The 138,386-nt window shown below is 55.0% G+C and overlaps 3 protein-coding genes across 8 annotated transcripts; 2 read left to right on the forward strand and 1 right to left on the reverse strand.

The window, feature by feature from the left end:
- Positions 1-8,255: 8,255 nt before the first annotated feature.
- CPT1A (carnitine palmitoyltransferase 1A) lies at positions 8,256-64,534 on the forward strand. Of its 2 annotated transcripts, none has more exons than XM_086676669.1 (19): positions 8,256-8,410; positions 25,456-25,609; positions 28,512-28,651; positions 31,729-31,900; positions 33,669-33,770; positions 36,607-36,744; positions 37,202-37,279; positions 37,970-38,077; positions 40,368-40,455; positions 42,753-42,948; positions 45,025-45,213; positions 46,112-46,217; positions 49,401-49,517; positions 50,982-51,146; positions 58,562-58,696; positions 59,665-59,817; positions 60,842-60,955; positions 61,205-61,297; positions 62,230-64,534. In XM_086676669.1, exons 2-19 carry the CDS (start codon positions 25,469-25,471, stop codon positions 62,314-62,316), a joined length of 2,322 nt encoding a protein of 773 aa, XP_086532795.1. In that variant the 5' UTR covers positions 8,256-8,410; positions 25,456-25,468; the 3' UTR covers positions 62,317-64,534. The 2 variants fall into 2 exon arrangements, with proteins under 2 accessions (XP_086532795.1, XP_086532796.1); XM_086676670.1 differs by lacking the exon at positions 8,256-8,410 and adding an exon at positions 13,721-13,799.
- A 1,232-nt stretch (positions 64,535-65,766) lies between these two features.
- On the forward strand, positions 65,767-104,058 carry TESMIN (testis expressed metallothionein like protein). Of its 5 annotated transcripts, none has more exons than XM_086676674.1 (11): positions 65,767-65,883; positions 67,604-68,149; positions 70,110-70,268; positions 72,599-72,719; positions 74,770-74,843; positions 78,826-78,917; positions 83,660-83,731; positions 97,828-97,930; positions 100,562-100,699; positions 102,501-102,676; positions 103,070-104,058. In XM_086676674.1, the coding sequence occupies exons 2-11, from the start codon at positions 67,679-67,681 to the stop codon at positions 103,257-103,259; spliced, it is 1,596 nt and encodes a 531-aa protein (XP_086532800.1). In that variant the 5' UTR covers positions 65,767-65,883; positions 67,604-67,678; the 3' UTR covers positions 103,260-104,058. The 5 variants fall into 5 exon arrangements, with proteins under 5 accessions (XP_086532800.1, XP_086532801.1, XP_086532799.1 ...); XM_086676675.1 differs by lacking the exon at positions 65,767-65,883 and adding an exon at positions 65,899-66,070; XM_086676673.1 differs by lacking the exon at positions 65,767-65,883 and adding an exon at positions 65,899-66,049.
- Positions 104,059-116,572: 12,514 nt separating this feature from the next.
- Positions 116,573-123,196, reverse strand: GAL (galanin and GMAP prepropeptide). The gene is made up of 6 exons (XM_086679338.1): positions 123,060-123,196; positions 122,785-122,865; positions 122,080-122,134; positions 118,683-118,769; positions 118,356-118,433; positions 116,573-116,842 (listed from the first exon to the last, which is right to left on the reverse strand). The coding sequence occupies exons 2-6, from the start codon at positions 122,863-122,865 to the stop codon at positions 116,772-116,774; spliced, it is 372 nt and encodes a 123-aa protein (XP_086535464.1). The 5' UTR covers positions 123,060-123,196; the 3' UTR covers positions 116,573-116,771.
- Between the last annotated feature and the right edge of the window lie 15,190 nt (positions 123,197-138,386).

The raw sequence follows: 138,386 nt of genomic DNA on the forward strand, positions 1-138,386 counted from the left end.
GCTGACAGCTGGGAGCCTGGAGCCTGCTTTGGATTCTGTGTCTCCCTCTCTCTCTGCCCCCTCCCCTGCTGGTGTTCTGTCTCTCAAAAAAAAAAAAAAAAAAAAAAAAAAAGAACATTCTAGAGGTTGAGTCCAGAAGCTCTGATAGAGGAGAGACCTGGATCATGAAGGCTAGGGAGCGGGTTAAATTCCATGAAATGATAGAAAGTGTACGTACTGGTGTCTGTGCCTGGTCCCTGAAACCCTTGTAAACTCCTAAGAGATAAAAACACTAGGACCATCTGTTGAAGCAACCCTGGGCAGCCTCCTGGATGGGGCTGGTCAGTAGAAAGACCGGGCCACTGTTATCAGCTTGGAATTTTGGGGTGTCTGGGTGTCTCAGTCAGCTAAGCATCCGACTCTTGGTTCCAGCTCAGGTCATGATCTCACGGTTTGTGAGTTCGAGCCCCACATAGGGCTCTGGGCTGACAGCTCAGAGCCTGGAGCCTACTTTGCATTCTCTCTCTCTCTCTCTCTCTCTCTCTCTCTGCCCTTCCCCTGCTCATGCTCTCTCACTCTCTCTCTCTCAAAAATTAGTAAACATTAAAAAAATTGTTTTTAAGAAGTAAAGTTTTCTGGTGAGGAATAAAGAGGACACACAGGGAAGGGACACACAGCAGGAATAACCGGGCTTTCCCTACACGGGAAGGTAGGACAAAAATCTGAGTTTTTCCTAAATAGGAGCAAGTCTCGATAACATCCTACAGGGCAATGAAACCTTAACTTGGGGGAATACTTTTTTTTTTTCCTACCACCAGAAACCCTCTGCATTTCTGTTGTACAACAATCTACCAGTCAACACGTGACTTTGCATAGTCTGGGGCCGGGTCAAAATCTATTTCCCCCGAGAGGACGAGAAATCCTTGGATGGGCCTGTTAGACAGTGAGCCCGTGAAAGAACGTTCAAACATTCTTTTTCCTTGTTTCCAAATTTCAGATGATTTTTTTTTTCTTAATCCGTCGGAGTCAGGAGTTTGTAAATGGACTCTGGAAGGTCCGAGACTGAAATTATTTATGACTGTTTGTGTGGGTGCATTTTTCTGGGGAAAAGGTTGTGGTTGCCATCAGGTTTACATTAGTGGCCCTCCCCACAAAGCATAAAAACTGAGCTCAGCGTGCTGGCTTCCCACCTCCTTCTCCCAACAAAGGGGAGGAATTTGCTTCTTGACACGGAAGTCCTCTGTCAATGCTCTCAACTGGATGTTCAGGCACCTGCTAACAGGTGTTACAAGAGGGTCACCTCTTCCCCATCTTTGCGGTCCCAGTGCCCAGGCTGGCCTGGCGTCAGCTGGGAGCCAGTCAAGCTACCGACTTCAAGGAAACCCACTGAGCTGTCGCCTGCTTTGTGCCCAGCACGCGGCTCTGGCCTTTCCAAGAAGCTCAGGGCCTGGCCCCGGCATGCATTCTCCCAGCAGGCTGGGCTAGCGGGGACCTTGGAGATAACTGGCATGTGACGTCGTAATGGTGGCCCTTGAAGTCTTCTGACCTTATTTTTTTTTTTTTTTAATTTTTTTTTTTTCAACGTTCATTTATTTTTGGGACAGAGAGAGACAGAGCATGAACGGGCGAGGGGCAGAGAGAGAGGGAGACACAGAATCGGAAACAGGCTCCAGGCTCCGAGCCATCAGCCCAGAGCCCGACGCGGGGCTCGAACTCACGGACCGCGAGATCGCGAGATCCCGCGAGATCGCGAGATCCCGCGAGATCGTGACCTGGCTGAAGCCGGACGCTTAACCGACTGCGCCACCCAGGCGCCCCTCTTCTGACCTTTTTAAAGTTTATTTACTTATTTTGAGAGAGAGACAGGTGCAAGCTTGTGCTCGTGAGCCCGGGAGGGGCAGAGAGAGACGGAGACAGAGAGAACCCCACGCAGTCACTCCCTGTGCTGTCATCAGGTCTTGGACTTTGGGACAAGCATGTGTTCAAAGAGGTCTGGCTGGCAATCGTGTCTGCGTTTCTGATTCATAAACAAGGAAGTAAGTTATTCATTCATTATGTTTTACTGTTTATAAACAAAAGCTTTTGAGATACGGGCTCCAAAGAGGGAACGCAACAATCCTGGCTGACGCTTAAATGGCACCTGCCGTGTCCTGGGAATGTTGAAGCACATCCTGTCAGTTACTCGTGTCATTTTCATGACGCGTCCCCAAGGCAGCTTCTATTACTTGCCCCATTTTACAGATGAGGAAACTGAGAGGTTAAGATCATTCAGCTGGCAAGTGGCGGAGTCAGGATTTGAACCCAGGCTCTCTGGTTCTGGACGTCACACCCCTAAGCAACTAGAATTCCTGCTTCTCCAAATAAAGAACGGCGGCAGTGGGAGGGGCACCTGTGTGGCTCAGTGGGTGGAGCATCCGACTTCGGCCTGCGTCATGATCTCCCGGGTTGTGAGTTCGAACCCTGCCTCGGGCTCTCTGCTGTCAGCGCAGAGCTCGCTTTGGATACTCCGTCCACCCCCCTACTCGTGCGCGCGCGTGCGCTCTCTCTCTCGAAAATAAGTAAATGTTGGGGCGCCTGGGTGGCGCAGTCGGTTAAGCGTCCGACTTCAGCCAGGTCACGATCTCACGGTCCGTGAGTTCGAGCCCCGCGTCGGGCTCTGGGCTGATGGCTCAGAGCCTGGAGCCTGCTTCCGATTCTGTGTCTCCCTCTCTCTCTGCCCCTCCCCCGTTCATGCTCTGTCTCTCTCTGTCCCAAAAATAAATAAAAACGTTGAAAAAAAATTTAAAAAAGAAAATAAATAAATGTTAAAACAAAACAAAAAAAATAAACAAAAAAACAGTGGTGCCCTGGGCCCAGGTCCTCATTTGGGTAGGTGGGGAAACGGAGGCCCAGATACGGGAGGGGTGTCTGCAGAGCCAGCCAGCGGCAGACCCAGGCTGGTGGCCAGCTGTGCCCACTCCCGGGCCACTGTTCCTTGGCTTTACCGTGAGGCCTTCCCAGGAAGGCAGACCCCTGCCCGCCTGCCTTGTGCCCTCACCTGACCCATCAGGGGGCTGGGCACTTGGAGACGCAGAGGGGACAGAGTGGAGTCCCTGCCGTGGAGGGGAGGGGACAGCAGCGGCCCAGGGAGGAGTGGGGAGGAAGGAGGAACGATGGGGTGCCACTTTGCCACTCCTGCCCACACCTCCCAGGCTCTGGACACCGTCCCCACTGCTCTCCCTGCTGCTCCCCTGCACCAGCAAGGGGTTGACGTCCCGCCTCTCCTCCTCCCCCCTCTAAGGCTGCCGTCTCCCCAGGTGATCCCAGGGGCTCAAATTTGTCAATTCCTTTATTTCGTGACCGCCCGGATGGCTTTGCTCTCGCCACCGAGGATCAATGCCCCACTTACCTCTAAATCTGTGTAAATTTGTAATTAGAAAAATCTTTTTATGTTTTATTTTCTATTTGAGAGAGAGAGAGAGAGAGAGATTGAGAGCGTGAGCAGGGGAGGGGCAGAGAGACAGAGACAGAATCCGAAGCAGTCTCCGAGCTGTCGGCACAGAGCCCGACGCGGGGCTCGAACTCACAAACCCGAGATCACGACCTGAGCTGAAGTCGGACACTCAACCAACTGAGCCACCCCGGCGCCCCAGTAACTTTTAATTTTTAACATCGAGGCCTCACGTGCAGGTAAGGAAGGAGCGTGAAGTGCATAATCTTAGGCGTATAGAGTCACGGAAGTCACATTACCCTGCCACCCCCCCATCACCCCCCGGGGTCTCCTTTACAGCTGATACCCATCACTGCAGTTAATATGCACCACTGGTTATAGAAATCATACAGTCAACAAATACTCTGTGTGTTCATTTGGCTTTCTTTCCCTTAACAGGAGATCTGTAAGGTTCACCCCTTGTGTGTGCCATCAGCAGTTCATTGTTTTTTTCTGGCTGTTTATTATTCCCCTATCCAGAGAAACCACAATGTATTTATCCATTCTGTGCTGATGGGCACGTGGGTCGTTTCCAGAATTTTGTCAACCTGAGGGGATCTCCCGTAAACATGCCCGTACCGGGGGTCTGTGCACGGATGTGTGTTCTCATTTCTTCTTCTCGGTAGATGCTCAGAAGGCAGGATTCCTGGGTCACAGGGCAAGCCTATTCATTTAAGGAACCGCTTCTGTGACGGGGCGCCTGGGGGGCTCAGTCGGTTAAGCCTCCGACTTCCGCTCAGGTCATGATCTCACGGCCCGGGAGTTCGAGCCCCGCGTGGGGCTCTGTGCTGACACCTCAGAGCCTGGAGCCTGTTTCAGATTCTGTGTCTCCCTCTCTCTCTGACCCTCCCCCGTTCATGCTCTGTCTCTCCCTGTCTCAAAAATAAATAAACGTTAAAAAAAGATAATAATAATAAAAAAAGAAACCACTTCTGTGGTCGGATGAGTTGCTTTCACTGGCACGTGGTCGAGCTGCCTTTGTTCATTTCCTTGCATGTGTATTACCTCATTTTGCCCTCCCGGAAACCCCCCCCCCCCAGAGGTGATGCTGGCCGGAGCAAATATTATTGCCACCTGACGTGGAACTGTCGCTATTTGCTCACCACCTACAACAACAGCTCAAGGTTCAAGTTCAGAGGGGGCTCAACGCTCCGGAGAGAAGAGAGGAGCACAGAACTCTGAGATTACAAAATTTTTTCCTGTGGGAAGTGAGAGCTGAGTTCCGGAAAATCTCACACACTTTTGGATCAGAACCAGCCTCGTTTCTTGTTGGCAGGAGAGTGGGGCTCAGCTGTGCTCTTAGCGGCCTAAGAGAGCCTTACAAGTTTTGTATTTTGATTGTTCTGTTCTTCTAGGTTGGACAACAGTACTGTGGGTATTTCGTGGGGGGGGGGGGGGTGTCTGTTTCTTAAAAAGAACCTTTATCTTTTAGAGATCTGTACTCAAGAACTTGTGGGCAAAACACTATTTCTGGATTTGCTTTAAAGAAATCCAGGGGCGCCTGGATGGCGCAGTCAGTTAAGCGTCCGACTTCAGCCAGGTCACGATCTCGCGGTCCGTGAGTTCGAGCCCCGCGTCAGGCTCTGGGCTGATGGCCTGGAGCCTGTTTCCAATTCTGTGTCTCCCTCTCTCTCTGCCCCTCCCCCGTTCATGCTCTGTCTCTCTCTGTCCCAAAAATAAATAAACGTTGAAAAAAAAAAAAATTAAGAAATCCAGAGGCAGGGGCAGGGGCATAGACAAGTCAGGCCCTTGCTTGACAATTGTTGAACCTGAGTTTTGGTTACCCAGGACTTTATTATACTGTTCTCATTAAGTTTTGTATGCTTGAATTTTTCCATAAAAAGATATTTTTATTTTTTATTTTTTTTATTTATTATTTTTTTTTAATTTTTTTTTCAACTTTTATTTATTTTTGGGACAGAGAGAGACAGAGCATGAACGGGGGAGGGGCAGAGAGAGAGGGAGACACAGAATCGGAAACAGGCTCCAGGCTCTGAGCCATCAGCCCAGAGCCTGACGCGGGGCTCGAACCCACGGACCGCAAGATCGTGACCTGGCTGAAGTCGGACGCTTAACCGACTGCGCCACCCAGGCGCCCCTAAAAAGATATTTTTAGAGTAAAACAAAGGGGGGGGGTTCTCAGTGATAATAAAAACATTACATACATTTTTTTGTTTTTTTTACTTTTTTTTTTTTAACGTGTATTTATTTTTTTGAGACAGAGCATGAACGGGGGAGGGTCAGAGAGAGGGAGACACAGAATCTGAAACAGGCTCCAGGCTCCGAGCTGTCAGCACAGAGCCCGACGCGGGGCTCGAACTCACGGACCGCGAGATCATGACCTGAGCTGAAGTCGGCCGCTTAACCGACTGAGCCACCCAGGTGCCCCTACATACATTTTTTAAAAAAAGGTTTCCTTATAGCCACGATAGGCAGCTGCTATAGAAGGTTTCATTCGACCTGGGAAAGAATTGAGAAAACAAAAAACAAACAAACCAGAGCTTGAGAAAGATTACTTTAGTTTCTGAGGCCAACTCTGGGATATTTTTGGCCCAAAGGGAATACAGGATCCGACAGGCCTAGAGCTCCCCAGGGGCCTAGTTCTTGGGCTCTTTATTAACAGTGGTTGCCTCACCAGCCCGGGGAGCGCACCGGAGGGGAATGAGGCCTCCACACTCTGGCCGGAACTGGTAGTGGTGTGAGTTTCATTATTGGGGCCAAGAGCCCCGGCGGCCCAAGGACCTCGGTCCTGTCCTGCCTTGCCCTGACCCGCTTCCCCCCGCCCAGGTGGCACCGAGGAGGCTTGCAGGGAGGGGCGCCCTGTCAAGGCCGCAGAGCCCTGGGAACACACATGGCTCGGGGCTAATCCCAGGGGGGGTCCACGACAGCACTGGGGTGAGGAAGAAATCGAACTTGGGCGGGGACCTGCAGAGGGCTGGCTAGGATTCCAGGGAAAGGAGGGAAGGGCATTTGAGGTGAGGGTGACAGTCCGAGGCACAAACCAGGAAGGTCTAGGTGCCAGATAGGAGAGCAGAGAACGATGGAGCGGCCCAGGCAGGCGCAGTGCAACTGGGCATGGAGCAGGTGTGCCCCGGGCCCAGCTCACCTGCCCTCTTGCGCCGGGAAATCTGGAGCTGGGGGCCCGAGTGGTGGTGGGGGTGTGTGTGGAGGGAGGTGAGGGCCTGGGATCGCTCTCGGTCCAGACGGGAACCTGCAGTGGCCGGAAATCTCCAACTTCCCACTTCAAAGACATGCAAATTAAAATAAGGAGAGTTGTCTACACCCTCTCCTTTAGGATTGGCAAAGATGAAAAGAACGGGTAATGACAGCACTGGCGATCTCCTGGAGCCGCGGCTCCTCTCCCACGCGTGGGTGGACGTAGACGTTAGTCAGCTTTTTGGAGGGCAGCTCAGCAAGTGGCACCCAAGTGGCACCCAAATGTCGCAGGTGCCTGTCCTTTGACCCGGTTGCCTCACTTCTAGGCATCTGCAGAGAGAAAGCGGAGCTCAAAGAGGCACGCTGACGGTCGGCTCAGCCTAATTTGTACCTGCGACGTGAAAAGGGGGCATACGTGCCCGTGGGGCGGGTTAAATACCGCAGAAGAGAAGGGCATTTCTGTGTCTCCACGGGGAGCTCCGTCCAAATGAAAACCAGAGTGTTGCAAACAGCGGATCCCTCGACTTTCTTGAAAGCAGTCTGGAGAGTGCGCACCAACGGTTAACTGTGGTGGTGGCAGAGGGATGGGGGGCGGGAACAAGAGAGAACTTTCGTTTTCTCTTCTAAGCCGTTCAGGGGTAACCACCAAATAATACAGACCTAGATGGAGGCAAGCATGGGGTTTTCATAAAAGGAGTGATTGACCTTAAGCAGAGCCGGGTCTCTGTCCTAAAACGGGTGCATGTATGGAGCACCTGCTGTATCCGGGACCCCCGGCTAGGGCCTGGGAAAATTTCAGGCGAAGATAGGGAAGGGGCAGGGGTGGGGGTGGCGGGGCGGGGAGGGAGGGAAGCTCTGCCCGCACTTCCCTGAGTGCCCTGCGGCAGTTGCCAGCGGCCTCGACTCCTGGGATCTGCCGGTGACTGCACTCTCGACGCCTCTCCTGAGCTCAGTGACCCACACAGGGGTCTCTCGGTCACTCCGTCCCCACCTCCAGCCATGTCTTTCCTGGGACCAACAGTGCTTTAGGCGCCTGAATAATTAGTTTACCAAACCTTGCCAAAGCCCCCGTGGGAGGTATTTTTCTCCCACTTGGATAAGGAGGAGGCTCAGAAAGGTCACCGGAATTGGCATTGGCGTTTTGGCTCGGCGAGCCGCTCTGCCTCGGGATCGCATCAGCTGGGGATAAGGTCCGACTGGGGACGTGGGCTCTGGAGTCAGACCCGGGCCCAACGCCGCATCCACGTTCTTAGCTGTGTGATCGCGTGCAAGTAGTGATCCCTTCTGCAGCCCAGGCGGGGATCAGCTATTTATAGGGGTGCTTTGAGGATTATACGGGCAATGGCTGTAAAGGGCTAGCATGAGCCAGGCACCGCGCTAAACGCTCTCATGGGCCTGGGCCAAATGAGTTGGCCCGTTTTTCGGATGAGAAAACAGAGTCTCCAGGGTGAGGAATGTCGCCCTGGCCCCCCCCCCCCCCCCCCCCCCCCCCCCCCCGGCTGGCAGAGGCTCAGGTGGCGGGCCTCGGTGCAGCCTCGGTTTCCTCACCTGACGCGTCCCCCTAGGCGCCCCGCCGATGCCCCGCCCCGTCCAGGTCCCGCCCCCGACCCGCCGAGCTCCGGGAGTCTCAGCCCCGCCCGCACCGAAGCCCCGCGAGCGGCAGCCAATCGGCGGCTGCCGGCGTCGGGTGCACTCGGCCTCGCCCGCGGCCCTCCCGCCCCCGGCTCTCGCTCGCCGCTCGCTCAGTCCGCCGCCGCCTTCGCCGCTGCCGCCTTCGCCGCCGCCGCGCCTCCGCTTGCCGACTCGGTAAGGCTGGGCCGAGGCTGGGCGCGCGGGGACGCTGGGCGAGCGGGCGCGGGCTCGCGGGCTGCGGCCGGCGCCAGGGTGGGGCGCGCGGGGACTGCCAGGGTCCGGACTCCGGAGGGCGGGGGGTGCGGGGGCCGCCTGCCGAGCCGCAGCGCCGAGGGGAACCTCCGGCATCGCCCCGCCAGGACGGCGGGGTTCGTGGGGAGCCTGAAACGGGAGCGGGTCGGGGACTCCCCACCTCCCGCGGTGGATTGGGTCTGGGGTCCGCCTAGGGGTGTGTCTGCGCGCGGGCCTCCTGTGCCGGTCCGGTGCGGCAGCGGGAAGGATGCTCAGCCCTTCGGACTTGGGCAGGATGCGCCAAGCTCGGGACCAGTAGGGGTACTGGCCTCTTTCTTCGCCCTTCTCGCTCTCACTTCCCAGGAGTGGATTGGGTCTGGGGGTACGCCCGAGGGTCGATCGGCCCGCCTGGAGGTACAGTGTGGGAGCTGGAGGGATGCTTGGTTCTCCGGACTTGGCAGGATGCCTCCGGCCTGGGGCCGCTAGAGCCCCTTTCCTCTCATCCCACCCAACTCTTCGGAATGGATTGGGTCTGGGGGTCCGTCGGAGGGTCGGTGAGGCTGCAGGAGGGGTGCTCGGCCTTCTGGACTTGGCTGGGCGCCGCCAACCCCCTCTCGATCCCGCCGCATCCCTTCGCCCTCCGGGGGTGGATTGGGCCTAGGGGGCCGTCCAGGGGTCGCAGTGGGAGCTAGAGGGACGCTCGGCCTTCGGGACTCCGTGGGGCGCAGTCCACCCAGCCTCCTGCGGCCGCCCCCGCATTGCAGCCGTCGGGACACGCCCTTGACGCGGGACTCCCCGCACGGTCGGAGCACCCGTCGTGAGCGAGATCGGGGCGCCCGGCCGGGGTCCCCGCATGCGAGCGCCCCCCCCATCCCCCGGTGCGGGGCAGGTGGGCGCTGTGAATCTGCCCAAGGTCGCGGCGGGTTCGCAGCCCCGCAGCCGCCCGGCGGGGGGTGGAGGAGGGGCGTCACGTGACCAGGCCTGGGAGCTCCAGCCCTTCCTGCCGGGAAGGCGCGATCGGGGTGGCGGAGCTACTCGGGGTCCCGGGCCGGGATGGAGGCAGCTCCAAACCTCAGCCCCCTCGGCGAGTCAACGGCCAGTTCCTTTCATTTTGTTCGGGAAGGCCTTGGGTCAGCGTCTTTATAATGTAAATTGATGGTTGGCTTTCGTTCAAGCCGACCTGACTTTTTTAACACCAAGAGTTAAAACTCCGGAGTAATCAACCGGATTCAGTAGGGAACAGACGTCGTTTTCCCAACTCAGGACAGGCTTTCGGTTCCTCTGTGCTCCTTGTGTAGTTCAAATACTTAAGGGCAGATTTTTGTGGGAGACCGGTAGCTTTGTAAGGTACCGGACAAAATCCGTTTACTCTTTTGAAACGTGTATTTTGTTACACCATTTTCTTGCATAGGCGTCGGGTTTCTGGTCATTCCAGATATTCAAGCATGCTTATTTCCTTCTGAACCCCAAACCAAGTGATTAAAAAATGGCCGAACTCACTGGTCTTTCATTTATGCCAGCGAGCATCTCCCCCCCCCCCCCCCCCGCCTTTCCAAAGTATGTAGGGCGACGCGCGGGGAGTGTGGCGTAAATATGAGGACATAATGCTGATGATCGTGCTGATCGCAGAGGCGAGGCAGCGTCTGGTTGTAAGTCGTCTGGGGCCATCGTGTCTGATGTGAACTGTGTGCAGCACTCAGGGGTTGGGGTGGTGCTGCCTCTGTGCGCCCGGGGGCTCCTTTTCGCATACAAACGACCGGCTTCCTTCCGGTGAAACATTTCTAGACCCGACCTTGTACACTGAAGTCCCATCTGTTGAAATCAAACAGACAAAAGGGAGCGCACATACTTTGTATCACAGTGGCAGAAATTGGCACGGTGCACAGGCCGAAATAACCTTTCGAGTTTGCACTGAAAACAAGTGGCCTAAGCCAGGGGCGAAGGGAAGAAACCCGGCGTCCCTGCCGCTGCCGCCCTTGGTCTGTCTCCAGACCAGTGTGAACCTAGTGGGCAAGCGTGGGCCCCCGGGGAGTCTTGGGGCCAGGGCCTGCGCTTATGCAACCCTGGCCCCGCGTGCCCATTCATAGAAACACTGTTACTCTTTCCCCGGGGCTTCGCAGCAAGCCCCTTCCGGACGCGCTTCGGGCGCGCCGGGACGCGATGCTGCAGTTTGGGTGTGGGGTGGCATAGGGCGCCCTGAGCCCTCAGCTGTCCCCGGGGCTGGCCACTCGGGGCTCGGCCTGCCCACGGAGAGGCGCTTCGTGTCGCCGGGGGAGGAGGGTGGCAGCGCCGGCGACGCGAGCCAGCTCGCTCCGGAAGGTCTCCCCGAGCCGGGCGGGTGGAACAGGATCTGAGCGCCCCGGGCGCGCCAGGCCGGGGGCGGGGCTCGTGGTAACCTTTCCCCTACTTTTCGCAGCCGTCACGTGACGCGCGCCGTGGGGGCGGGGCGGGGCGCGCCGGCCGCAGTTGCCTGCGGTGCCCTCCGGGACGCGTTCCAGCTGAGCAATTAGAGACGCAGCCTGGGCTCCCAGGGCGGCGGGGAAGGTGGGAGGCGGAAACGCGCGCCCGCTCTGGTCCGGAGCTGCTTCTGCACTTTGATCGGGTGCAGTTTTTCCTTTGTGGGAGAGGACGTTGAGTCACTCCGCGTGGTTATCGCTGGCGGGCCAGAGTTGGGTTGCTGGGGGGGGAGCCTGAGCTTCGATTCCCGGAGGATTTAGAATAAAAGAAAACTGGCGCGTTTCGAGTGTGTTTCAGAGATTCTCTGGGGCCCGCTTTAATGAGGCCTCTGTTCTCTTCGAATGGCTTGAGCCTCTCCCGAGCTTGGCCTGCGAGGATTTTTCTGTTTGACACGGTGCAAAATGAAGGGGGTGCACATGGGAACGTTAACGCGGGATTGGCCTCGGCACTCGGGGCCCCTCTCCAGAAGCCACCAGCCTAACAGTCTCTGATGCCTGTAGAAATAGTGTAGGCTGTACGGGGCGTGTTGTTGTTCAGTCTGTTAATTAACACAAGTAAGGAGTACTTTATGTTTGCTGATTTATGACATTCTGTTGCCTTTTGTGTAGTTCACCTTCTACCCCGTGCAAATACTGGGTGGACGTTGGGTTCCCAGCAGACCCTGGGCTTGAAGCCAGCTGACCTTTGTGGTGAGGTGATCCAGAGCCTCAGTTCTCCAGAATGTCCACCTGTAATTTTGCATGGGTTGTTTTTCTGCCCAGAATGTTGTTGGAAGTTAATAATTGAAAGAAATTTTGCCACTGCACGAGTCCTGCCTCTTTGGGGGTACGTAGGGTATTTGCCACTGTGGAGGGCCGGGGGATAGGGTGGCTACTGCTCTGCCTTCTGGAAATTATCAGCTAATTGTTGGACACCAGGTTCTTGAGGTTAAAAGGAAAGGACTCCTCCATACTCCCGATGTGGTGGTTCACCAACCCATCCCAGGAACCTGAGTGTCATCCTAAAACTTTTTTTTTTTTTTAAGTTTATTTATTTGAGAAAGAGGGTGGGGTGGGGACAGAGAAAAGGGGAGAGAGGGAGAGAATCCCAAGCAGGCTCCGCACTGCCTGAGCCGAAGTCAGATGCTTTTTTTTTTTTTTTTTATGTTTATTTTTATTTTATTTTTTATTTTTTATTTTTTTAATTTTTTTTTTTCAACGTTTATTTATTTTTGGGACAGAGAGAGACAGAGCATGAACAGGGGAGGGGCAGAGAGAGAGGGAGACACAGAATCGGAAACAGGCTCCAGGCTCTGAGCCATCAGCCCAGAGCCCGACGCGGGGCTCGAACTCACGGACCGCGAGATCGTGACCTGGCTGAAGTCGGACGCTTAACCGACTGTGCCACCCAGGCGCCCCATTTTTATGTTTATTTTTAGAGAGAGAGAGAGAGATACAGAGTCCGAGTGGGGGTGGGGCAGAGAGAGAGGGAGACACAGAATCCGAAGCAGCTCCAGGCTCCAAACTGTCAGCACAGAGCCCGACACGGGGCTCAAACTCAGGAACCATGAGATCATGACCTGAGCCAAAGTCGGACGCTTCACCGACTGAGCCACCCAGGCGCCCCAATACGTGTTTATATTAAAAGCAAACACAAAATGACTATGGCTTTCAGACATTGTCGTGTGCTATAACTCAAATTTTACGTTTTATGGAAGACTTCCTCATTTATGAGATAATGCACTGATCACTAATTTTCCTATATGTCGGCATCTGTAGTGCCCTTAAAAAAGATTTAGGGATGGGGCGCCTGGGTGGCGCAGTCGGTTAAGCGTCCGACTTCAGCCACGTCACGATCTCGCGGTCCGTGAGTTCGAGCCCCGCGTCGGGCTCTGGGCTGATGGCTCAGAGCCTGGAGCCTGTTTCCGATTCTGTGTCTCCCTCTCTCTCTGCCCCTCCCCCGTTCATGCTCTGTCTCTCTCTGTCCCAAAAATAAATAAACGTTGAAAAAAAAAAAAAAAAGATTTAGGGTGGGGCGCCTGGGTGGCGCAGTCGGTTAAGCGTCCGACTTCAGCCAGGTCACGATCTCGCGGTCCGTGAGTTCGAGCCCCACGTCGGGCTCTGGGCTGATGGCTCAGAGCCTGGAGCCTGTTTCCGATTCTGTGTCTCCCTCTCTCTCTGCCCTTCCCCCGTTCATGCTCTGTCTCTCTCTGTCCCAAAAATAAATAAAAAAACGTTGAAAAAAAAAAAAAAAGATTTAGGGTGGGGCGCCTGGGTGGCTCAGTCGGTTGAGCTCCGACTTCGGCTCAGGTCGTGAGTTCGAGCCCCATGTCGGGCCCTGTGCCGACAGCTCAGAGCCTGGAGTCTGCTTCGGATTCTGTGTCTTCCTCTCTCTCTCTGCCCCTCTCCTGCTCACACTCTGTCAATCTCTCAAAAAATAAACATTAAAAAAAAAAGATTTAGGGTGAAGAGTTTAGGTTTCTTTCTACTTTCTCAAGCCCCCCCTGTTGTACAGCGGCAGGTACAACAAGGGACACTAGAAATGAGCCCAGCAGTGCTGTGGCAAGCTAAATGTCAAAGTCAGATGATTGGGGGGGGTATCCGATGCCAGCACGGGGTGGGGGGAGCGGATAGAGTGAGGGGAGGGGGTCTACCGGCAAGAAGGAGGCGAGGCGGCAAATCCACACGGAAGCCCATGTTCCTGGAGCCTGGGGCTCCAGTTGGGAGTCCGGCACACTCCAGTGTGTTCCTGCATTGAAGGCCTGATGTGTTGGGCCCATCACTTGATGTGACGGCTGGATATTCTCATACTTTATAGGCCAGGCGAAGGGTCTTGTGATGAGGCTGTGACATCCGCTCGAGCCTTTTCTCTCTTCCACACCTGCACACACGGCCCGGTAAGTGTCAGAGCTGGAATTTGGATCCAGATCCATGTTCTCCGAAGCTTGTGCTCTCTCCCTGCAGCACGCTGCTGCTTCTCGGACCGCAGTGCAGGCAGAGGGCCCACGTCCGTGCCCACTGGGCGTGTTTCCGGGTGTCCATTTCCGCATCTGTAAAGTGGTGCCCCCGACACCTGTTGTTCTTTGTCACCAGGGAGGGTCCCCGGGTGTGACCCTAGTCTTGAGGGTGTAAAGTGGGCACGGGTTCTGGCATATAATCCCGTGGCCGCAGGCAGGGATTACAGGTATGACGGTGCTCCCCGGTCCCTGAATTGGAACTTGTGATTTCCCAAGTTCAGTTACACTTCTGGGTGAAGAGCATGCTGTGGGTGAAGGCCCCCCGCCGGTGGTTTTGGGAACACTTGTGGGAACAGCGTGGGATGAGCAGAGGTCCGGGGGTCTCTTTTGGGGGGACGCAAGCTTCTTCGGCAGCGGCATTGCTGACGGTGTGGCTGGGGGGCAGGTCCTCGTGGGCGTGCGTCCGGAGAAAATACCTGAACGGCAGCGCAGATAACTGCCAAGACATTCTGTATTTTCTTTACAAAAATGTGACCCCCAGTGACCTTTCCCCAATTCTTTTGCGCAGGTCACGTTTCTCTGCGTTCGTCTGATTGGCCATTACTTCCCGGAGTGGGGCCACACTAGGTGTAAATTTGCATTTGGTTTATTTTATTTTTTGTTTTTCGCTTTTTGCATTTGGTTTATTTTGTTATTTAAAAACATTTTTTTTAACATTTATTTATTTATTTTTTTTGAGACAGAGAGAGACAGAGCACGAACGGGGGAGGGTCAGAGAGAGAGAGGGAGACACAGAATCTGAAACAGGCTCCAGGCTCTGAGCTGTCGGCACAGAGCCCGACGCGGGGCTCGAACTCACGGACCGTGAGATCAGGACCTGAGCCGAAGTCGGATGCTCAACCGACTGAGCCACCCAGGCGCCCCACATTTGGTGTATTTTTTACAGCACCTCCCTAGGTCACTAGGCAGAAGCTATTGTTTTCCCAGAGACTTAAAGGTGTAACGATTCAGAATTCCCTCTATAACCCGCCTCGTCTTGGCGTATTTACTCCATGAACGTGAATGGCGTATTACGATATACTTGACGGCAATAAGTTAACTGTATGGCCAGTTAATTAATGAAAATATTAAATGCCCAGTGGTGGATTCAAGAGACCCCCACCTCCTTAGTGACTGTTCCTGCCCGTTTCTTGCACACGAAGCCCTCCCAGAAACACAAAGTGAGTTTTGCGTCTCACGTTCTTGCTTCTAAGGTGCCTCCATCGGGGTAGGGAAATAATCTGTATTTATCTGCATATGCATTTATCAAGAAAACACAAGAGCACAATCACGGAGAGTCATGTCTGCGAGTGAGTATGACACGGCACACGACGGGCAGAAAGCTATGCGCCCACACACGGGTGGACGGGTGCTCTCTTTTCTGTACTGTTACTGCTAATTTTTGCCTGCGCCTAACTCCTCGCCCTAATCATGAGTGTAGTAGCGGGAATACGGAATACTGACAGAGCAAGAAGGAATCTGAGCAACGTCACGAACCTTTTTGGGGCGCCTGGCGGGCTCAGTCAGCGCAACACACAACGCTTGATCTCGGGGTTGTAAGTTCGAGCCCCACGTTAGGTGTAGAGATTACTTAGAAAAGAAAAGAGAAGAAAAGAAAAGAGAAGAAAGGTATGAACCTTGCCACACATGCAGGTTTGGATTTCCCCTGGCTGATGCCCTTCCGGAACCTTCTGGTACCTTCCTTGAAGTGCCGTGGGTAGCAGCACTGAGGCCAGCCCGGGTGCCATCTCTGTAGTCCTGCTTGGCAGGAACATGGCCTCCCGTGTTGTGTCCATCCTGGAGGCAGAACCAGCTTTGTGTGGCCAAGCAGAACCGTCCCGGACACTGGTCGCTGGGCCCCAGAGGGATACGCGGCGCCGCTCTGGCCTCCGTCGAAGACGATGCTGTAGATGGTGCCTGCGGTGTCTCCCCTCGAGCGTTTTTCCAGGGGTGGTGGCCCGAGTGTCCTCCGGCCCCAGCTTCCTCCCTGATGAGGGAAACGGGCTGTGCCCCCAGAGTCACTGCCCGCTGTTGATGCTGTGCTGGGCCGTAGAAGACCGGGCCCGCTCCCGCGTGCGAGTAGATTGTGCAACTGTAGCGGGGAGACGGGTGCCTGAGAACGATTTTAGAGTTGGCCCTGGTCGTGTTTGTAGTTGCTGTGGTTTTATTGCTGACTGCAGTCACATCATTCTGGCTATAGTCACATCATTTTGGCTACAGCGGAGCGATCTAATTTCGCACCTGTGTCGTAGCTGTAGCGATCTCGCGTGGCACTTTGAATGGAGTGTCTCCTTCACCTGGCAGGTAAGCACGTGGGTTGGGGGGTCGGACGTGGGTCTGATCCCCCAGCTCCGCTCTTTGCTGGCCGTGACCTTGGGCAGGTGTGTGTGCCTCGACGCCCGAGCGATGGTCTTCTCCCTGGTAAATTCGTGCCATTCCGTGGGTTCTGGCAGGAATTATTTTTTTTTTTCCTTTTTATTTATTTATTAAAAAAAAAATTTTTTTTTTAACGTTTATTTATTTTTGAGACAGAGAGAGAGCATGAACAGGGGAGGGTCAGAGAAAGAGGGAGACACAGAATCTGAAACAGGCTCCGGGCTCTGAGCCGTCGGCACAGAGCCCGACGTGGGGCTCGAACCCACGGACCGCGAGATCGTGACCTGAGCCGAAGTCGGAGGCTTAACCGACTGAGCCACCCAGACGCCCCGGCTCTGGCGGGAATTAAATGGGCAGTTTGGGGGAAATGTGCATCACATTGTCCAGCATAAGCCAAACAGAAGGAGTATTTTGTATTTTCGTTGCTAAAAGCACAAACATGAGTCTGCATCTCCTGTCTGTCTTAGCTAGTTAGCTACCTACCTACCTAGCTTCCTGCCTTCCTTCCTACCTCCCTATCTGGGTTCAAGGCTCTGTTGGAAGAGCTCTGACGGCACAGAATTATATATTTTGGTTGGAAGTCCCATGTCACATGGCAGGTCCGATGGTTTGTTTATTACGGAGGTGATTTCCATGTCTGAATTTCCCCCCCACCCCCCACCCCTGTTTTGGAATCCAACTAAGCACTTGGCATTGGGCTGACCTTTCACCTCCTTTCCTCAGCGGCTGCCCGTCCCAGGACCTCTGGGGCTGGGGGTGGCACCGTGGCCGGCCTTCTGGAGGGGAAGGGGACCCGGCTTCGGAATGGCTAGTGTTACGATTGGCGGGCCGCTGACCTCTGCGGTTATGGAGAAAAGGAATTGATTGAGGAGAAGGAAGACAAAGGCAGGGACACGTGAGACACGGGAGTACAGACCAGTTTATTGGCCAGGGATCGGTGAGTGGCATTGGGCAAAGTTGGCGAAATTAAAGTAATCTGACCGACATTCAACGAGCTGTTGCGACATCATCCCTCCCCGCCCCGCTCCAACTTCTTCACTTGGCGTTGGGAGAACTGTCTTTGATCCTCGCTGGACTCACAGTTGAACAAGGGCTCGTGTCCCGGAGACGTTCACCGCTTCCGTTGGGAGATTAAATGGAAGACGCACGAGTGAGAGTCATCAGCCGGTCAGTGCGGGTAGAATCACCAAATGGAACCGGTGGGACGTTGTTCTCTGGGAATGTGGACTCAAAGGCAGCCTTGCGGGAGGGGAGCTTTAAGCTGGGTGTGCGGAGCCGGAAGATGGGAGCAGAGCAGAAGGCATCCCAGCTGTGAGTTGGGGTTAGCAGGGCCCGCCCCCACCCCCGTCATGGTCGGGGTGGCCGGGGTGCTGGCCCAAGCGGAGGGGCCTGGGGGAGTGAGCTTGGGACGCTGTAGGAGCAGCCATCTAATAGGCCCGTGATGGGAATTTATAAAAATTGGGATAAATAGGTCGTCGCTCTCAACCAGAGCGCCTTACTCTGGACCTTGGTGTTTTTCCGAGAGCGGATTAGCGTAAGGTGCTTAAGTCTCTGGCACCGTCCTTGGAAGCACCTCTCCCCTCTGGTGGCCTTCATGATTTCTAAAGTAGCACCGCTACGTGGTTCCCACGCTCAGCCTGGGGGCGCGGCGCCCAGGTGTGTCCCAGGCGAGGAGGTTTGTGCAAAGCTCACCATCGGTTGGGGTCCGGGCGGGCGCTCTCCGCGCCTGGTGCAGCCAGGGAGGATTTCTGCGGTGCCAGGGAAAATAAACGGGTCCGTGGCGCCCCACAGCACCCCAGACCACGGAGACACGTGTCTTCGGCACGTTGGGTAAATTTCGCTGCCTGAAGCTGTTGACTTCCAGTTTACTGCTGAGCTGGTCTGGCAGGTGCACAGCGAGAGGTGGCCTGGCATCGAGAATACTCCCCGAGGGGCCTCCCCGTTACTCGGCCGCACCATCTGGGGCAGGGGCGGCCAGTCTGTGTTCCCAGAGCGTGATTCCCCTGTCACCCTGTTCCCTCCTGTTTAGACCTTTTTTTGAAGTTTACTTATTTATTTTGAGACAGAGAGAATGGGGAGGGGGCAAAGAGAGAGGAAATCATCCCAAGCAGGCTCTGCGCTGTCCTCGAAGAGCCCGATGTGGGGCTTGAACTCCTAAATTTTGAGGTCGTGACTTGAGTCTAAATCAAGAGTTGGAGGCTTTACCCACGAAGCCACCCAGGTACCCCTTTCCTGTTCAGATTTCTTGTTCTGTTTATTTATTTATTTTTATTTACTATTTTTTTAATTAACTTTTTTTTTTTTTTTTGAGACAGAGAGAGACAGAGCATGAACAGGGGAGGGGAAGAGAGAGAGGGAGACACAGAATCCGAAGCAGACTCCAGGCTCTGAGCTGTCAGCACAGAGCCCCACGCAGGGCTTGAACCCACAAACCACGAGATCATGGCCTGAGCTGAAGTCGGACGCTTAACCGACTGGGCCACCCAGGAGCCCCCAGGTTTCTTGTCCTAAGGCCTCTGGTAGTTGCTCAGTGATGATTTGAGAGAACAGATGACTGACAGAAAGGGGAGTTAAGCTCTCTTTTCATCCGTCTGCGTTTTCTTTGCAGCCTATCTCCCTGCCCCCGCCCCCCCCTCCGCCCACCCCGGTCTTTCCTGCTTTTCCTGCCAGTACAGTACAGTTCTCTAGCTGGCTGAGAACTTGGGGAGCAGGTGGATCCTAACCTGCCGAGCAGGTGGATCCCAGGGGTCATGCCGCGTAAGCCCGTAAGCTCTGTCCCCGGGGAGGTCACCTGTCTCCACCCAGGTAGAGAGGTGCTCAGGCGGGGATGGTATGGGGTAGTGGCAGGAGGACAGCATGTCTTTGCAAATTAGCAGGGTCTGGTGCTTGTGCGCGTCACAGGGGCGAGGCACGGAGCCTGGTAGGCAGTGGTGGGCTTCTAGGGGGGGAAACGGTGGTGAGGTAGCAGTCAAAGCCCCAGGCAGGGCCCTGTGCGGCGCTAACTCCTGGGGTGCAGAGGGGCTGGAAGAGGAACCAGGGACCCCCCAGCTCAGAATCCTGCCAGGGGTGAGGGGCGGGAGCAGATAAGAGTCTACATGCCCGGTCACCTTATCCGGGAGGAAGAGGATGGTGAGTGAGGCCAGCGCTCAGACTGTTTAGTTGTGTCTCTCAGCTGGGGCGTAGCAGAGCCCCCCTCCCCAACCCCCAACAGCACCAGGAGGCGGCGGGGGGGGGGTGCTGCCTGCCCACAAGGCCCTCGGGGGCCCCCTTCGTGCTGAGGCCCTTCACCGCCGCTATCCTGGAAGGTTGAAGGGTTACAGAGGAAAGCTGTCCAGTTAAGTGGCCTGGCTCCAGACGCAGGCCCGGCCTGCCAGCTGGCCCAGGGCCCTTCCTCTTACAGGGTGTTGGGGTTCCCAGCCGTGCTGAGAGAATGACAGGAGTCACCAGGAGGGGGCTCCAGGGAGGCTGACCCAGGAGCGGAGAGTGGGAGACCGGGCAGGGTCAAGTTGATACGGCAGAAAACTAATATTCCAGGAAGGGGGCTCGTAGGTATTGTTCTGTACTTGTCCGTGTTTGCAGCATCTCCCGATTTAAAACGTTCGGGGCAGAAAACGACCTTGCTGTGTAGTACAGTCAAGTTCGCCGGGCCTCCTGCGGGGTCCTCCTAAAACCTGATTGTCCCTGAATTGATGAATGGCTCGCCTCCTTCCGTCTGGGATGGGGGGGGGGTCTCTCTTCTCCCCCAGCCTCCGGTGCGGTCAGCCTTTGGGAAGTGCTGGGAGCTGCGTCCTCCTCAGTTATTCTGGCCCTTCTCTGGGGGAGACTCGGAGGTGAGGGAGGCAGGGCAGGCAGGCAGGCTTTGCCCACACCCACCTGGGTGAGAGGTGAGGGCGTGCCCTGCGTCGTGCAGGTCGTGCCAGGGTGCGGAAGGTCAGGAGGTGCAGTGATCCGACAGGTAGACTTGCTCGTCCTTTGTTGTTGTTGTCATTCGAGGTGTCGTTGGGTGGGTCTAGCTTATTCCCCGGTTACGGACACTGGAATGCAAGGGACGGCTTGTGGGCGGGCAGAAACCCTGTGAACGGGCCCCTCCTGATTTGACTTTGACTCTGTGCATGGGTGGTGGGGCCTGGCCGTGGCTCTTTGGGTCCTGGCTTCTGGCTCACGGGGCCGGCGGGCGAGATGTGCCCAGAAGGTGGGCGCTGACTGCCACTCGAAGGGTCTAGGGAGCTTTGAAAGTTGGTCTCCGAGTGTGAGATTGCACTGAGCTGCAGCGGACAGGTGTTTTCAGCAATATCCTATGATGCCTAAAAATATTTAACGGCTGTTTCCAGATGCCGCGAGCTGACAGTTGTTCAAAGGAGTGAGTTCTCAGCGAGTGGGACGCTGGAATTCTGTATTTGAGGAGAGACTTAGGGGCATAAATGTTGAATAGATAACACTTCAGTTTCATGAGGCAGTGTTTTTTTTTTCTTTTTTTTTTTTTTAAATAACAGCTTTCTTGTGGTTTAACTTACCCCACAGTCCACACGCCCGTCCAAAGAGAACACTCCAGCGATTATGAGTCTCTTTACGGATATGTGCAGCCATTAGCACAGTTAACATTGGAACGTGTTCATCGCCCGAGAAAGAAGCCGTCCTCCCTTTAGCTATTGACCCCACTCAGTCCTCCTTCCGCCCCCAACCCTAGGTGAGAGAGAGGGAGAGGCAGAGAGAAAGGGGGACAGAGGATCCGACGTGGACTGTGCTCTGACAGCCCAGAGCCCGACGCGGGGCTCGAACTCACCAACTGTGAGATCACGACCTGAGCTGAAGTCGGACGCTTAACCCACTGAGCCACCCAGGCGCCTCTCATAAGTGTTTTTGTTTTTATTTTTATTTATTTATTTATTTTTAAATTTTTTTTTTTAATTTATTTTTGAGACAGAGAGAAACAGAGCATGAGCAGGGGAGGGGCAGAGAGAGTGGGAGACACAGAATCGGAAGCAGGCTCCAGACTGAGCTGTCAGCACAGAGCCCGACGCGGGGCTCAAACTCACGGAGTGTGAGATCGTGACCTGAGCCGCAGTCAGATGCTTAACCCACCGAGCCACCCAGGCGCCCCTCATAAGTGTTTTTATTTTATTTATTTATTTATTTATTTTTTTTACTTTTATTTTTATTTTTTTTTTATTTATATATGAAATTTATTGTCAAATTGGTTTCCATACAACACCCAGTGCTCATCCCAAAAGGTGCCCTCCTCAATACCCATCACCCACCCTCTCCTCCCTCCCACCCCCCATCAACCCTTAGTTTGTTCTCAGTTCTCAACAGTCTCTTATGCTTTGGCTCTCTCCCACTCTAACCTCTTTTTTTTTTTTTTTCCCCTCCCCCATGGGTTTCTCTTAAGTTTCTCAGGATCCACATAAGAGTGAAACCATATGGTATCTGTCTTTCTCTGTATGGCTTATTTCACTTAGCATCACACTCTCCAGTTCCATCCACGTTGCTACAAAAGGCCATATTTCATTTTTTCTCATTGCCACGTAGTACTCCATTGTGTATATAAACCACAATTTCTTTATCCATTCATCAGTTGATGGACATTTAGGCTCTTTCCATAATTTGGCTATTGTTGAGAGTGCTGCTATGAACATTGGGGTACAAGTGCCCCTATGCATCAGTTCTCCTGTGTCCCTTGGATAAATTCCTAGCAGTGCTATTGCTGGGTCATAGAGTAGGTCTATTTTTAATTTTCTGAGGAACCTCCACACTGCTTTCCAGAGCGGCTGCACCAATTTGCATTCCCACCAACAGTGCAAGAGGGTTCCCGTTTCTCCACATCCTCTCCAGCATCTATAGTCTCCTGATTTGTTCATTTTGGCCACTCTGACTGGCGTGAGGTGATATCTGAGTGTGGTTTTGATTTGTATTTCCCTGATAAGGAGCGACGCTGAACATCTTTTCATGTGCCTGTTGGCCATCCGGATGTCTTCTTTAGAGAAGTGTCTATTCATGTTTTCTGCCCATTTCTTCACTGGGTTATTTGCTTTTCGGGTGTGGAGTTTGGTGAGCTCTTTATAGATTTTGGATACTAGCCCTTTGTCCGATATATCATTTGCAAATATCTTTTCCCGTTCCGTTGGCTGCCTTTTAGTTTTGTTGGTTGTTTCCTTTGCTGTGCAGAAGCTTTTGATCTTCATAAGGTCCCAGTAATTCACTTTTGCTTTTAATTCCCTTGCCTTTGGGGATGTGTCGAGTAAGAGATTGCTACGGCTGAGGTCAGAGAGGTCTTTTCCTGCTTTCTCCTCTAAGGTTTTGATGGTTTCCTGTCTCACATTCAGGTCCTTTATCCATTTTGAGTTTATTTTTGTGAATGGTGTGAGAAAGTGGTCTAGTTTCAACCTTCTGCATGTTGCTGTCCAGTTCTCCCAGCACCATTTGTTAAAGAGACTGTCTTTTTTCCATTGGATGTTCTTTCCTGCTTTGTCAAAGATGAGTTGGCCATACGTTTGTGGGTCTAGTTCTGGGGTTTCTATTCTATTCCATTGGTCTATGTGTCTGTTTTTGTGCCACTCATAAGTGTTTTTAAACATGAGGCTGTGATGCCGGGATTGGTGGAATGTTCGCTTACTAGATGTGCACAGGGAGTTTTCAGTTTTCAAACCTTTGGCGTCCGGTTCACTTGGTCCACAAATGACCGCTATGGCTCGAAGAGGGACTTCTGCTCAGGGCGGTGTCCGGGCGACTGCAAAACTAGAGAGCCAAATTGTCCGTTCTGCGGTGCATTTAGGACTCTTACATCTGGCTTTCAGTTCAAAGCAATCAAAACAAACGAATCCTGACTTAAATTCAGTGTTCTGACCAGGCCGTTGACTCCTGGAAAGGCCCGCAGAGACTCCCTATCTCGCCTGCCTCTCCCTGGCGGAGGTTAGATTCCTGAGCAAACACCGGGACCCATACCTTTGGATAGAATGGTCTACAGACACGATGTTTATGTTTCATCTGCATTAATAATCCCTCAGGTCTGGGTGAAGCCCTTGAAAGATCTTATAAACCATCGAGAGGGTAGCCAGTCCGTTAACCTTGCTTGCCACACTTCACGTTCTGCAGAATTCTCTCCGTAACGACTGCCGCCCGCCACGTGTGTAGCCTGAAATCTTCGTGGGGAGGGGCTAAGGGTTAACCGTGAGGCCCCTGGAGAATCCTAGAGACCCTTGGATAGCTTTTGGAGGGAGAGGATTCAGAGCGGTTTGGATGCCCCCGTCAACATCCCGAATTACCTGCAGCAGGCATTTGCCTGGAGAGCTCGCGGCTCTCAGACTTGGGGTCTGGGCCTGCACAGCCGGCCACGCGAGGGAGGCTGGCTCCGTGCCAATGAAATAACACGTCGATAACCTTGAACGCTTGGCAGACCAGGTCAGAGCCTCAGGTGCTGCGTGGTGACACTTCCCAGGTGTGCCCGTCCCAGCCTGTCCCTCTGCCCCCGGCATCCCCACCTGGACGCCCCTCCCACTCCCAACCTGTCCTGCCCACGCGGACACTCTCCTGTGTCCGCGAGTGGCTCCCGTGAGCGGATGGGCCAGAATCCCCCGGGGGCCTCTGAAGGCTTTCTGGAGTGGGTCCTCCTCCGGTCCCCCACTGGCGCCCCTGTCTCCTGGAAGACTGCTTCCCCCTCTTACTGGTCATGCTTCCCGGCCCCACCCACAGTCCTTTCGTCAGCCAGAGCGGACTTCTAGAGAACAGAAACAGTGACTTAAACCCCTTGGAATGTTTTTCCTTCGTTCTTAGCATAAAACCCCTCTGCCTCCCATGGCTGCCTCTGGGCATTCCTCTCCAAAGTTAGCTGCCTGCCCTTGACCTCAGCCACCCTGCCCTTGACCTGCCCTTGACCTCTACCTAGAGGCTTGTTTTCCTTTAGGCTTGAGAGGCTTGCCCTCTGGGCTTCCTGTGTCACCCGGGAGGTCCCCTCTTTTGGCCTCTCTGTCCGAGTTGGGGCGGGGACCTTCTGCCAAGGTCTCCATCCTCCCTGTGGCTGGCACACCGGAGGCAGTCAACAAACTCTTGCCGAAGGAGCGCACGAATGAAAGCTGCGTGCCTTTTGGGGGCCTCTCCTGGGGCTCTTTGTTCCGATCAGCTGAAGACTAAGCTAGTTTGGGCTTTTGTAACTGGGCATCTTTGAAAGCGCGGTACCTGTTGATTTCCGTAGGTCCTACGCCCGCCCTCTGTAGGCTCAAACAGGTAAAAGCGGGAGGAATCGTTGGCGGTGAGAAAGCTCAGCGTCGGGTTTTTGCCCCGGTCCTCGGTGACTTTGCCCCTCTGTTAGCTGCCCTTTCCTCGCGGGGCGCTCGGGCAGAGTGTCGGAAGAGAAGGTGGCCGAGGGGCCGGCTGTGCGGGAGGGAGGCCGGGAGGGCATCAGGAGTGGCCAGGGAAGAAGACGGGCCGGGAGGAAGCGAGCCAGAGACCCGGCCCGGAGCCATCGACGGGAAAGGTGCGCTCATTTGTGGGCGCTCGTCAGTGTTCCAGCCTTCGGGTTGCTGACCCAGGTTGGTTTCAGTCACAGCCTCCGAGGAGGAGGAGGAGGAGGAGGAGGAGGAGGAGGAGGAGGGGGGCCTGGCTCCGACACACATAAGCACCCACTCCCGAGGACTCCGTGCGCCTGGATTTCGTGGCGTCTTTGTGGCGACCGGGATGGTCTCTCAAGTCAGCAGCCACAGGCACACCCGAGTCCCGGTGCCCTGGCCTGAAGATGAGGGGTTCAGGGCCATCACGGACTCCTGTGGACCCTCTGGGTTTCTTCTGTGCCAGCCTCCAGGCGGCATTTGCAGGTTGCCGAACAGCCACCAGCTTCCTGAGTCAGCTGGGTGTGGCCTGGGCCGCTGGCCTGGAGGGTTGGTGCCGTGGGATGGCCCGGGGGCGGGGGCCAGGGGATGGGGGTTTCTGGGTGGGAGGGGGCTCCCCTCCTGGACTCTGCTGATCCCCGCCCCAGGCCTCCGAGCAGAGGGTGCAGTGGGCTGTGTAGTGCCCAACAGGCAGGGGAGGGGTCAGCATGGAATCCCAGGATCGGATCTCTTAAGGGACCGTTAAGTTTGTCAAATGGCTAGGAAACCTGCAAATTCAGAACGAATCCCAGGGCTGTGGAAGGGGTTTTCTAACATCCGGTGAAAGGCTGGTGCGTTACGCTCTCTCCTCCTCCTCCTAGGGCGTTACTGAAGATGGCGGAAGCCCACCAAGCCGTGGCCTTCCAGTTCACGGTCACCCCAGATGGGATCGACCTGCGGCTGAGCCACGAAGCCCTGAAGCAGATCTACCTGTCTGGACTTCATTCCTGGAAAAAGAAGTTCATCAGATTCAAGGTTAGCAGATACCTGTTGAGATCTGTAAGGCGCTCACGTTAGCATCTGAGAAAACGCCTCCAGGTGCTGGTGAGGCGAGAAAGCATTTCAGAGCGGTGATTGCCGCGTAATTAATACTTCCTCTGTCCTTGTGAAACACACTCACTGGCTTCCTGAAGTTCTGGAAGGCAGGCAGGGGAACCGGCGCCCCTAGGCAGGTGAGTTGGGGTTCAGAGAGCCTGCTCGGAGAAGCAGAGGAAAAGACCAGCATCCGTGTCTCCTGGTTGGAGCCCAGAACTCCTTACGCCTCGTAGAAAAAGGATTGTTTCCCAGCTGTGTGGATTGCAGTGAATTTACCTAACGGTTACCTTGCTGATAAAATTAGCCAAACGTTGGGGCGCCTGGGTGGCTCAGTCGGTGAAGTGTCTGGCTTCAGCTCAGGTCATGATCTCACGGTTTTGGGTTCAAGCCCCGCGTCGGGCTCTGTGCTGACAGCTCAGAGCCTGGAGCCTGCTTTGGATTCTCTCTCTTTCTCTCTCTCTCTGCCCTCCCCCCATGCTGTTTGTCTGTCTCAAAAATAAATAAACATAAAAAGAAATTAGCCAAACATTGAAATAGGTGCACGTAAATTCAGATATAGCTAGCTTCAAATGCTCTCAATCCTGTTTACCTGAAAGAGTGGACATGTATTCACCGTTTTTAATTAACCACGAGTCTGGTTTCCCCTTTGTTTGTAAATTCAATTTATTTCCAAAATCATGGAAGGAATAAAATACACATATGGAAAAAATTCAGACGAGAGAATTGTCCAGTTCCTCCCCGCCCCCACCAGCAATGAGGGAAATGGATAACTCTGTTCATTTTCCAGTTTCCTTTTCAGAGGGTGTGGCTCAGAGAAGGGCTGTTGAGAAGGTGCCAGGAGCCAAAGTAGGTGAGAGCAGTGACCTCAGAGAAGGTGGACAGGTCCCTGGGAACCGGCCTTGCTGGACAGGTGCCTGGGGCACAGCCAGAGGGCTCCAGGTCACAAGCCAGCGCCAGAGGCACCTGTGGTGGGGGAGGGCGCCACCTACAGGGAGAAGCGCGTTTTGCCACCCGACCTTGTCCGGAGCAACCCCTTTTTACCTTCAAATCCAAGAAAAGAGAAAGTTGGGTGCAGAGCTGTGGCCATCAGTCGCTGCAACCCAGTGCAAATGTTCTCTGGTCTTAAAGACCTTGTAGGACAGCTGAACAGTGCACAGCTGTGCCTAACCGAGGGGTTTGCAGAGGAGCACAGGGCTCAGAGCAAGAGGGGAGACGGGGATGGCGGGTGAGCGGGAGACCTTCTGTCTAGACCCTTCCTGCCTCCGTTTTATTTATTTATTAAAAAAATTTTTTTTACTGTTTATTCATGTTTTGATAGAGACAGAGCATGAGCAGGGGAGGGGCAGAGAGAGAGGGAGACCCAGAATCTGAAGCAGGCTCCAGGCTGTGAGCTGTCAGCACAGAGCCTGATGGGCAGGACTTGAACTCACGGACTGTGAGCTCATGACCTGAGCGGAAGTTGGACACTCAACAACTGAGCCACCCAGGCGCCCCCTGCCTCCCATTTTAATATAACGTAATATCTGTATTTATTTGTCTTAAAAACATTTGCTTCAGAGAACACCAAAAAGGACCCCCACTTTGTTTAAAATCTCTTTCCTTTACGCCTCTCAATAGCGGGGGATTGGGTGGGAATAGCATGTAGGGATGCAGCTGTCTTCTAAAAATTCAGGTAGGCTTTGAGAGCTTTTAAACCCATTGTCTTGGTCAAAGCAATCTCTTATTAAGATGTCTTTATTAAGAATTTCTTTGAGGGGGCACCTGGGTGGCTCAGTCGGTTGGGCGTCCGACTTCAGCTCAGGTCACGATCTCGCAGTCTGTGAGTTCGAGCCCCGCGTCGGGCTCTGGGCTGACGGCTCAGAGCCTGGAGCCTGCTTCCGATTCTGTGTTTCCCTCTCTCTCTGCCCCTCCCCCGTTCATGCTCTGTCTCTCTCTGTCTCAAAAATAATAAATAAACGTTAAAAAAAAAAAGAATTTCTTTGAGTTAGAAGTTTTGAAACACGTAATGAAGAGAATAAGGAGCTACACTGCTCACCTGGTTTCCAAAATTTTGTTTCATATCTGCTGGGCCCTCACACCTGCTCCTTTTTGTGGTTTTTTGCTACTTTTAGTGGTGGGGGTGTTGGCTGAAGGATGGTTCAACAAATTCTCAACATGGAGTGAAGTGTCTTGGAAATACTTGGGGGTTGAGTGGTCTTTTGATTCAGGAGCAGCAGGAGGGGTGGTTTGGGAGCTGGGGTCTTGGGGCATCCCAGGTGTAGCAGGTTGGGGACAGGACTTCATGGTTGGCTCAGTGACATCCTTGAATTTTTTTTTTTTTTACATTTATTTATTTTTGAGAAACAGAGTGAGACAAAGCGTGAGTGGGGGAGGGGCAGAGAGAGGGAGACACAGAATCCGAAGCGGGCTCCAGGCTCCAAGCTGTCAGCGCAGAGCCCGACGCGGGGCTCGAACCCACAAGCCGCGAGATCATGACCTGAGCCGAAGTCAGACGCTCCACCGACTGAGCCACCCAGGCGCCCCAATGACGTCCTTAACTCGGTGTCATGAGTCAGTCTGGATGGAGATGGGGGGAATCAGTGTTAAGCTGGTGGCTCAGGCGATTCTCATGTCCTGGGGTCACTCTCAGGGAATCTGCTCCAGGGAGGGGATTGGCTCAGAAGCAGAGGAAGCGAAGGGGCTGGAGGCCCTGGGGAAGATTTCCAGTAGTGACAGTGTGGTCACTTAGCCACCATGTGCTGCAAACGCCTCCTTCCCACTGTCCATCATCCCACTACCCTCACTACCAGGGGCCGTGGATTTTGTGGGCGGGACATGCTCACGGTGCATGCTCTGTTTCCAGAATGGCATCATCACCGGCGTGTACCCGGCCAGCCCCTCCAGTTGGCTCATCGTGGTGGTGGGTGTGATGTCAACCATGTACGCGAAGATCGACCCCTCGCTGGGAATAATCGCGAAAATCAATCGGACCCTTGATACTAGGTAAGTACTCTTTCCAGATCGCAAACCCTCTAGGAAGTTAGCGATTCTCGTTAGTGATTTTTGTCGCTGGTATGTATTCTTTTATTATTAAAAAAATTTTTTTGGGGCGCCTGGGTGGCGCAGTTGGTTAAGTGTCCGACTTCAGCCAGGTCACGATCTCGCGGTCCGTGAGTTCGAGCCCCGCGTCGGGCTCTGGGCTGATGGCTCAGAGCCTGGAGCCTGTTTCCGATTCTGTGTCTCCCTCTCTCTCTGCCCCTCCCCCGTTCATGCTCTGTCTCTCTCTGTCCCAAAAAAATAAATAAACGTTAAAAAAAAAAAAAAAAAAATTAAAAAAAAAAAAAAAAAAAAAAAATTTTTTTTAATGTGTATTTATTTGGGGGGGGGGAGGGGCAGAGAGAGAGGGAGGCCCGGAACCCAAAGCAGGCTCCAGGCTCGGGCTGTCAGCACAGAGCCCGACGCAGGGCTTGAACCCACGAATCGCAAGATCATCCCCTGAGCTCAAGTCAGAAGCTCAACCGACTGAGCCACCCAGGCGCCCCTATTTTCTGGTTGGAAAGCATCCTAGTACCTTCCAGCTGCTGTGGCTGTTCCGTGCCAGACCTCCAATCCTATTTCTCTGTTGCTTGTTTGCACTGACAAACCTTTTAAGTCTCTTACTAGAGCGATAACGGTCCCCAGAGGCCTCGTCCCATAGCTGGGCTTTGTTTTTCGGGCCAGAGGGCACATGCGGACGGTGGGAACCCCGGTGACGGACGAGAGGGCAGCCCAGGCGTGTCCTCATGTTTCCCGGGCCGTCCCTGTCGTGTCGGGGGCTGGCCTCAGCCGAGCAGATGAACTCTGGGCCTTTTGAGAAAGCAGCCCGGAGCCTGCTTTCAATTCTGTGTCTCCCTCTCTCTCTGCTCCTCCCCCGCTCACACTCTCTCTCTCAAAAATAAATAAACATTAAAAGAAAAAAATTTAAAAGCTTGGCCTTGGGTCGCCTTGAGCAGGTGCCCTTTGCCCTTGATCTCTTCTTGTTGAAAGCCCAGAGTCCAGCTGAGTCGCTCCCGGCCTCCACGCGGCCTCAGGAATGCCGGCTGGGGCCTTTACAAGCGTCTGCAGGGCCTAGAATAAAAATGCCATCATTTCAGGGGAAGCGTGCCTGGGCTGAACGCCTGCCAGATCCCCTGCGCTGCCTTGGGGGCCCGGGAGGCCAAGGCGGGGACCCCAACATTCCTGATGCCCTGGGCAGACCTTGCTCCTCCTGACCTGGCGATCCTGGGGAGTCACAGGCCGACCTCTGCAGACAGCTGGCCTCCACCCTGGGTCATACTGTTTCTCCGTATGTTTCAGACTGCTGTGGGTTTAACACAGATTTTTAATTTACTCTCCAGTGTGGACTCTTAACACTGGATTATATTTAGAAGTCTTGGCTATTTACAGCCCTTTATAATCTGGGCCTTTATACGATTTGTTTCTTTGCTCCCTCTAAACCAGTTGCAGTGAACTGGGCCGTCCCTGGCCCAGATTTAGAAAGAACAGATTAAGAGCCAGCGTCTTCCAGGCTCGAGGGTCATTCTGGAACCATCTTCCTGGAGAGCATCTCCGATGGTCCTGGGTGACTGTTTTCATAAGCATAGACGTACTGGCTGTGTGGGGTGTGCTCTGTGTTTGTCTGGCCCCTGCAGCCTCGGAAAGAATGTGTTCTTTAAAAGAAAGCTTTTTTGGGGGGCACCTGGGTGGCTCAGTCAGTTAAGTCTCTGACTTCGGCTCAGGTCATGATCTCAAGGTTCATGAGTTTGAGCCCCACGTTGGGCTCTGTGCTGACAGTGCAGAGCCCGCTTCGGATCCTCTGTCTCCCTCTCTCTATGCCCCTTTCCCTTGTGGGCTTTCTCTCAAAAATAAATAAAAAAAATAAAAGGCTTTTTTTTTTTTTTTTTGGCTAATGCTTGTCATCCAAGTATCCATATGTATATTATATTAAAAATCCTGAATGTGTCATCTCTTTGTTAATGTTATGATACTCTCCAATTTTTGTGGACCTAACAGGTATGTGTCTTTTCCTTCAGTGATGTAGGACTTCGGAATCCAAAGCGTAGATGATCTGAGAGATAGGTTCTTAAATGCCTAGATCTAAGCTGGCTTATAGATTACACTATCCGAAAAGAAAGTGTAGAGATAAAGCAGAGGCTATAGTTAAACTTGGACACAAGATTTTTTTTTTTAAGTTTATTTATTTATTTTGAGAGAGAGACAGACAGACAGAGCACCCGAGTGGGGGAGGGGCAGAGGGGGTGAGAGAGGGAGAGGGAGACAGAGAGAATCCCAAGCAGGGACCATGCTATCAGTGCAGAACCCCACATGGGGCTCGATCTCACGAATGGTAGGATCATGACCTGAACTGAAACCAAGAGTCAGACACAACCTCCTGAGCCACCTGGGCACCCCAAGCTTAAACACAGGATTTGACGGCTTATAGAAAGACACAAATTTTGGAGCAAAAGTATTTTACCTTGAAGATAATTAGTTTCAATGTCACTTAAGCACGATAAGGTGTTAACTTGGCGGTTTTTCAATATTGGAAGTACCTTTAGCTTCTGTATATTGGTTGTGTTAATAATTTGAAGCACACTTAAATCATTTAAAAAAACGAGATACGAGATACAATTGACGTATAACGTCATGTTAGTTTCAGGTGTATAACATCATTTGGTAGGTGCATATACCTTTAAGTGATTACCACCAGCCTAATTAATATTCATCTCCCCATATAGGTACAAATTTTTTTTTCTTACGGAGAGAGCTTTTAAGATCTACTCTTCTAGCAATTCTTTTGAAAAGTGTGTACTTATTTTGAGAGAGAGCAAGTGTGCATGCAAGCAGGGGAGGGGCGGAGAGAGAGAGAGAGACCTCACTGGCAGCACAGAGCCCGACATGGGGATCAAACTCACGAACCGTGAGATCGGATGCTTAACTGACCGAGCCACCCAGGCTAGCGTCCTCCCTTTGGTTCGGGGTCCAGAGTGTCACTGGTGTCGAGGGGAGGCTGCTCTGGCTGGCAGTGCGTAATGCATTCTCGGCTTGTCTCGTCTCCCTAGCGGCTACATGTCCAGCCAGACGAAGAACGTGGTCAGCGGCCTCCTGTTCGGCACGGGGCTGTGGGTGGCCCTCATCATCACCATGCGCTACTCTCTCAAGGTGCTGCTGTCCTACCACGGCTGGATGTTTGCCCAGCACGGCAAGATGAGCCGCGCCACCAAGATCTGGATGGTAACGGAGCCTCCCTTCGCCCTCGGTGCCGGACTCGTGTGGATTTTTTAATTTTTTTTATTTCTGAGAGAGAGAGTGAGAGCGACAGAGCATGACCAGGGGAGGGGCAGAGAGAGAGAGGGAGACACAGAATCCAAAGCAGGCTCCAGGCTCCCACTGTCAGCACAGAGTCCGATGTGGGGCTCGAACCCATGAACTGTGAGACGCTTAACTGTCCGAGCCGCCCAGGCGCCCCTGGTATTGGTTTTTCCTCTTTTTTTTTTTTTTTTTTAAAGTCCTTTTATGGGGCACAGTTTGACGTACAAAAGGCCGTAGCTGTTTAGCAGTGTGTCCGTGGGGACGTGTGCACCTGCAACCCCATGATCAGTCTCCGGGCCATAGACTTAGCTCCTTGCAAAGTTTCCTCACGCCCTGCCCCGTTTTCCTCTGTGGAAAGAGCCCATGAACGAGATCCACCTTCTCAGCAAGGGTTTAGGCCCACAGTGCGGCGATGTCGGGGACAGGGCCAGTGCCCCGGCCGGGCAGCCGCCGCCCTGTTCGCCACGGTATCGGTCCTTCTGTGGCTGGCTCGCCTCACCTGGCACGGAGTCAGGTGCGGGTGCCTTGTACTTCCAAAGGAGGATCCCCATGGACCTCTCGCCTCCACGCTCGGCTGGTTGACCTGGGAGTTGGCCTCTCCTTGCTGTCAGGGGCATTGCTTCCCCGTGACTTGAACGTGTGGCCAAAGAGTAAAGCGTCCGGGAGTCCTGAACATGGTATATTAGCGTGTGCTAGGCTCGCCATCCATCAAAGTAAAGTGACATCCCTCTGCAGCTTTCAAAGGTCTTCTGACTGAGTGGTTCCCCTAGCCGACCGGTCTGACCAGGTCTCCCCGGTTCACCCTTCTCCCCGAGGGGGTTTTGCCTGCTCTCCTGGGCCCGTAGTCTGAGCGTCCCCTCGTCTGCCGTGCATGTGGACGTTTGTCCGACTTCACCCGTGACGGCTGAGCTCCACCTCCCGGGGCCCACCCGCACCCACACGCTTCGCTCTCCTCCAGACCGACTTCCTGTGCCCACGTGGCTGTGAGATTTCAGTTTTCCAGAGAAGCAGAATTTAACACCCACAAGAGAGTCAGAGACGGCACCCACGCTTCACAGAATAAAGCTAAATGGTGTTCCCACGATGGCATTCTGGTCACGTCCAGTTGAGTCCCAGCCGCCACCCCCCCTCCCCACCCTTGAGCCCTAGAAATGCCTTTGAGGTCTGGTCCACAGGAGATGACCAGTTACGACACCAAGGTTAGATCATTCCAGATGAAAGCGAGGGCCGATAGGCAGATAGATGCGTGCTGTCCATTGGGCTTGGCGGTGGCTGAGGGGGGGCCGCACCGCTGCTCCTGGGGTTGGCTCGAACCCAGGCTTCTCGGTCCAGCCCCTCGTCACCGTTGCCAGAGTTTTGAGCCAGTCCCTAACCCGAGGGCCTCGCAGAACCAGCTGACTGACACGGGGCCCGCATGCAGTGGTGCAGTCAGACAGCAGAATCTGGGCACCCGAGAAGGGGTCCTGTCCCGGGCACCTCGCGGCATGTGTCAGACTTGGGCTTTCATCAGCCTGGGTTTCGTTTGGGCTTCCCTGCTTGTTTGTGTGCCCGGGGGCGGAAAACAGACCAGAGGGGACACAGGCCACCGCAGAACATCCGCAACCAGTCGGCAAGTCGTCTACGCTTGAGAACCGGTTTCACATCTTTAACGCAGTCTCACGTTTTAAAACGTACCTTTTTTGTTTTTAAGGGCATGGTCAAGATCTTTTCGGGCCGCAAGCCCATGTTGTACAGCTTCCAGACGTCTCTGCCACGCCTGCCGGTCCCTGCGGTCCAGGATACTGTGAACAGGGTAAGCGTAGCTTCAGCTCGCTGTGACGCCCGCTCCGAGGTGCAGGTGTCCTGGGATTCCGCTTTGTGACCGGGTTAATTTACCATCATTGGGTCACGGACTTGTCTGGCTGTTGTGGGAGATCTTTTCCTTTCTGATGTATCAGCATGTGTTATGTGTTTTACTTTTTTTTTTTTTTTTTAATTTTACTTTTTTAAATGTTTATTTGTTTTTGGGAGAGAGAGACAGAGCATGAGCAGGACGGGGGTGGAGAGAGGGAGACACAATGTGAAGCAGGCTCCAGGCTCCGAGCTGTCGGCACAGAGCCCGACGCGGGGCTCGAACTCATAAACCTTGAGATCGTGACCTGAGCCGAAGTCAGATGCTCAAACGACTGAGCCACCCGGTTGCCCCCGTATTAGGTGTCTTTTAAAAGGTACCACCCTTGTTAGAGAAACGGCTTCACGACGTTTTTCTTAGATAGCTTCGTTGAGCCATAATTCACATGCGTACAGATCCGTCCCAAGTATCTGGTCCGACGGTCTGTTAAGTGACTAGCGTTTTACGTTGTGATAAAAGTGTATATGGAACGTAAACATGACCGTTGTAACCACTTGGAAGTGTGCAGTTGTGTGGCATCGAGTACATTCTCTTAGCACAGCCTCCACCACAGTCTAGTTCCAGAACTTTGCGTCAGCAAAGCCCCGTGCCTGTGAGCATCATAACCCGTTTTACGCCCCAGCCCCCCGGCTCCCACTAGGCTGTCTCTAGGTTTGCCTGTCCTGGAAAGTTTCCTGTAAGTGGAATCCTGCAACATGTCCTGTGCGCCCGGCTCTTAGACCGTTGAGATTTATGTGTCCCTCAGTCTGTCATTCCTATTGATGCCTGGATGCTATCCACCTGTATGGTCGGACCGCACTGTATTCATCCATGCATCTGTCGATGGACATTTGAGTTTTTTCCACCTTTTGGTTGTCGTGAATGGTTTTTGTTTTCGTTCAGGCACCTGCTTGCGGTTCTCTCGGGCGCGAGCCTGGCACTGGGATCACGGGATCAGGGAGGATTTCTTGTTTAACTTGTCAAGGAACAGCCGTGCTGGTTTCCACGGCGCCCGCGTTCCCACCGCAACAAGTTTTTGCCTGTCCTGTGGCCCCACTTTAAAAACGTCTTGGCTTTTGGGGCCCCTGGGTGGCTCCGTCGGTGGAGCGTCCGACTTCGGCTCAGGTCATGATCTCGCGGTTCGTGGGTTCGAGCCCCGCGTCGGGCTCTGTGCTGACGGCTCGGAGCCTGGAGCCTGCTTCCGATTCTGGGTCTCCCTCTCTCTCTGCCCCTCCCCCGTTCATGCTCTGTCTCTCTGTCTCAAAAATAAATAAAAACACTTAAAAACATGTCTTGGGTTTTGAATCCAGGCTTAGTCATTTAGTTTCTGTTGGCTTTTTCGAGTCCCCCCTCCTCTCTGCTCTCGTGTGCCCTCCCCTGAGGACGGGCCTAGCGACACCTGTGGTTCTGGTGACTGGCTCGAGCTTATTCTAAGTGTTGTTTTCAGTTCCACGAATGCACATCTCACTTTGAATAAACTGGAACAGCCGGTTGGTTTCAGCAATGGGGCCCCACCTTTAAACATTCAAGATTTCTAGAGATTTCATTGCTGCCTCAAAGCTGTTTTCACAGCAGATAATATTGGCACAGTGAAACGTTTCCTGGTAAACCGAGGGCTTTACTTTCTTGTTTGTTTGTGATGTTTATTTTTGAGAGAGAGAGCGGGAGCGGGTAAGGGGCAGGGAGAGAGGAGGAGAGAGCATCCAAAGCAGGCTCTGTGCTGTCAGCAGCGAGCCCATCACGGGGCTTGAACCCATGAACTGCCAGATCGTGACCTTGGGTGAAGTCGGATGCTCGACCAGCTGAGCCCCCCAAGCTCCCTTCTTTTTTTGTTTTTGTTTTTCATAATTGTTTTCATTCTTTTTTTGTTCTTTTAAAGTTGGTTTACTTATTTAGGAGTCGGGGAGGAGCAGAGAGAGGAGAGGCAGAGAATCCCAAGCAGGCTCCACACTGTCAGCGAAGAGCCCGACGTGGGGCTCGAACATACAGACCATGAGATTATGACCTGAGCCAAAGTCAGACGCTTAACCAACTGAGCTGCCCAGGCGCCCCAAGATTTTCTTTTCTTTTAATTTTTTTAATGTTTAGTTTTGAGAGAGAGAGAGAGAGAGAGAGAGAGAGAGCATGAGTGGGGGAGGAGCAGAGAGAGAGGGAGACACAGAATACGAAGCAAGCTCCAGGCTCGGAGCCGTCAGCACAGAGCCCCACGTGGGGTTCAAACCCAAGAACCGCGAGATCATGACCTGAGCCGAAGTCGGACGCTCAACCGACTGAGCCTCCCAGACACCCCGCAAGATTTTATTTATTTTTATTTATTTATTTATTTATTTATTTATTTATTTATTTTTTCAACGTTTATTTATTTTTTGGGACAGAGAGAGACAGAGCATGAACGGGAGAGGGGCAGAGAGAGAGGGAGACACAGAATCGGAAACAGGCTCCAGGCTCCGAGCCATCAGCCCAGAGCCGGACGCGGGGCTCGAACTCACGGACCGCGAGATCGTGACCTGGCTGAAGTCGGACGCTTAACCGACTGCGCCACCCAGGCGCCCCGTTATTTTTAATCTCTACACCCAGCGCAGGGCTCGAACTCCTGACCCCGAGATCAAGAGCCACGCGCTGTACTGACTGAGTCCGCCAGGCGCCCCGCTTGGGGAAGATTTTTGAACCTTTGAAATCTGTTCACGGTTTTTTGTGAGGCACGGATGAGGGGCCCGTGCATTTTAACTTGGCTTATGTGCTTTTTCGTCAACCCCAGTATCTGGAATCGGTGAGGCCGCTCATGAAGGAATCAGACTTTAAACGCATGACGGTTCTCGCGCAAGATTTTGCCGTCAGTCTCGGACCAAAACTGCAGTGGTATCTCAAGTTAAAGTCCTGGTGGGCTACAAACTACGTAAGTGCTCCCACACACCGTCGTTCTCGGGGCCGAGTTTTTCGTGTGCAAACACGGGTCCGTGCCACGAAGCCCGGCTCCCCCGTGTGTGGCCGTAAGAGGGGGCCGCCTGGCGGGTGACCCGAGATGGGATGTGGAGGAGACATTAACTGTGACCGGACAGACCCGATGATGAGGCTGCAAGTCGGGGCTGGGGGGCTGGGGGGCAGTGGCAGGGGTGGGGGGTCGCGCTGTGTTTTGATGAGGCCCCGTCTATGAGGGTGTAGAACTCGCACACCCACCCGGGCTCCTGTGTGCACCGATGCGTGTGCACGTACACACGCACCTCAACACGAAGCAGTGTGGCAGGAGTCCCCAGAGCAGTCCTTGCCCCCGCCCCTGCCCCCGCCCCGGGCCCTGCCAGTCTGTGTCACTCCTGCTAAGCTCACCAGCGGTCTGTCCTGTGTGCACCCGACAGGTGAGCGACTGGTGGGAGGAATACATCTACCTGCGGGGCCGGGGGCCACTGATGGTGAACAGCAACTATTATGCCATGGTGAGTGGCCGGGAAGCGCCTGTCCCCGCTCCCGCTGGCCCTGGGCTTCCGTCCGCGGCCCTGGGGACCTGCCCTCCGCGCCCAAAAGCTGCGTGCGCGTCTCTGTGTTTGCCCCGAGCCACCGCGGAGAAACGAGGACAGCAGAAATGCTCTCGGGCCCGTGCCCTCTCCCTGTCGTCACCCCTGGGCACCGGGTCGTGCCAAAGCAGCCTGAGGGCCCGTGTCCCTGCCCAGCTGCCGCGCTTAGTGACCTGGTGGGCCAGGCGCACAGCTTCCTCCCTCGCTGCCCTAAGGCGCCAGGAGACCGAGCCTCGTGTGTCATTCCCGGGTCTCTTGGGGTTTTTTTCCCTGTCTTCTGTGACATTGATGGTCTGGGAGGGCACACGCCATTCTTTTGTGAGAAGCCCCTGAAAACGGGGGGGTTTTGAGAAATGACATTTAATACCTGTAATAACTAGCCAACCTCATTCTTTGTCTCTTGCTTTGTCCTTCCCTTCCTTTCGTTTTCCCGTGAAACGTGAAATAAAACCGGCAAAGCGTAGGAAGCGGGGTTTCGGTTTGTTTTCTATCAGAGCAGGTGTGATTTCACGGGTAGGGAAGGATTTCCGCGGTGCAGAAACGCCCTCCTGTGTAGTTACGTCAACGTGTCTCCTCCTACGAGTGTTCTCTGTGCCGTGTGCACCTTTCCAGGACTTGCTGTACGTCTTACCGACGCAGATTCAGGCGGCGAGAGCCGGCAACGCCATCCACGCCATCCTGCTGTACCGACGGAGACTAGACAGGGAGGAGATCAAGCCGGTACGCAAGCAAACTGCTCTTTAAGAGTTTCGTTTTTTATGTTTATCTACTTTGAGAGAGAGCGCCTGCACGTGTGGGGGAGGGACAGAGAGAATCCGACGCAGGCTCCGGGCTCCGAGCCGTCAGCACAGAGCCCGACGCGGGGCTCGATCTCACGAAGCGTGAGATCATGACCTGAGCGGAAGTCGAGAGTCGGAGGCTTAACAGACTGAGCCACCCGGGCGCCCCTAAAAAATTCTTTTTAAGCGGCTTTGTTGACGTGGTGCACATACGTGAGGCATGCGGTTTGATAGGTTCTGATGAATTTATATAATGTACCCCTGAAACCGTCACCACAGTCAAGACCGTGAACACAGCCGTCACCCCCAGACGTTCCCCTGGGGGCCTTGTGCTCTCGCTGAGCCTCTCCTTCACCTGTCAGGTAACCGCCGCCTGCCTCCTGTTACTCTAGATTGTTTGCATTTTCCAAAGCTTTGTGCAGGTGGAATCCTACAGTGGACACTCTCTCTGTCTCTCTGTCTTTTTGTCTCTCTCTCTTCTTTCACTCTGTATAATTATTTTGAGATTTAACTCTCCGTGCGTATCCTAAACGGATGTACATTCATTGTACTTTAGTCCCATAATCAGCCCTGGAAGAAGCCCTTGCTTGCTTGTGCAGGAAAATGGTTAAGCTGGTAAATTATTCAAGAGGGACGAGATGTTCCTTCCTTCTTCATGCCCTGCAGGGAAGGGAGCCCAACGCAGGGGCTTAAACTCAAAACCCTGAGATGAAGACCTGAGCCGAGAGCGAGGGTTGGACACTTAACTGGGCCATGCAGGTGCCCCATCGTGTCATGTCCTTTCATCCTTCCCTCCCCTCCCCTTCCCTTCCCCTTCCCTTCCCCTTCCCTCCCCTTCCCTCCCCTCCTCTCCCCTTCCCTTTCCCTTCCCCTCCCTTCCCTTCCCTTTCCCTTCCCTTCCCTTCCCCTTCCTTCCCCTTTCCTTCCCCTCCCCTCCCCTCCCCTCCTCTCCCCTCCCCTCCCCTCCCCTCCCCTTTCCCTTCCCTTCCCCTCCCCTCCTCTTTCCTTTCCCTCCCTTCCCCTCCCTTCCCCTTTCCCTTTTCCTTTCCTTTCCTTCCCCTCCCCTTCCCCTCCCCCTTCCTTTCCCCTTCCCCTTCCCTTCCCCTTCCCTTCCCCTTCCTTTCCCTTCCTCCCCCTCCCCCTCCCCCCTCCCCTCTTCTCCCCTCCCCTCCCCTTTCCTTCCTCTTCCCCTTGAGAGAGACAGAGCACAAGTAGGGGAGGGGCAGAGAGAGGAGGACAGAGAATCCCAAGCAGGCTCCACACTGTCGGTGCAGAGCCCAATGCGGGGCTTGAACTCACAAAGCATGAATCCTGACCTGAGTCAAAGTAGGACACTCAACTGTCCGAGCCACCCAGGCATTTCTTTCTTAAATACGCCTTTGGTTGAAAGTGACGGGGCGCCTGGGTGGCGCAGTCGGTTAAGTGTCCGACTTCAGCCAGGTCACGATCTCGCGGTCCGGGAGTTCGAGCCCCGCGTCAGGCTCTGGACTGATGGCTCAGAGCCTGGAGCCTGTTTCCGATTCTGTGTCTCCCTCTCTCTCTGCCCCTCCCCCGTTCATGCTCTGTCTCTCTCTGTCCCAAAAAAATAAATAAACGTTGAAAAAAAAAAAATTAAAAAAAAAAAAAAGTGTCACTTTATAAATGACCAATCAGAACGTGTTACTTGGGAAGGAAGATGCCGAAGCCCTGGCACAGTTCAAGCTTTGCTTTGCGGTGAAGGTCAGCATCCCAGAGAAAGGCTGCTCTTTGCAGAGTTTGCAAGGGATTAAGTCAAACGCCCTGTGCACTTGGAAAACAAATCCAGCATTTCAATTTTTTTTTCAGTTTTTTTTAATGTTTGTTTATTTTTGGGAGAGAGAGAGTGTGTGTGAGCAGGGGAGGGGCAGAGAGAGAGGGAGACACAATCAGAAGCAGGCTCTGAGCTGTCAGCACAGAGCCCGGTGCGGGGCTTGAACCCATGAACTGCGAGATCATGACCTGAGGCAAAGTCAGACGCTTAACTGCTGAATCGACTGAGCCACCCAGGCGCCCCTAAAGATTTTCTCTTTTTATTCTTTTGTGTAATCTCTACCCCCAGCATGGGGCTGGAACTTACAACCCTGAGATCAAGAGTTGCACGGCCTTCCCACTGAGCCTGCCCGGTGCCCCACAAATTCAGCATTTAATTTGCTCCTCCGCCCCCCCCCCCCACCATGGAATTGTTATTTGTTTGAAACATACTTTTGTTGCAGATTCTGCTGCTGGGATCCACAGTCCCACTCTGTTCCGCTCAGTGGGAACGGATGTTTAATACTTCGCGCATCCCGGGAGAGGAGACGGGTGAGTGGGGCTCCTTCCGGAAGCAGCACTTTCGCTCCACACGGAGGCGGTGGAATGACAGTGCGGTGATTCGTGCCCACCCCTCCTGAGGTTGTGAGAACGCGGGCTCGGGAACATTCCTTCCGTTGACCGGACGTGTGGCTTGTCTTCAGACTTGAGTTTCTCTTGGGCTGAAGGCCGTCTTACAGGGAGTCTGCTCCAGTTCCGGGCAGGAGTGTCCTCTTCTTGCTCTGGCCCACGTGTGATGCACGCGGGCTTGTGCCCACCGGGGGCGACCTGAGCCAGGACGGCTGACCCCCACCCACCCTCCCCGAGCGTAGGGCGGCCACATCACCCGCCCAAGCCGGGGCACCCTCGAGAATGAAAGGAACACGTGGCATCACCGAGGACTGTCCCAGGCCTGCCAGGCCACAGCTCAGGCTGTGCTGCCACTGAGCCTCCGGGTGGCCGTGCCGGGAGGAAACACCTGCCACTCTCACCTGACGAACCAGACCCCGTCTAGACCTCATGGCGGCCACCCTAACGAACCCACTGCTGCCTTTGAAGCTGGTCGTATATAGAGTCCCAAGCTGATCGGCTTTGGCGTGGGGGGAGAGGGGGTGTTGTGGCAGCCGGGTGCTTCCAGACTGTGAGCCCTGAGCGGTAACTTGTCCCCTGGTGCTGGGCACGGGGGTCCTTGGACGCAGAAGCTGCCCTCTGGGTGGGCTTCCGTCTGGACTCTGCTTTCTGGGACCTGGGATTCAGAAGCTTTCTGAAAAGTCACTCGAGCAGCCTACCTGCTGTTCCCCCGGCGTGGGGTGTCCTGGTTAAAAAGTCAGCCCCTGTCTCTCTCACGCTCTGGACTCGGGTGGCCCGTGGCCAGACTGCTGCAAAAAGTGGCCAGGCCAGCAAAAAGCAGTTTTGGAACAGTTGCCCCTAATAGTGTTTGTAAAAGTGATTTTAATGAAGCGTCCTACGGTCTTGCCCCCTCCTGTCCGCGGTTTCGCGTTCCGCGGTCTCGGCTATCCGCGGCCAGCCGCCGTGCGGGAAGCACATGGTCCTCTAGAACATCAGCCTCACCCTGTGTCACACCTTTGTCCCTCGCCTCACGTCCCATTACCACGTGGGCATTTTACCACATCACATCATGACACGAAGAAGGGTGAGGACAGGGTATTTTGAGAGAGAGAAACCACGTTCACGTAACCTTCCTTGGCATGTACTACGTTTGTCCTGTTTTATTATTAGTTATTGTTAACCTCCTGCGTCTAGTTGATAAATCAGACCTTATCGTAGGATCGTAGGTATGTAAAACAGAAAAGCCAGCAGTGTGTTTCGAACTCAGTACACTCTGGCTTCGGGCACCCACTCGGCAGGGGGGGTGGTCTTGGAACATACCCCTCTTGGATCAGCGGTGGGGGGCTGCTGTACTTTTCTCTGCCAGGGTTTTGGGCCTCATCTGACAGAGTTATTCCTAAGTCTTTTATTGCTTTTGTTGTTTTAAGTGTGTATTTTGGGCTGTTGGTTACGGAGTATATTAGTTTCTAGAGCCGTGGTCACAAAACACCCCAGACAGCGTGGCTTAAAGACACATTCACTGCCTCCTGGTCCTGGAGGCCGGAAGCTGGAGGTGCAGGCACGGGCAGGGCCTGGTCCTCCCGAGTCCTCTCTCCTTGTGTGTGGTCCCTCTGTGCCTGTCTGTGTCCTGATCTTTTCCTATAAGTATCCTAGTCATACGGGGCTAAGGTTCATCTTACCATGTTTTAACATAATTACCTCTTTAATGTCTGTATTTTTGAGAGAGAGAGAGAGAGAGAGAGAGCACAAGTGGGGGAAAGGCAGAGAGAGAGGGAGACGCAGAATCCGAAGCAGACTCCAGGCTCCGAGCTGTCAGCCCAGAGCCCGACGCGGGGCTTGAACCCACAGACCGCGAGATCGTGACCTGAGCCGAAGTCGGACGCTCAGCCGACTGAGCCCCCCGGGTGTCCCTTCTTATTTCTGACTTTGAAGTAAAGGCTGCACGTTTGCTGGAGTTTTCTGGTAGAAACCCTTCAGCAGTCTTAAGTCATTGGCCCAGGATGGTACGTCCCTTGAGTGACTGAGCAGAGCTGCTGAGCCAGAGCGAAACCCGTGCGATCCCAGAGCTCTCCAGTCTGATGCCACACGGACTCTGGAGACTCTTGAGAACTGGACGCACGAGCTGAGCTGGGGGGACGCGGGACGAGGGGTTGGTGTCGCGGGAAAGCGGGGGGTGCCTCTCTCCTGTCCCGTAACCTCACGCCTCTGGATTTTGTGTCTCGCCCCGCGTCCCGCCGCAGACACCATCCAGCACATAAGGGACAGCAAGCACATCGTCGTGTTCCACAAAGGCCGTTACTTCAAGGTCTGGCTCTATCACGACGGCCGGCTGCTGAAGCCCCGGGAAATCGAGCAGCAGATGCAGAGGATTTTGGACGACCCCTCGGAGCCCCAGCCCGGGGAGGCCAAGCTGGCGGCCCTCACCGCGGGAGAAAGGTGCGCGGTGTCTGTGACCCCGGTGGTGCCTGGGGGCTGCGGGGACCCCTCGTGGTTCTCTCCCTTCCCCGGGGGCTCAGCCGGAGGACAAGTGCCTGTGGGCGACCTGCGGCTGGCGGTGGGGGCGGGGCCAGAGCCTGGCGTCCCCATCCGCGCTGGTGGGTCACCGAGGCCGCGCGTGCGCGCGGGTGGGCCTGAGTCCGCACGGGGACTGGGGCCCCCGACGGAGAGGAGTCAGCCTGTTTTGTGCCGCCGCGGGCGTATTTAATTTAGGACACAGGACAAGTTTAAACCAAGGCCTCCGCGTCAGGGATAAATTTCCTGCCACGTCTAAAGATCGTTCAGCGGCTTCTGTTTACTTAAGGAATTAGCTCGGAAACAGAGCTGAGTGTCTCCCAGCCTCGGCTGTGTACACATTGGGCTGGAGAAATCTGTGTCCTGGTGGGGACGTTGGCCCGTGCGTGGGGATGTTAAGCAGCATCCTCCCCCCGCCCTCCGCTACTCCCCCCTCCCCGGACACCGGCAGCAACCACTTAGTGGCAATGAACACAACTGCCCAGACTTTGCTCGCTGTCACCAGGGGGCAGTATTGTCCCCGGTTGGCCAGCACCGGCTTCCGGCGATGGGGCAGCTGCCAGGGCAGCAAGGTGGTGAGTGGCCCTTCTCGGAGAAGAGGAAGATGCCCGGGCACGAGCACGCGGAGGGTGGCAGCGGGTCCGACAAGTGGCAGGGGCGTCCAGGGAGCGCACTGCACAATCCGTGCAGGGAGCTGCCGAGGGGGTCGGCGACGCCGGAACACAAGGGGGAGAGGGTTCTGTGTGCCCGACTACGTTTGGGCTTGATTCTGCTGTTGAAGGGGCCACTAGGCACCCCGAGCACGTTTGCGAGATTCTTCTGGCCCAGGGGCTCCTGCAGGCAAGGGGGTCCTCCGGCAGGGACGGCTGGAACGGCAGCCTGAGCAGCAGGGGAGGCTCGGTCCCAGAAGCCCCGGGAGTGTTGGGTCATCGCTGGGCTTCGACGGGGCTGTGAGGAACGGCGGTGGACGGTCCGTCCTGGGAAACGAGCTCCCGTCCCACGTGCCCGTGAGCGTCATTGCGCGGGGTGGCAGGCGGGCGCGGTGCAGCCACGGAGCGGGCCTTCCTGGGGTCCCCCACCCCCCGCGGGGCTCAGCGGGCACCCGGCCCCGAGCTCCCCCATCTCACCTCCCGGAGCCCCCGGTGTAGACGTCGAGCGTGTCTGCCGGCCTGTCACCTTCCTGCCCCCTCGCACTGCACCAGGTGCAGAGTAGATGTCCTTGTCACCGTTGTCCCCTGGCAGACACTGACGAGAGCCGTCCGGGCCGGGGAGAGAAGAGGGCGGGAGACAGACCAGGTGACCCTGACCTGGAAGGGTGGGTGGGGCGGCAGACCTGAGGGGGCGCTGAGTGAGGGGCCCAGGAGCAGTCCGAGCAGCCACGGCTGGGGCGCCTCTCAGGAAGTGGGTGTCGCATCGGCTGCTTGTAGCTCCCGTGTGGCTGGTGGGGAAGAAGAGTCCCTTCACTTGCACTCCCAGGGGCTCCTCGTGTCCCGGGGGTGTCCCGGGGTCGTTCGCAGCACGGACTTGGGCGGGACTTGGGTTTGAAGCTCTCCCTGCCACAAAGTAGCTGTGACCACGTGTCTGTGCCTCAGTTTCCCCCTCTGAAAAATGGGGACGGTCGTGTTGACCAGGGAGCTAGGACAGGGACGAGGTGGCGGTCACACACTTGCGGTGACTTCCTCTCCAGAACTGCTCCAGGATGGGGACCCTGGTGCGGGCGCGAGGGGCGCTTTCTCGGGGTCACTGCCCCGAGGTGGCTGAGCTCACGGGCCAGCCTGTGTTCTTGTCGCACGTGCGACAGTTTGCGAACGGAGATGCGCGTCGAACTCCTGCCCGCAAACGGCACAGCCACCCGCGGGCAGTCGTACCCGCAAAATCCTAAGTGTGCGAGTCCCCTTCGATTCCTAGCAAACTGGGAAAAACGCTGTCATTTTGAACGTCACGGGTAAGGAGAGGTCCCTGCATTGCCGCGGGCTTACCTCCATTGAACTCTGATTTCAGAGTCCCCTGGGCCAAGTGTCGCCAGGCCTATTTTGGCCGCGGGAAAAATAAGCAGTCTCTCGACGCCGTGGAAAAGGCCGCGTTCTTCGTGACGCTGGATGAAACCGAGCAGGGGTACAGGCAGCAAGACCCGGATGTGTCGATGGACTCCTATGCCAAGTCCCTCCTCCACGGCAGGTGTTATGACAGGTACTGCACCTCCCCTCCCTCCTGAGGGACCGTAGCTCGCCTGCGAGCTTGGAAGGGACGTCACATGTCACCGCACCTGCCTCCGGTATCTCCGCTCTTCAGGAATAAGGCTCACGTAAAACACAACTCTTAAGGGGCGCCCGGGGGGGGGGGGGGGCTCAGTCGTTAAGCATCCGACATTAGGTTTCGGCTCAGGTCAGGATCTCGTGGTTCGTGAGTTCGAGCCCCACGTCAGGCTCTTCGCTGATGGTGCGGAGCCTGCTTGGGATTCTGTCTCTCCCTCTCTCTCTGCCCCTCCCCCTCTCATTCTCTCTCCCCTCCCCCCCAAAAATAAAGAAATAAACTTAAAGCACAACTCTTGACTTTCTTCTTTCCACACACACACACACACACACACACACACACACACACACACACAGCTTAAGCGTCAGACTTCAGATCCTAACCCCTTCTGTGCGTGACCACCCGTCATGGTAGTGGTGACAGGCGTGGCTGCTGGTGCCTGGGACCAGGCAGGGGAAGGAGGTGGACGGGGCTGACCTGTTGCTCGCTGATTGTCACCGTCCCGGAGCCTCCTGTCCCTTGTCTGTGAAGCAAGGTCCTGCCTGCCCTGCCCCCGGGGACAAGGTTTGGCCCAGGGCGGGGGTGTGCAGGCACGTGGCCTCCTGTCTCTTTGGCAATTGCCTTGTGGGCTGGTTCATGTTAGAATAACACGTTCTATTCTGCCGGTCTCCAGCGCACAAATGCTTACGTCTGTGTCTGATACAGAGAAGTGACTGGCCTCAGAGTCCAACGTGCACTCTTATCATCAGTCCACAGAGGTTCAGGAGCAACTTGTCGAGGGGCGGGGGCCCAGGAGCCCACCCAGAATAAAACATGTAATTTTTGTTTCCCGCAGGTGGTTCGATAAATCTTTCACGTTCATCGTGTTCAAAAACGGGAAGGTGGGCATGAACGCGGAACATTCCTGGGCCGACGCGCCCATCATCGGGCACCTGTGGGAGGTGAGCCTTTGCAGCTCCGGCTGGGATGTGGGAGTTGTTGCAAATCCAGACCCCAGACTACGTTCTATCGTGTGGTTTTCGTCTGATGACACGATGCTTCGTAACACGTGTGGGCACTGGAAGTCACCAGTAGCCCAACAGAAGCCCTTCGTGTCTTCGCCTCCTACAGCTCATGTTCCTTAGGTAGAAACACATTTAATGGGGCACCTGGGTGGCTCAGCCTTGGTTTCGGCTCAGGTCACGATCTCACGGTTCGTGGGTTCGAGCCCCGTGTCGGGCTCTGCACTGACAGCTCAGAGCCTGGAGCCTCCTTAAGACTTGGTGTCTCCCCCTCTCTCTCTCTGCCCCTCCCCTGCTCACACTCTCTTTCTCTCAAAAATAAAGAAAACATTAGAAAAAAAAATAATAAATAAGATGTGGTGTTGGGTTGGCCCTGCCAGTTTCTTTAATTTTTAAAAATTCATTTCTCCCTGAACCGTTTGAACTGTTTTCACTGTTGGCATGAATCACCGAAGGGAGGTTTTGCTTTCTTTTTTTTTTTTTTATGACTTTTTTTTTTTTAATTAATTTATTTATTTTGAGAGAGAGACAGAGCACAAGCAGGGGAGGGTCAGAGAGAGAGAGAGAGAGAGAGAGAAGGAGAGACAGAATGCCAACCAAGCTCTGTGCCATTAGCACAGAGCCCAATGCGGGGCTCGAACCCATGAACCATGAGATCGTGACCTGAGCCGAGATCAAGAGTCCGTCGCTTAACTGCCTGAGCGCCTCCCGGTGCCCCCAAGGAAGGTTTTGCTTACTTAACTCATCCATCACAGTTCTTGTTTAAAGAAATTGCTAAATTCCAGGGTTGTCAACAGTGGCCTTGATTCAGAAATTCTGTATTACTTGGGTCTGATGACGCTCAAGGTAATTTTTTTTTTTCCAATTTTCTTTTTTTTAATATTTATTTATTTTTGAGAGAGACAGAGACAGCGTGAGCAGGGGAGGGGCAGAGAGAAAGGGAGACAGAATCCGGAGCAGCCTCCAGGCACTGAGCTGTCAGCACAGAGCCTGACGCGGGGCTCGAACTCACAAACTGTGAGATTGCGACCTGAGCCAAAGTCGGACACTTCACCGACTGAGCCTCCCAGGCGCCCCGATGGAAGTGCTGACGTTTAACTGTTCCTGTCAGCTGACAGAATGGCCTGTGGGTCCAGGGACTGGACGGGGGCCCCAGGGGCTCCCTGCGTGGACGGGATCTGACCTACTCTCTTGTCTCGGAGGCCCAGGCCAAATTAGAATGAGAGCTAGCCTAACTGTGCCAAGCCAGTTAAGAAAAAATCAGGTCAGAGTTGAATCCATTTTGCTGTCCATTGTATTTCTGAAATTTCAGCATGTTGGACACTCTGGGGGCTCCGATGCAGAGCGGCTCAGACGCTTGGCGGGTGTTTTTTGTCTGTTTCTTTGTGTTTTGCCTCCCCCGCTGGGGAGCTCACTGAGTGCTGGGATTCCTCTTTAAAGAAATGTTTTTGTTATTGTTGATGGAGATATAATACGCGTCCTACGAAATTTACCTCCTTAAGGTACACAACTCCCTGGGTTTTGTGTTTTACAAAGTAGTTGTCCGGCCTTCACCATTACCTAATTTTAGCATATTTTCATTCCCCCCCCCCCCCCCCCCCCGCCCCATCCCTGTCAACCACAAATCTACTTTCTGTCTCTGTCATTTTGCCTGTTCTGGGCATTTCATAGAAACAGACTCCTACAACGTGTGGTCTTTTTTGTTGTTGTTGTTAAGGTTTTATTTTATGATTATTTTTTTTAATTTTTTTTTTTTTTTTTTTTTTTTTTACATTTACAACCAAGTTAGTTAGCATCTACTGCAATAATGATTTCAGGAGTAGAGCCCAGTGATTCATCCCCTACGTATGACACCCAGTGCTCATCCCAACAAGTGTCCTCCTTACTGACCCTTCCCCATTTAGCCCATCCCCCACCCAGTATGCCTCGAGCAACCCTCAGTTTGTTCTCTGTGTTTGAGAGTCTCTGATGCTTTGTCCCCCTCCCTGTTTTTATATTATTTTTGTTTCCCTTCCCTGATGTTCATCTGTTTTGTCTCTTAAAGTCCTCATATGAGCGAAGTCAGATGATATTTGTCTTTGACTGACTAATTTCACTTAGCATAATACCCTCCAGTTCCACCCACGTAGTTGCAAATGGCAAGATTTCATTCTGTTTGATTGCCGAGTAATATTCCATTTTGTGTGTGTGTGTGTGTGTGTGTGTGTGTGTGTGTGTGTGTATCCCACATCTTCTTTACCCATTCATCCATCGATGGACATTCGGGCTCTTTCCATACTTTGGCCGTTGTCGATCATGCTGCTATAAACATTGGGGTGCAAGTGTCCCTTTGAAACAGCACACCTGTATCCCGTGGATAAATGCCTAGTCGTGCGATTGCTGGGTCGTAGGGTAGTTCTGTTATTAGTTTTTTGAGGAACCTCCATACTGTTTTCCAGAGTGGCTTATGATTATTATTATTTTTTTTTTTTTTTAATTTTTTTTTTCAACGTTTTTATTTATTTTTGGGACAGAGAGAGACAGAGCATGAACGGGGGAGGGGCAGAGAGAGAGGGAGACACAGAATCGGAAACAGGCTCCAGGCTCCGAGCCATCAGCCCAGAGCCTGACGCGGGGCTCGAACTCACGGACCGTGAGATCGTGACCTGGCTGAAGTCGGACGCTTAACCGACTGCGCCACCCAGGCGCCCCTGATTATTATTTTTTTAAGTAGGCTCCAACGTAGGGCTTGAACTCATGACTCTGAGATCGAGACCTGAGCTGAGATCAAGAGTCGGACGCTCACCCAACTGAGCCACCCCGGGGCCCCATAAAGATTTTATTTTTAGGTAATCTCTACACCCAACCTGGGGCTTGAACTCCTGACTGTGATCCTGACCAGCCCACAGGGTCCGTTTTTCTCCCGCTCCTGGAGTGGAGATAGGAACGGTCCCATTAGGTGGCTGTGCCGAGGGCGTGAAGTCCGCACACCCCGGGAGTGGCTCTTGTTAACGTGTGAATCGTATCTCTGTAGAGAACAAGGATCCGTCTCCGTCGGATGTCATTTCAGATACGTCTTACGTAACACCGTCGGCCACGATAATCTTCTCTCACTTGACATGTGTATCTTTTCGTTTGCAACAGTACGTCCTGGCCACTGACTCCTTTCAGCTGGGTTATGCCGAGGACGGGCACTGCAAGGGCGACCCCAACCCGAACATTCCGTACCCCACCCGGCTGCAGTGGGACATCCCGGAGGAAGTGAGTCCGAACGATCCGTCACCCGGGGCGGGGGACGAGCTTCAGCTCTCACAGCCGCACTGTCCACGCGCACTTGGTGGGTGTGCGCCAGCCCAGCTGAAGACCACGGACACTGAACCTTGTCCGTGCGGGCGTCTCCGGGGGGCCGTGGGGCTGCCCCAGCTCCTGCTGTCTCAGGGGCCCCGCTAGGTAGTTCTTCCGCTTGAGGTTTCGGCGGAGATGGTCGGCGACGTTTCCAGCTCGGACCTCGCTAGACGTCACAGTGAAAAAGTGGGAAACTGAGTCCCTTCCTCCAGGGTTGAAGTACTCCAGATCACGCCCTTATAATTTTTGTCTCTTCAAGATTCTCAGGTGCACTCCACTCGCTGGAAGGAAGCGTTTGGGGGGAAGGGATTTTAGGGGTGGAAATAGCACATTCCAGTTCCTCTAGTCCGAGCAGGAGTTCCCGGGCCTCAAGAAATAACTGCCGAAGTAGAAAACACCACATCTGGTGCTGTACCCCAAGCATTTGTGTCCCCGGGCCTGGGGTGTGCTCCCCAGAGAAAGGTAGCCTTTGCCGAAACGTGTCAGCTGACCAAGTCGGTCGGCATTTATTTAAAACGTGTCCGTAGATTTCACTTTTAGAGCCTTTTTAGCTTCACAGCAGACGTGAGCGGAAAGTCCGTTGAGATCCCTCCTGTCCCCCTTCCCCGACCCCACACGCACACAGCCTCCCTCACTACCCACGTCCCCGCCAGGGCCGTGCGTCCGTCACAGCCCGTGAACCTGCACCCACGTGTCACCGTCACCCGGAGCCCAGCGTCGCCGTGGGGGTTGACTCTCAGTGGTGAACGCATCACTGATGAGCCGGGTGCGTGGTGACCTGTGTCCACCAGCACAGCATCCCAAGAGTCGTGTCGCTGCCCAGAGACCTGTGCTCTGCCTGTTCATCCCTCCCCGCCCCCCCTCCAGCCCCCGGCGACCGCTGATCTCGGCCCGGTCTCCACATCTTGCCTTGTTCACGATGTCCTGTTTGTGGAATCCTGTCGTACGTGGCCTTTTCAGGCTGGCTTCTTTCACTTGGTAACACGCATTTACGGTTCTTCCGTGTGATTCCGTGGCTCGGTCGCTCGTTTCTATCGCGTGGTTGTACCACAGTCCGTTTCTTGCTTTCAACTGGTTCCTCGGTTGCCGCGATGGGTTTCACAAAACAAAACTCGGGCTGTTCCAAATGGCCTTTGGGGTCCCGCTCGGACCAGGAAGCCCCCGTCTCCTACCGGCGTCCCTCCTGCCGGGGCCACCCCGCCGCTGGTCAGTGAGCGGGGTGCCATGTTGCTAACAAACCACAGCTGCTGGGTAACACTTTGGAAAGAGCCGAGAGGAAAACGGGGTGTGTTTTCGGCACCAACCCTGTGGCTTCGGGGTATGTCGGTAACCCCTCCGCCCTCCCCCATTAACTAAAACCTCTCTCTCCTTTCCCTCAAGTGTCAGGAGGTGATCGAGACTTCCCTGAGCTGCGCGAACCTTCTGGCCAACGACGTGGATTTCCATTCTTTCCCGTTCCACACCTTCGGCAAAGGACTCATCAAAAAGTGCCGGACGAGCCCGGACGCCTTTGTGCAGCTCGCACTCCAGCTGGCGCATTACAAGGTACGAGCCTGGGATTTTGTCGCGAGCCCTCAGGGGGTCCTGGACGCAAACGTGCCCAGGGCCGTCTGCCCCGTGGGTGGGGAAGGCCAGACACCTGTCCCAGGGGGGCAGCCGCTGGCGCGGAACACAGCCTGCTGGGTCTTGCCCACGCATCCTAGTCCAGGGTCTCTGCCACCAACAGGATGGGACGCCTGGTGAGCGGAGCCCCCTCTCGGGTGGTAAACTCAGGAAAAGAAACAGATGTGGGACAGCGAGGGATAATGTTGACCGCGGATAAACTAGAACACATAGGCCAAAACTGTACTTAAAATCGACTTTCCTGTAGTTCTTTTAACGTTGATTTATCTTTGAGAGAGAGAGAGAGACAGAGCGTGAGTGGGGCAGGGACAGAGAGAGAGGGAGACACAGAATCCGAAGCAGGATCCAGGCTCTGAGCCGTCAGCACAGAGCCCGACGCGGGGCTCGAACCCACGAACCACGAGATCATGACCTGAACCGAAGTCGGACGCTTAACCGACTGAGCCACCCAGGCGCCCCGACTCTACCGTAGTCCTTAACAGAGATGGTCACATCTTGAGGCTTTCTTTTCCCAAATAATGTACTCACCCAAAGCAGTGGGACAGAAGCACAGCCATAGGGGAGCTGAGCTCTCTGTCTGATGGAGTAAGTGACTGAAAGATGATAACTGGATCTTAGGATTAATGAGCTTGATTTTTTTTTTAAAATTGATGAACACACATTGTCCATAAATATGCAGTGTCAGGGCTTTCCAATACAGAGGTTTTCCTAAGGGAACACTCGGTTCCACAGTAACCCATTTGAACACAACTGGATGAAATGTTTTCGGCAGCAACAGAAATTAGTAAAGCTGACCCAAGATAAGGCAAGAAGCTGGAAGGAGGTCAGTACCCAAGGAAAGTCAGAGGTGGGTGGGACGCCTGGGTGGCTCAGTCGGTTAAGTGTCCCAACTTTGGCTCAGGTCATGATTTCACGGCTTGTGAGTTCGAGCCCTGCCTCCGGCTGTCTGCTGTCAGCACAGAGCCCTCTTTGGATCCCCTGTCCCCTCCTCTCTCTGCCCCTCCCCTGTGCTCGCTCACTCTCTCAAAAGTAAACCAACATCTAAGAAAGTCAGAAGTTGGAGAGCTGCCTGAAACGTGACTGTGCTTAGAAGCAGCTGCGGGGCCATGACAAGCATAAATTCTAGGGGCTTCGGAAAGGGAGGAGCTGCCTGGTGGGTTCCTGGGCAGGACCCTTATCATCAGTGCGTCACACATGAGCAGGTGAGCTGGCTTGCCTGACATCGCGGCTCACAGTGGCGTGGCTGAACGTGGACCCAGGCAGGCTGGTTCTGAAACCCATGCCTGAACGGGATGGATGCAAAAAAGACCAACGTTGCTCGTGAATACAAATGCAAAGAAAAAAAAAAGAACTCTAAATAAAATAGTAGCAAATACAATCTACCAGTATAGGAAAAGTACAGTCACCAGCAGCAGCTTATGGTCCCAGCAACGAGGGGACGGATCGGTCTTAGCAAATCTGGTAGTAGATTAAATCGCATTATTAGATCAGGGGAGGAACCAGACAGTCCCCTCGACAGATACTAAAAAGACACCAAACACTGTCCATTCCTGACGACAGCTCTAAATAACAGGGACTGTTTCCTTAACGTGATCAATACTGTCGCGTATCAGTAGCCAGCATATGGCTTTAAAGGTGAAGAGGTGAGTGAGTCACCCCGTTAAAATAAGGGTGAGCTGCAGCCGGCAGCTTCGCTGTCCTCGAACTCCTTTCCGTAAGCGCGGTCAGTGCAGCTGACGGGATACTTGGGCAGGGGGACCCTCACAACATCCTCTCGGGAAGAGCCAGCAGAAAAGCTTTTACGATTAAGACGAACGCTCAGAGCGGAGCTTGCTGCGGAGTCTACGAAGCCCAGTATCTTCCTTGTCGAGCCGTGACGGCCAAGCAGAAAATAGAGCAGGCGGACAGAACGGGAGCAGAGACAAGAGTCTGGGATCCGGGCGTGTGTTCATAAAGCAGGTGGGCCGTTGGGGGGAGGAAGGGCCCAGAGCCACGGAGAAGATAGAGATGGTCTCCGAAAGGGAGACAAGGCTGTGGTTTGGGATAGAGAAGCTTGACCTCATAGAGGCAAATGTTCCCAGTTCACACTCCTAGTGTGAACACAGTCTGAGGTCCGAAGATGATTTGGGGAAGCTTCGAGTTCGTCTAGAAGAGCTGACGTTTTGAGAATCACCAGGGACGATCCGAAAAGGGTACACGTAATGAGGCGGACGCTTGTTCTTTCGAAGTCTACAGTGTAGAAGTTGGAAGAGCGCAGTAATTGTCACGGTGCCATACTGCTTCCGGATAGTGCCACGCAGTTCTCTATGGCAAAGGTGGGATTTAACATCGGTGGGCGGGGATGAATTAATTAGCGAATGGAGTTGGGGAAATTGGCTGGAGGGTTCCATTTGGGAAGAAAAGACAGAGCCCGGGAGGAAAACAGAGTCAGAGCAGAAGTGGGTGGTTCACGAGAACGGAAAGCTACGAACAGTCAGTGGATGCACGTGGACAGTCTAATCTTGCCGGGAATCCAGAAAGTGCAGTGTAAGGAAGACTGAATCTTTGTGCCATTTGCAAAGGTCTTCCTTGAGTTCCGTGTTTGTGCAGGGCAATTTAGAAAGGGACGTTCGTGCACAGCAGTTGGGCTCATAAAGCTGGAAACGTGTCGTGAACGCGTAACTATTTCCCTGGCAAATTGTGCCTTGCGAATTGTATCCTTCAAGGACAGGCTCACAAAGGTCAGCTTAAACACACCCCTCGGTAAAAATTGGAATCAATCTGAAAGCTTATCAGGGTGAAACCTGTTAGATTACGGTATTCTCGTACCATGGACTGTCACGTGACTGTCGAGTGATGTCTAGCATATTCTGTGAAAATGCATGGCTGTGGGGCACCTGGGTGGCTCAGTTGGTTAAGTGTCCTACTCTTGACTTCAGCTCAGGTCATGAGCTCACGGTTCGTGAGATCGAGCCCCGCATTGGGCTCTGTGCTGACAGCTTGGAACCTATTTGGGATTCTTTCTGTCTCCCTCCCTCTCTCTCGGTTCCTCTCCTGCTCTCTCTCTCTCTTTCAGGAAGGGAGGGGGGGAGGGAGGGAGGAAGGAAGGAAGGAAGGAAGGAAGGAAGGAAGGAAGGAAAGGGAGGGAGGAAGGAAGGAGGGAAGGAGGGAAGGAAGGAAAGAAGGAAAAGGAAGGAAGGAAGGAAGGAAGGAGGGAAGGAAGGAAAGGAAAAAGGAAGGAAGGAGGGAGGGAGGAAGGAAGGAGGGAAGGAAGGAAAGAAAGAAGGAAAAGGAAGGAAGGAAAGAAGGAAGGAAGGAAAGAAAGAAAAAGAAAGAAAGAAAGAAAAGAAAGGGAAAAGAACAAATATGTGGTTGTGAAACATGTGAAAGTTTGAAAGCTGATAATTTATTACGGTGATCTTCAGACTTTGGCCCACAGGCCACATCCAGTCCGTGACTTGTTTTCACTCGGCCCTTGGGCTAAGAATGGTGTTGATTTTTAATAATTGAAAAAACAAAACAGAAGGATAATATGACATGTAAATATCAATCGGAATTTCAGGGTTCACAGGGAACATGTTATTAGCACAGTCACTCCTAATCTGGATGTCCTGTCCACGGGTGTTTTGAGCTGCAGAGGGACAGCCGGGCCACGTGGCCCACAAACACGTGATGTTTGCTCCCTGCGCGGCACAGAAAACGCTTCCCGGCTCTGGCTTTGTTGTATGCAGAGCCTAGAAGGGATGGATGGAAGACACAGGCAGGCGGTGCTGGGAAGGTTGATCTCTGTTTTCTTCTATTGTGCCGTGTTCGCGTTTTCTGGGCGTGTAAATTACTTTTTCAAAGCGAGAGATGACTTGTTTTCGGTACTTCTATCTGTTCTTTGCCCCCCGGCTGGAAGTTACCAGGATTTCATCCTCCACCCTCCCACCCATGTCTGTTTTTCACACCGCACTCAACCTATTAAGAACGGTCCGCGTATTAAGATGACCTATTAAAAATGCCAGGCAGCTCTTTCCTTTCAGAAGTTCGCACGTGCGTGCTCGCTCACGAAGCAGTTGCTGTGTTAGGGACGAGCCTCTTCCTAGAGACCCTCCTCTGCTCAGCTCTGAGCCTCAGAACTCGCCGTGGCTGCGTGTGACTCCAGATGTCCCGCGTGTCCTGGGGTTCTGCTCCAGGCTCTGAACCTTCTCTGCGCCCTGGACCCCGTAGGCAGTTCAGGAAAGCCTGGGGGAAATCCCCTCTCAGAATAACTTCTATAAAGTGTTATAAGAAATACTCAGGGGGCGCCTGGGGGGCTCAGTCGGTTAAGCGTCCGACTTCGGCTCAGGTCATGATCTCGCGGTTCGGGAGTTCGAGCCCCGCGTCGGGCTCTGCGCTGACAGCTCAGAGTCTGGAACCTGCTTTGGATTCTGTCTCCCTCTCTCTGTGTCTCCCCCGCTAGCCCTCTGTCCCTCTCTCTCAAAAATAAATAAACATTAAAAAAATTTTTTTTTTAAAAAGGCAATACTCAGGGTTACGAAGGTAATCTGTTAATTAAAACGCACGTGAATATTAAACGTAAACTTGCGGTGCAGTAAATATAATTGAGCACTCGATTTTGAGCAGCAAGTCCAAAGCTAGTGTAGTTTTGAAGTAGTGATAAGCATAGATGATATTTTGGCATATCTGCAGCAACCATAATTTGTTGCGCAAACAGCTATGATTTTCTCTTCCAAGTCACAGGGGCCGTTCATAATGAGTGTGGTTGGTTGGCTGTGCTTCTAAATGCCGTATTTCAGTTTGAGGTTGGCAGAAACTAAAATGTATCTATTTTTCCCTTCCGAGTGACCACGTTCCCAAGGTTAGTAACCATTGGTCTGGTCCCTGTCTGCCCTTCCGACCTTCTCTATTGACTCATTCAGGCTCATTCACTCAGCTTTGGCCACGCTGGTCTTTTTGCTGCCTGGCAGTATGTCAAGCTTGTCCCTACCTCAGGGCCTTTGCACTTGCTCTCCGCTGGTAATTGCTGTTTCCCAGAGGCGTGGTTGGTGAGGTCTCTGCCCAAGTGCCCCCGTCTCCTATTTAAAACAGCCGCCACCCCGTGGCCCTTCCGTCACCCTGCGTTATTTCTGTTCGGTGCACCTGTCACCGTGTTACGTTATATATATCACCCGTTTCTCCCGCTAGAACGCTTGCCCCTTGAGGGCAGGGACACAACCCGTCTCGTGCCAGGAACGCGGCAGCCGCAAGGAAGAAGCATCCGCAAACGAGTCATGACTGACTGAATGAACACACAGGGCAGCGGTCCTGTCTTTAGTCTGTGGCTGTTTGCCTCCTGCTTTGGGGGTCCTGTTTATTTTTCATTTAGACGCTAGAGGTGAAAAATCCCCCCGAGTGCCACCACCAGCCTGAACACTGAGCCCGGGGCAGCCGTCCCAGGGTGTGACAGGTTTGTGTTCCTGCCCCGTGCATGTTAGTGTCTTCACAGACTTCGGGTCCTGCTCGTTAGAAACTGGAGGCGTCCGCGGGGGGCGAGCGGCCGCTGTCCCGGGGGTGGCAGGTTGAGCGGGGCTCCCGGCGTAACCCGGCTGGAGACCCCGAGCGCACTGACGCTCGATGCGTTTGCCGAGACGTTTTAGGGGGTCGTTGGAAAAACTGTGGGTACCTTGCATGGCCGTGCTGACCACTCACGATTGAAGTTCAATGTTGGAAAGTGGGCCTCACAGAACTCGTTGCGTCGTGGAGCCCAAGCTAACTTGTGTTAAATGACTAAAATGCCACATTTACACTCTTTGCCCGGATCTCCTTTTCATCCTTCCCTCCTCCCTGCCCGCGGCTGGATCACGTGCCCCTTGGCGCCCCTTGGAACCCGCAGCTGGGCAGCGAGTTCGCTGAAAGGCGTGTTTGCTAAGATCACCGGACCCCGTTTGCTTGTTAATCTTCTCTGTACCCCACGTACACCAGCATGGGGGGCAGCGTGGAAGCCTTCCGTGTGGGCAAGTGCCAGCCACCGAAGGTGGATCGTCACAGGCCTCCTGGCCTGTGTGCCCCACCCCGTGGCCTGCTCGCCTCGTCTCTTCGCAGGCAGGACTGGGGGAGGGACAGAGCCCCAGAGGCCACTCACAGGCACGGCCCGCGCTCCGGGAGGCTCAGCCTGGACTCTGGCTCTGGGTTTGTGTGACATTGTCAGCTGGTCGCAGGGCCCCCTCCGTCTCACGTTGGGGTCACCCGGGCCCGAGCGCCGGCGCTGTTGTCCGCTCAGGAATAATTTGGGTCCACAAAGTGCCGTTGGCCGCTTTCCCGTCCATATTGGGAATCGGCGCGTCCTCGAGCTGGCCTGGCGGCCACGGGCACCTTGCAGGCAATTTCCTCCCACGGCGCATGCACTTCTTGGACCCCGTCCTTGTGCACCACCTGCCGCTTCCCCCTGGAGCCCCGGCCGTGCCATCATCTGTCCCTTCCAGGGTCTCCGCCTCTGCCACCCCAGCCCCCTTGCGGTCCCTGACGACGGCGTTCCTGGACCCCATGGGGCCTCTGCCCGTCTTGCCCTCCCCGTCCCCTCCCCTGGGCTTGGTCTCCCCGGCCTGTTGCCGTCCTCCCCGATCTCGTCCCGTGGCCCCAGGCACAGCAGAACCACCCCCGGCTCCGGCCGGCTCTCCGCCCGCTGGGCCCCGCACCCAAGAGGCTGGTGTGGCCGGAGATGAACCCCAGAGTGCTGGCTGCTTCCCTTCACAGCGCTGAGTGGCTGACTCTGGCGGACCCCCGGGCAGCCACTCTCTGTTCCGCGCCTCCTCTCTCTGGCTCTCAGCGCCTCCCTCCCCCGTCGGCAGGCCAGCCTTCTTCGTGGTTCACTAGAAAAACGAGAGCATCCCAATGAGACCTCAAGACCACGGCCGCCCCCCTCTGCTTCGTCTCCCCTCCCGCCCCGGCCACCTGCCCTCCTTCTGGAGGACATCACTCCTCACCTGTCCCTTCTTAACTGGGTCATCATCACCATCGTGCAGACATGGTGGAATGTTCCCTGCCAACACCTTGTGTCTTTTAATAACTTGCCCGAACATCTCCTTGCCCCGTGTTCCTCCCATAAATGTGTCTGCACTTGGGGTGGTGGGGCGGGGGGGTGCGTGAAGCTCAGGAAATCGTGCCATGGCATCGGTTGCACCCGGAAACGGAACCTGGGCTACCCAGAAACTGACCTCCCACGCCTCCAGCCCTTTGCAAAGCTAACGACGTCTCCGTCTGCCTGCTGCACAGCCCCGTGTGAATGAAGACTGACGTTGACTGAAAGCTAAAGCTGACCGTCACCTTGTCCCTTCTTGTGCATCAGAGTCCGTCCGCCTGCCCTGCCTCGCATGAAAGTTCTCTTCCTTTCCCAGGACATGGGCAAGTTTTGCCTCACGTACGAGGCCTCCATGACCCGGCTCTTCCGAGAGGGGAGGACGGAGACCGTGCGTTCCTGCACCACGGAGTCTTGCAACTTTGTGCTCGCCATGGTGGACCCCACCCAGACGGTAACGTGGCGCCGGGCTGAGGACGCCTTGGGGCTGACCCGCGAGCCTCTGCAGGGGGAGCCGTGTTCAGCTTCTCCCCTGCCCTCCTTTCAGGGGAACCGGGCGTGGTCAGGACGCGCACAGAGAGGTTAACGTTTGTGTCCCTTCCGTAACGTCTTACAGCTTGGACTCCCTGAGTCTAAGTTAGACGTGCACCCGGCGCGGGCAGGCCTGGGAGTGGGTGCGGCAGGACAGAACAAGGGGCTGGGTGCGGACGCGGGGACCGGGCCACGGGAGCCTTCTGCTCGGGGTTACGGGAGCCCGCTGCCCACGCCGGAGCTCCCCGCCCGGGCCTGGGGCTCCGGTTGTCCGTACGCTGCCTTTGAGAATCTGGCAGTGGCCTGGGAACCGTTAGGGCAGTTCGTTTTCGTAGCCGAGGATCGGAGACTCCGGTGAATTCCATAGGCTGCTGGGCCACACAACCGGGACGTGGCCGAGGCCAGATCTGTGCCCAGAGCTCAGGCGTGCACTGCTGGTGGCCCGGGAGACATTGGCCGGGGCCCTTGCTCCGCCCTCGCCCTGCCTGCCCTGTCCTACTCTACTCTGCTCCGCTCCGCCCTACTCTGCTCTGACCTGCTTGCCCTGTTCTGCCCTACACGGCCCTGCCCCGCCCCGCTCTGCTCTGGTGAAACTGTTCCAAAGGCTTCTGATTCTTTGGAAGGACATCAGTAGGCACGAGCAGGGTGACGCCGGGCTGGCTGCACACAGGACCACCATGCCTCTCCTGTCGTGCGCCCCCTGCGGTTTCTGAGCCGCCCTTTCGGTGGCACAAGGTGGGGCTTCTGCCCCGGCACGCCCCTCCCGAGACCCCCGTTTCTCGGGCCGTCGGACCCTTGGAGGGAAGGGCCGTTGCTTGCGTCCCAGAGCCGACTTAGGCACCCCCCCCCCCCCCCGTCACAGCTCGCATCTCCCCACCCCTCCTCGCTTAGGTTGAGCAGAGGCTCAAGTTGTTCAAGGTCGCCTCTGAGAAGCACCAGCACCTGTACCGCCTGGCGATGACTGGCTCCGGGATCGACCGTCACCTCTTCTGTCTCTACGTGGTGTCCAAGTACCTGGCCGTGGATTCCCCCTTCTTGAAGGAGGTGAGTGTGGCTGCCAGCGGCCGCTCGGCCAGGCGTGCCGGCTACCCCTAGACTAAGTCGGTGCAGCCTTGCAAGTGGGACGGGGCCTCACAAACGGGCGTTCGAGCTGAACGGTCATCACAGTGTCAGATCCGAGCTGTGCTTTCAGTGCCGTGTCCCTTCAGTCCCCAGGAATACTTGGTGTCCCATTTAACCCTCCTGACCCCCCCCCAGATGCCAGTGACCTCGAGCACAGAGCATGGAGTGATGAGCTCTTGTATGTATCACCCTCATTCGTAATGGAGTTTATTTTTTATTTATTTATTTATTTTTTTTAATATATGAAATTTATTGTCAAATTGGTTTCCATACAACACCCAGTGCTCATCCCAAAAGGTGCCCTCCTCCATACCCATCACCCACCCTCTCCTCCCTCCCACCCCCTGTAATGGAGTTTAATTTTGAGCTATAAAATTTAATTGTTAGCAATGCCGTGTTTAACAGGCAACTCGAAGACTTCCTGTGAATTTGCTTCCGGGCAGCACAGCCCCCTTTCCGAATCTTAGTTAATGTATCCGCCCCCTTTTCTGCTGGTGCTGCCCATCCCCCAACCATCTGGGTGCCCTCATCTGCCCCAGGCCTTCTCTGCACACATACTGCCCCCAGACAGCCAGGCCTTCAGGGCCGCAGACCTGTGGCGTCCGTGACCACCCAGACACCGAGCAAGCCTTTTCCTTCTCCAGTGGGGCTTCCTGTCTCAGGGACAGAAGAGGACGGTACAGGGAGAAGTGTCATGGGAGAGACGCCTGGGTGTTAAGCATCTGACTTTGGCTCAGGTCATGATCTCACGGTTCATGGGTTCGAGCCCCGCACCGGGTTCTGTGCTGACAGCGTGGAGCCTGGGGCCTCGTTCAGATTCTGTGCCTCCCCCTTTCTCTGCCCCTCCCCCGCTCGTGCTCTGTCTCTCTCTTTCTCTCAAAAATAAATAAACGTTAAAAACATTTCTTAAAAAAGCGCCATGAGAGAATCTCCTTGTCCTCAACAGGTCTTATCAGAGCCTTGGAGATTATCAACCAGCCAGACCCCTCAGCAGCAGGTAGAGCTGTTCAATTTGGAGAAGAATCCAGAGTACGTGTCCAGCGGAGGGGGCTTTGGACCGGTAAGTGACTGAGCGTGATGTACACAGAGCTGCAGGTCGGGGACAGGACGCGCCCTCCCGTCCGCCTCTGCTTCAGGTCTTCCGGAACGTACCACGCGCCCCTCCTTGCCTTGTCGGGCACCGCTGTAGAGGAATTCTGCAGATTGTTAACGCAGGCGTTAATGCCAGTCTTGTATGGAAAAAATGTTAGTCCCGTTTTCACATCATCTCCTTCCCCGAGGTTCAGCTGAAACTTGCCTTGCTCTGTAGGTTGCGGACGATGGGTATGGGGTGTCCTACATCCTCGTGGGCGAGAACCTCATCAACTTCCACATATCTTCCAAATTCTCCTGCCCTGAGACCGTAAGTACGAAACAGGGCCCCCTTTTCTAAAGACGGGGTGTTTTTACGGCCTTCTTTTTAATTTGACAGAAGTGTTTTTCCTCACTTTGATGGAAAAGACCAACTGTATACTTTTACGTGCCTTGGACTTTGTTTCAAATAAATGAATTTAAAAATTCTCTTAACCTAAGTTTTTCAGTTGATTTAATTTGAGAGAGAGAGAGAGAGAGAGAGAGAATCCCAAGCAGGCTCTGTGCTAATAGTATGGAGCCCGATGCGGAGCCTGAACCCACGAACCATGGGATCACGACCTGAACCAAAACAAGAGTGGGATGCATAACGAGCTGAGCCACCCAGGCGCTCCTCTCTCAACCTAATTAACTGAAAAAATTAAAACAAAATTTTTTAATGTTTATTTTTGAGAGAGACAGAGTGTGAGCGGGGGAGGGGCAGAGAGCGAGGGAGACACAGAATCCGCAGCAGGCTCCGGGCTCCGAGCCGTCAGCACAGAGCCAGACGTGGGGCTTGAACTCACAAACTGTGAGGTCATGACCTGAGCCGAAGTTGGACGCTTAACCGACTGAGCCACGCTGGAGCCCCCTATCCTTGTCTCTATGCTTCCTTTCCACGTGGAAAGCAACGCCTGAAAGCAATGCCAAGTGCCCTGTTAGCAGAGAGGACTGGAATTCATTTATTTATCGTGTTTTATGTAACGTGTTGCCATGAGGGGTGGCCTTCCAGCAAAAGCACACCCGCACACGCACACGGCCGGTTATCTCTGCGAACCCTCAGCACGTCTTCAGGACGCGTGACATAGTGATGAAGCCATAAAGTCAGAGCTTCGAGAACTGGCAAAGAGGAATGTTTGCAAGGGGCCGTTTGTAAGTGGCTCACGGTATGGGGATTTACGCGTCGTAACGTGTGTTTTCCCGGTTTTTGTTTTTGAACGCCAGGACTCGCATCGCTTTGGGAAGCACCTGAAACAGGCCATGACTGACATCATCGGTTTGTTTGGGTTCAGCTCCAACTCCAGAAAGTAATCCCACGAGAGCCACCGTGAAGGAAAACAAGCTCTGCTGATAAAAACCAAATGAAAAGTAGCTGTTGCTCCTGATTATAGCTCGGGGTGAAAAATCGCTCAAGAAACCCAGAAGTTTTCCTTCCCGCCCGGGGTTTGGTGGTGTTGTTTGTTTCCTAGAACAGCCTTCTTCACCCTGTGAAGTATAATCCCACTACTTCCTGGCAGGTCCTGACTTTGGGAATGTTTGATAAGGTGCCCCCCTCCCTCCCCCCCCCCCCCCCCAGAAAGTTTTTGCAGCCACACTGCGTTTCTATATGGGATAAAAATCTGGTTGAGCTAGTTAAGGGACTAGTGGGGTTGTGACTTCACCCGTGGGAAATGACAGTGGCACGTTTCCTCGGTGGGGACCAAATACCTGGTCCTTAACGGGCATTTACTTTTTATCGGAGCTTTTTTTTGTGCAGAGAGAGAAGCGTTCCAGGCAGAGATGTTAGACTGTTCGTAGTTGACGCGTGTATAATGCACTAATGGAAGCCTTGTGCTTTGGGAACCAGTTTTGTGTCCCTGTGGGTAGTAACTCTGTCCTCGTCTGGCTTGGTAGTCTGTGTGTGCCTCTCCGTGTCTGAAGCGAGTTAAGCATCCCGTATTCTGTAGTTTTTACTGACCGTGCAAGTCTTCAAACCCAGTGCCTTAAAAACGTGAGGCCCTAATGAAAGGGAGACCGTAGGAAAGATGTGCTCTGCAAACCTTCAGGTGGAATGGTGAGCATCTTACTCCTTTCTCGTTTACGGAGCGGATAACCCTGTAAATAAGTGTTTCCTGTGGCTTCCCTACCCCTAGAAAGACCCGTTTCCTTGGGAGGGTAGCTGGCCTAGAGCCCTCTCTTCGGCCCGCCTTCCTTGCATCATTAAGCGACAAAAGAAAGAGTGTGCGTGTGTCAGAAACGGGGAGCGAGGGAGATCATGACCATGTCTGCCGTAGTCACTGAAGAATAAAAAGGTACAGGACGTGCCTCGGGATTACTGCTTCCCCGGGCTGATGGCAAGGAGGGCGTGACGTTGACCACTGACGAAGGAAAAAAAGCTCAAGAAACGGGAAGAGTGACCTCAGAAGGGTCAGGACAGTGCAGCACCTGGAGGCCCCGGGTGTGCTTTCTAACCCCACCTGGGGAGGGAGGACCCCTCTCCTTGCCAGCGGAGATGCGGGGAGATGGGAACAGGAGGCCACGCCATCTCGGTGACCCGCCATGAGTCACCGGTGACAGGTGCTATCCTTCGGGTGGGGAGTGCCTTTATGGAGAGAGTCTGATTGACCAAAAAGCGATTATGCACTGAATCGTCTTCCGTATTTAATGTAACACTTAAGGATCATGGAATGAAATAACCCACTGCCTCTGGGCAGTAGTGACAGGCTCAGCTGTCCCGTTTTTAAAACTGTGTATTTATTTTTCTGACCACTTTGCTCCGGTCGGGCTTGCTTCTGTAAAGAGTTGTGCACTCCAGTGATACAATGGCCAGGCTGAACTGTTGGAGGAGACAGGGCGCTTGCTTGCAGAGCACATTTATTTATGTATATGTTTTCATGCAAAATTCCCACCTAAATGGGCCAAAGATTTTTTTTTTTTTTTTTTTTGCTCTTAAAAGCAAGAAGAAATGAAAACAGGCAAAAAAAACCACAAAAAAAACAAAAGCAAAACTAAGATGAAAACCAACAACTATGATAACCCTCGGTTCATCTGTGGTTCACAGTCAAGGAGGTGGGGGGTGGGGACTAACGCAGTCTGCCCCCGGGTGGGCACGGCTTCCAATCAAGGGGGCGTCGGCGACTGTCAGAGCCACCTAAATCCTGCACTATTGACCTGACAAGTCTGCATTCCCTTCGCGTTCGCATGTGAATTTGAATGTTGACCCGTAGCACTTAATACCTATTTGGGCTTGTCTCTCAGGTTTAAATATTTCCAATGTAATTACCTGTCGTTAACCAGCGCAGTTATCAATGCAATTTTATATTTCCTGAAAGAAAAAAGAGTGGGTTTTTAGTGTACGTGTTGCAAGGAGAAGGGAAGAGTATTAATGTATTTAATTTAACGTGGAATAAGCCATAGTCTTTTCTTAAAGGAGCTGTGGTTTGAATTTGTTACCTTGGGCTGTCCGTTGCATGTAAATACAATATGCTCTTTTGGATGTAAATCTTAGAAATGCAGGATGAATGTTATCATTAATAAAACATTAATCCCAGTCTTTGTTTCTGGCTCTTCCCTTATGTTGGTAAGGAGGCTATGAGTCAGGGACGAAGGAAGAAGTCAGGCCCTGGAGACAGAGGTGAGGGGTTTGTGCCGATGGCCTGGCTTGGGCAGAGTGCACATCACAAGATTCACAGGCCTCGCTGAGAAAGGAAGCTGCTGTGGGCCGTGGGTTTCTATTCTTCATCCCTTTATGTGTTCCCTTCCCGCCCCCACGCCTGGAACAGTGTCCTTCGTATAGTAGGTGCTCAACAAGTATCTGTTCGGTGAATGCACGAATTCGTTTTCTCAGTAGTCTTTATTGAGTGCCTATTGCGTGCCAAGCTCTGCTCGCTAGAGCGGGGGCCCCACCAGGTTCTGGTGGTGGTGGAGATTGGATCCAGTGGGGGGAGGAGAGAACCAAGACAGCCGTTCAAAGGATCCTTGGAGTCCCAAGGCAGACGAGAGGGTCATGAGTAGGGGGACGTAGCTGGCTCAAACAGGAGGTGGAGTTGGGCCCGGGCCTGAGGAACAAGATGGCTCTGGCTTTGGCTGACCCAGCCGGGCCGGCATTACATCTAGGAGTGTTCCAGAGCTCCTGGGTCTTTGAGTCTGGCTGGCTTGTGACTCACACAGGTGGCTGCGCACGCCTGATGATCAGAGCGGCTCGATGCGAATGTCACGAGAGAGTGAAGGGCAGGGCCTCACGGGCTGATGTGCTTGGTCACAGGCTCTTTGAGCTCTTCGCTGCTGTTCGCATCGGCTGCCTTCCAGATCCCTACAGTTCGGGAAGCCCCACTGCGTTCTTAGCCCTGCCCCGAACTCCGCTGAACTTCCTCGTGATGTGACTATTTCAGCCATAAAATGAGAGTAAGCTCATCGACACATGCCCGTGTAAGTGAGGCCCTGGAGAGGGCTGGAAAGATCCACAGCCGACTTCAGCATCCCCTTTGGGGACTGGCATGGTGCTTAAGGAAACTTCAGCCCCATTTGTAATGTTTAAATATTTCAGTAGGAGAGATTATGTATTATTCACTTAAGGAAAAAAAATCTACCTTAATTTTGATCTGAACAAGTCAGACTGGTCTCAGGGCCTCAGTTTCTCCCTGTGAGCCTGGCGCTGAGGACCCCGGGAGCTTCCCCGGCCCTCACCCCGCCCCCCGCCCCGCCTCCGACCTCCCACCCCCGCAGCAGCCGGCCCCGCCCCCTCCTGACGCACCCGCAGCTCGGCTCCGCCCACGCAGTGGCCCCGCCCGCCGCTGCCCCGCCCCGTTCCCAGTCCCAACCGCCAACGGCCACGGGCACGTGAGGGGCCAGCTCGCCCCGCATCCTGGATCCGCGCTCCCGCAGCCCCCGCGGCCCCAGGTGCGTTCCCCTGAAGAGGCCTGAGCCCGCGCCCCCTCCGACAACTGAAACGTCAGCCGACATCGATATCCCCGCGGTCCCCGGGCCCGGCCTAGGGGTCTGCAGGAGGGGAGAGGGACCGTGGGTCCCCTAGTCAGGGCCTCGGAGACCGCGGGGCCCCTCCCGGGTCAGCCCCACGGGGACAGGGGTACCTCTCTCGGGCCAAGCCCTCGGGGACGGGGGTGCCTCTCCCGGGTCAGCCCCTCGGGGATGGGGGGACCTCTCCCGGGTCAGCCCCTCGGGGATGGAGGGACCTCTCCCTGGTCAGGCCCTCGGGGACAGGGGGATCTCTCTCGGGTCATCCCCTCGGGGATGGTGGTACCTCTCCTGGGTCAGCGCCTTGGGAACCACGGGGCCCCTCCCCGATCAGCCCCTTGGGGACTGGGGTACCTCTCCCGGGTCAGCCCCTCGGGGACGGGGGTACCTGTCGGGTCAGACCCTCTGGGATTGGTGGGACCCCTCCCCAGTCAGCCCCTCGGGGATGGAGGGACCTCTCCTTGGTTAGGCCCTTGGGGACAGGGGGGATCTCTCTCGGGTCAGGCCCTCGGGAACGGGGGGACCTCTCTCGGGTCAGCCCCTCGGGGATGGAGGGACCTCTCCCTGGTCAGGCCCTCGGGGACAGGGGGATCTCTCTCGGGTCAGTCCCTCGGGGATGGTGGTACCTCTCCTGGGTCAGCGCCTTGGGAACCACGGGGCCCCTCCCCGATCAGCCCCTTGGGGACTGGGGTACCTCTCCCGGGTCAGCCCCTCGGGGACGGGGGTACCTGTCGGGTCAGACCCTCGGGGACGGGTGGGACCCCTCCCCAGTCAGCCCCTCGGGGATGGAGGGACCTCTCCTGGGTCAGCCTCTCGGGGACGGGGGGACCTCTCTCGGGCCAGGCCCTCGGGGACGGGGGTACCTCTCCTGGGTCAACCCCTCGGGGATGGGGGTACCTTTTTCAGGCCAAGCCCTCGGGGACGGGGGGACCTCTCTAGGGTCAGCCCCTCGGGGATGGGGGTACCTGTCGGGTCAGACCCTCGGGGAGTGGTGTGATCCCTCCCCAGTCAGCCCGTCGGGGAAGAAGGGACCTCTCCCTGGTTAGGCCCTTGGGGACAGGGGGATCTCTCTCGGGTCAGCCCCTTGGGGACGGGGCGGACCTTTCTCGGGTCAGGCCCTTAGGGATGGGGAGACCTCTCCCGGGTCAGCCCCTCGGGGATGGAGGGACCTCTCCCTGGTCAGGCCCTCGGGGACAGGGGGATCTCTCTCGGGTCATCCCCTCGGGGATGGTGGTACCTCTCCTGGGTCAGCGCCTTGGGAACCACGGGGCCCCTCCCCGATCAGCCCCTTGGGGACTGGGGTACCTCTCCCGGGTCAGCCCCTCGGGGACGGGGGTACCTGTCGGGTCAGACCCTCGGGGACGGGTGGGACCCCTCCCCAGTCAGCCCCTCGGGGATGGAGGGACCTCTTCCTGGTCAGCCCCTTGGGGACAGAGGGACCCCTCCCCGGCCAGGCCCTCAGGGACGGCGGTGGGGGAGGAGGGACTTCTCTCGGGTCAGCCCCTTGGGGATGGGGGGGACCTTTCTCGGGTCAGGCCCTTAGGGATGGGGGGACCTCTCCCGGGTCAGGCCCTGGGTGGGGGATGGAGGGACCCCCGGGGTCAGGGCGGGGCCGCACCCCCCTCACCTGGCCATGTGTGTGCAGGTGCTTGGCTCCCGGCCGGATTGCGCGCGGCGAGGGGTGCAGGGCGACGCCCGGCCCGAGGTCCCCTCAGCAGACATGGAGGAGGCCCCTCTGCTTGGCGGGATGTCCAGTCCCGAGGAGATGGTGACAGACCTTTTCAGCGCAGACAGTCCGTTTGTTTCGGAAAACCTCACCCTGAGAGCCCCGGTGGTGGTGAAGCACGAGGAGGGCGAGTTCCACATGTTTAAAGACGCGTACCTGAGCCCTGCGGACCCCACGGGGCCCCTCCTGCACGCGTTCAGCCCCCCGCTGCAGGCGGACTGTGAGACCCAGGACAAAGCGGAGCTGGGGGGGGGCGACCACGCCCAGGAGATGCTGGCGGAGTACCCCGGCCTCCCCGACCTCAGCCCCCTGGAAGACGCCGTCCTGCCCGTGGCCCCGCAGCCGCAGGCCTACAACGTCCACTTCCTGTCCTCCCTGCTGGCCCCGCACAGGAGTCCCGCCGTCCTGCCCCTGGGCGCCTGGGCCAGGGAAGGAGCCGCCCACCCCGGTGTCCGGGTGATTCCAGTAAGATCCATGTGGGAAAAAGGCTCGGGACCTCTGTCACCCTGTCCCAGACAGAGTGACACTGGCCGTCCCAAGACCCCCCCCCCCCCCACAAGCCTTTCGTAGCATCCCCGGTTGGATTCACGCCTTCCAACTGAGCGCCCCGCTCTGGAAGCCGGGTGACAGCTCCCCAGCGAGCCATTCTGCCCGGAGGAGAGTCGGGTCTTGGGGCCCTGGTTCCAAGGTGGGCTAACGCTGCAGAGAGCACAGGGCAGCAGAGGGAAGGAGCCAGGAAGCGCGTCGTCCTGGGCCCTGTTGCTGTCACTGGCTTTAGGAAAGGGGCCCCTGTTGACGTTAGTGTTAATAGTGCCTGTGAAAAGTGCAGTGTGGTTGAGTTTTCATGGAATCGTGGAATCAAAATGTGAGAGCTGCTTTCTGCTGCTAAGGGGCTGTTCCTTGGGCACATGTAACACGAATCCCAGTTTACATAAACTCCCGCTAATTGTCAGCCGACCGCCCCCTTTTAGAACCACTGGTAATTTCTGCTGTGTTCTCGCCGAAAGGAAACAAGTCCGTTTTTAAAGGCAACGAAGGGGGCGCCTGGGTGGCGCAGTCGGTTAAGCGTCCGACTTCAGCCAGGTCACGATCTCGCGGTCCGTGAGTTCGAGCCCCACGTCAGGCTCTGGGCTGATGGCTCGGAGCCTGGAGCCTGTTTCCGATTCTGTGTCTCCCTCTCTCTCTGCCCCTTCCCCATTCATGCTCTGTCTCTCTCTGTCCCAAAAATAAATAAAAAACATTGAAAAAAAATTAAAAAAAAAAAAATAAAGGCAACGAAGGATCCCGAGGAAATGTGTGCTGCCCCCTAAAGGGACCTAGTTTGGAAAGTCACTGTGTTCTCGGCAAATTTTAGGAAGAATCCTCATGGTTTTGGAATACCGAAATCTGATGGCAATTTCTTTAACCACTGAGTCTTTTTTTTTTTTTAATGTTTTTATTTTATTTATTTTTTTATTCTTGAGTGAGAGACAGAGTGTGAGTGGGGAAAGGGCAGAGAGAGAGAGAGAGGGAGACACTGAATCGGAAGCAGGCTCCAGGCTCCGAGCTGTCGGCACAGAGCCCCAAGTGGGGCTCGAACTCAACGGACCGCGAGATCATGACCTGAGCTGAAGTAGGACGTGTAACCGACTGAGCCGCCCAGGCTCCCCATGAGTCTTTTTGGTTTTTAAATTGCATTGATTTTCAGTGGTACCCCTGGCATTTCGCCCCCTCTCTGGTGGTGGTGCCCCGTGCCACTGAGTGGGCAGCTGTTACCGCGCATGGCTTGGAGACACGGTTGGCAGTTCCCCCTGACCTCAGTGTTTCTGGTTAGTGATCGTCCTGCCACGCAGTCAGGAGAGCACTACTGTGTAATTGTAAGTTCGGCTGTGAATGCGTTCTCAACATTACTGAAGCATCAGCGGGGATTGCGGGCGTCTCGAGAAAAAACAAAACAAAATAGTCAACTGAAACATTAAATACAACCTGATGAGCACGCTCTAAGAACGGGGAGAAAGGGGCAGTCTTTGAGGCCATTTTGAGGGAGGTCCCACAGGGCTGTCAGCTCCTTTACAGGGTGGGGGGCCGTCCAGCAGCTCCAGGGGCACCCCGGCCAGCCGGGAGGTCCTTACGACGTGTGTTTGAAACCGCATGAGCGCCACCTCGAAATCACAGCTCCACACCCGGGGTACCTCAATTGAGGGCAGATGGTCTCAGTCCTCCGGGTCCTTACTCCCCAGCGACGCTGGTCACATGGCTCATCGCACCCCCCCCACCCCCTCACCCCTTGCCCCCCATAGGGAGAATGACAGTGAGGGGCAGAAGGAAAGGGAAGGGCTCTCTTTACTTTAAAAAACGTAACTTCCACAGAGAATTTTCCGTATTATGCAGCCATGAACCCCTGTGGCCACGGTGTGATCTCTAGAATAAAAATTGCTTTTTTTAGGTGGGAATAAAGGAAGCCGGTGGTGCAGTTATAAGTAACAACCCAGAGGAGGCAACTTTTCAGAACGCCCTTGGCCCCGAACCCTGTCACACGTTTGAATCATCCCAGGAAGCAGAGGAGGCCGCCGGCTGCTCTCTCAAGAAAGACTCTAACCCAATGGTAACGATGCCAAAGAAATGTGTCTAACGGGATCTTAAACGTTTGACCCCGATCGTCGCCAAGTCAACAGGAGTCGTTGATTTCATCCTGTTTACTTGTCGACCCCGCCTTTTTGGCTGTCTCATCTCGCAGAAGAGGGACGTAATTAGGACCTTGCTAGGGCTCCGTTCGTCTCCAAGATCCTCCTTGCCCGGGTCGTAGCAGACCAGACAAAGGTCAGGGCGTTGCCGTGTTGCCAAGGAGGGTAACCGCAAGTCCCCTCGGCCAGTGCAGACCCGGGGGGTGACCCAGGGACCGGGGAGCCTGCAAAGCTCTGTGGTTGGGCGGGCGGTGCTGGGGTTCCGGGGTGGCTGTTTCCCTTCCTGCCTGCCCCCACATTCCTAATAATGCCAAGTAATACTCGCATGACTGTGGTTTATGTGCTGGTGTTACTTTGTATTTCCATTTAATCCTCCTGTCAACTCTGTAGGGGAGACATAATTTTTATCTACGTTTCATGGTTCAGAAAACAGAGATGCTACATGGTGTGCTTGCCAGTGGTACATCTGGGACTCCAGGTCTCCATGTGGTGAGGCCTCCGGAGGAGAGGGGAGCCCGAGGATCGGGGCCCGCCTGTTCCTCTAGCAAAGAGTCCAAGGAACCACAGACAGAGATTGCCTTCTCCGTGGCGGCTCTTTATTCTGAGAAAGGAGGCCTAAGCTCTAAGGCACAGACTTGAACTAGGAAACGCTTGAAAATGAGCTCATCACAGACCTGGGCTTAGCTGGGGCACACACTAGCCCCTGCCTCTCTGTGGTTTTACTCAGGCCCACGCGTTCTGAGAGCAGAGCTTTCCCAGGATGCCCGAACCAGGCGAGCAGGATGAGAACCTTCCAGTGCTGCCCGACGACCGAGTAGCCTGGGCACGCTCCTGGGGGGGACACGGCAGAGCCCGGGAGAGCCCACTCTGGACGTTTCCCCCAGTTTTGTGCACCTGTGTGTGTGTGTGTGTGTGTGTGTGTGTGTGTGGCTAGGGCTCTATCCTCCGAATACAAATAAAATTCCAACCAAACGTGAATACTGGCCTCTTAGCCAATGTCAGGGTGATCTAAGGGTTTGACCCAGCGATCAGCATTTGCAAGGCTCTCCGTGCGTTATTCTGGTAACCCCAGTCCTTTATGCTTATTCAGGTTTTCCTGTCTGGGAAACCCAAAGGCGACTTAAAGTCAGAAACCACAGCTTCTCTGGGTATCTGTGGTTTGACTGTCAGAATTAGAAGCTGTGCGTGGGCAGAAACCACGACTTCTCTTCCGTATTCACGCCGTAATGGCTTGGACGGGAGCGCACCCAGCGAGGACTCTGTCTGTGCTTTGCTTGACTTATGTCTTTGACTGACGGACTCACCTGGCTCGCTGAGGATTTGTCGGTGGTTCGAATCCAACTGGGTGATCTGAGAGTGCCAGTCAGGCCCAGGAAGACTGACATGGCCTCTTCGAATCTTCGGCTTCTTGGATTAGCCTTTCTTTTTTTATTTTTTATTTTTTTTAATTAAAAAAAATTTTTTTAACGTTTATTTATTTTTGAGACAGAGAGAGACAGAGCATGAGTGGGGATGGGGCAGAGAGAGAGGGAGACACAGAATCTGAAGCAGGCTCCAGGCTCTGAGCGGTCAGCACAGAGCCCGACGCGGGGCTCGAACTCACGGACCGTGAGATCCTGACCTGAGCTGAAGTCGGGACACTTAACCGACCAAGCCACCCAGGCGCCCCGGATTAGCCTTTCTAAATGGTGCTTGCAGGGAATAAGATAAATGAACATTAGAAAAAAAAACACACGTGTACAAGAATGATAAATATGTGTGTATAGCAGGGGAGAACAAGTCATAAAATTAAAGATTATATCCTAAGGGTGTGACCAGCTCCAGAGATGAAGTCAGGGGGACAAAGTCTTTCTTACGGTTACCTAGACCTGAACGGGGCTGGCACTGGGCCCATCGACACACTCTTCATTCGTGCTGACAGTGGGGCCCAAGGGTGGTGGAGGGAGCCCTGGTGCATGGTCGCCTGCTCATGACCCTGACCCTCCGCAGACAGGCACCCGTAGGGGAAGGCGTCAGCAGACTTCCATCAACACACCGGACACGTCTCACAACACGCTTCCGGGGGCGGGGGGCGGTGCCTCCAGAGAGCATGTTATCGTAGAGTCAGAACTCGAGAACAGATCTCTAGTTTGCCGTTTCCATTAAAACTGAAATTCTGGATTAAAGTCACTTTCTCAGATTTAAGGTTCTCTAAGTTCCTATTACTGGCTATCTTTTAAAAACGAAACCTGATCATTATTTCTCATTTTAGGTGATATGTCAGTTGAAAGGGGGCACACAAATGCTGTGTGTAGACAATTCTGGCACGAGAGAGCTAAAAGCAGTTCATTTGGTTCCTCAGTATCCAGACCAAAATAACTACTTACAGTCAGGTACAGAGCAAACTCCTACGAAAATTGTGTCCTACGTCGTACGTAAGTTGTGAGTGAGTGTGTTTGGCTTTGGAGGTAGAGTAAACGTGAAACAGGCAGTTAGGTTATGAAACGGGCAGTGTGGCAAGTCTCACAGCCCTTGTGGGTGAAGTAGGAATAGAAAACAAATCCGTGTAGACGAATTGATGTGCGCTGTGTTCTTGGGCGGTTACCCCCTCGTGTTGCTGGCTGCAGAGAGCTTTGGGGGTCCCAAGAGGCGACTGCTGTCACCGATGGGTGGGTGTGTCTACAGGGGACTGGGCGGAAATACCAAACTTCCCCACACTGGGTGGGGGCTGACTGTTCAGGTGGGGTATAAACCATACACATTTTAATGGGAACGTTTTCACGTGGTGGATGAGAACTATGGCTGGGCTTTAATCACCGTGAGCTTTGAAATAACTATAGCCAGTGCTGATTTTGCTGCGACCCACTCCGAAACATCTTTAAACGGGCATCACCATAATTAATGACCTATAAGTACTTGATTCTCCCCAAATTGCTTATACATGATCAGAGAAAGAATAAATGACATCGCTTTAGGATTGGGTTTACAAAAGTTAGACACTCATTCTTGAGAACTGGGCCTCTCTGTGTGGATCATATACGTGATCGTTATTCTAAACCTGGAGTTAACCAGAATGTTCTTATCCGATGTTTCACTGACCTTGCCAATGATTTATTTATTTTTGTTGTTGTTGAAGTGTAATTAACATACCATCTTATGCTAGTTTCATGTGAATGACGTAGTGATTTGACATTTGTATGCACTGGGAACTGATCAACACAAGAAGTCTGATTACATCTGTTACCGCACAAAGTTGATACAATATGTTGACTCTGTTCCCCGTGATGCACCTGCCAATAATTTAAATCAAGAATAAATACAGATGTCATTTCGGTGGAACTTTGGAGTTCATGGCCAAAAGAAATATCATGACTCCTATCCCATCCTGTCTTTATTTAGGGACAGACAAAACGCCTTCAAGACATTTGCTTTTCAACGATACAGGATCGGGCTTGGGGTTTTGTCTTCTAGAAGCCCTTTGCTACGTGCCCACGGATTTTCTGGCTCCATTCGCTGTAGGTCGGAGAGGCGTCTGATCCTCTACACGGGCAGAGAGGGGTGCTTTCCTCATTTCCGTCCTTCTGGAACATGACAAAATCCTAATGCCCTTAGATCCACAGAAGGAGAGGGTTTATATAATGTTCTCCAAATCTGCTTCCTTGTCACATAATCGTAACCCCCCCGTCCCCATGCACATATTAAATACCCGCGTAAAATCAGTGCATCCTGTTACCAGAGTCTCAAGATAATGTCACTCAAAGGCCGCATAAGCCAGGAGCAAGAAATGTGTTCCCGTTGGTTAAGTGATTCAGGACGCTAAGACACATTTCTTCCACATGGACTCATGCACACAGAGATCTTCAGGGCCCTTAACGCCTGGGGAGTGTTTTTCGTAGCACCCTTAGACCAGAGAGATACTAACAGTGCCGGTAGTTAAAGAGTGTGGTCCAAATAGCCTTATACGTATTTACATCCTAGCAAGAGAGTAGCCATTTGAAAAGAGAATGCACATAAATTGCAAGTAGTTCGCGTGGTGTCCAACAGATGTCGTTGTGCTTCCTCTGAAAGTGTGACGATGCTGAGACTCCCTGCTGAGTTGGCTGTGGTACCTGAGGGCACCTTGGCACACAGTTTGGGATCCTGGGCACTGGCAACAGAGGGGTGTGTGTGTGTGTGTGTGTGTGTGTTGAATATAGTCGACTATCCTTGGGAGCTTAAGTAGCTTTATGACCAAGAAAAAGGGTGTGATAAGCAAACAAATAAAATAAAATACATTGACTCCAAAGGTTTTACAGGGTAAAAAACCAAATGGGATGAAGATAAGTTTAAATGATTTTGCACACGATAAATCCGTGATTCGTGATCGTGTTTGTACTTTCTTCCATGTGCAAACGAAAAGAAACAATGCATGTTACCAATTAATTTTAATTGTCTTCCTTACAGATGTCCCTAAACCAATGACTACTTTAGTAGGAAGATTTTTGCCAGTCCCAGCAAAATTAAATCTCGTTACACAAGTGAGTCATTGTTTTAAATTAAAAAAAATACAGTTGGGCATTATTTTCTCCTAACATTTCAATTGTCGAGGTTGGACTTACTCAGGAAATAGAATTTATCCTCTGCCTTTACCAAGTACCCCGTACCTTCGCCGCTGGGTCAGACCCCGGGGGTCGGGAGGGAGTGGAGTGACTTTGAGACACAGTTCTGTGCCCACCGTGGGGGCTGTCGTGCCCTTGCTACGGCCTCTAGACCGTCGCTGTGCCCATTTGTTGAACTCGTCCTTTGTGGCCCAGCCACCCACCAGCACATGCTTCCCACTTGGGATAGAATATGCTTCAGTTTCCTTGGTGTAATGGAAATGCTTTTTTAAAGTTTAAAGTGCTTTTAGGGGGCACCTGGGGGGGCTCTGTCGGTTGAGCGTCCGACTTCGGCTCAGGCCACGATCTCGCAGTCCGTGGGTTCAAGCCCCGCGTCGGGCTCTGTGCTGACAGCTCAGAGCCTGGAGCCTGCTTCCGATTCTGTGTCTCCCTCTCTCTCTACCCCTGCCCTGCTCGTGCTCCGTCTCCCTCGGTCTCAAGAATAAATGAACGTTAAAAAAAAAAAAAAAAATTAAAGGGAAGAAAAGAAAGCGTGTGACTCTGCCCCCTGCAGCTTACATTTTAGTGTGGGAGACAGACACCAGGCAAATGTAACGATTTATAACGGATGCTGGGAGAGCGGAGGATGGGCATAGGGGTATGGAAGTCCGCTGGGGAGGAGGGCAGTCACATTCAGCTCCACCGAGGTGACAGTCGAGCAAAAGCCTGAAAGAGAGGAGAGGGTGAGCCCTGTGACTATCACGTGGGAGAACTTTCCAGGAAAGCAGAACATCACAGCACAGGGTCATCCTGCTGTAGAGACAGGGAGGAGGTGGCCGTGGGGGAGCTGGGCTGGAGTGGGTAGAAAGAAGGTATCGGAAGGGGACGGGGCGGGGGGGGGGGGGGGGGCGGAGATAAGGAAGGACAGGACCAGGGAGGGGCAGGGCCCGGGGGGGGGGGGGGGCCGGGGAGCCGAAGCAGCGTCCCCGTCCCCTGACGGCCGTCAGCAGGGCTCGTGATGGGCTGGGTAAGGGAAGTGAGGGAAGGAGGAGGCAAGGGTCCCTGCGAGGTTTTCGGCCTGAACAAATGGAAAGACGGCGTTTCCACCAAGGGGCGAGGTGCACGTTTTGGGAGGGGGACCAGGAGCTGCGCTTGCTGCGTCGCGCAGATGTCTGAGGCGCCCCAGGGACTGTATTATGCGGGAGTCGTCCATGCGGGTCTGCAGGCCAGCGTCTGGAGAGGGGAGGAAGGCCTGGGCTGAGTTGCCGGGGTGGAGAAGGCACTCAAGGCCCCGAGACCAGAGGAGAGCGGTGAGGCAGTGGGCGTTTGTTGAGGGAGCAAATCGCTATTTCTTGAACGATACGGGAGGCAGGAGGAGAGAGGACTGGTCCGTGCGGGAGATCCCGGGCCGTGATCCTCTGGGCGCCGGATGCAGAGTCTCTGCTGACCCTGGACAGAGGCCTCCGGCCTCCTGGCGGCCCCCACGCCATCGGCCTTCCTGTCCTGTCTCGGCCCCTGTCTGTGCCCCTTTGGGCCACGACCTCCTTTCTGACCACCTCCTCCCCATCTTTCCGTGGCTGTGTCCTTGTCCCCGCGTCGGCTGCCCTGACTTCCTTCTTATCCGGTGGGGACCTTGAGGCAATCATCTTAGCAACGCATTTGCCGCTTCTCTGCGAAACCCCAAGTCCGTGTGTGTATTTGGAAGGATTTTGTTTTGAAGGCCTCTCTACCCGCAACGCGGGGCTCGAACCCACCAACCTAAGGTCCAGAGTCACATGCTCCCCTGACTGAGCCAGCCAGACGCTCCCAGATTCTGTATATTTTTTGAAGCGCTTTGCTACTCAGTTTGCTGCGTGGACCAGAAGCCTGGGCATCATTTGGGAACTTGCCACAAATGCAGGGTCTCGGGCCCTGCCCCAGACTCACTGGCCCAGAATCTGCGGTTTAGCAAGGTCACGCCCTCACTCCCGGGTGGCCAGCCTTCGCTGACGAAGGTCACGGGTTCTGGCACAAAGTCACCCTAGATTTACCCCCCGTGGGGCACTGAAGCTACCTCTTCTGTGCTTTGCTTTGGGGCTAAATAAGCAAAGGGGGGAACAGAAATTGTGCCTGGTTTGTGCACAGAGTTGCCTCGATCCTGAGAATCGGGAAGTCCTTTCTCCGAAAGCATGTAAAACTTTGGGCCGCCACTGGGGACACAGGCCTGACAGGTGTCTGGGTGACAGGAAAGGGATAGTTTCAGGAACTTGTGAGCACGTCCCTCCTGGCAATCGAGCGAGGAGGGCAGAGCCCCAGGTGGAAGAGAGGGGCTCTGGGGGAGGTTCCCCGGAGGACGGGGGCTTTGTGCTGAAGAAGGTGGGACCCGGGGTGGCTTCTCAGTGTCTTCAAGCCCCACAGCCAGTGGTGACACACGGTTTAACAAGAGGCAAAAGAGAGAAAACCAGAATGAATAAAGCATTTGCTTCTCTAAGATTGTACTTTTTTTTTTTTTTAAGTTGTATTTATTTAAGGAGTCTACACCCAAGGTGGGGCTCGAACTCACAACCCCGAGATCAGGAGTCACATGTTCCACCGACTGAGCCAGCCGGGCACCCCACCAGACCGTACTTTTTTTTTTTTTTTTTATAAATTTTTTTTTTCAACGTTTATTTATTTTTGGGACAGAGAGAGAGACAGAGCATGAACGGGGGAGGGACAGAGAGAGAGGGAGACACAGAATCGGAAACAGGCTCCAGGCTCTGAGCCATCAGCCCAGAGCCCGACGCGGGGCTCGAACTCACGGACCGCGAGATCGTGACCTGGCTGAAGTCGGACGCTTAACTGACTGCGCCACCCAGGCGCCCCCAGACCGTACTTTTTATAGAAAGCTTAATTTTTAATTGCAAGTTGTCAGGGGAGGAAGGGACAAGGATAGGCTCTTGAGGTGTGATATATACAAATCATCTCAAAACCTAAATGTGTGCAGAACTTGACTTTTCCGTGGGCTTCGGAGAAGAGAATGAGGCCATTGCTGACTTTGCCGCCCTTTCCTTTCCCCTGGAACACCCTCTGTGAGCCACGCTGAGGAGGCACAGAGAGAAGGGTGAAAGACAGCAGAGAAGGCAAAGGGCGTGGAGGGTGCGAGGCTGTGACGTTGTGTCTGGATTTGTTGAAACTGACTCTATAGATGAAAAACTAATGGTTGATAAGACTTCGGATGCCAAGATCTCTTACGTTATACCAAGAATGTAATCATAATTAACAGCTCCAGCTTACGGAAGCTTGCAATTGAATTTATTTCACAGTTCGCAGTCCTAAAAGCGAAAAAGCTGTCCGTGTCAGTGTCCCTGGCCAGTCGGCCCATGGCTGTCCCCTGTGTGGGGGTGCAGGACCCGGGCAGCCGTGGCTGTGCCCCACCCCAGCGCCCCCTGGTCCGCACAGGCAGGGCCTTCTCCTCCCGGGCACACTGTGGCCAGGGGGTGTGGGAGACCTGGGCTGGGCTCCCCCCGACTGCGGCCGAGGAGCTTGGCCGGAGCCCCCTCTGTGTCAGTGGGGTCGTGGTGGTGATAGGTGATAGGTGACGTTGTAAAGTGACCATAATGTACCCACCAGTCGTTGTTGTCTGTACCTAGGGGTTGGCGGGATGGAACTTTTAAAACACGCACTAGGGGCGCCTGGGTGGCACAGTCGGTTAAGCGTCCGACTTCAGCCAGGTCACGATCTCGCGGTCCGTGAGTTCGAGCCCCGCGTCGGGCTCTGGGCTGATGGCTCGGAGCCTGGAGCCTGTTTCCGATTCTGTGTCTCCCTCTCTCTCTGCCCCTCCCCCGTTCATGCTCTGTCTCTCTCTGTCGCAAAAATAAATAAACGTTGAAAAAAAAAATTAAAAAAAAAATAAATAAAACACGCACTAATTTGAAATACGCTTGCCTTTGACTTTATACAGCTCGATAACGGAGCCTTACCATCCATAGTCAACGGGTCTACTGTCCCTTCGGGATCCACCCTTCCAGGACCACCCAAAATATCTTTGGCTGGGTAAGGATTAAAAGCAGTCAATTGTCGCTTTCTTTAATGTCAGAGTTTAAGAGGCTCTTGGGTACATTTGTGATTTTATCGTAAGTCGCAAAATCAGCTTTGCCTGTAAACCTTCCTGACCTCTCGAGACTGTGTTGTACGTTGAGTGGTGACAGTAACAACGTGGCCGTGTGTGTCTGGTGTGTTGTGGCCGGAGAGGCTTCCGCGGTGCCCTCTGGGCCGTGCCAGTGTTTCAGAGGCTCGCTGCCGTTCGTAGCTCTGTCTTGGGTTCACGTCAGTTTAAACTGAGAGGCTCTATTTCCTTCTTGGCTGTCATCAATGTAAGTCATGGTGTGGCACTCACCTGGCGGTGGTCTTGGTGTGCCTTTAGCCCTTTGCCAGCCCCTGCCCGCCGCCGCATCCCTGCTGGGTCAGCCCCCACTCAGTGGCAGGCGCGAGGCACGCGGTCTCCACGTGGACACGGGCTGCACTTAATCTGGGATCTTGTCTTGCCCTTTTAAAGTCATGTCTCTGATTGTAACTAATTAAACTAACCAAGCTGGCTGGAACTTTGTCAAGTTAGCGTTCATGCGCTAACCTTGGATGGGGCACCCCTTTCCGCCCCATCCATCGGGCCCTTTAATTGCTTGTGGAGATCAGTGTATTCCTGCCTCCGCGAGTTTGGGGTGCACGACCTGATGTGGTCGGACAGCCCAGGGCCCGAAAAGAAATCAGGCCAAGCAATGCAGGAAATGTTCCCTGGGGCCTCTGGGGCCCTCCAGGTCCCTGTGGGGCTTGTGGTGGGAGGAGAGGTGTCTGGGGGCAGTTGAGAGGCCAGGCGAACCGCCTGGCGGGGTTCTGGGTTTCTCGATGCCTTCCCCTCCGTGCGGTCGCTGGGCAGTGTCGGTGGCTCCCATGGTTCCCTGCTGCTGCTGTGGTTTTAGCAACCGGTCTTTCCGGGGGTGGGGGGGAGGGGGTGTAACGGGGCAGTCGATGACTTTCCGTTAACTTAATGAGGTCCGGCTGTGTGGAGTCCTTGCTTTCCTCTTGGTGGCGGATCCGTGAGGGTGTGGTCGCTGTCACCGAAACTGGTCCTACCTACCATCATGGGTCTTCACGTCCCCGGACAAGCAGCCGCCACCTGGGCGACGCCTCCCATCTGTGGTTACACGGTGTGACCCGTGACGTCACCATCCCGAAGACACTCCCTTTATCTTTCTTGTGGCCCCGGGAGCATCTGGCCCACGGTATTGCTTCACGACGCGCTTTGGTGCGTCTGGCACCATCGAGGGGATTTGGTGCTTCTAATACTTTATTTCAGGTGTGTGCTCTTGGGGTCACGGTGCCGTCCGGGGATCCTCTGTGACTCGGCCGACCCACATTTTCCCGGGGGAACAGTAAGGAGGGAGTTCTCTGTGCGGCCCGTCCCCCACCGTCTGCCCAGGCTCTCCTAGGTTTGCTCCAGCAGTCACGTATCTTTCTCTATTTCGAAGGACCTGTGCGGGTCATACAAATATTCTTCCCTTACAAATGATGTGCCGGGAACCACACGGGCTTTCTGTTTGTGTTTCGTTGGTGCCAACAATGACTTGATTCGATGTCACTCGACTGAACGGCCCTGGTGATGTGTATCCCCACCCTCCGGTACCGTTGGTGAAAGTGGCACCTGGACGGTACTCAGGACTGTGCCGTTTGTGGTAAGCGGGCGGTCCGAAAGCTGCCGCTGTGCGGCTCTGTGCGAGTTCCCAACCACGGCTGAGCTGCGCTGCCTCGTCACCCCCTTAGGCGCTCATTAGTTCCCTCTCTGACTTCCGCAAGATAACGGGGTCAAATAAGGTCTGAAGACATCGGAAGGGGAGCTGCGTCGGTTCCGTGCGGTCTCTCGCCCAGCACATGACGTGGAGGCAGGCCAGCCGTCCTCCAGGGCGAGCTCACCCCGTCCTCATTCTTTCCAGTTGGGCGGTGAACTGGCTAACTGATTAACTAGCTGGTCATATCAGTAAAAATATCCCTTTAATAATTCATGTCCTGTCACCCCCGTATGGCTTTAGTAATCTTGTTATCAGTCGGGTGTCCGGGTGAATTCGGATACGTCGTAGACGCTACTATTTTGGGCAACGTCATGAGCGTTACAATAAAGAACATTCACGAGTCTGTTTCTCTGAAAACTTCTTTCTTAAAGACGAGGTCATGTCGCGGTGGTGCAGTTTATTTATCGTGCTCTTGTGAGGCAGAGTCGTGCAGATCTCTCCCGACTCGGTTATTTGCAGGGTGGCCGAAGAGCGTAGACAGGTGTTCTTGGAGCCGTGGGATTTTCCAGTTTAGTTCCCGTCCCCAGCACGACTGCTCCTCGTGCGCTCTGTGCTCACCCCTGACGTGGTCTCTTCGCTCCCGCGGCTACTGCAGCCGAAACACCCCTGTGACCGACAGGGTCCGGCTCTGTCTCCTTCCAAAGTCGTTGGTTTTGCGTTAACTCCTTCCATCTATACTAAGCCACCGTTTCTGAATTTTATCGTGTGACAGCCGATTCTACGATACCTTCTGTCCTCGGAGTTGTCAGTTGTGTATATCTCATGCTCGAAATTATTGGCTGGATTCCTCCAGGGCTGGCTCTATGAGTTCTTATGGTAAAACCGTGGCTGGCGAGGAACCTGTTGTGCGAGCGTCCCGCAGGGCGAGCAACCACTTCCGATAAATCTTCGCTTGATAAACGAGCGGTGTCTTGCAACACGAGTAACACGTGATGCCGAACGTCCCATGATTACATCGGAGCCAATGGTTCTTGAAATTCGCTTTGATATACGAGTGCTTTGGATGCCAAGCATGTTTCCGGAAGCAATTATGCTCGCAGACCAAGGTTCTGCCGTGTAGTTTTTGGCGCTCCCTGAAGCTCTTACCACAGTTCCGACCACGTGACAGTCTCTCAGGAAACGCCCGGTGGCGTCTTCCTGATACTGGACGTTTGTCGAACTGCACTCTGTCCTCCCACAACTAAGGCAGGTCACCCCTGGGCTGTCCCCAGGCGCCCCCACCCCATCTCTTAAAGGGAACGACTTTGGTTCCTCCGGACAGGCACCGCGAGGCCACGCTGTGCCCCGTTGCCGGCGCAGGTCCGAGAGGGCCGAGGGCCAGGGCAGCGGAGGGGGTGTCCACACCCCCTCCTCGGAACAGCCCCCGTTCGATCCCGGGGGCACAGGCCAGGGCGTAGTACGGCCAGATCTGCCACCTCTGGGCACAGAAGTGGGGGACAGAAGTCGGCAAGCGTGCTGCCCGCGAAGGGGAAGAGTGAACTTGATGAGGAATGAGTTAGTATGGCGCTCGGGACACAGTTTGGGCGCGCTGTATTAAACATGGGAGGATCTCTTCAAGTACAAGTCGGCAGCTCACCCCAGAGCCGGCTACCAAGCGTGGGGCAGGGGTGTCACAAAACAGAAGCCCAGACAGGCAGGCTGCTGGGGCCAAGGGGTGCCGGGTGAAGCGTGCCAGCGCAGGAGGGACCCCGGCCAGGGCACACGCGCTGGGATCCGGGACGGGCCTCAGTCCTGTCCTGACTCCCAGAGTGGAGTGTGTGAGTGGGCAGAGTGCGGTAGCCACGGAGCGAAGGGCACAGAGTGGTCCCCGTGCCGTGTGGTGGCAGGAGACCGTCGGCCACCGTTGGCTGTGCCGAGCACCTGCTGTGCAGTTCCTGTGGGAAGCCCCAGACCGGAGCAGCCGGGGGGCCGCCGCCGAAGCGAAGCCTGCCCGCGCCATCGCGGGGAGCGCGCGGCCCCGGGGAGGGGCGCGCACGCGACCCGGGACAGCCCCGGCGCGGCCGGGGTTCTTGTGCAGGTGCTGGTGTCCACGCCGTGGCGGTGAAACGGCTCACGCCACCGGAAGAGGGGGCAGCACCGTCAGGGGCAGCGCTCGGGAACCGCTCCCGATTTGCGATTTGCGCACCCACAGCTGCCCCCCGCGGCTGGCGGCGGCCAGGACACGTTAGCCTCGCCTCTGACGCCCCTGCAGACGGCCTCCGGGCTAATCCCCGGAAGAGTCAGGAGGGAGGTCCCTAGCAGCCACACGGCACGGCAGGCACACCCACGCTTGCTGTGACACTGCGGACGGCCCCAACACCGCGGGGACGATAGGAAATGATGGCTTTCCTGTCGTCTCGCTCATATCATCCGTTGGGGTTCAGGCTTTGGGAGGCACACAGTGAAAGGAGCTGTTTGGTGCGAGGGGCCCCACACAGTCGGGGTTTAAGCAGATCGAGGGAAGGAGCTCCCGAAGTCTGCGCGGGGAGGGACCCGCTCCGCGCCCCCGGCTGCACGGGTGGCCTCGCGGGCTGGGACCGGCCAGGCCGGCTCCGTCCTGCGAATGGGCACGCCAGTCCGTTTGTGATCAGGCCCCAGTGACTGAGACCGATAGCTGTCTGCTGTTGCGATTTTCAGTTTCTGTTCAAAAACGCCAGATGCTTAGCTAAGTCTCCTTTGAAAGAGTAACAATCACGGGGCGCCTGGGTGGCGCAGTCGGTTAAGCGTCCGACTTCAGCCAGGTCACGATCTCGCGGTCTGTGAGTTCGAGCCCCGCATCAGGCTCTGGGCGGATGGCTCAGAGCCTGGAGCCTGTTTTCGATTCTGTGTCTCCCTCTCTCTCTGCCCCTCCCCCGTTCATGCTCTGTCTCTCTCTGTCCCAAAAATAAATAAACGTTGAAAAAAAAAAAATTAAAAAAAAAAAAGAAAGAAAGAGTAACGATCTGAATACATTTTCTTTTTTAATCTTTGTAGAGTAACTCTTAGTTCATGGGACACAAAGTCTAAAAAGCCATGTAACTGTACCAAATCCCAGTGTCTGAAATTGTAAGTAATCACAAATCCTTCATTATTAAATAGAAATAAGGTTGTTTAGAAGCCAGTAAGTGGAGCAGAGTCCAGATGTGCCTCACGGCTCTCAGGGCGCACGCCCAGCTGAGCCCCAACGGCCGCGTCCCCACACTCGCTGTGGGCCAGAGCCACAGGGACGTCGCGCTTCCCGCATAAGCCCGGGTCGGGTCTCGGGATTATCTGGACCAATGCGCAGGAAAGGACCCCGCCTGTAACTTCCCCGGGTCTTGGTTTCCCCGTCTGCCCCTCGGACGAGTGCCGACCGCGGCCCCCTTGCTGGGCGTTAACCGAAACATTTCCGCATCCTGGTTTTTACCGGTTCGAGGAACTGGTTAACTCAGTATTGAATTTTCTCGGAAAAATTTCCCCCCGGGGAGGCCAGCTCGCAGGAGCCTCGGTCGGGGGTGGGGGGTGGGGGGTGGGGGGCGGCAGGGCGGGTCCTGCGGCAGAGCCGTGGGCCGGGGTGGACAGCGTGGCTGACACAGGAGACGGACCTCGTCGCTGCGGCTGGCAGCTCGTGGCCCCGGCACCCTCTCCTGCCCTGCTACGCGTTCACGCTGCTCGTGGTGTCTGCCTTGCTCCCAGCTGTGCCCGGTCTCTGCCCTGATGGCCTCCTTAGGGTTGAGTGACACGTTGGAGGGACAACCACCCCCGTCCGCGTGTCTGACACCGCCTGTGCGTGATTTCCCTTTGCAGCGCTCCCGCTGAAGTCACTGACGGGACGGTGACTTGGGGGTAAAAGTCCACAAGAGCGAGAAACCTGGTTCGCTGACAAGAGCAATTCATTCTCCAGAAGGCAGTGCCGAGGTCTAGGGTCGTCCCTGGGCAAGCGTTTGAGGTGCCGCGGGTTTAGTGCACGGATGCGAGTCACACACCTGTCTGAACGCCGCGGACGCGGGGACACTACTGCCGTGCGGCCCTGGGCGAGGAGGAAGGACAAGGGAGGGACGTGTGACGCCGTCGAGCCCAGCGCCTGCCCAGACGGAGACGGCTGACGCGTGGGGGACACGGGGCGGCGTGTGGAGCGGACAGGGCCGGCAGGGTGGCAGGCCGGGCTGCAGTCTTGTTTGGGGACCGGGGAGGCCAGATGACCCGTGGGGCCTGGAGCGAGGGGGAGACGACAACCGGGGACGAAGTGACGGGACCCCTGAGGACTTGGAGGTCAGGCGAGGCTCCGAGAAGGGTTTAACTTACTGATGACCTCACGACGGAAGGCCAGAGAAGAGCTTCTCGCCTGGAAGCAGCTTTCCCGACTGATGGGCGACTGATGCGTTAAAGAAAGAACTTACCGCCCCAAGTGGGCGTGGTCAGCACTGGAACAAAGGAGAAGGAGGTTCAGAGCGTGTCCTGTGCTGTCCAGAGAAAGGAGGCACTGTCCCCGGGGGACGTGGGCACTGCCTTCCTCCGTGTGCAAGAGACTCACAGCCCCCACGCCGTGCTTCAGGTCCCCCGCCCTCTGACCGGGGGGGTTTAGCTCCCTCGGTAGCTCCGCGCTGAGAGGCCAGGGCCCTTGGATAGAGGATGTGAGCGTGATGGGCACCGGAAGGGACGTTATTTCCAGCAGAAGTGAACACCTGGCACTCTGATCCGTGTTCTGCTCCGTGTTCTGCTCCGTGATTTTTTTTTAAGTAGTTCCCTTTTACTCTTCCGTTGCTGCTACCTACGCCTTTTTAAATATTTCTTGTAACGCATTTCAGGCATGGATTTTGCCTCGTAATTAGTTTATAAGAGCATTGGTTGTGAAAGCCACTTGGATGACAGGATGTTTTGATGCAGACAGTGGCCTAAGTGTGGAACTCTGGGCCTCTGGACGACGACGTCATAGAGCAAGGAGGGGAGCTGTCAGGGACGACGGAGGGTCTCTTCCTGTCTTCCTGTGTCCTGAGCACAGTCGGGCTTTATGGGTACGGGTGCTTTCCAGGGCAGTTTCAATGAATCAGCAAATCCGAACAAGGCTGTTTAAGTATCCTTTGGTGCAGTTCAAGTTGTGCTGAGATGCCGGGTGGGATTTGTTGGGAGCACTTATAGTATCCACTAATCAAATCTAAATTAAAACAAAAACAAAACTAAATCAAGATTTTAATCCCAGATCGGCAGTCTCCATATTGGGTTTTCAAATGGCCTTTTGTCTCTGATTAAACAGGTTCATGAACTAAATCAGCTAGAATTGTGTGGCTGGAAGATCAACCCCGGGGGGTCGTTTCGTGCAGTCTCGTGTGTCTGACCGGTGCTTTGGCTTCCTTCTCTTATGTTTAAAAATATTAAATACTTCCTTCATCCCTATGTAATAACTCCTAATCCTAATATTTATAGAGTCCTTGCTTGTCTGCTGCTGGTGCTTCCTTCTCTTGATTCTTCACTCCTGGTTTGTTGCCTCGTGTGTTTGGTGGGTTTTCAAGCATCGCGGATTATACCCATTGGGACGGTATCCGTGGGGATTCTTGGAGGTTGGCCGGAGGGGCCGTTCCTTCAGAGAAAGTTCGTGTTTGCTCCTCGGCTGTGTAGCTCTCGGAGCTGACCCCCACCGCCTTGGGTGTGCCCTGGGCTGTGCGTTCGTATACGTAAAGCACTTAGAGAAACGGCTGGGGTACTGTACATGCTCCTAAAGTGTTTGCCACCGCCGTGGTCATCCCGCCTCGCCCCTCCTCGCCCCTCCTCGTAACAGTTCAAACCAAAGCCTTGGCCTGTCGGGCTCGGCAGACGCCCTACGCTGTCAGCTCCAGCTTGCCCCGCTGAATTTTTGTGTCTCTGACTTTCTGGCCTCTGAGGGGTTTCCTCGTTTCCTTAAATTTCTTACCAGCTCAGATGTGCATCTAAAAAGGTTTAAAAGCTTGTTTAGTTATTTATGTTTATTTTTTAAACATTTATTTTTGAGAGAGAGAGAGAGAGAGAGAGAGAGAGAGAGACAGAGCGTGAGCAGGGGAGGGGCAAGAGAGAGAGGGAGACTCAGAATCCGAAGCGGGATCCAGGCTCCGAGCCGTCAGCACAGAGCCCGACGCGGGGCTCGAACCCATGAACCGTGAGATCGTGACCTGAGCCGAAGTCGGACGCTTCACCGACTGAGCCCCCCGGGCGCCCCTAAAAAGGTTTCAGATATTTAATGCCAGTGTTTCAACGAATTTGTCAGGATGGCCTGTGAGTTAAGAATAAGTTTAGAACGTATGTTGTCTTAGATTTTTTCAAACACGTTAAGACTCCACAATTCTAGGATACAGGGTGCCTCCGGGAAGTGAACACACCACAGGGCAGCTCAGGTATTTTCTTGAACAGTATCATCCCCTTCCCTAAGCCACGGAGTAGGATTACCCAAAAGCGTTGACAGGCTGCCGTCTTGCCAGCCCCCAAGCACCTCGAGAATAGCGCCTTTAACAGGTGGTGCTGCTTCCGTGGGTTTCACGGACAGAAGAGGGGCCACCTCACTTCACCTGGGGGCAATGGATGTGGTTTCCTCGGCAACAACAAGAGTCGACTCCGGAAGGGGGGACGCTACAAGTCCCTAGAGCGAGAACACGTAGACCGCGTGCGACGGTGGTAACAACGCGTGACCACCTAGGAACGAGGCGCCCTCCCAACGACCGCCGTCCACATCCATCCGTCAACCAGCCGGCAGTCTGATTTTCTGCCACCGGAGACTCGGAACCCTGAAGTCTGGGTCGAGCGACTCTGCCGAGCGGGGGAGCCTCAGACCAGAGAGGACGACGCTTCCCCCGCTCTCTTGCTGCCGCCAACTTGGGCAGACCGGTCCGGGCCTTTCTGGAGAGCAAAGCAATTTTGCATAGACGGGCGGGTCCACATAAGTGGCGAGAACAGGAGTGGGAGTTCACTTGGGCACCGAGGTATTTGTCCTGACCCAACACGTGGGGTTTTCAACCCAGACGGCGCTCTGACCCTGCGGAGGGGGGCACGGACGGTTGTACTTCTCACGAAGACGGGGACTGCGCGTAAGGTCTGAGGTCTACCGAGCACTCGGTACACGTGGTTTAACGTCAGCACTGACTGCTGCTGGACAGGCGTTTTAAGTTAAATGCGGTCAAAATTGTCACTTGTCTTTATTATTACTGCCTTCTTGTCCAAGAAGTCCAGACATACCCCAAGTTTAAAACATTTTTTTTAATGTTTTTATTTATTTTTGAGAGAGAGAGACAGAGTGTGAACAGGGGAGGAGCAGAGAGAGAGGGAGACAGAATCCGAAGCAGGCTCCAGGCTCCGAGCTGTCGGCACAGAGCCGTCGTGGGGCTCGAACTCACAAACCACGAGATCGTGACCTGAGCCGAAGCTGGATGTTTACCCGACTGAGCCACCCAGAGGCCCCACCCCAAGTTTAGGTGTGCTGTCAGAGTTCATCCTAAAGTTTTAAAGGTTCGCTTTTCCCCATCGGGACCTTAATGCACCTGGAATTGATTTTTATGAATGGCATTAGATAGGGGATCTGATTTCGTTTTTTTTTTTTCCTCCATATGTGCAATTAATTGTCTAGCACCATTTATTGCAAAGCCCTAACACAGTCCCGAGCGATCTGCAGGGGTTTCCCGTCGGCTGTCAGGGTTTGGTGTCTGTGTGTGGGTCTGGATCCTGCTCCAGGCGTGGGTCCCACTTCTTAGTTGTAAGGATTTGTCTGTAGATTTCCTTCACTTTTGTATTTAAACACTCATCTTGTCCGCAAATAATGACCATGACATCTTTCCTCAGCTTTATACTCTTTTCCTTTTTCTTGCCTATCCTCTTAGCGAGGGTCTCTACCACCGCGATGAAAGCAAGTGCCCACAGTGGTTACTAGTTGGCTCCTGGTTTTACTAGTAATATTTCCAACATTGCTTGCCCTAAATAAGATATTTGCTGCAGGGTTTTGAGGCCGTATACCCGAGGCGTGCCTGAGACGTACACCTGAGTCATTTCGGGGCTCGTGCGGCAGCTGTCGGCGTTGGGGTGTTGGCCTCCCTTATCGGCTGCCCCAGCCCTCACCTTCACCTTCATTCCAGCCACTGCGGGAGATGAAGGAGGGTGCAGGCACACTTCTCACCTTTCAAGGCATAACCAGAAATGGCCCAAATCCCTTCCACTCACGCTCCGTTGGCCAGAACCTATCACGTGCTCAGACCAAGCTCGGTAGGAAGCTGGGAAATGTCGTCTTGAGTGGAGCCAACCACGTGCTCGGCTGGAATTGGTGTTGCTGTAGAATAAGGGGGGAGTGGTTACCGTGGAAACGCTGCTTCTCTGCCCCACACCCGTGTCCGGCTAAGGGGGGGGGGGGTCTCCTCTTCCTGGTTCATAACACGCTTTCTTTTTTACTCCTCTTTTTTTTTTTTTTTTAAATTTTCTTTTTTTTGAACGTTTATTTATTTTTGGGACAGAGAGAGACAGAGCATGAACGGGGGAGGGGCAGAGAGAGAGGGAGACACAGAATCGGAAACAGGCTCCAGGCTCCGAGCCGTCAGCCCAGAGCCCGACGCGGGGCTCGAACTCACGGACCGCGAGATCGTGACCTGGCTGAAGTCGGACGCCTAACCGACTGCGCCACCCAGGCGCCCCATTTACTCCTCTTATAAACGAGCGGTGACTTTTATCAAAGGCTTTTCCCCGAATTTATGGCAATGATCATTGTTGTCTTCTTTTGATCTTACAATATCATCTGTTACAATAAATTTTCTAATGTTAATCCACCCTTGTATGCTGGGGGGTGAACCCAAATTGATCACAAGGTACTGATTTTACCTTTTTTTGTAAACACTGCACGATCTGGTTTTCTAATATTCTGCCTAGGACTGACTGACTGCATGTTTTCTTGAGTCGGGTAGAGGTACGATTTTCCTTTCCCACTTTTTTCAAACTTTGGTTGTGGTGTCAGCACCAGCATTTTATACTGCCTGACAAAACGCATTATCGGGCTTCCCTATCCCCACTCCACCCTCTTCTGTGAAGCCTCTGAGAAAGCCTGGGTAAGGTAGCATTTATTTGTTCTTTGAAGTTTGATTACACTTCGCCTATAAAACCATCTGGGCCGGAGGGCGCCTGGGTGTTTCAGTCGGTTAAGCGTCTGGCTTTGGCTCAGGTCACGGTCTCACGGCTCGTGGGTTCAACCCCTGCATCGGGCTCTGTGCTCACAGCCTGCTTCAGGTTCTGTGTTTCCCTCTCTCTCTGCGTCTCCCCTGCTTGTGCCTTCTCTCTCTCTCTCTCTCTCTCTCTCTCTCTCAAAAATAAATAAACATTGGAAAGAAAAACCCATCTGGGCTGGGTGTCTTTGTGGGTTGGCGTGAGAGAAGGGGATGGGCTACTCAGTCTGCTTTCTCTCGTGGTTATTGCTTTTCTCTCGGTCTTTATTTCTTCTTGAGTCCATTTTAATATTTTATATTTTTCTTGAAAATTGTTGAATTCTCTAAAATGTTAAATCTACTCATATTCCCGTTTATATGTTCTTACATTGTTTTGAAAATTGTCTCTGCAAAGGGGAGCTTGGGTGGCTCAGTCAGTTGGGCGTCTGACTTAGGCTCACGTCATGATCTCACGGTCTGTGAGTTCGAGCCCCGCATCGGGCTCTGTGCTGACGGCTCGGAGCCTGGAGCTGCTTCGGATTCTGTGTCTCCCTCTCTCTCTCTGCCCCTCCCCTGCTCACACTCTGTCCCTCTCAAAAATAAATAAACATTAAAAAGAAATTGTCTCTGCATGTATCTTGTAAATTTTCTAATAGTTTAGTTTTAATTTCTACTATCATTTGTTTGTACCCTTTCTCCTTCTTGATCTTTCCCACGAGGAGTTTGTCTATTTTGTCAGCCCGAGGCAAGCTTCAGGCTCTGAGCTGTTAGCACAGAGCCCGAGGGGAGTGGGGGGGGGGGGGGTGGGGTTGAACCCATGAGCTGTGAGATCATGACCTGAGCTGAAGTTGGACACTTAACCAACTGAGCCACCCAGGCGCCCCCTAACTGCCTATTTATTTTCATTCTTTCTTGTTTTTTTTTTTTTAGGAAATGCCTTTAAAGGTTTAGATTAACTCTCTGCACCTGCTGTAATGCACCTACAACAATTGGTATGAGGCACTTTTGGTGTCACTCACTTGAAATATTTTTATTTATTTATTTTTTAATGTTGATTTTTAAAAGAGACAGAGCATGAGTGGGGGAGGGGCAGAGAGAGAGGGAGACACAGAATCGGAAGCAGGCTCCAGGCTCCAGGCTCCCAGCTGTCAGCACAGAGCCCGACGCGGAGCTCGAACCCCGGAACCATGAGATCGTAACCTGAGCCAGAGTCGATGGCTTCACCGACCGAGCCACCCAGGCGCCCCTAACTTCCATTCCTTTTTTAAGGCTCAGTAGTATTCCACTGGATGAATAGACCACATTCTGTTTAGCCCCTCATCTGGTAATGGACATATGGGTTGTTTCCACCTTTCGGCTAATGTGATTAATGCCGCTGTGAACCGTGGTGTACCAGCATCTGTTTGAGTCTCAGCTTTCAATTCTTTTGGGTCTACATAGCCAGAAGTTGAATTGCTGGATTGTAGACTAAGTCTGTGTTTTAGCTTTTTAAGGAACTGCCATACTGATTCTCCACGGAGGCTGTACCGTTTGACATTCCCACCAGGAACGCACAATACCACTTGATTTTGTAGTCTCGGATTACAGCTTTTTCTTCGCTGCTTTTTGCCTGATACCCGCTTCAGGAAATTAGCACTAACGGCCAAGGTGGAGGGAGTTGAAAGTGAGATTAGTTAAGAGGCTATCACAGGAGTGTGGAAGAGGTGAGGAAGACCTGAACTAAGGCAGGGAGGGTAGCAATGAAGGAAAAACCCAGAGAATGAAGAGACATTTCAGACGTGTACATTTACTCATTCAATCCCACCAATATTTTTGGACACCTGTGGTTTCAGGACTGAGGAAGACCAACATGAACAGTATAGTCATGGTCCCTGCCCTCTTGGCACTCACAGCCTGATGGGGGAGATGGACGTGCATAAGATAATCATATCCATAAAGGTCGCAGTGGAAATACGGAAAATGTGGCAAAGGAGCAGTAATGGGTGTGTGCAGGTGGGCGGAGTTAACCAAGTGTGAAAGCCAGAGAAGCTTCCCTGAGGGAGGGGTGTTTGGATGAGGAGAGTTAATGAGGTGGAGGTGGATTGAAAGCGGGTGGCTAAGAGTGCTCTAGGCAGAGGAAACAGCAGGTGAAAAGGCCCTGGGGCAAGACAGGGAAGGGATACGGGGTTCTAGGAACAGAAGGGGGCCAGTGCCACTGTTGGAGTATTGTTCATATTCCAAAATCTGTAAATTGATCTAAACGTTCAGTATAAAGAGAACTATTAAATAAATCATGCTGCTGCTACAGAGTGGGGGAACTTTGCAGTCATTAAAATGGTGTATGAATCTTTTTACATGGGAAACTCTCATAATATTGATAAGTAGTAAAAGCAAGTTGTCATAGTGATTCCTGATATTGGTAAGTAATAAAAGCACACTGAAACAGTGTATAGAATATGACCTTGCTTTTGTTTGTCTTTAACATGTGATCAAACAGCATATGTTTATTTTGGTACGTTTCGTTTTAGAGAAAAAGTCTGAAATACGTTCACTGAATGATCATCTCTAGGGAGTGGGATTCTGGGTGATTGTAATTTTTTTCTTTGTGTTTATTTATACCGACACACTTTTGTTCAACCAATGTCATTCACTTGTATAAAGATAAAATTAAAAAAAAAAAAGACATTTCTGAGCCGGAATCAGCAGACTTGGTAACTCCTTGGGAAAAGAGAGAAAGAAAGGTAACTGTCAGAAGGGACTCAGGATTATTTTAGCGGTAGACGGCACCACGGATGCAGAGAGGGAGCACGGCTTGAGCAGGAAGTGGTGGGAGAAGATTGCAAGTTAAGGCTGGACACTGAGATGGAGGTAGAAACGTCTGAAAGGAAGTTGGAAATGCGGTTCCGGAACATAAGAGTGTTACAGCCCCTGAAACAAACTTGCAGCGAAGGGGTCTTTGCATCTCCAGTGAGGAGGTCATTGATTGCCTCTGAGAGCCAGTGGGGCAGAGAAGAAGATCTGAGGGCAGTAGGGTAAAGGGTGAATGGGAGACGAGGAAGAACAAGCAGCAGACTTAGATAATCCTTTCATGCTGATGGCAGAAGAAGAAAACAAGGATTTTAGGGTAGGAGACAGAGCAGGTTTGGGGACAGAGATTTAAAAATCTTCAACTTAAAGTTAAAAAAAGCAGAGGGGCAAGAGTTAATCGATCAAACCACCCAGGAAAGTATGTAGGACAAGAGATGAAATGTGCCTGGTCTGGACCTTGGTGAGTAAACATAGTTTGGGTATAAAATTCTAGATTGTCAGTTTTCCTCTCAGAGCTTTGAAGATATCGTTCTACTGTTTTCCATGATTTCTAACAAAAGTACACTGTCAATCTAGGTAACCTGTCTTTCCTCTCTGGGGCTTTTAAGATTTCCCTTTCGTCTTTGTTTTTTCTTTGTGTATATCTTTTGGGGGGTTCGCTAACGTTCTGAAATCAATGGATTCACAACTTTTGACAGTTCTGGAACACTTACATGTGTCCTCACTGCACACAGTCTCTTCATCCTGTAATGCTAATCTGCCATTTTCTGGCCTAACTATCCACCGTCCCTCATAACCTTTTTTCTGTATTAAAAAAATTTTTTTTAATGTTTATTTATTTTTGAGAGAGACAGAGACAGAATGCGAGTGGGTTGGGGCAGAGAGAGAGGGAGGCACAGAATCCGAAGCAGGCTTCAGGCTCCGAGCTGTCAGCACAGAGCCCGACACGGGGCTCGAACTCACGAGCTGCGAGATCATGACCCGAGCCAAAGTCAGACGCTCAACCGACTGAGCCACCCGGGCGCCCTTTTTTTTCTGTATTTTTAATCTCTTTGTTTATGATGCACCTCGATCTTAATTTCTTATCTTTCAGTTTATCCTTTTTCAATTTGAATTTAGTTATTATTTTTATTCAGATTGTACATACAGTTTGTTTTTTTTATTTTTACCTTTTTTAAATTTTTGTTTATTTTGAGAGAGAGAGAGAGAGAGAGAGAGAGAGAGAGAGAGCACACACAGAAGCGGAGAAGGGGCAGAGAGAGAGAGGAAGAGAGAGAATCCCAAGCAGGCTCCATGCTGTCAGAGCAGAGCCCAGCTTGGGGCCCCATCCCACTAACTGTGAGATCATGACCTGAGCTGAAATGAGGAGTCGGACGCTCACCCAACTGAGCCACCCAGGTGCCCTTATTTTTATCTCTTTTAGATTTTATTTTTAAGTAATGTCTACACCCAACATGGGGCTCAAACTCACAACCCCAACATCAAGAGTTGCACGCTCCACTGACTAAACCAGCCAGGTGCCCCAACACACGTGGAGTCTAAAGAGCCAAATAATTCTACAAGGCTTGTGACGAAGAATGGTAGCTCCCTGATAATTGTCCCTTATTTTCTGACCTCCAGGAATTTTCGACTCTTTTAACAGAGTCTTTTAATATTCGCCTCCATAAATGGAAGTAACCTACCTGCTTTGCTAAGCTTGGCTTTTCAACTTGGGAATAATCTCATTTCTGTACCATGGAAGATGTGGATTTGGCTGTTTCCGCCCTGCCACCCTGTCAGCTCCCCGCCACCATTTCCCACACCCAGACATCAGATGCCCGTGGTTAGATCCGTAGTCTTTGTATTTCACAACTAGGAAAACACTACTCTCTGTGGGCCTTGATTAATTTCCTTTCCTGCCCTTCTTCATCTTTTCCCTTGAGTTAATACTTGGTACTCAGCTTTCTATGTACATGACACTAATTTAAACCTTAAACTGCGCTCTGGGTATTTAACTGTCTTCCCGCCATGCTTCCTATCATTTAACTGTCTTCCCGCCATGGACAGCGTGGCTTCCAGGCCTGATGCGCAGCTCTGACCTTGGACTCCCCTCTGCCGCCACTCCCAGGACTTCCTCTGTGTCCTCCTTAAGTCTGATTCCCCGGCCCCTGGATCCCCCTTGTCGTCCTCATTTGACTCAGTGCGTCGTTTGACGTAGCGCATCCTCCGGGGCGTCCTTTGAGAGGGCGTCCTTTGAGAGAGATCGTCCCATGTCTAAACCCGTCAGAGCCTGTCCTCAACGCCTAGATGGTTACTTTGGAGCTGGATTCCAACTTTAGTTCAACTTCAGTTTTTCTTCAGAATTTGGAAGGCTTTGCCACCTTTTCTTCTAGTTTCCGGTGTTGCCATTGAAGTTTTGGTAGCATTCTCGTTCTTGCTGCTTGGATGAAATCCGTTTTACTCTTTCTAGAACCTCGTAGGATCCCGTCTGTGTTCCCGGTGCTCTGAAACTAGGTGATGAAGTCTTGCTTTGGGTCTCTTTCACCTCTTGCGCTGGCCACTTGGCAGTCCTTTTACTCTGAAGAGACGTGCCCCTTAGTTCTGAGAAATGTTCCTAAATTATTTTCTGCCCTTCATTATTTTCTTAAGGTATATTTATTTATTTTGAGAGAGAGAGAGAGCACGTGTGTGTGCATGAGCGGGGGAGGGGCAGAGAGAGAGGGAGAGAGAGAATCCCAAGCAGGCTCCACACTGTCAGCGCAGAGCCTGAGGTGGGGCTCGATCCCATGAACCGTGAGATCGTGCCCTGAGCTGAAATCAAGAGTCGGTCACTTAACTGACTGAGCCACCCAGGGGCCCATGTGCCCCTTTGATCGTAAAACTCTTCTCTTCCCGGACCTCTAATTGTGAAAATTTTGGACCTAGAAAACTCATCCTGTGTTTTCGCTTCCCTTTTTTGGTGGGCGCTCTAGTTTTCATGCCGTCTGTTAAGGTAGGTAATCCTCTCATGTGATTGCTTCTTTATTTTCCAGAACATCATTTTTGTACCCTGTTTTTTTTTTTAAGTATCATTTTCTTGTTTCTTAACTTGTCCAAAGCCGTTGATGCCCTCGCTCCCCCCGTTTCCGTTTAGTCCTCTGTCTTTCGGGTCAAAATGTTCCCTGAAATGTGTGCGGATCTCCAGCTGTCACGCTGCTCACACTGAAGAACGAGGCGTAAGCTGCCTGGGGGCTCTCCGTGCATCAGTGGGGACCTGCTCACTGTGGCCGCACCGTCGGGCCGTGTGACTAAGCCACCTGTCTGTTGGGAAACTGCGGGACCCTTCCTCCCTGTATGTCTTTCTGGGCTGGCTGGGGTCCTCGGAGAAGGCTTTTCCAGGGTGGTGCTAGGATCCTAGGGGCCACGGGGCTCCACGTCCACCTGTCCTCCTTTGATCCGTTGTGATCCCCCAGCCCTCACTTGTTTTAACCCAGAGAGTAATTTCGGTCTCTGGCCACGGTGATGGAGAGGGCGGAGGGTGCTGGAAGGGGGCAGGAGCCTGGGGGCCCGCTCCCCCCGAAATAGCATTTCCACCGGTTCTCTTCCCATCCCACCCTGCTGCGCTCCCGCCCCAGAGCAGCCTCTGGGCCCCCTGCTTCCCAGTCTTCAGAGCTGGCGTGCTCTTGAGTCAGTTCTCGGTACCTCTCTCCTCTGCTTTCCAGCCTCCTCCTCCTGTTGTCTCTGTCCCAGCGGAGTCGATGATTTGTGGGGAGTTTGCCCTTTAAGGGTCTGTGCTTTGTATGGGCGTGTGTGTGTGTGTGTGTGTGTGTGTGTGTGTGTGTGTGTGTGTCTGGTGCACCTCCCACCTTTGGTAGCCCGGATTTTGTCTTCTGTCTCCTGAATGAGCAGGCTCTGGGTCACCAGGGACCAGCAGATGCCCCAGGACAACCCTTAGCAGCCACAGAGCCATGCCCCCCTGCCAAGTTTGCAGTTTCTTCTTCTTCTTCTTCTTCTTCTTCTTCTTCTTCTTCTTCTTCTTCTTCCTCTTTTTAAATTTATTTTCGAGACAGAGAGAGACAGAGGTGAGCAGGGGAGGGGCAGAGAGAGAGGGAGACACAGAACGGGAAGCAGGCTCCAGGCTCCGAGCCGTCAGCACCGAGCCCGACTCGGGGCTCGAACTCACGAACCGTGAGATCGTGACCTAAGCCGAAGTCGGACGCCGAACCGACTGAGACCCCCAGGCGTCCCTGCAGTTTCCTCTTTATTTCACCTCTGATGATCTCTTGGACTCTCCTCTTGGCTTGACATGCATTTAAAAATATTATTTAAGAAAGTTAAAACCATACACGATAAAAGAATAATGTTTATGAATTCCGTAACGGCGAGGCTGGTACGGACATCCGGCCACCGCGGTGTCCAACAGAGGCCCCTCCCAGCCTCACCCAGCACTGGATGGGAAGCAGGGCCACACGCTGTCCCAGCTCCCCCGGGCGACCCCTTGAGACCGGCAGCTTAGATGCCATGACTGGAGACGCTGGTGACAAATAACCCACAGCAGATGATGTGGGGACCTGGCGGCAGAGCTGGTGTGACAGACGGATTTGAAGCCCTTGTCGATGCCTCAGGCTCTTGGAAGAGAGCGGTGTGGGACCCGTCCGGGAGGAGAACTTGCGAAACCTCCCTGGGGGGCCCGTTGTGGGTAAGACGGGGGGGGGGGGGGGGGGGTCCGTGCCTCGACACTGAATTCCCACGCGAGGCGAGGAAGGCGTCTCAGCGCGCAAGCCACAGGCCCAGCCACGCTGACCACTCTGCGAGGTCGTCAGCACGGCCACCCGTCACCGGCCGTTGCCTTTATGACTCCCGGAATCCCGGGACACAGTGGCCGCGGTCTGGGAGGGATTCCGCCAGCAAAGCTGTTCTGCAGAGCGGGGATCCACGAACGCCCTCCCGTTACAGCAGGGGGTGACACGCGTGTGTCTCCTGCTCGCCAGCGGGGGCCGCTCCTGGGGGCGGGGGGCTTCGGCGGGCGCCCGGGCAGGGGTCGGGGCAGCAGCTGACGCGTCCGGGAAACCGTTTTGCTTTGCAAACTCCTACGTTACGAAACGAGTGGCTCTGACTCGTTTCTCTCTGTCCTCTTGGCCGCTGGAGGGCATCGCCCCGGGTTGTAGCTCTCACCAGGAAGGCGTCAGAGGCGTCTAAGCGGCAGCCGTGTGGACTGCGGCACGCCGGCTCCTTTCCCGTGCCCGCTGCTGTCGATGGCGATCGCGGCCTCTGAGCCGCCGTGTCGTTGCTTCACAGGTACTGCGATTGCTTTGCCAGCGGGGACTTTTGCCACAACTGCAACTGTGACAATTGCTGCAACAACCTGCATCACGAAGTCCAGCGGTTCAAGGCCATTAAGGTGACCGTTTTCCCACTGACTCCGCGCATTCTAACGGTCTTTAAAAGTGCTTGAGGGGGCGCCCGGGTGGCTCAGTGGGCCGAGGGTCCGACTCTTGGTTTCGGCTCAGGTCACGATCCCAGGGCCGTGGGATCGAGGCCGCGTCGGGCTCCACTCTGAGAGTGGAACCTGCTTGGGATTCTCTCTCTGCCTCTCCTTCTGCCCCTCGCCCTGCTCTTTCACGAATGAATGAATGAATGAATGAATGAATGCCTCACACACGTGCATGAGATACTCACAAAACTTACCTCCAGAGATCCCCGAGGCTGGGGTATTGGCTCTCGAGAGAGCTGTTGGGAGAGCGGCAGTCAGAGAAAGATCTTTGTTCCCCACCGTGTGGGATGGCTTCGGTGGAGGTTCCGACTTAAGAGCGTGCAGATGTCCACTTGGTCCTCATTTGGGGTTTAGAGATTTGAGTCCTAAACTCGATCATGCAGGAGACAGGCCGAGCTTGGAGGGTGGCGTCTGAGAGGGGTAGAAGCCGGCTGGACGGAGAGCTGGCTGGGGCTCTCAGCCACGACACGTGCCCAGTGTTTATTCTCTGTGGCTTCCGGGTGAAGGGGGGGGGGCATCTGGACTTTCCTCGGGCGGCCACGGCGGCTCTGTGGCCCCGTGTGCGCTACAGGCCGGATGCGGGAGCTCGCGGCTCACCCCTTCCCGTGGGCATCAAAGATCATCAGAGAAGGGAGGACAGTCAGGCGTGGGGCGTGACGTTTTGGTGCCCCCGGTTTACAAAGGGAAGTCACGGGCCGTCGCGTGTCGCCTTGAGACTGTCATGCTCCGTTTTGTCCCTACGATAATTTAATTCCCCTCTTGGATTATAGACAGGTCACTTGAAAGTATCTTACCCATTTTGATAGAGCCAGAGCCATGGGACAGAAGAGAATGATGATGCCGCTAAACTTTGGTGGTGTGGCATTTTCTTTAGGGCTGAAAGGTATTGTCTACAGCTAAAAGTGTATAAAGTTTTATTTAAAAAGTGTTGGAGTTTGGGGGGGTGCCTGGGTGGCCCAGTCGGTTGAGCATCGGACTCGTGACTTTGGCTCAGGTCTCGATCCCGGGGTCGTGGGATCGCGCCCCACATCAGGCTCTGCGCTTAGGATTCTCTCTCCCTCTGCCCCTCTCCCCTGCTTGTGCACGCTTCTCTCTCAAATTAAAAACAAAAAAATGTGGTTTTGAAAGCGTTGGCATTTTCAAGCATCGCTGGTAGGAACATACGATGGCATAAGCACGTGGGGAAATGGTGTGGCAATAGTTTCCGCAGCGGGACCTTTGCACGTGCTATGAGCCAGCAGTGTTGTTCCTGAACACAGGGGCACTGGAAGCGTGCGTGAGTGTGCGTGAGCGCGCGTGCCCCACCGGGGACAGCCCAGTGTCGGTCAGCGGTAGAGTGGGAGAGAGCGGACGGTGAGAGGAAGAAGGGGAGTCTCGTGGGCGCCGTGCTGCTGATGCTCGCGCGGGGACAGCAGAGGAGGTCGGCACGGGGGTCCCCACCGGGTGTGTTGACAGGGGGGAGTCACGGGGAGCCTCTGGGGCTGGGTCGTGCGCCATTCATGACGCCCCGCTGTCCCCCAGTCTCGCTCCAGGCCGTGCTGCCCAGGGGACCCTCTGCAGCGACGGGAGGGTCTTGTCAGACAGCACAGACCCTGCGTGTTAACCTGTGGCTGGGGGGAGGGGAGCGAGGAGGGCAGGGCTGCTACCGTGACTTGCCTGGTGCTCGGATTGGCCTGAGTGACTTTGTCTGTTTGCTGTTGTCTTTTTAATGTTTTCATTTTTTATTTGTGAGAGACAGAGAGAGACAGAGCACAAGCAGGGGAGGGGCAGAGGGAGAGGGAGACCCAGAATGGGAAGCGGGCCCCGGGCTCCGGGCTGTCCGCACAGAGCCCGACACGGGGCTCGAGCCCACGAACTGCGAGATCACGACCTGAGCCGACGTCGGACCCCCAGGCGCCGCTGTACCCAATCACTTCGTTAAAAACACTATGCCCGCATTTGTCTGTGTAGATAGATAGCGGAAAGATGGATAAAAAGTTAGAGCGGCCAGGATAAAAAGCCCAGCGAGCGCGTCGTGCGAGCAGGACGGGGCCCAGTGGCGGGGCCCCGGGCCGGGTGACCCCCTTCCGTCCCTTGCCATGTACTACTTAAGCTCTCGGGCCTCAGTTTCTTCATCTGTGAGACAGAAACAACGGTGGGGTTTACTTCCCGAGGCCGCTGTGAGGACTAAGTGAGGGAGTGCACGCAAACCCCCCCCCCCGGAAAGGTGCCCCGGAAAGCACAGCGCCACCTTCCCCGCTGTCTCGGGAAAAACATGCCGGGAAGGAGACACGGCTACGGGGACACAATCATCCTGTCCGCATCTTTACCATCCAGCGATTTCACAGTAACTACGTACAGGACCTTGAACCTCGGGGCAGCAGTGGGGCAGCGGGGGGCGGGGTGGGGGGGGAGCCGGGGGGAAGGCAGTGCCTTCGAGCGCGTGCGTGTGTTGGAACAGAACACGCGGGGCCCTTCCTGGAGCCCCCGTCAGTCTCGCGGAACGTTCTCTTGCCAGAATGGAGGGTACCTGACGGAGTTTTGTGTTTTCTGCCTTAGGCATGTCTCGATAGGAACCCAGAAGCTTTCCAACCAAAGATTGGGAAGGGGAAGCCGGGAGACGTGAAGCCTCGACACAACAGAGGCTGTAACTGCAGGAGGTCAGGCTGTCTCAAGAATTACTGTGAGTGCTACGAGGTCAGTCACTCCTCCCTGGGGCTGGTACGAAAACCAACAGGTCGGTATCTGGGCCTCAGTAACCTCTGCGGTTGAGAGAATTGCGTTTTACTGTAATTAAAAAAGAAGTCGGGTTCCGTTTGCTTCCCCCTAAGGTTTCTGTCGTGCACTCGTGTTAATCCACATGAATTTCTCGACGACCAGCCATGCTTTCCGAGTCAAGCAAATTAACCTGGGGCCCCTTCGGGAACCGGTCGCCCGCTCCGAGCCCAGCCCCCGGCGCCCAGCGGAGGCAGCCCGCCGCCCGGCCCCGCCCGCTCTGTGCGGGCCCTGCCTGGCAGAGCTGGGTGCCCAGGCCGGGCGCTCAGAGCCCAGAGCGGGCGGCGGGCCCCGGCCGCCGGCCAGATGCTGGGACACGGCGGTGCAGACCGAGTTCCTGGACGAACCCGTTTCTCAAGGGTTCGGTGGCCGTGGAGGGGCTCGCTCCAGCCCTGCCGCCTTTTCTGTCTCCTTTCTTGGTGTTGGAGGACAGGGAGGCAGAGGAAGGAGCCCGCAAGTCCCAGCAGCAAAGCAGCCAGGAAACCCTCCCTCGAAAGGCTCTCCTTTGGTTCGCTTGCCGTCTTGGGGGGGCGCCTGTGAAGTTTACTTTTAAAAGGTAGTCACAGATGGTCAGGCTTCAGAAGACTCCTTGTGGTTCCGGGGACACGTGTTGGAAGATCTGAGTGAGCAGACCTAGCGATCCCCCGGCTAGGATTTTGCAAATACGGTCAGAGGTACTGCAGAGATGCCAAATTCAGCCAGAGAGCGGCATCGCCCCAGCAGAAGGATCTCCAGGCGCGGACGGCACCTCCAGCCGCCCTCCGCGGTGCCCTCCCTGCCGCCCGAGACAGTGAGCCGCCCGTTTCCCGGAGGCCCAGGCAGATGTCCCGTATTCTCCAGAGTAGGCTAGAAATCCTGAAAGGCCTCTTGCTCAAGACACCCAGAGGTGTAGGTAAAACACAATGGATTCCTCTTGATGTGCGTCTCTGAGCTGAAGAGAACAGAGGGAAATCCCAGCAGCGGAAACAAAGAGGGGGCGGGGAACCGTAGCGCTGGGCAGGCCGGAGTCCAGACCGCCCAGCCGGCGTGAGAAGGGGTCGCCCGGCTGGCCGGGCCAGCTGCCTTGCGACAAGAAACACAAGGAAGTCCGCCCACGAGTAAGCAGGAAGGGCCTCTCCCAGAACACCCACCTCAGGCCTGCCCTCGGGGGGTCTCAGACCCCACCCACCTGCGCGAGCTGGGCCACAGCAGGGCCTGCGCCACTGGGGCCCCCCTGGGGGGGGGGTCCCACGGGGCCCGTTCCAGATCACCGCAGTCAGGCAGCCAAACGAAGGTTTTGGCTTCCCAAGCGCATAGAAAAGTCGTGTCTATATTACACGTGGTCTGGTAAGTGTGCCGTAGCCTGGGGGCGAAAACACAACGTCCACGCCTCCGTTAAGAAATGCTTTGTTGGGAAAAAGTGCCCGCCACCATCTGAGTGCTGGGACGCCCTCACTGCTCACAGAGCACCGTCACAAAAATGTCAAGGCAACGACGAGAGAATGACCAAACTGCGACGCCGAGACACGAAGTGAGCCAATGCCGTGGGAAAAATTGTGTCGACGAACAATTGGGTCAAAAAACTGACCCTGGACGCAGGGTCACCGCAAAGCCTCCGTTTGTGAAAAATGCCATATCTGCCGCTCACACGCCCACACGCTCTTATTTGAGGTCCAGACAGAATGTGTTGCTTTTTGCCGAATTACGAGCAGTCTAATTTCATTGAAGCGTTTTGTCTTACCAGGCCAAAATTATGTGTTCTTCTATTTGCAAATGCATTGGTTGCAAAAATTATGACGAAGGCCCAGAACGGAAAACCCTAATGAGCATGCCCTACCATCCGGACGCTGGAGGGTTTGAAGGCAGCCCTCATTTGTCACCAACTGAATGCGCGGGACTGCCGCAGTTCAGAAAAGACAGGTAGGTGCCGTGAACCCGCCGTCAGAAGAGGGGAAGCAGGTGAATTCGAGGAGAGTCGGTCTATACACTTGGAAAGAAAGTGCGTGTGTCCAGGGGGTGGGTGCGAGGGACGGGGAGGATCGGCAGCCCCCCGGGCTTGACCGGCCCTGGATGTCACCCCGTGTTTCCTCGGGGCCGGGGGGGGGTGCCCTGCCGAGACCGCTGTGTCCGACCTGTCCTCTATGTAAGTGGGCCGTCTGTTTTCATCCTCGCTGAGTTACCTGCTCTGTGGGGGAGCCGGTGACGTTCTTTAACATACCAGGACGGGGGTCCCCTTGAACGTCTCAGGTGTCACAGACACCCGCTGGGTCTGGAGTTCAGGACCGCGGCCCGTAACCGCCGTGTCTCTGCCAGGCGGCCCTCGTGCATCTCCTGGGAGGTGGTGGAAGGCACGTGCTCCTGCCTGCTGGCCCAGGGCGAGGAGGCCGAGAAGGAGCGCTGCTCGGAACGCCTGGCGGAGCAGATGATCCTGGAGGAGTTCGGGAGGTGCCTGTCCCAGATCCTCCGGATGGAGTTTCAATCCAAAGGGTTGGAAATCGAGTAGAGTTCGGTGGAGAAAACTCTGAAGGCACAGAGACGTCGTCTGGATGTGCCCGGGGGGGGGGGGGAGGCGAGCCGGAGTTTGGAAGGGTTGTTTAAGGGGCTGCGGGGAAGGGGGGCAGCTTTCCGTCCGCATCAGGGCGCCGAGGGGGCTGGCGCAGGGGCCGAGGGTCTCGGCGATCAAAAGCCCCCTTTTTGAGGAAGTGCGGACGTGACACGCTGCTCTGTGGCCCTGGGGAGAGAGCGAGGACTCCTGTGATGTCGGGAGAAACCTCTGCCCCGACGCCGAGGGAGGGAGGGTTGAAGGCTCTGCGGAGAAGTCTGTCCGTTCCTCCTGACTTCACCCCGTCTGGGCGGTTTTCCTCTGGAGGCTTCTCTGCCTAAAGAGCCACGGTGAGTTTTCACTAGCAGTATTTTGAAATTAACTCTCCAGATGGGCTGCTAAGATACAACTCAGACTAGAGAGGTACTGAATACCTTGAGGCGTCCCTGAGCGTGGACACTTTCCCAGGGTCGCCCGCAAACTCTCCGTCTCTCTCAGGGCCCCCGTGAAACGCAGGCGGTGGGGTTGCGGGTTATGGGACCAAAAACTATCTAGTTTCTTAGGTGTTTTCGTTGGGTTGTGGAAAAGCTGTATCATCCAATTAACTTTCTCCCTAATTATTGTTCTAATATTATTATTGTTCGTTAAAATACTGTTAAGATAACTGGTTTGCAGAAACCAGCAGGTGAGATTGGTTATTAAGTGGACTCTCTTTTGGTTCTGTTGTAAAAAGCAAAGAGGATTAAAATTTTCAAACGCCTCCCCTTGTTGTAATTAACTCGGCCAGTGAACATATATACCCGGCAGGTGTCCGTGTTTATTGCCAGTATCGGGCCCTCAGAGCTCGTTTAGAAAGCTCGTTTACAAGCCGAGCGGTGCCGGAAGCGCGGAGCCCTTGAAGTTCTGACGGGGAACCACAGAGCGGGAGGGAAACACCGAGTTCTTGGCCACTTCTTTCCCCCTCTGGCCCCTTGGGATGGAGACTCCGTGGGCACAATCCAGGGGCAGAGACGAGCACTGCCCGGGGGTGGTGGGGGGCTGTCCCCAGGCTGGTGCCTGGTTGTCCGGGTGCATCGGGGGCGGAGCTGGAGCGGTGCGGGGGGGGGGGGGGGGGGGGAGCCCCGCCCACTTCACCCTTGGGGCTGGGAGGGGCCTGAAAGGGGCTTCCCGACCCCTTCCTGGAGGGTGGCCTGCCTTCTGCGTCGCTCCCCAAGTGCTGCCCGGGGCATTCTGTGCAGGCCAAGGCCACACCGCTTTTAGAAAATTCAGCACGAGGAAGGAAAACCCGAGCAGAGCTGCGTGCGAAGCCAGCCCAGAGGCATAAGTAGCACGACCAAAAGGATACATTACGTCTATTGTTGTGGGTAGAGAGCCAGTGCCTTGTAAAACTACATAAAAATAAAAATAGCGTGTCCTCGTCTGTGGGTGTGGCTTTGCACAGTGTCTGTCCTGTACTACGTTGACTTGGCTGCCTCTGTGATTAGGGTTAGATTATCCGGAGGTTTTGGGGGGTGGTTTTTTTGTTATTTAATTCAATTCGGACACTAACTGCCTGGACTTAGTGGCAGATCGCACGAGGCCCTCGAGGCCGGCCCCCATTCGGACACCGGTCACGGCGCGGGGTCCCCGGGTAACCCACACCTCTGTCTGCCTTGGCCGCAGGCGGCAAGGCAGTTCCCAGGGCCGCTCCTCGGGTCTGAGAATTTGCTGTAACAGCCCAAGAGCTCAGGGAGACACTTTTCTTACTATCCCAATTTATTATAAAGGACACAGATGGACAGCCAGAGGAAGTACATTGCGGAGGGAGGGGGGGTTCAGCAGGGCCCTTTATAGATCCCTGCACCACTAGCTGAAACTCTTCCACGGTTGGCCGAAAGCCAGCGGGGATGCAGCTTGAAACCACAATAGACAGGGGCGCCTGGGGGGCTCAGTGGATTAAGCATCCGACTTCAATTCAGGTCACGATCTCACGGTTCATGGGTTCGAGCCCCGCGTCGGGTTCTGTGCTGACAGCTCGGAGCCCGGAGCCTGCTTCGGATTCTGCATCTCCCTCTCTCTCTCTCTGCCCCTCCCCTGCTCGCACTCTGTCTCCCAAAAATGTATAAAAACATTACATTATAAAAAAAAAACAACAAAACCCGCCACAGACAAATTATCGTATGAGCCACGTTGGAATACTGGTCTAAGGAATTGAAGGTGGAACTTTCATCTAAGAGAAAAATGGCGCCCAGGGAATCGGTTTGGGGAACATACAACACGGAGCATTGTCTGTGTATCTTTTTCAGTGAGGCGTCTGTCCAGGTCTTTTGCCCATCTTTTAATTGGGCTGTTCATTTTCTTACTGCTGAGTTTTTAGAGTTCTTCGTGTATTTTGGATGACAGTCCTTTATCAGATGTGTCCTTTGCAAAGATTTTCTCCCGGTCAGTGGCTTGTCTTCTCATTCGCTCAATAGTGGCCTTTGCCGAGCAGGAGTCTTACATTTTAACGAAGTCCCAGCTCATCACTTATTATTATTTCTTTATGGATCATGACTTTGGTGTTGTATCTAAAAAGTCATCGCCATACTCAAAGTCATCTAGATTTTCGACGTTATCTAATAGCTTTCCAGTTTTGCGTTTCACATTCATGTGTAGGGTCTGCTTCAGGCTAATTTTTGTGACGAGTGGAAGATCTGTGTCTAGATTCTTTCTTTGCATGTGGACGTCCAGCTGTTCCACCAGCATTTCTTGAAAAGACTGTCTTTTCTCCATCATGTTGCCTTTGCTTCTTTGTCAAAGAGCAGTTAACAGTATATAGGTGGGTCTATTTCTGGGCTCTCTATTCTATCCCATCGGTCTACTTTCTTTTGCCGACACCACACTGTCCCGAGCACCGTAGCTTTGTGGTAAATCTTGAAGTCAGGGAGTGTCAGTCCTTCAGCTTTGTTCTTTTCCTTGAATATTGTGTTGGATATTTCCTTTTTCCATGTTATTGGGTTTGATTTGCTAATGTTTTGTTGAGGATTTTACGTCTATGTTTATGAGGGATCCTGGTCTGTAGTTTTCTTGTAATGCCTCTGGTTTTGGTGTTAGGGTAATACCAGCCTCATAGAATGAGTTAGGATGTATTTCCTCTGCTCCTATCTCTGGGAAGAGATTGTAAAGAGTTGGAATAATTTTTTCTTTAAATGTTTGGTAGAATTCACTTGTGAACATATTAGGGCCCTAAATACGTGTATTTCAGTAGCTTAAAAAAACCGAACTTTTCATTTCGAGGTAATTGTAGATTCACAGGTATTTGTAAGAAATGATGCAGACAGATGCCGGGCATCCTTTGTCAAGTTTTCCCTAACGGTAACATCTTGCAGGATATCACGACCAGGGTACTGACATGGGCACAGTCAAGATACAGAGCGTTTCCACCTCCTCGAGGGTCCCCAGGTCACCCTTTAGAGCCACGCCCGTTGTCCCCCTCTCCCCCACCCCCTTTCTACCCCATTTCAGGAACGCTATATAAATGGGGTCATATAGTATGTAACTTTCTAGGATTCGGTTTCACTCGGAAGAGTTCTCTGGAGATTCATCTGGGTCGGTGCACGTCTCAGCAGCCTGTTACTTTTTCTTGCCGAGGGTTGGGTGTGTGGTGTGGATGGATGGGGGTTTAACCGTTCGCCCACTGAGGGGCATCTGGGCTGCTTCCGGCTTTTTGCTGTGATGAGTAAAGCTACCGCGAACGCCTGTGCGGGCTGTGTGCAAGTCTCGTGTGAAGGTGAGTTTTCCCTCGTCTGGATGAAATGCACAGGAGTGTCCTTGCCGGGCTGACTGGTAGCCACGTGTTTCCTTTGTAGAGAAACTGCCGAGGCGTCTTCCACAGTGGCTGTACCATTTCACGGTCCCGCCGGCAGGGGGCGGGCGGTCCACTTTGCCTGCGCCTTTGCCACCGTTTGGCGGTAACCGCCACTTTTTAATTTTGGCCGTCCTGATACATGTTTCGTGGAATCTCATCGTGGTTTTCACTTTCATCTCCCCCGCTGACTAATGTTGAACATCTTTTCCATCTGTGTTTGTTTTCCATCTGTGTATCATCTTCAGTGACGTGTCTGTTCATGTACGTTGCCCATTTTTAAAATCGGATTTTTTGTTTTCTTTACTGTTGGGTTTGGAGAGTCCTTTATATGCTTCAGGGAAACATGCCGTCGGTGGGATGGATCCCTTGATGGGACGGGTGGTTCGCAAAGATTTTCTCCCAGCCTTTAGCTTGCTTTTTCCTCCTCTTCCTTGATAGGAATTGTGTTAACCTACACATCAACTTGGACAGAGTCAGCGCCTTTCTTCTGTTGAGAAGACAGAAAACCCAGAACTCACCACTGTCTTATCCTGGGGTCCCGAGGTCTGCCTTCTTCTTGACCTTTTCAGAGTCTTAGTTTGGTTTATACAGAATGCCCAGGGCTTTTTGTTGTACTTAGCAAGAGGATGAGACAGAAGTACGTCCGCTCTGTCTTCCTGAAAGCGGAAATCAGCAAACTTTTCCTTACAAGTTGGAGCAGAGGCCTTCTTAGTTTGTTTCGTGAATAAAATGGGGTACGGGGCGCCTGGCTGGCGCAGTCGGTTAAGCGTCCGACTTCAGCCAGGTCACGATCTCGCGGTCCGTGAGTTCGAGCCCCACGTCAGGCTCTGGGCTGATGGCTCAGAGCCTGGAGCCTGTTTCCGATTCTGTGTCTTCCTCTTTCTCTGCTCCTCCCCCGTTCATGCTCTGTCTCTCTCTGTCCCAAACATAAATAAACGTTGAAAAAAAAAATTAAAAAAAAAAATGGGGTAAAATCCAGACTGCAAAGTGGAGCACGGAACCTCTTGTTTAGCAGCGTATTAAAAATAAGTTCATGGGCTGCACGTTAGAGTGATGGCTTCCATTCTTTTGGTCTTTCTGAGGCTCTGCCCCTGCACTAGGACTCCCTTAGCACCCCCCACCCCCGCCACCTCTCCCCTTCTTCCTTTTCCAGGGTCCTCAAGAGCAAGACTTTGGGCAGACCAGCGACACCACAACCTCTCTCAGTCCCTCCCTGGGGGAAGTTGACAGGTGTGGTCCCTGGCCGGCCGCAGCCGAATCACCAGGTTCTGGCCCTGGAGAAGGACTCTGGCACACAGAGTCGTGACACGGAGTCGAGGCCTTTCTTCCCTGGAAGAAACTTCGTTTGTGCCTTATCTTGAGGTCTTTTCTCATCACGCTCCTTAGGAAGGGGCTCTGTCACATCCGCCCCTTTGATGCTCCGACCCCCCTAGTTTGGGTCCAAGAGCATCATCTTGGTTTAGAGGTTTCTATTTCCAGAACATCACATGCGTGGCTGTTTTCCTTTAGACCATTGTCTCAATGAGACTGGAGATGGACCGTATACAGGGGCACTGGGCAAGCTAGGATTAAGCAAGCTCCCCACATCAGGAGGGTAATTCCCATGAGGGTTTTGAATCTCCCGAGAGTTGAAAACCATCCTCCGAATAACTCTCCGGGGCCCCGGCCGTCCCAGGTCCAGAGTGGGACATGAGCAACCTTTCTCATTCCATCGGTGATCTCCTCTGTGACTTTTCCTTCCTCTGTAGGCAGCAGTGGCTCAGGTTAAACTTTCTGCAGACTCCTCCCTCCAAAGCAAGCAGGTGATCTAAGGCCGAGCGATTTTGATAGATGGCGTTGCTGCTTGGCTAGTAAGGGAAGAGCTCTGGCGGTTTCACCGCTTATCATTTCCACAACTGCCTGCAGCCTGATTATGCGGGTTAGCACGTAAAGGAGTATGTGGTGGCCCCAGGACCGTCCTCTGCCCAGGCGGCAGGGCCATAATATTGGGTTCTAGGCTGGGGAGGCCACTCGTTACCTGTCCAGTTGCCAGTTTGTGGGGCACTTCGTTTCCTCCGAGTCTCCCTGTCCCCCTACACGTGGACCCCCCAAACATTCCCCTCTGGCAAGTGGGAGCAGGAAGAAAGATGACGGATGGTCCCCGGCACACCCATGACCCTGACCAGCCTGCGGGAAGTACCATACAGGCTGTCCTCCCACATACCCAGAACAGTCCACCTGGGGCCCGCCATTCGACGGCGTGTCGACATTGTCCCAGGCCTCTCGGAGATGAGAAAAGTTAGACGAGGGGTGGGGCTCTGGCTCAAGGTGATCTGGGGGTCCCCCCACCTTTGGGTTTCCCGGGTGGTTGAGTTATCAAATCTTTGGCCTAGCTGTGTTAAGTTTCCAACAGAGACGTGAACTTCCTTCCCCACCGGGCAAGGCATTTTTTTTTTCCAATTCGATTGAGGTTTTGAGGAACCAAACCCCGGTCGTGGGACTGGGGTATTCTGTTCTGCTATAAGGTTCGCAGGGATCGAATTCTCTAGCCTCCCATGGCCATTGATCCCCCGTGTTGGTACCAACGAAGCATCCTATCCACCAAGGGAAGGTGAGTGCTAACAGAAACCTCTCTCTTGGGGCGCCTGGGTGGCTCCGGCGGTTGAGCGTCCGACTTCAGCTCAGGTCACGATCTCACGGTTCGTGGGTTCGAGCCCCGCGTCGGGCTCTGTGCTGACAGCTCGGAGCCCAGAGCCTGCTTCGGATTCTGTGTCTCCCTCTCTCTGACCCTCCCCCATTCATGCTCTGTCTCTCTCTGTCTCAAAAATAAAATTAAAAAAAGTTAAAAAAAATTAAAAAAAGAAAAGAAGGACAGTCTTTTGTTTCATTGGCCCGTGATTCCTCAAGCTTCTGCCGTACGTAGATCAGTCAGCTTCCAGAATGACTGAAGCAGGGCTGCGGTCTCCCAGAGCCTCTGGAGCGGCGGACTGCTTCTTCCGTGTGGTCAGCTTTCGCGGCGTCGATGGATCAGGAAGGGACTCCCAGTTTCGAGATGCCGGCCTCACTCTGCTGCGGCGAAGCCAGGGATCCACCTCGTCTACCTTTACTGCAGGAGGGGTGACAAAAGGACGGTGAACGGGCCCCTCCAGAGGGGTTCAGGGGTTGGACATCCCACCCCGCCACCCACACAGCATCTCCTGGTTTAAAGGGGTGAGCATCTGTGGTCGGACTCACAGGTAATCGCTCCCTGACCCAATGGTGTAAGGTGGTCAGGGCAGAGCCGAGGCCTGCATCTGTTGCCTTAGGGTTAGATCGCCTATCTCATTTAGATCCCCCCTTATGCCCTTGATAATGGGGGGAGGCACCCATAAAGGATTTTACCAGGGGAGAACCCCGTCTGCTTCTTCGGCCTCCCACCTGCAGCCGCGGTCTGCCTCCCTGAAGGTCCCTCATCTCCGTCTGCCTAATGTTAACCCCCTTCCCTATGCATCCCTCCCCTGGGTCAGGGCCCCTAACCGCCATCAGGGAACAAGGACAATGACCGTCTGGCTTCTTCAAGCTGATAAGGGACGGTGTGGGGGTACAGCAGTTAGAGTTGGTCTAGTGGCCCACGGTGTGGTTCTACAGGAGGGTTCTACAGGAAGGCGGGCAGGCATGAGGCGGCACAAACATTGGCAGACACGAAGAGAAAAACACAAAGATTACACTGATCGACAAGATGGCATCTCAGGATAATGTCCCCGGCTCCCAAACGTGTCAAACAATCCAGGAGAGACCCTGACTTTGTCCGCGTATGCCCGAATGTCATCCATCAGTCCTAAGACTCTGCGACAATTACCGGTTATATTGAAACAACGTATGTCAGGGACCCTCTCATAACCCGGGTAACGGAGGCGCAGTAAGCCCGGAGTCCTACTGGAGAAAAGGGTCGTAACGGCAGCCGTTTACCATTGTTAACTGGTAAATTTTTGGGTAAGCCAAACCCGGGTGTTATTTTCTACAGCAGACCTTGTGTTATTTCTTGCGCCTTTTCTGCCTTGCAGGGGAAGGCCTCCACCCAGTCAGTAAGAATATCAGCCCATCCCAACAAATGTTGAAACCCCTTTGACCTGGGCATAGGGGTGAAATCTAATTGCCGATCTTTCCCAATAGCCTCCGATTCTTTGCTGGCCTGTGGTTGAGAGGTCGTTTCTAAGACATACTTCACAGGCTGATATTACGTGCTGAGCGGTCCTTGACAAGTTTTTCCCAGGAAACATCCTTTGGGCCACTTGGCAAGTTTTCTCTCTCCCTAAATGAAAGGCCCGATGCAGGACTTGAATGCTCTTCCGGTTCTGTGAGCCCGGTGATGGTCGTTGCCCTGCTCTGTCGGTAACCATCCCGAGGGCAGGAGGCAGTGTCCACGAGGCAGACCCCGGCTGATTTCCTTGGGAGGGTGGGTGGGATGGAGTCTCCTTTAATACTTGATACGCGGGCAAGCTATTCTCTGAACCCTGATGTCTCCAGCCTACAATATCCGGTAATTCCCCCAAACTCACATAATTGTTTATCTGTCCTGGAGTTAGTAGCTCCATTGTCTCCAATTTAGTTATAATGTCCCTTTCTAGCGAGGGAGTAAGGCTCTCTGGTCTTATCGAGAAAGAATGAGAAAAAAATTAGTTTTCCCCATATGCATCCCAGGGGCCGAGAGAAAAATGTAGTCATGAGTTTCCCGGAGACGCCCCTCATCGTCATGCTGCATTTGGAGGGTTGGCCTGGAGCGGAAAGGAGGACAGAGAAGGTGGCCCTGGGACCAAGAAGGAAATGAACCGGACTCTTAGTTACCTGAGTTTTCCAGAGTTACCCGAGGCTCCGGGCTTCCGATAGGCAGTCGAGCCACCCCGAAGAGCCCCGGGCCCCCATCAGTCCCCTCCAGGGACACTGGTTATCTGAGCCCTCGCAGATAGAGGTCCCCGAGGGCATTCAGACCTCCAGTGACTGTCTCCACACAAGGGGCATGGCTGGTGGGGCTTTGACTGCTGTTGTCCCTTCTGAGGGCAGTCTCGTTTCCAGTGAGACTGGCCACGTAAGTGGGTGGCATTTGGGGCCAGGACCTCGGGAAGTCTGGTCTGACATAGCGCGTAAGGCCACGACTAAGGCCTCAGTCTTTTCTTACGCCCGCTTACTGGTTTTGTTTGTTTGTTTTTAATCTCGGTTGTAATGTGCCCGATTGGCAGCTCGTAAGAGCCCCTCCTGGGTCCCTTCCAGACCAACTGCCCATGTTTGCAGCTTCCTCTGAATATCTGGGGCCAATTGAGTGACAAATGTGTCCTTTAAAATCATCTCAGCCTCAGGGGTGTCAGGGGAGATATATTTAATGACAGCCTCCCTCAACCTCTTCAGGAAGGCCATCCGGCTCTCCTTCTGTGTTTGTGAAACAGTGGCTAATTTAGCATAATTTAAGGGCTTACCCTTAGACCTCCTTAATTTCCCTAAAGCACCAGCCCGGAAACGGGGGGCGATACCATTTCTCAGTGAGATGGTCGTAGTCCCAGTTAGGATCTTGGGGTCGAACTGCCGGGTCCCAGTAGGAAACAGGAAGCTCCCTGCAGGACCTCCAGCCCCGTGACGATTAATGAGTTGCTTTTTCTTCGGAGTTTATAGATCAAGATCAACCCGATTTTTCAGAACGCGTCCCAAAGGAGTGTTGGCCTTGGCTGGGGAATATGCCCATCTATAAGGGAAAAAGAGAAGAGGCGTCCCTTATCTTAATTTGCCGCAGCGGGCCAGGAGAAGCCACAGCTCCTGGCCCTGAGTTTTGGCTGGCTGTTCGACGGGCAGCCAGAAACTTTGTCGGTCTCGGGAGGTGCTGGGAGCAAGTCGCTCTTACCCAGGCTCGACCCTGCCTCCGAGAGCTGACCTTGTCTCCCTGATTTCTCCTGTTCCGCCGTTTTCCGCCTGTGGGACTTTGGGGGTATTGACCGTGACCCCGTAAGCCTTCCCTGGTTGTAGAAGGACACCGTCCTTTTATTTCGGCCTCTTTACAAATATGTTTTAAAAGGCTGGTGAAAACCACGTTTTTTTGTAAGGATAAAATGGGTCGTCAAGGGGCTAAAAGGGCCAAAGTCGAGGTCTACTCCCTTGCCTTTTTTTCAGCAGCGCCCACATAAACACGTTCGAGTAGGTGGTTCCAAATTGGCAGACACTGGGCTAAGTGTAGCAAGGTGGCTGCTGTGTATCCCAGGAAAAGCCCTTTATATATGTCGTTATCTAGCCCTCATCCGGCCCAGGCATCCACTCCCGTGCTAGAAAGAACACAGGTACGGAGCATTTGGAGGCTGGCAGCGAGGACGTCACCGTCTCCCCAACCTTTAGATCAGAGGAGGGGCAATTTCAACCAAGGCTTGAGTAAAACAACTCAAAAGGGCATGCTGTCCTGCCGTCCTGCCCTTCAGTTAAAAATCGTATATTTCTCCCCCATCTTTTTGGGCAGACAAAAGGGGGGAACATCCTTTGTTCACCTTTTTTTTTTTTTAAATCAAAAGCATACCAACAATCCAAGAAAACTTTGCCTTTTTAATAGAGAGTAAAGCAGAATTTTAATCTGATAGCAGCGTACTTTTAAAATCCATTTTAACCTTCGTCCGTCCTGGCCACATATAAAATTTCTTTCTGAAGGTTTCCCTTCACAAACCTTCTACAACTTTGCTTTGCTTTCAGATGTCGACCTAAGCCCTTTTACTCCAAACAACCATCTCAGTTAGGACAAAATGACTTTCTTTTACCTTCAACAAAAAATACATTTTTAGGGACGCCTGGAGGGCTCAGGCGGTTAAGTGTCCGACTTCAGCTCAGGTCATGATCTCGAAGTTCATGAGTTGGGGCCTTTCATCAGGCGCTGTGCCGACAGCTCGGAGCCCGGAGTCTGTTTCGGATTCTGTGTCTCCCTCTCTCTCTGCCCCTCCCCTGCTCACACTCTCTCTCAAAAATAAATGTATTTTCATTTTTTTATATCTTTCTTACCTATCTCCTACTTTTTTACATACAGACTTACTTTCCTTATTTTTATCAGTCTTAATTACATTTAGCAGAATTTTAACTCTTAGGAACCTTAGTCTCCAGTGAAAGGTCAGCAGTAACCAATTGTGAACTGTTACATCAGAATTTTTTTTTTTTAGACGCTAAAGTCTCAAGCACAAAGCAGATTTTCCATAGTAAAATCTTCATAAAGCACGAAGCACGTTTGTAAGACCCAAATAGTCCTTTTTTTGCAATAAATCAGAAGCACAAACCTACCTCTGGTAATAGGTGCTTTAGCCTCATTAGGTATCCAATGAATTCAATCCCAATTTATCACGCAGGCAAAAGTTTACCATTTCAGGTTACCAAAGACTTTGAAAGCTATCTTAACCATCACCCATCAAAACTACGGGACAAAGTTAGCCATCACTTTTCACCCACGAAAACTACGGGACAAAGTTTGAGGTAGACCAACCAGGGACAGTTGGCTCTAATTATCATAGTCATTGACCCAGGAAATGAATGAGAGGGAAGTCCCCACGCACAGTCACACGGCGACTCCAACCCACCGCCCAGCGGCTCAGAGTCGCAGCTTTGTTCCTTATTCCTTATGAACTGCTCAGGCAACTCTGGGAGGTGATCAGGCTCCCCTCCTGCCTCTCGGGGCAGGCCTACCAGAACGGACGAACCGGGTGCTTACCAGTCTGACAGCCTGTGCTCCCGGAGCCGGTTCCTGGGCCTCACGGGTTCCATCGCGCACACACGGGTTCCTTACCCCGGCGCCCCGCGAGGGCTAGTCTGCGGATCAAGTGGTCTGGTCCGCTGGCCCCAGGCAAGGTTGCCTGTCCCGGTGCTCCGAGCTTTGTACCCCGGCGGCAAAGCGGTTGGAAACACACCGTCTCCAGATCCCGGACACGAGCCCCCCGGGAAGCGTAGCAGGATTCTCGCACGGAGAGTCGTGACACCGAGGCTTTCCTTCCCAGGAAGCAACTTTATTCCTGCCGGCACAGGCTCAGAGGGTTTGTACCTCAGAGAAACTACCCCGAACACCGCCGTGGGTAGCCTTTTATGCATTTTCTACTTTCTCGTCTCCCATATATGGGTACCGTGGAGACGTATGGTCGGATCGGGTGCTCTTATGTTACTGGGTCGTGAGGGACGTCACCTACGCACAGAGCCAGGTTGCCTTCCCTTATCTTTCGATCTCTTTTTACCACATTCCTTAGGGAGGGGACCTTATCACAGCCCGCCTGGCTCTCCTGGATCGGATGTCCTGAAGACCGGCCTAGTGGCCCGGGTTCTGACGAGCCCGGCGCAAGTCTGAGAGAATGAAAGGGAAATGAATGGGAGAGAGGGAGGAGGAGGAGGATAGTGAGGGGCGGGGATATGGCCCGGCCCAGCGTGGAGACGGCCTGGTGGCCGTGTTCCCGCCCTGAGCTGGGAGAAGACAACCTGGGTCCAAGTCCGGCATGTGCAGGGGCGGGAAGGGCTGACGGGGTCGTGGAACCACCTGGAAGTGGCAGGGGCCGTGGGGCCCAGCTTCGGGGTCTGGGGGATGGCGGCCTCACGGAGTCCGGGAGGGACCCGAGGGCTCTGTGCCCACCAGCGCGGCTTGGATGACTGGCCTACAGGCACGTCTTTAGGTGGCAATTCTCACGCGTGGCTGCGTGTGGCAGTCACCTGGGGGAGCCGGAAGGACGCGGTGGGTTTCCAGACTCTGCGGGCCGCCTGGGTACCCCGGTGGCGCCCACACAGCTGCTCTGGCAAACGCTAAAGAGCCCCAAGTTGCCATTTAATGTAACAGAAAGGCTGGGGATCTCCATCCAGTTTCTTCTCAGATCTTCCGAGACCTTTTGGTCACCTTCTGTGTGACCTTTTTGTTTCTGCCCCAGAGACCCTCCCCGCCCTGCCTCTCTGGCAGTGCTGCCCCCACAAGCTGTCCCTCCCGCAGCACTGAACCCCACACGTCTCCTGACCGGTCAGGCAGTTAAGACTTTTAGGACCCCCGACCTCTGTACCCCGGCCGCGTGATTTCAACACTGTTGTCAAACCCCACGTCGCCCTGCTGGGTCTCTTTCCTCCTCCTCCTCCTCACCCGGGACCTTCGCCAGCACCGGAGAATTCCCTCATCTATCATGTTCAGGGGTGCCCTAGGCTTTCTGTTTCCATCTCTCAAAGCACCAGCTCCCTGCGGGCAGGGGTTCGGTTCTGTTTTGTGTTTGTGTCGGTAACAGACCCACCTGCGTAATTATGTTGTACTCGGCCGAAAATGGAGATAACTCTGTGCTCCCTGGACACGTTCCCTCGCCGTGACAAGAGACGGTGTGTCACAGATGCTCTGGACGGTAAAATTTGGGCTTAAAACTCGTCTGACGCACGGGATTCTAATCAGGCTTTATCTTTTAAATGCCCCCTCCCCCCCCCCCGGTGGCATGGGTGACAAGACAGACACACGGAAATGACCATCGAAAGCGGTTGCTATCTTTTATTTTGCCACTCAAAATAATTATCAAACGGGGAAAAAAAAATCTTAACAGCAATAACACGGCACAGCATCAGGGCAGAGAAGACAGGACTGGCCACCCCACGTAAGTTGGCACAACACCATCCGTCGTGTCCGAGTTTGGCCGTAAGCGACATCGTGCGGAGGAACATTCTCGAGGGCTTCCTCAGGGCTGTTTCCAGTCTTCTGCGGAGGCTGCGGGCGGGAGGTCCGGCAGGAACCCCAGGGCCCCGGCCTCTGCAAAGAAGGAACGCGCTTGGGTAGAGCCCCAGAGAGAGCGGGCGCTCCAAGCCCACACGCCCGAGCCGCTGCAGCCGCTCCCCGGGGGTCTCCCAGGATCACACCCGAGATCGGGCACACCCCATCCCACTCCGCACCCTTTCCCGACGTTAAGTCTCACACCTCTTATGCATCTGAAACGGTCAGACTTTTTAAACCATGATTTAAAGGCGTGTAATCCGCGCTGGGGTAATAAAAAGCGGTGTCCCCTAATGCAGTCGCGTGTGACAAAATTCGAAACGTAACAGAGAACAGGAAGCCCCTGGAAGAGTCCGTCTGCCCCTTGCTGGAAAAGTCACCACCAGATGTTCCCCAGCAGGAGCTATCTGCACGCTCGGCGGGGCTCCGACGGCGCGAACTCGGTTCTGGGTTCTGGGACGGCCGCGTCCTCCACGGTCCCCCTGGCCACGGGCGGTTCTCAGGAAGGAGCCGCAGGCCTCTGACCTCCTCCCTCCCACACCCACCTGAACCCCTTCCACCCCGGCCACCCGCGCAGCCAGAAAGCACACAGACCAAAACACGACCCAGAATTGGTCCCGGCCAAGTCTTGGCCAAACTCACAACAAACCGTAAAGTGCAAAACGTGACAACCGTGTCCCCCGCTGTCCCCGGTCCCTGTCCCCTGTGCTCCGCTCCCAGGGCACTGCCACCTCTGTCCTCTGTCCTGGTGCCTTCCGGCGAGCAGTGTGACCCCCGGGGTTGTGTGATGAAGGCAGTCACTGCTCACTGTTGCCCGCACGACCACACAAGGCAGAGGCGCGAGGCTGAAACGGGCCCCCAGGGAGGCCTCGTGGCATGTGGTACCCCCGGAAGACACCAGACCTAGGATGGAGGTCGTTAGACGGAAGGGCAGCCTGTCCTATGGGAAGGCTGCGGAAAGAAAGACTGGAATCGGAAATGAGGGCGAACTAATTCACCGGGCTGACAAGACGGTTTATGATGGCCTACAAGGGGCCGTGGCCCCTAAAATGTACAGGAGTTGCTGCCGTGACACCAAGTGTGGCCCCAGCCGAGTGAGTGGGACCTGGGGCCTCCCTCTCCCCTGTCGAGGGTCCCTCTCGGGGACAGTGCTGGGACCACCAGCAATTCTGACCAACACTGGCGATGGGAATGTGGGGGGCGGGGGGGGGGGGGCTACTTACTCCCCAAGGGAATTCTACGGGAGCCCTTTCTGGCAGGTGTTTCACGTGTGTGGGGTTCCAAGAGGTGGCCTTTAAAATTGGTAATATTTTGGGGCACCTGGATGGCTCAGTCGGTTAAGCGTCGGACTTCAGGTCACGTCATGATCTCACAGTCCGTGAGTTCGGGCCCCGAGTCAGGCTCTGTGCTTACAGCTCGGAGCCTGGAGCCTGCTTGGGATCCTGTGTCTCCCTCTCTCTCTGCCCCTCCCCTGCTCACACGCTCTCTCTCTCTCTCTCTCTCAAAAATAAACGTTAAAAAAAATTTTTTTATTGAGTAATATTTCACATACCTTTGAGACGCAAGAAAGTCAGAAACTCAATTATCGTGTGCACAACAGCATTCTCGGACAGCGGCCTGGCAAAGCCTCCTAGGAAACAGAAAGAATCCGCGTCTGCAAAACCTGCCCCACGGTGGTCTGCACCTCACCTCTCCGTCTGCGGAGACCTGGGCATCTGGAAGTCAACAGACTGGCCGTGACCCCTCCCGCCCCGCAGGGCCTCGCTCAGCACAGCAGGGAGGTAGGGCGGTGGGGGGGCGGGGGGAGAGCCAGGTCAAGGCCAAGGGGCCTGTGTGCCCTGGGAGCGGCGGACGGAGATGTGACCCACAGCTCGCTCACCTGGCCTTGCTTCGTCTTCGGGCGGGAGCTCCCGTTTGCCAGTGAGGCCAGGCTTCTCCTGAAACGATCTGTGGTTGTCAATGGCATCTGTTCGCAAACAGAGAGGAAAGCACCTGACCGTCGTCCCTACAGTCACACATGCCCCAGCCCCAGAGAAGGACGCGCTGGCTGCGTATAATCTAACACACACGGTAAAAATAAAGCCACGGCAGGGAAACCATAGAAGCAGGAAGATCATTCTCTTCCTGGAGCTAGGGACTTGTGCCAGGGCCAGAGGCACGATCTCCCCCAGGTGCTGGCACTCTGCCGGAGGGGGGAGCCCACCCAGACAGGAGGGGAGTGAGGGGGCGCACAGCCCACAGGTGCAGCGAGGGGAGCGTCCGGGGGGTCCCAGAGGCGCCGGCGCCCGAGCTGGGTGTCTCTCGGGGACACCGCAGGGGCTGGGGTCCTATGTCCCTGAAAACAGACTTATCTTTCAAAGACCTCTGTGGCAGCTGGACTGGAGCCAGGCGGCCAGAGACAGCCAGGGACAGCGGCAGAGGGGGAGAGGGAGGGGGAAGCAGGGGGGCTGAGGGTGCGTGCACACGCGTGCGCTCGTGTGCGCTGGGCGGTGTGAGACGAGGGACTGCAAGCAGAGCGACCCCTTGAGAAACTCGGGAAGAGGGCAGGAGGTCCTGCTCCCCCCAGCGTCCAGCGGGGGGCCAGGTGCCTGATTCGGGGTGACGAGGCAGCGGAGGTGAAGGGGCGACGGGGGCAGGCTGCGGGGGCTCCACCTACAGGCCGAGCAAGACGAAATGAACCCCTTCCTCCAGAGCCGGAGTCCGTCCGGAGTTTGTGGCACGACACGCAGGAAGAAGCAGGGCGACCCTCGCGTGGCTCCTGGAGCCGGGTCAGGGCCCCGCCGTTTGCAACCGCGGCCGGGACGCGGCCCGCGCTGGCGGAACGGGGCGCACCCACGAGCCGGTCTGGATGTCCAGCTCCTGGTGACCCAGCCGGACAGAGACACCACCTTGATGGTAAATCCTGCCTCAGGACTCCCATCTTCCTGACGGACGCAGTTTCAACATTCTGAGGCACCACGAGCAAAGATCTCCGGTGAACGGCCTTCCTTTCCTCCGGGCCAGAAGCACAGAGACGAGGTGCTTCCCGAGGGACGGAGCTCAGGGTCCCAAAGGACTCGGGGAAACGAGCCCTTTGAGCCCGTCTGTCCGTCCCGCAGGCGAGGCCAACCCACTTGCAGTGACAGGACTGCACGGGGACCTGCCCTTGCCTTTGACCGGAGACCAGAGCACCCAGAGACGCTGCCTGTGGCCCCGGCTGGCTTGTCTCTGTCCTCTCCGTGCCTGTGTTTCTGGAAGCATCCCCCAGGCGATCAGACAACCCTCTGCGGCAGGAGGTCTGTATTCTCACGGTGGGGTTAGGAGCTAAGCACGCCCTGCGGGCTCTTCCCTAGTTGCTCTGGTGGGAACCGAGTTATTCGCCTCCTTTCCTGCTACGGAAGGCAGTTCATAAACAGGGGAGGGTTTGTTTCTGTTTCTTTTTAAGATCTAAGGCTGTCCCCAAACCAGCCCTGCCTGCAAATTTGAAACTGCAAGCGCATAAGCGATTGGAGGGAGGGTGAAAGGTCTTCCCTCGTCCCCTCCTTTAGGATAATTAAAATCTGCAGGTGCCACTCGGACAGAGGGGACACGCGCAGCCCGCAGGTCGCAGAGCTGTCCTCTTCGGGGCTGGGGCCAGCTGGAGGCCTAGCCTGCTGCCCCCTGTTCCTGCCAGGAGTCCCACAGCCCGGAGCGAGCACTGGCCTCTCCACAAGCAGCTGCCACACGAGGGGCGTGTGAAGGCCCAGCACCTCCAGACCCACCGGGTTCTCTGCATCGTGAAGGCACTGAAGCTACACCGCGTCCCCACGGTGGCACGTCAAGGACAGGACACTCAGTAGTAGTCCACCCACAGCCTGGCAAGTTCTGGGAACTGATGGCTGCGGGTGAAGCCACACGCCCGGGTTCTAGTGTGTTCCCCACACGCGCAAGCCCCCCACCCCGGCCTCACGGTTCAGCTGGAGTATTCGTGGCGCAGAGCTAAGGCCCGGGGCGGCCTGGCACCCTGGTGGGCGACCGCAAGTTGGTGCAAGTGCCCTGCCATCGGCCACCCGCCCAGATGTGAGCTTTCAAAGCAGACAAAGTGCTACCGAGGCCGACTGCGGCCGGCAGGCCCCTTGGGGGAACATCGGGACTCGGACCAGCTGACCCATTTCCACTTACGGCCCGGGGTGAGGGCTGTGGGCATCTCATGCCTCTCCGTGCAGCCGGGTACAAACCCCTGCCCACCAGCCCCGGCCCCAGTCACGCCCCGGGAGACCTATACGTGTGGGTCACCGGGCCCCCGGCTGACACTCGGCTTTCTTCCTGTTCGCCACTCGCCTCCCAACGGGGCATTTTGGTCATGCTGTAACACTCTGAGTCCTGCCCTGTGCCACACGGGACGGCTGACCGTCCGTCCCCAGAGAGCAGGGCGCCACGAGGGGTCCTGGTGGTGGCAGTGGGCTGGGGAGGGCCCGCAGGCGAGGGGACAGGTTTGGAGCAGGGCACGGGGTGAGCGTGTTTCAACTGTCCTGGGGCCATCTGGGAGTTCCCATCCGGGGCTTCCAAAAAAAACGACAGAGAGAGGGCTTGAGTGCCGAAGACGGCCTGTGCTTTGTGACGCTGAGGGAGGATGGGGGTGTTGAGGGAGGCGCAGGGACTCGGGAGAGGACCCAGAACAGAGCCCCGAGGGAAGGTCCGCCTTCAAGGGCTGTGACCCGGGGAAGCCCGGGGAACATCGGGGTGCAGGGCAGGAGGGCGAGGAGGGAGAGGCTTCCAGAAGGAACGGTGCTTGGGCACATGTCCAGAGCGGAGGCTGGCAAGGCTGTGCGCAGCGATGCACAGGTCCCTGGTCACCCCGTGAGGTTTGGGGGTGGGGCGGGGGCAGCCCTGAGGGAAAAGGGCGGTGGACGAGGCAAGGGGAGGGTGCCCAGGGTCTGCCTGGCCGCAAGCCACAGGACAGGTCAAGGTTCAAGACAGAGCAAGGCAAAGAGATGGGGCAGATGGGGTCAGAGGTCCCCAGGCATCTGCCCATTTGCTGAGGGACAGAAATAAAGGGGGAGCAGGAGGCTGGCGGCCGGGCCTGCCTTTCGGGGTGCGGGAAGGGGCGCCACTGTGGACGCGGCGACTACTGGAATCAGCTGCCCCCCCCCCTCCTGCTCACAGCCTCACGGAGCCCCCACTTCCCCTTGACTGAGACCGGAGAGTCAGCATCACAGTGTGGCTGGCTTCGCGGATCTCAGGGGCAGGGTCAGCACAAGTGGCTCCGGGCGTTGGAGGAGCAGAGCCTTCTGAGCGCGTCGCGCACTGTCACTTACGTGGCCCGAGGAGGTAGCCGGCGCTGTTCAGGGTCCAGCCTCTCTTTTCCTTCACCTTTGGCGGGGAGAAAAGGGGGTCAGATGGCCAGGCTGGGGCCGGTACAGGCTGCAGGGGCTCACGGGAGCCCCCAGGGCAGCTGCTGGCAGGGTAACCCCCGGTGGCAAGCTGTTGGGGGTGCTTCAGACCATCACGGAATTTACAAGCACACACACACCAGTGCGTTAAGGCGAGACGCACATTCAAGGCCGGTCACCAGGCTTTCCACGCATGACGTGGGAATCTGGAAAAGGCATACGCTTCCCGGGGCTGCAGGAAATCCCTGCTTTGCCCCCACATCTGCTACATTCGACCTGAAAACAGGACTGCCGGCTTCACCAAATAATTCACTCTAGAGCCACCGGCCCGGAACCCACGGTGCACCCAACTTGCTTCTAAGCCACACTGAGGACACGCCAGGTGGAGGGCACGTGTGGGTGGCCCGCTCCTGGACGGAATGAAATGAGATTTGCTGGCAGACTCCAGCTTTCACCGGTTTCTAGCCCAGAGCCGGTCGTGCGCGGGCAGAGGCGCCCCCCCCAACCCCCCAGGAGGAGCGGGGAGCGCTCCCGCGGCCGCGGGACCCCGGCCCTGGGCTGCAGGACCCCCGCCGCCCCGGAGCGGGGGGGGGGGGGGGGGGGGGGGGGGGGGACGCGTCCCGCACTCACCGGTGACCCGAGCCCCGGGGTGGCCGAAAGGGCCGCAGCGAAGAGCAACCAGGCGAGCAGGAGCGCGCAGCCGCCGGGCATCTGCAAGGAAGGCGCGGGGCGGGCGTGGGGCGAGCAGCGGGGCCCCGGGGCGCACGTCGGGCGGCCGGGGGTGGGGGGTGGGGGGCTGGGGAGGGGCGAAGGGCCCCGGGAGGGCCCAGTGCGGGAGGGGCGCGGACCGCAGACCGCAGGAAGGGGTCGCCTCCCGCTGCCCCACCCCCCGGGGCGCGCAGTACCTTGAGCGGGGGCGGGGTCCCGGGGCGGCGGCGGGTGCGGGCGTCCGGTCGGTCGGTCGGGTCTGGCAGAGCCCGGGGCGCTCAGCGCATCGCGCGGCCTCGGGAACGCGGGGAGGAAGCGCGGCGGCTGGGCTCCCTCGACGTGTCCGCGGCCCCGGCTGCCGCCGCCGCCGCTATTTATGCCGCGCGCAGCGTCACGGGGCTCAGTTCCCGCCTTCCGCCCCTCCCCCCTGCAGTGCCCCCCCCCCCCCGCGGGGGGGCGGGAGGGGAGGTAGCTCCGCTCCTGCAGAGGAGGCTGCGAGTGGTTCGGTGGCGTGGCTGGAGGGGCAGGGAAGGCACAGTGCCCCCAAACCCCACGACAGCCTCTGTCACCCCACAGAGAGCCCCCATCACCTCTGCAGAGCCCCATCAGCCCTGCAGAGAATCCCCATCACCCCTGCAGAGAACCCCCATCACCCCTGCAGAGCCCCATCACCTCTGTAGGGAATCCCCATCACCCCTGCAGAGAGCCCCTCATCACTCCTGTAGAGAGCCCCATCACCCCTGCAGAGATGCCCCATGACCCCTGCAGAGAACCCCCATGACCCCTGCAGAGAAACCCATCACCCTGCAGAGAGCTCCCATGACCCCTGCAGAGAACCCCCATCACCCCTGCAAAGCCCCCATCACCCCTGCAGAGCCCCCATCACCCCTTCAGAGAACCCCCATCACCCCTGCAGAGAGCCCCTCATCACCCCCGCAGAGAACCCCCATCCTCCTGCAGAGAGCCCCCATCACCCCTGCAGAGCCGCCATGACCCCTGCAGAGAACACCCATCACCCTGCAGAGCCCCTGTCACCCCTGCAGAGAGCCCCCATCATCCCTGCAGAGAGCCCCTCATCCCCCCTGCAGAGAACCCCCATCAGCCCTGCAGAGAGCCCCCATCACCCCTGCAGAGCCCCATCACCCTGCAGAGAACCCCCATCACCCCACAAGTTTTCATCACCCCACTGGGGCGGTTGCACCATGGGAGAGCCTCTGTCACCCCTCTGAGAGCCCCCGTATACTGAACGGGGAGCCCGGAAATCCGTAGGGGAGAGCTCGCAACATCCCATGGCCCGGGTCATTGCTGCGGTGGTGGGCCCCACCCCCCACTCCTCCCACCCCAGGTCCAAGCAGGGGAGTGAAGCCCCCACCCACAAGCAGCACTCCCCCGCTGCAGAAGGAGGGGGCGGGGGCCCCCCGTGTCACACACCCCTGGGCAAGCCCTCAGTCCGAGCTAGGCCCGGTTGGGTGGTCCTGGGGCAGGGGTGAGGTAGAGCAAGGAGCAGGATCCCCCTCCCCTGCAGACGTGCATCCTGGCTGGAGTGTGGCTTCAGCCTCAGAAGCCATTCATGGAGGGAGGGCGGGCCTGCTTTTGGGCCTGGCTTCGTGGCCTCTGGTCCCCAGTGACCCCTGTCCTGTCTTGGTAAAAAGGGGCAAACCGGCCAGGGAAATTGGGCTGTCTCCTGGGGGGGGGGGGTGGCGTGTTGGCCTCCAGCCTGATTGCCGTGGGTACCCGCACATCCCACAGACACCGCTGTCTCAGAAAGGGTCCCTGCTGTTGTCCCTCGTGGCTCCTGGGCCCAGGACACAGAACTCTTTTGAGCAGGGTCAGGTAGTGGTTGAGCCTTTGGGGGTCTGGGGAACCCAGAGCGAGACCAGCCGACCGGTGGGCAGGCGGACAGAGCAGGAGGAAGAGGCTGTCCTGTGGCAGGTGCGAGGACATCACGCCGGAGCAAGGCTCTCCTTGGCGCACGCCAGGAATGCTTCCTTAGTTTGGGCCAGGCCCGGACTGTCCTTTCCCCCACCCACAGACATCAAGGGACGGACGAGAGTGACTCCTCCAGGCTTCCAAGGAAGGATGAGGCCATCAGGTGAAGGTTGGCCTGAGCTCCTCCCCCCTCCTGGCTGGCCACCGGCTGGCCACCGAAGTCCTCAGCAGTGGCCGACCCAGCAGCGCGGGCCTGTCGGTGCCTGGTGGCCCCAGTTACTTACCGGGGAGCTGCAAACCTCTCCCGACCCACCAAGCCGTGTATTAGGTTGGTTGACGTCACTGGGGACCCTGGAGCAAACAAGACACAGGACAGATAATCACGATGATGCCACCCGGCAGGCATCCTACATTTTAGAGTGCTGACCCTTCGTGCACACGGCGGGAGAGCCATTTGCCTCTGCCTGGACCCCTGCACGGGGAAAGACCCAGGGGCCCTGGGGGACTCGGGTCAAGGCCAGTCGGCTAGGCAGGAAGGAGAAGGGCCCTCGCCTGGGGGCGACCCGACTTGGTGAGGGGGTCTCCGGGACAGACTCCTGACTGAGAAATGCCATCATCTCTTGACAACCGCTGGGGGCACGCACGGTCACTCTGGAATGCTCACTTTGCTTCTGAGAACAAGGACATCCCAGCGCCCGGTGCATCTTGGCCATTTTCTCTCTGCCTCCTTCCGGTCTCCTTCGTGAGGCGCCCCCTGCCACTGGCGCGGGTCGAGTGACCTTCTGAACTCAGCTCACTTCGTCAAGGAGCTTTTTTGTCTGGGGAAGCAGAAATTATAAACCAGGGTCCTTGGGACTAGTTAAGAAAGACTCCAAGCCCATCCTGTACGTGGGCTGGAAGATGAGGACTGTTCGGTTCAGCTTCTCCTCACTGCTCTCATTTGGGTTGATGCACTCTTTGCCGTTAAGTCAGCCTCATTCCTGCAAGTGTATAAGGTGAACAGGTACAGAGATGCCCTCTCCGCGGCATGTGAGTCTCGTATGTCCACCCAGATCCTAAAGAAAACTTGGCCACAGGCAGGTTGGGGCCAAGCGCCCTGACCAGGGAGCCAGCACCCAACCCAGGTGGCAAGTGGGGAGAAGGTGGCCCTGAGGGGGACAGTGTTCTCGGCCCTGGGAGCTGGCTTAGGTGGGGCTCAGGTGGGACCATCAGGCTGTCTGTACGATAGCACCCAGACCTTCCTGGAGGCGGAGCCCTGGGGCTGAGGGGCGCAGGTGCAGCCAGGTGGTGGGGGACGCTGGGCACTAACCCCGGGGGAGGGTGTTGACCCCATAACTCATTGGGAACAAGAACGTCCACGTATCTGTCCTGTGGCCACTTTTTCCACGCGTCTCACAGAAAAATCGTAAGCAAACATAAGCAATCTTCACATGTACTGTGACTCCGTGTAACGGACGGATAATTTAGACACAGGAACTCAAAACAAATGTGCCTCCTCGAATTCATGAGGACTTTCGCCAGGACACCACTTGGGGGTCGCCCCGCGTCCTCCCAGATCCTGGGCGAGGGGATTCTGCCTACGTCCTGGAAAGTGGCCGGTGACCCTAGCCGGGGAGACTCTGGGAGGCCCGGGGAAGGCTGCCGACAGAGCCGGGCGGTGGCAGGGCGCGGTGACATCCCTGGGCCCGCGGATGCGTTCAGACAAAGAGACGGCGCCCCTGGGATGACAGACACCTGCTTCCCCGCACAAGCTGTTCTGGGTCCCACAGCCAGCGTTATAATGGGCTCTGTGTGCTCAGCAATGACCCAATGGGAGTCATTGTCAACTTGTCATCTTGAAGACGGCCCAGTGTGTGGCAGACAAAATGGGTCACCATTAGAGTAATGGAAATCAAGCAGAAAGCATAATTTTACCGTGTGCTGGGAGCCGGCCCATCTTCCCTTAGAAGCCCCGTTCACCGCCACCCACAAAAACCAGCCCAGTCTGACAAGCAGAAAGAGCCAGGGTCCGGGGCAAACCTCGGCCGTGCGCCCCAAGGAGGAATGCCGCTGGTCCCGGCTCCCGGCCTGCCCTCATGGAGACCACGGTCCAGGGAGACCCGCACACAACACAATCCTACAGGTTATTGTGAGAAGGAGGGCCGTGGGTTCGGGGCGCCTGACCTGGCAGGTGAACAGGATGGGCCAGCTGGCTCCCAGCACACTCCAGGTGGAGGGCTGGAGCCGGAGCAGCCGTTCTGGGCCGCGAGGTGATGACCCTTCACGACGGCGACACTGGAGGAGCGTGGGTCCCCGGGGCCACCACCCTTCAGGCCTGTTTCACAACAGGGAGAAATGAGCTTCTCTCTCATTTAAGCCAGTGTCATTGGGGGAGGGGTTCTGTTGTATGTGGCTGCAATGACTCCCATCTAATTCAGCGTCTTACCCAAAGCAGTCAACAGATGTTTGATGAATGAATTAGTGAATACTGACAAGTCAAGGGCTGGGCCCCCTGGGAGGGGGCGAACGGTGGCCAGAAGGGCCCCGGAAAGGCCAGGCTTGGGAGAGAAGGTGACGCGACCCCACCACCATCTCTCTTCCCTTGAAAACACGAGGAAGTGACTTGACGATGGAACAGGGGCTTTTCTTTGACCCTGCCAACGTCTGTGTCCTTGACCCTCCTTCCCGGTCTCTAGATGCCCCTACTCAAGCCCACCGGGGTCGGCGCGGCCGGCACGAAAAGTCCTGGGATGCTCCTTCACGATAGCAGCCTGGTAAGGATCTGGTGAGAGTGAATGGGTTTTTGACTGTATGTATTTGGTTCTTCAACAGACTTTGTTAAAAGGTCACGACGCGCGGAAAGATCGGCTTGCTTCGTCCGTAGACTCGATCAGGCGTTTTTGCGAAGGGTGCAGACGGGGCGGAGGGGAGAGGAGCCCCCCTCTCTGAACCTCCCGCTGGACGCTCGCGCCGGGCTGTGACCGAGGGGGTGGCATGGGGTCTCCCCCCCTGCCCTCCCTGACCCCTCCGCTGGCCGTGAGAGCTGTCACCTCCCCGGGGGGACAGTGTGGAACCAAGCCTGGGGTCACTGGAAGAATGCAGACAGCACCTTTTAAAGCATCAGCTGACACCCTAAGCCCACCCCCAGCCCACTCCTCCGCTGCCCTGGGCTCCGGGCTCCTGCCTCTCAAGCGGGGGCGCCCGCTTGGTCTCTTCCACGTCCCTGGCTCCCCACGCACCACGGCGAGCCCACCCTGAGGAGCTCCTGGTATCTGGTTCCGGGGACCCATCTGTGCCCTGGGGTGACTCACCCCATTCGGTGTTTTTCTGGCCGCTGATCGCGGAGGAAGGGGAGAGCTGTCTGCGCTTGGGGGGCTGGAAGCTGGTGACGCAGCTGCAGGCCCTGGACAGCTGCACCTGTTTCCTGGCCCGTAGGCCCATGGGCAGCACCCCCAGGGCCATGTGGGAGCCCATCTGGCTAATGGGATGTGGGTGCTGAGGGACAGGGCAGGCAGCCGGGGGCCAAGCGGGAGGGGCCGTGTCAGACGCGAGGGGACACCTCCTCCTGGGAGCCTGAGCTACGCAGAAAAGCAGCCTCAGGGCGCTCCCACCTACCCCTCAGGGACCCAGAATACTTTAAGGGGCCTCAGAACGATAAGCATTTTTAAAAACCTTTAGTTGAAGAATAATCCACATACAACAAGGTGTACAAATGAGTGTTGGCCTGGCTGTTTGCCCAGACACACAGCATTACCAGCCCTGGGTTGGGACGAGCCCAGTTTCCCAGGCCCCGCGCCCCTCCTGTCACTACCTGTCACCCCCCAACCCCCACCCCAGGGGAGCCTCTGCTAGACTTCCAGCAGCAGTGACTCATTTTGTTTACAATTTTTTTTAATGTTTATTTATTTTTGAGAGAGAGAGAGAGAGAACGAGAGAGCACGAATGGAGGAGGGGCAGAGAGAGAGGGAGACACAGAATCCGAAGCAGGCTCCAGGCTCTGAGCCGTCAGCACAGAGCCTGAGGTGGGGCTCGAACCCGCAGACCGCGAGATCATGACCCGAGCCGAAGTCGGACGCCGAACCGACTGAGCCCCCCAGGTGCCCCTCGCTTTGCCTGTTTTAAACTAGCCCGCTGGTCTCTTTCCTCCCCGCCCCACCCCCACTCTGTCAGAACCTGCCCCGTGTTGCTTTGCGTCTCTGTAAACCCAGAACCGGTGATTTGCTGACCCCGTGGGCACTAGTGTAAGCCTGATGCGGCCCTGAGCTTGTCAGGGGGTGACAGTGTCCAGCTGGTGGGCAGCTCATGGGTGGACAGGAATTGAATCAGTCCCTTAAAAGGCACTGGGCACTGAGAGTCACTTTCAATTTACATCCCTGGGAGAGCAGGGAAGAGGACCCCCCCACCCCCGCAGCTTCATCCACTCATTCAGGGGTTGGTGATCCCCTCCCCGAGGGACAGTCCCTGTGGGGGCGGGGGTCAGCTGCCCCTGCCTCGGGAAGGTTCACTGGCCAAAGTGGTTTGGGGGTGGGGTGCTAGAGAGATTTCCGGTCACCCGTCAGAATAGGGAAAGGAGCCAGTGGAGGCTTAAATCCCGTCTCAAGAGCATTCAGGAGCTGTGTGGCCTCAATCTGTCATCCACCCTCCCTGTGCCTCCGTTCCCTCCCCTGTAAACTTCCAGCTCCACAGGTGACTGTGAACTGTGAACAAGACGGTGGGGACGTGGGGGCGAGAGGTCAGCCAGCACAGGACTCTGACTGGTACTGACCAATGATCTAGAAGGGTCCGGATCCGAGGCTGGGCAGTTCTGCAGCTCCCAGGAATGCGGGATGGGGACCAGGCTCTTTTGAACGAGAGTGCGTCTTCCATCGTAGGCTCAGTGTGGAGTTACTTTATTTTAAGTGCTTATTGTCAGAGATGTTGTATTTGCAACGGGCAGAAAAGCATAAAACGGAAAAGTCACCCATAATCATAGCAGTTTTTAAAGAAGTTTTTTAAAATAGGAGATGTCAGTCCTGCCATCCACCCTTCTAGAAGGAGCCTCTGCAGTTAGGCGTGTGTGTTCTTCCGGGTGGTTCTGTTTTCACTCTGGTTGTACATGCGATTAGAAAAAAGACAGCAGGGCGCCTGGGTGGCTCAGTCGGTTAAGCGTCCGACTTCGGCTCAGGTCACAATCTCGCGGTCCGTGAGTTCCAGCCCCGCGTCGGGCTCTGGGCTGATGGCTCAGAGCCTGGAGCCTGTTTCCGATTCTGTGTCTCCCTCTCTCTCTGCCCCTCGCCCGTTCATGCTCTGTCTCTCTCTGTCTCAAAAAATAAATAAGCGTTAAAAAAAAAAATTGAAAAACAAAAAAAAGCATCCAACTTCGGCTCAGGTCATGATCTCACAGTTCGTGGGATCGAACCCCACGTCAGGCTCTGTGCCATCAGCATGGAGGCTGCTTGAGATTCTCTCTCTCCCTCCCTCTCTCTGCCCCTCCCCCACTTGCTCTCTCACTCTCTCTCTCTCAAAATAAATGAACTTTAAAAAATAGATAAAAATTAAAAAAGGAAGTGAACTGGAACTTTGCAATGTTTATTTTTCCGCAGCTTGCCGCTCTGGGTTTACACCATCTTGCATGCCTTTCTGATTGAGGACCACCCCCTTCTTTCTGCGGTCAGGAGCTGCACCGCTGTGTGGGCGCACCCCCCACCCCAATGACCTTCCTGGGTCCTGGACGTTCACTGGGGTCCCAGCGTCCTGGGATGAAATGGACTTCCTCGTGCAGGCTCCTTCCAGAAGCAGGTGACGGAGACTGAGCCAGAGAGGCAGGGTACACAGGGCATGTACCTTCCCACTTTTGTTGGGAACACCCCCTTCCCGTCTGGAGAGGCTGTGTCCTTGTATGGCCCCCCCCTCCAGAGTCGAAGGACCCTTCACCCCAAACCCCGGCCGGGCGCTGTCGCACTCGAATGTTTGCTCATCCCACAAGGGGGACGTTTGCTGGGGCTGCCGGAACCGAGTGCCGTGAGCTTGTGGCTCACACAACGGCACGGAACTCATCCTCAGTCCTGGAGGCTGGCAGTCCGAGGTCAAGGTGTCGGGGGGGCGCCTTCCCTCTGAGAGCCGTGAGGGGGAAATCTGTCGCGTCTGCCTGGTCCGGACATTTCACGCGAATGAATCATGATGCGTGGCCTCCTGTGTTGGTCTCCTCTCACTGAGAAGAATGTTTTTAACGTTGCGGCGTGGGTCAGTGCCTTATGCCTTTTGTGGCTGAGTGTTGTTTCATTTGAGGGATAGACCACGTTTTCATCCACTCATCAGTCGACGGACACTGGCTTGTTTCCACCTTTTGTGGAAATAACGCCACTGTGAACATTTGTGTATCTGTGTATGAGTTGAAAAAAACCCTTTTTTTTTTTACGTTTATTTATTTTTGAGACAGAGAGAGACAGAGCATGAACAGGGGAGGGGCAGAGAGAGAGGGAGACACAGAATCTGAAGCGGCTCCAGGCTCCGAGCTGTCGGCCCAGAGGCCGACGCGGGGCTCGAACTCACGGACCGCGAGATCGTGACCTGGCTGAAGTCGGACGCTTAACCGACCGAGCCACCCAGGCGCCCCTGTGTACAAGTTTTTGTCTGAATACCTGTTTTCAATTTGGGTACAGACCTAGGAACTGATTGCCAGTCACATAGTAATTCGATATGGAAGTTTTTTGAGCAACTTTATTTAAATTTTTGATATTTTGGGGGCGTCTGGGTGGCTTAGTCAGTGAAGCGTCCGCCTTCGGCTCAGGTCACGATCTCGCGGTTCATGGGTTCATGGGTTTGACCCCTGCGTCGGGCTCTGTGCTGACAGCTCGGAGCCTGGAGGCTGCTTCCGATTCTGTGTCTCCCTCTCTCTCTGCCCCTCCCCTGCCCACCCTCTGTCTGTCTCTCAGAAATAAATAAAACATCAAAAAAAAAAATAAATTTTTGGTTATTTTGTTCATCATGGAAATTTTTACATTTCCTGTAAGTATTGCGTTGAAATATTTGTCTTGACCGTTGAGTTTTTGGTGCCCGTGCCATTTTGTACCCGAGGCTGGCACCTCACCTTGCCTTGCCCTCTCGCTGGTCCTGCAGGATGGGGGGCGGACGGCGGGGGGAAGAGTGGACAGAGTCAAGCCGTTTGTGGGAAGCAAACCCACCTCCATGATTTTGCAATTCCTGCTTCCTCGAATCTAGAACGTCCTACCTGCTGAGAGCGAGCAAGCATCCCAGGTTGCCTGAGACTGAAGGGCTTCTGGGAGGTCCCCGGCAAGCGAGGACAACGGTCACCCGAGCGCCACTGTCTCTGGCTAGCTGCTTCCTCTCCATCTTGGAAAATCTGGCTGGAAACTCCAGCTGGCCGGGAGTCTGTCCAAGGTCACGCTCCCCATAGGGTCCTCCTTGCGCCTCACGCCTCCCCCTGGGTGGTTCTGGCTACACCAGGCCCACCTCTCTCTGTGTCCCTCCTGCTTTTGTGGTTGACCCGTTAGCTGCCTCGGGCGTGACTAGGAAGTGCATTTGAATTTTAGATGAACAGCGAATACATTTGGAGCGTAAACACGTCCCGTGCGATATTTGGGACATCTTCCACCAAAACGTTCCGTTCCGTTACCTGAAATCCACATTTAACCGGGCGTCCTGTGTTCCCAGCAGCCCTAGCGGCTGGGGTGAGTCCTCCAGAGACCAGACTCTTGGTCACGGAGACGGCTGCTCAAGACTCCCGTCTCCCCCGTTTCCACTGAGAAATTCTTTGGGGTCAAGTTCTACTCTGAGGAGGATGGAAAGGCCCGTGTGGGTTCTCTATTTTTTAAAAAGAAGACAGCCATTGGGTAGGAAGGTGGCCATGAGCAGTAATTAAGAGGACATCAGGCTGACAGGTCCTTTGTGGTAAGAGCTCTCTTCCCCTGTGGTGCATTGAGAACGGAACAGAGCGTGACCACGGGGGAACAAAAATTAAATTCTCAAGCCCTGTTATTATATTTGAAGAGTCAGGCCGACTTCCCAAAGGAAAGACATTGCCAATTACCATCACGAGGGCCATCTTTTTCCGGGGAGCACAGCTGTCCTGCGAGCCGCCTGGAGGGCAGTCCCCTGCCCGACAGCTGGCCCCCCCCCCCCCGCCCGCCTGCATCGCCAGGGCAACCGCAGACCGTCTGCTGTGGGGGGTGACGGAAGGAGGGGGCTGCTGGGATTTCAGCAGGAAACGACTCTCGGGAACGACTTTTCCTGGCCACCGCACGGGTCCCAGCCAACTCCCACCAAGTGCCTCTCTGCGGAGTCCAGCCAAGGCCTCCGTCCCCGTGTCCAGCACTTCAGGTATTCATTGCCACGTGACAAACTGTCCCCAGACCCCTCCCTGTCTAAGGAATCGGGTTCAAGCGTTTGGGCGTGGCACCCGAGGCTCTCCCGGGTCCGACCTGTACTCCCCTTCCCACCCCTCCCCAGATATTTGGTCCACGCACCGGAGCCAAGTTGTTTCCAGGGATACATTTTCCTTTGTTCTGGAAACATAGTCTGTTACACACACAGAGCACTTTCTTGCTGGGCTCAGCTCCTCGGGGAGCAGGGCCGGGTCATAAGCACTGACATCCTGTTTTCAGGTTGATCAAAAATATCTTCCTAGCCTCTCCCCTATTCCTCCCAGCCACCTGTTATTCTGTGGACATTTAGAAAATATAATTATAGGGGCACCTGGGGGGCTCGGTCGGTTGAGCGTCCGACTTCGGCTCAGGTCACGATCTCGCGGTCCGTGAGTTCGAGCCCCGCGTCGGGCTCTGCGCTGACAGCTCGGAGCCTGGAGCTGCTTCGGAGTCTGTGTCTCCCTCTCTCCCTCTGCCCCTCCCTTGCTCAAGCTCTCTCCCTCTCTCTCTCTCAAAATAAACAATAAACATTAAAACCATTCTGTATATTGTCCAAATTTCTCCTTGTTGTTCCTCTCCTACAGATTTCACAGCTGTTCTCATTGCTTATTTATTCGGATAACTTTCGTCATTATTTCGTTAATACGTTATTACGTATTATTTCGTATAACTTTCGTATATTCGTCTAAATTTCAACATAGCTTATCTGCTTCAGGGAGAACCCTTTTGACATTTTTTGGGATTTTCCACACGTGCAGGTTCTCCCGGCCACAACCGACAACCTTGCGACGTGGATCCTCCCACGCTGGGTCTCGGTGGGAGCATCCATGTGGACTTTCACGTTTTCCCCACACGGCTTTTATTCCATTCCTTGCTGCAGTGAATGCCTGATTCCTTCACCCTATTTGTTGCCATTATAAATGGGGTCTTTTGGTTGTTGCTTGAAGGCGTGAGGGTTTATGGTTTTACACGCTGACAAGTGCCCGTCCCCTTGCTGAAGATTCTCACCGGTTGGCATTTGGTTTTCTGTGTTATGTTGTTGCTTGCTTTTGTTTTCATCTGCTCGTTCAGGGAAGGAATCGTTCTTCGCCGTGTGGCCTGGGAGACGAGATGCCCTACATGTGACTCTGCAGAAACACCCGTGGGTTTTCCCCTGGTTCTCTCCCTGTGGTCGTCTTGTGCCCCATCCGCTTAGGAATCACCACCCAAGCTCCCGAGGTGGCGAATGTCACATGGTGAACATTCAGTGAACCCCCGTGTCATCCCCGGGCCCCCAATACACAGACACAGGGCTGATGCCGTGGGGCCACATGGGACGGGGCAGGAATGACACGTCCCCTCGGCCCTGAGCAGGTCAGAGGGCTGGTGTGGGTCAAGGCATGGCAGGGGGGGCCCTGCTCCTAACCCCGTCTGACCTGCCCACTGCCCAGCTGGTGCTGCTGGATTCCTCTGAACGCCCGGCAGGGTGACATCACAGCCGGCACAGAATGTGACCCCTTCGGGCTCGGCACCTGCTGTGGGGTGAAAGCCGACAGGAACAGCCGTCGCACCAATAAATGCCACCAAGGGACTCCACTGGGCCTCGTCAGGAGGCGTCTGGAGCTGCCCCACACCCCTGCCCCACCCTTGGTGGCTCTACAGGTAACACTCACACCCGACACGTAAGTCAGAGACCTGTCCTCGCTTCTGAAGCTGCAGCCACCGGGTGAACGGGCCCAGGTCAGCGTCACGGTAACCGCGGGGACATCGGCACTCGTGAGGGGCGGTCTGCCCTCTGGGTGCTTGCGGTCCAGCTGGGAGGGGACACCACGTCATGTGACCAGGTATTTAATGTCATCACTGTGTCCCAGGGCGACTGGTGGCGAACTCCCGAGGCTCGGAAGTACAATAAATCGTCCGGGCCCAGGGTTCCAGCCAGACCACGAGGGGGACGCTGTTTCCAGGAGGGACAGAAATGTCAGATGGCCACACAGAGCGGGTCCCAGTGTCAGGCCCCTGCGGAGGGTGCGGAGACGGGCAGAGAGACGAGGCGGGGGGACCATGGGGCTCAGCACACGGGGCCCCCGAACACAGCGCAGTCACACGGGACATGGGTCCCCAGTGTGGAGCCCGTGCGTCCAGAGGTGCTTGGAGGGGCTTTGGTTCCAAAGGTTCCCAAAGGTGTCCGATGCCCTGACCGTCTCGGTGAGTTTGGGCTCCAGGGCAGGTGCTCCCCCGGGCTCCTGAGCCCGTTCTGTGAAGATGAAAGGGAAACTGAGGCCCGGCCAGACTCAGAGGAGCGGCTGGCGTGCCGGGGGCCTGTCGTCAAGTGGCCGCTTGGCCCAGGTGGGCTCTGGGGCCCGCCCGAGCCTCTCCTTCCCCCCCGGGGAGCAGAATCCCACTGGGGACGCCGAGGTGCCCTCCGCCCTTCCTGAGCCCTTTCCTGGGGAGGGGGCTTGGTGGGGATCCTTCCTCCTGGCTGACCTGGCCGGTGTCCCGGCACACGGGCCTTTCCCTGAGGCTCAGAGGCGAGGTGAAGGGGACATGGTGTTCGTCTCAAAGAGCTCTTGGAAGGGGTCGACAGGAGCCTTCTTGGCCGGGGGGCCTGGGTCCCAGATGTGCACCAAGTCGGGGCCGCCTACCTTGTGCACAGGCAGCGGGGGGCGGGGAGGGGAGCCTGTCACCCCCTGTCCTCTGGGAGAGCGCTTCCCCAGCCCCAGACGTGAGGTCCCCAAACACAGTGGCAACTGCGGACTTTCTCTCCTCGGCCCCAGGAGCTCGGTGGCTTGGTGTCACAGAGTGTCACAGGGCGCCTCTGGGGGGTGGCCCAGGCTCGCGGCCCCTGGGGGCGGTGGGGACCTGGGAAGCTCAGCGACCCAGGCCCCCGCCAGAGCCCCTCAGATGGTCACGCGGCGGGGCCCTTCTCTGTGCCTTCGGGCCCTTCCGGTCCAAACATGGCAAGACTCATCCACTCATTCTGCTAATTCAGTCCTGGTCAAGAACAGGGATTCGCTTTTGTGAGCAAGACAGAGGCGCGACGTCGCCTCGAGATGATTTAGTGTTACATGGAGTCTCGTAGCTCTGACAGGGAGAAAAGAAAATAGCATTTACTTCCTCTTCTGAAAATCGAGAAGATACTTGGAAACGATCTTAAAATTTTCCCTTCCCCAGAAACAGTATAAAGAAATAAAGACGTATTATCACCAAGAATAAAATGTCCTGAAAGGAAAGTTCCTAAAAACAGAACGGTTGATGAGCACACGGTGAGACTTGTCACCTGGGGGTGGGGGACAGAGGTAGGGACAGGACAGGATGGAGGCAGGGAGAGTAGGGGGACAGGAGGGGACAGAAGGGGACAGAGGCAGGGGCCGTAGGGGATGGGAGGGAGGGCAGGAGGGGACAGAGGAAGGGACAGGAGAGAGGCAGGAGGGGGTGGGAGGGGACAAAGGTAGGGACAGGAGGGGGGCAGGAGGGGACAGGAGAAGACAGGGCACCCATTAGGAAAGCAGCGACTCCCAAGGCAAACAGTTGAGCTTGGAGACAGATGAAAGGCACCGTCCCCTTAGAAGTGCCAAGGGCTGGCCCCCGAGAGAGTTTTGCTGGAGCCCCATTAGAGGCTGCTTCTTTGCTCTGTGTCTGAAATACAATAATTTGGCTCCTTTGGTCACTTTTTGGTTTGATTTCCCTTTTCCCGCCCCCGTGGAGCATGAGATGGTCCATTACGGGAACTTTCATCTGAGGCTTTCTTTCTGAATCCCAGCCCTGGACGGCCCTGCTGAGCGGGGGCGTGGGGTGGGGGTGGGGAAGGGGGACAGGGTGTCCCCTCCCCAAGGGAGGACACAGAGGAAGGGCTGCTAGGGAGAGGAGCTCGCTGTGCAGGGGTGGGTGGGGAGCTTTCACGGGGCGGGGGGGGGGGGGGCGGCCACTGCACCCCCAGCCCCAGGGGAAGGGGAGCGTTTTATCCCGTTGTAAAAATGTGTTGTCGATTTGTAGTTTTGGGGAGCAACTTTTCTTTTCAGTTGACACAGTGCGTCCAGGTGGGGACAGGGGGTGGGAGGCCCGCTGCCCAGCCCGGTGACGGGCGCTCTTTGGGGAGCGGGCCGGGGGCTCCGGGGCGAAGAGGGGTGCTGGGAGGTGGGGCTCCGGGAAGCCGGGCCCCTAGGGAGGCGGCCTTGACTCAGGAAGTTCAGAGCAGTTGGCTGAGCTGCGGCCGCCCCCGTGGGGCGCAACCCGGGGTGGAGAGGAGAGGGTCAGGGCCCCCGCGTCTCTGTCACCTGGCAACATGGATTTCTGTGTCCCGTCTCCCTCGGGCCCATCGGTTTTAGCTGATGCCTGTCTCTTCCGCCATTCAGAGGTGAATTCTCAAAGATCCGAATCGTATAATCACAGCTACAGTGGGGAGCAAAGTTAAGTCACACCCCAGTTTGGTTGGCAGAGAAAAATTGTTTATTTTGTCCATGAGCTAACGTGCCCGGCACCCCTGCTTGTGATAACAGCCCCGAGCCACCTGTCCGGGGGTAGCCTGGTCCTCCGGGTATAAATTCCTAACAGAAAATAGTCATCTTTTTAAGACTCTTGAGATCTGTGAGCAAATCCCCAACATCCATGTGGTTCTGTGTCTCCTGAGGCAAAGCTGTTGAAGCCCTGCCTCTTCCTGGGGCTCCGCCCGGAGACCTGAGGCTTTGGGGGGGGGGGCGGCCCTGACCGTGTTCTGGTGCTTTCTGTTGCCAAAGCGACTGGGTGTGCGCATGTGCGTCCACAGCAGCGTTATTCACAACAGCCAAGAGGTGGAAGCGGCCTATGTGCCCATCAGTAGATGAGCCAATGTGGTCCGTCCAATGGGTATGATTCAGCCTTAAAAGGGAAGGCCGTTCGGACACCTGCTGCCTCCTGGATGAGCCTTGAGGACACGAAGCTGCACGAAAGGAGCTGATCCCCCCATACGAGGTCCCTAGAGGAGTCAGAGTCATTGAGACAGAAAGTAGGATAGAGGCCACTGGGGGGGGGGCGGGCGGGGGTGGAGGGGATAGGGAGTCAGTGTTTGATGGGGATAGAGCTTCTTCTGTCTGGAAAGAGGAAAAATTCTAGAAATGACCAGTGGTGATGGCCGCACCACACGGTGAACGTCTTTAACACCAATGACTTGCACACGTAATGTGTAAAATGGCACGTTACGTACGTCTTGCCACGGTTTGCCCAGAGGGGGACAGAATGGCCAGAGGGGATACCTGTCCTCAAAGCCCCGTGATTCTTTACAGACTCCCCCAGGACAAG

Source organism: Puma concolor, chromosome D1 (assembly GCF_028749965.1).
Source record: "Puma concolor isolate L17-30 chromosome D1, mPumCon1.1.hap2, whole genome shotgun sequence".
In the NCBI taxonomy this organism is placed as follows: Eukaryota; Metazoa; Chordata; class Mammalia; order Carnivora; family Felidae; genus Puma; species Puma concolor.

What these genes read in the sequence shown, in the direction of transcription:
- CPT1A (XM_086676669.1), top strand. Translation starts at nt 25,469, where the DNA reads ATGGCGGAAGCCCACCAAGCCGTGGCCTTCCAGTTCACGGTCACCCCA. An exon ending in AATCGGACCCTTGATACTAG is followed by an intron (nt 28,652 to 31,728) that starts GTAAGTACTCTT and finishes TCGTCTCCCTAG; the next exon opens with CGGCTACATGTCCAGCCAGA. An exon ending in GCGGAGGGGGCTTTGGACCG is followed by an intron (nt 60,956 to 61,204) that starts GTAAGTGACTGA and finishes CTTGCTCTGTAG; the next exon opens with GTTGCGGACGATGGGTATGG.
- TESMIN (XM_086676671.1), top strand. Translation starts at nt 66,744, where the DNA reads ATGGAGGGACCTCTCCTGGGTCAGCCTCTCGGGGACGGGGGGACCTCT. An exon ending in GACGGGGGTACCTCTCCTGG is followed by an intron (nt 66,831 to 67,603) that starts GTCAACCCCTCG and finishes ATGTGTGTGCAG; the next exon opens with GTGCTTGGCTCCCGGCCGGA. An exon ending in AGAAAGACTCTAACCCAATG is followed by an intron (nt 70,269 to 72,598) that starts GTAACGATGCCA and finishes TTCTCATTTTAG; the next exon opens with GTGATATGTCAGTTGAAAGG.
- GAL (XM_086679338.1), bottom strand. Translation starts at nt 122,865, where the DNA reads ATGCCCGGCGGCTGCGCGCTCCTGCTCGCCTGGTTGCTCTTCGCTGCG. An exon ending in CCCCGGGGCTCGGGTCACCG is followed by an intron (nt 122,135 to 122,784) that starts GTGAGTGCGGGA and finishes TCCCCGCCAAAG; the next exon opens with GTGAAGGAAAAGAGAGGCTG. An exon ending in CGAAGACGAAGCAAGGCCAG is followed by an intron (nt 118,434 to 118,682) that starts GTGAGCGAGCTG and finishes TCTGTTTCCTAG; the next exon opens with GAGGCTTTGCCAGGCCGCTG.